This window comes from Cyprinus carpio, chromosome A10 (assembly GCF_018340385.1).
Source record: "Cyprinus carpio isolate SPL01 chromosome A10, ASM1834038v1, whole genome shotgun sequence".
NCBI classification, from domain to species: domain Eukaryota; kingdom Metazoa; phylum Chordata; class Actinopteri; order Cypriniformes; family Cyprinidae; genus Cyprinus; species Cyprinus carpio.
In genome coordinates, this window is record NC_056581.1 from 6,447,996 (window position 1) to 6,592,174 (window position 144,179).

The window sequence follows — 144,179 nt, forward strand, 5'->3', positions numbered from 1 at the left end:
GGGTAAATCCGGTGGAAGCCTGGGGCACCTCCCGGATGCCGAACAACACGTAGGGCAGCATCTTGTCCCAGTCGCGCCTGTCTTCTGCAACCTCTCGCCGCAGCATCTGCTTCAATGTTTGATTGAATCGTTCCACCAGGCCGTCCGTTTGCGGGTGGTATACAGTGGTGCGGAGCTGTTTGATCTTGAGGAGCTTGCAGAGGTCAGCCATCACCCGGGACATGAAGGGGGTGCCCTGGTCAGTCAGTATCTGGGATGGTAGGCCGACCCGACTACTCAGCAGGAAGAGCTCCTGCGCAATGGCTTTCGCGGTGGCTTTGCGAAGGGGGATGGCCTCGGGGTAGCGGGTGGCATAGTCCAGGATGACCAGAATGTGTTCATGTCCCCGGGCGGACTTCGGCAGCGGCCCTACTAGGTCCATTCCGATCCGCTCGAAGGGCACCTCAATGATGGGCAGCGGAATCAGCGGGCTGGGGGGAGGGGTGCGTGGAGACGTCCGTTGACAGGTAGGACAGGCCATACAGAAGCGCTTCACCTCGGCCTCCAGGCCTGGCCAGTGGAACCGGTTGCGGATGCGTCGGATGGTGTTTTGGGCCCCCAGGTGGCCAGCCATGGGATGGGCATGCGCCAGCTCCATCACCGCTCCTGTCTTGGTCCTTGGGACCACCAGCAAGGTTTCCCCCCCCCTTCGCTGTGCGACACAGTACAGCAGGCCGTTTTTGACCACGAAATGAGGTGTTGGGTGGGGTGCCGGTTGGAGATCCTTCCCTTCGGCGACCCTCACTTGGGCCCAGCAGTGTTTGAGGCGGTCATCCTCATGCTGCTCCCGGGCAAAGGCCCCAGCCCCAGCCCCAGCCACCTGCTGGAAGAGGTCATAGAAGAGGTTAGGGTTATGACGGGAAGACTCACCCTCCCTGGGGCTGTCCGAGGCTAGCAGCACGGGGCGCCGTCGGGGGCTTCGTGGACGTCCGGCGCTGGGGGCGGTTCCCGGCGGGGCTGACAGGCTGGCTAGCGGAGGCGAAGAGGCGGTCGAACCCTGGCCAATCCCGGCCGAGGGGGACCGGTACAGGCAGCTCCCTGACGATCCCAACTTCCACTGGCCAGGCACCCGGGGGAGCCGTGATAGTGACGCGCCGCGCCGGTACTTCCCTGGTATCGCCGTGGACACAGGTGATGGACAGTCTGACTTTGGGTTCCGGCCGTGGAGGAAGGACCGTCGGCCTGATAAGGGTGACCCCGCTGCCAGAGTCGAGGAGGGCGAGGACCGGTCGGCCATTTATCTTCACTTCCGCTCGTGGGGCCTGCTTTGGAGGTTCCGCGTGTATGGTACAGCCTGCCAGCCAAGCGCGTCCAGTGGAATGGGGAGCTTCGGTAGGCATGGGCTCATCCTGTGGCCTGGGAACCGCCGGCCTGCCGACTGGTCGCCCTCCGGCGCGCGTCGCTCCTGGACCACCCTTCGAGGAAAGGGCGGCGCTCGCTCCCCAGCCTCCCGGTGTTGGGTGGCCTCCGCCAGCTCGATGGCCTCCACCAGCTCGTCGACATTGGAGGGGTTCCGCATACCGGCCACCTGCCGGAGAGGGCGGGGAAGGGCCCGTAGGAGGCGGTCCACTACTACGCGCTCCGCTACCTGGTGTGCGGTGGGACCCCCGGCCAGTAGCCAATGTTGGGCAAGGCGTGAGAGGTCAGTCACTTGCGCACGGGTGGGCCGCCGTGGATTGTAGGACCAGTCATGGAACAGTTGGGCGGCGCTAATGGGCGACAGTCCAACCCGCCCCAAGATCTCCTTTTTCAAATCTTCATAAGAGCTACTCTGCTCGGGGCCAAGCATAAAGTATGCCCGTTGCGCCTCTCCCGTCAGCAACGGCTCCACGATCCGCGCCCACTCGTCCCTGGGCCACGCCTCCCGGGCAGCGATCGCCTCGAACATCTGAAGGAAGGTCTCGACATCATGATCCCGTCATCTTCGGGATGAGCTGGGTAGCCTGGGCTCGGGGGTCAGGTAGCAGAGTTCGCGGGGCGGCGGCCATGCGGATGGCGGCGAGCTCTCATTCCGTTTCCCCTTGTCGGGAGGCCATGTGCTCCATGATCTGTTGCTGGCGGATGCTCACCTCAGTGAGGTGCTTCAGCAGATCTTCCATCGTTGTGGGAGGAGCGCCACCTGGGGAAACAGGAAGGGGACGTGAGAAAACTCCGGTGAGAGTGAATGTGGTGGGATCCTGGTCGGTAACTTCTTCACTGTTATGCCCGCATTCTCCACCAGTGTGACGGGGTGAAGAAGCACACGACACAAGGATCAAGTTAAGTTCCCCGAAGGGTGGATTTTATTGAGGTGGTGCAGGGAAAAATAGCCAACGTGAGGGGTTCCGGTGCTCAGTGCTCAGCCTTCTCTTCCTCCCTCGGTGCGCAGTGCTGTGTGGGTCCGTGAGGTCCGTGTCTTTAGTGGGCTGGCGGTCACACGCGGTTGTCTGGAGGAGAAACACAGAGAATTGTTAGCTGAGTCCTTTGGAGACATCTCACCCCTCTGTGTTCATCGGTGCCGCTTATAAAGCCCGTCTGCAATGGGCTGCAGGTGTGACCGCTCAGCCCATAATGAGCAGGTGCAGGTGTGCCTGCTCTGTTTCCAGGGCGCCGCTGATGAGAGCTCGGGACACGCGTCACAATATATATATATATATATATATATATATATATATATATATATAAAATGAAATTCAACTGGCATTAACAAGGGAATATCCAATCTGTCTGGTTACACGGCAGGCACAAATGCACATATCTGATTCATATTTATCAGATTTATTTCCACTTATGATTGAGGCCTGAAAGCGATCTGAGCATATCGGAATCCATGTGCTTTTTTCCTGCTTACACATTCGTGGGCCATATCTGATCTGTGCCACATGGGAGGAAAAAAATGAGAATTGGGTCACTTGAACCATGCAGTGTAAATGCGGGCTAAACACATTTGTTGTCTTGTGCCTCCCTCTGGTGGATGACATTAGTATTAAGGCCTTCATCTCTCATTTCCATTGATATAAATGGCTGACACCCAGGGCATCAGAAATTCATGAAGGCTGGCATGCTTACTAGTTGGCATGAGTACACCTGAAGGCAACAATATGTAGGTTACTGCAATAAAAAGAGGCAACTTTTAATTTTAACTGAACAGCAATAAATAGTCATGTCATGCAGCTTGACAAATGTTTTTAATATTATTTGGATATATTGAAATTAAGGTAACATTTAATGATATTAAGTGTTTTGGAGAACACATATTCTTTTGCAAACTGATAAAGTTTATTCATCCATATGAGACTATATATTATTTTTGCGTCTTGCTTACTACAAGTCATTATTATGAACCATTTACACAGATTTCAATTTATGAGCATTCATGTGTCATTAACATTGATATTAACAGTTGATCCCTGAGAAATTGCTGAAACCCTCCAAAAATCTACATTGTAAGTTAGGCTATATGATAGCTTCTGTAAGTATTGTCTATGTGAACCACAGACATCAATTGGTAAATTTACATGTAAAAGAAGACAAAAATATACCTAAGTATATGAAGCACAAATGTGACTAAACATTTACCTCTGTAAAAATTATTATGTTATTTAGACTGATGGAAACTAATAGAAAAATAGATTTCTTATCCCGTGGTTCCCTCTAGTGGACAACATTAGTAAAACTTGTTGTAAGTCTGTCTGCCATTTTGCATTGACAAAAAGATATTTTTCGATTTCCTCTTAAACCACTTGACTAATTCTCGCAAAATTTAGCATGTATGATCTATTGCCACTAATGACAAAATGTTATCAAAAGAGTTTTAATTAGTCAAATCGTTTAAAAGATATAAGCCAGGGCTATTCAATTGGAGGCCCGCGGGCCGAATGCAGCCTGCCAATCATCTTTATCCGACCTGCGAGAAGAGTATGTGCAGATCGCACACATGCCTTGAATTGTGTTTACACCATTTAGTTTGTCCACAGGGTGGCAACACTGGCCCGGGCCAGCTGGAAAAAGAAAAGGAAGAGACGCAACAAAACTTTGATAAGCACTTGTGTGAGTGAGTTATGAGATATCCACAACTCTAGTTTAAAAGAGTATAAAGACAGCGTTATCGGTCATGACGTCTGGCGAATAATAGCGCAGACTGGACAAAGGTGATTATCAAATGCAGTATAGTTTGAAAGTCTGCGTGTTCGGCTGAACGTATGCTGGCTAACACACAATTAGGTCAGATTGCAGAGTGATTTAGTAAACACGGCCTTAAATTATCAAAAATAATGATCAAAATAATCGTAAAGAGTTGGGAGAAAACCGGATATGTGTCATATATGCATCACGCACGTTAGATTTTAAAGAGAAAGCGCAGCTTTTAAAGTGAAACTTGCTGAAGTCTGTCACTGATGGAAATCAAGGAAAAGTAAAAGAAATCACTCCACTGTTATAGTTGCTGATTAACTTTTGTAGCTTGAATTAAGATTAATCTATATCAGGGCTCCAAACAAAAAAATCGAGTAAGGAGCCATTGGCTCCTATAAGAAAAAAACTTAGGAGCCAAATAATTTTTTTAGGTGCCACAGAATAAACGTGTTTTATTTATTTCAATCATACTGTTATGTGTTTCTCATCTTTTCTTGACTTTATCAGCATTTTAATCCATCTTGTAGATGACCTGGGAACTAAGGTTCACTTAAAGTGGGAACTAAATGTCTTTTTCAACTTAATATATAGTCACAAAGAATGGTTCATTATCTGTACCAGTATCATGGACCATAAGCATCACTTGGGCACTGAGTGTAGCTTGGGCTCCTCCTACATGAGACATTTCAGTAAGTTGTACTGTAGGCTCTCTTATAAAATAGCCTACCTTTTGATGTTAATTCATGTTCACTATGTACTATAGTAGTAAAGAGAAAGATTAAATGGGTTCACTTGCCCTTGAACTGAGGTGCTAAAGCGACCGCGCCTGCCCCATTAAGGAGCGCCAAAGCTGTATTGTTTGAATTTCGTTATGAAATCGGAATAATTTTAAAGCTGGTACTTTTTATTAAAAAGTTATAAAGCACAGAGCCTTTTGCGATTACTGGACGGCAGTTGCACTTTAAATAATGAAGTTCACGCATTAAAAGAACACAGACCAAGATCTTGTTTAGAAGAAGCCATATTAGTAATTATTATAAACGAGAATTGTTAACGATATTGCCAATATTCACACAGCTGACAGCTTTACCTGTTCTAGTTTGTTCAAGTTGTGCACAAAATAGACGCTGTATTTTCTGCACTTTCACTTCTTACGTCTCCGCCATTTCTCTCTCGCTGCACAGCGGAGCTGCGTTTATCAGAGTGTGTGCGTCAGCACTGATGAGCGCCAGAGATGAGGACTGTCTGAAACTCTCTTTTTCCACTAAAACTTTGAATCGCATCGTCTCAGTTTAATACGTGAACATAACAAAAGATTTGATCGCAAAACAATTAGGAAAAAAGGCATTACATTCAAATGTTTAAGTTATAACATGTAAATATATACCCAGATAGCAATAACACTTGGGCTGAATCTGGCTGAAATGCGTCTCTGTCGGTTCAGTCTCGGCATCGGTGAGAAGATAATGGACCAGAGCCGCGCCGACTCTACAAAACACTTCTGGCTGACAGACGGCTTTTTCTCTATGGGCCGATCTCGGCTATAAGCTGTTGTACACGCGGCAGGTCCACACTCGGTGTAGTTGCATAAATTTGTGGCGTGGCACAAAGGGGGATGGTTCAAGGGCTTTTCTTATAATACTTTCTACAACCAACCAACAACACTGTTGGTATTAAACCCCACTTACATAAAAGTAGCCGACTACGCCACCTAGGTTGTTTACTAAAACCCAGGACCCAAGTTCACCTTATTCAATTATTCACTGAGGGCTGGGCACGATTGACACTCAAACAGTAGTAGATTGAATTACAAAATATTTTATTACCATAAAATCAGGATGATCTAGATATTAAAACAAGTATCAAAAAGAGATTCAGTCCTTAGCACAGTCTGATATGACGTCTTTATGGTCAACCGAATGAATGTCCTGGGTTGGTCCCACCACACGTAGGTCTCCACAGATCCAGCCAGTAGTGTACTAGAGAAAAATAAGAACAACTACCAGTATCTCCAGTCCAATGTCAGCAAAAGCTAACGTAGCCTACTACCACTCTCACTTGTGCACACAAATACCCACACCAACCAATATACACTACAACCAAATAAGTCACACCACTACAAAAAAGGAAAACCAAGAGCTATGGCTAGTATACTGGCAATTAGTTCTTAGTCTCTATTAATTAGGAATTAGTTGCAAAAATAGTCACAATAACATCCATCAAACGATCTTCAAACTGGGGTTGTACTCACAATATGACTGGGTAGCAATGCCCACTACCCAGTCTAGTCAATTTCCAGCGTTGCACAAACCCTCCTTCGCCGTCCCACTCGTCCCCGAACAGCACTCACTGAATTGCTTGTCTCCAAACCACGCGGACTCACTCGTCTCCAAGAGCTGCGCCCGTGATTGCTCTACATCAGCATCTTCACAACACTTCGACTCACTGTTTTCTGCACAGCCGTAAAATGTTCGGTTATCACTGCTCTGTGTTCCTTCTCAGATGCCAGCACCGGCGTATAACACTCAACAGGGCGTCGACTTCCACGTAAGTGATGCAATCCAAACGAGACACCTGTCAGTCTCTCAATCACGGTCTTAAAGGGCAACAGTCTCCACCTCTTTTTCCAACCAACCTATGACACTAGATCACTGATTAGTCCATCAACAGACGTGTTAAAAGAACGAGCATAATACAAAGCACTTGATCAATGGACCAATCATATACATTAAAATGTATATCAAAAATGCATTCATCTCAATAATTCACTCCCCTCACATATTAACCTTCGGCCCAAGTTCGTTTTATCACAGACGGGGCGCTGCTAGAATGAAGCAAATCATCCGCCGGAGAAAACTTTTTTAGCGGTTAAATCCTGAGGAGCTTTCGGCTGGTAGTCGCCAGTGGCGACCTCAGCAAAAACGTCACTCGCAAATTAATATTTATGGTCGCAAATGCGACTGTTTTAGTCGCAGTTTGGAGCCCTGCTATATAGTTTATGCATATACAATTTATAGTTCACGTGAAGATTGTTTTACATTCACTTTACATTCAAATTAAAAGTTGTTATATTTTTCAGAGCCTAGATAAATGTAAAAAAAAAAAATAACACTTTTCAATTATACTGTAATGTTGAATGGCTATAATTAATGGCTAAAATTGAGAAATTATGTTGTTTCTAAATTCATTCATGGAATACGTATAATATAATATATATATTAATATTATATCCTTATTGAGGCTGAGCCCCCCTAAAATGAAAATCCTAGAATCGCCCCTGATAGTAGCGTTAGTGTCCATGTTGATTTCACAAGCAAATCTTGGGAAATGAGACCATCTGAGGAGTGCATGAATGCAGCAGTTGCACTTGCTCTGATGGCAGCAGGTAGCCTACCGTTAGCTAGCTATATTAAACATACTTAAATTAAATACCTAAAGCTAAACTCCCTTCTAATGACTTGCAAGGAGAAGCTTTTCTAAACCTGTCATCCAATAAAACTTTTATTGAACTGTTGCCAATCTAATCATCCTATTTTGGGTAAAAATAGGAAATATTTTTAAATATTAAAAATACTTGTCTCAAAAGAAATTTGAAGTAGATATAGTGTATGATAATCCATGTTTTTCTGCAGTTTACAGGAGTTTTTATTTATTTGTTTGTTTGTTTTAAAAATCACATTTTAAATAGCAAATCACAAACAACACTCTGATGTGCCAAGCCACCAGAACCAAACCGAAAACCATGGTATTGAACAGTGAGCTAACTGTATTGTTGCATCCCTACCAAGAATACTGACTACTTTGCTATTATTAGTACTGTAACTGTTATTTAGTGTTACATTATTTTATTTGGCTTAGGTCGGGGAAGTCGTGGCCTAGTGGTTAGAGAGTTTGACTCCTAACCCTAAGGTTGTGGGTTCGAGTCTCGGGCCATATACCACAACTGAGGTGCCCTTGAGCAAGGCACCGAACCCCCAACTGCTCCCCGGGCGCCGCAGCATAAACGGCTGCCCACTGCTCCGGGTGTGTGTTCACGGTGTGTGTGTGTTCACTACTGTGTGTGTGCACTTTGGATGGGTTAAATGCAGAGCACGAATTCTGAGTATGGGTCACCATACTTGGCTGTATGTCACGTCACTTTCACTTTTATTGTAAATCTGTTGTTTTTTGTATTTACTTATATTTATATATTTCCGTATACTTTAAACAATTTAATATATTATTCAATTAAAAAAAAAAAAAAAAAATATTTATTTTTTATAAAAAGCCATTCTTTAATGTCATCCGCAATCATTTTGTTGCTCATTTTTAATGCATGGTTCAGGTACCATTTAGGCACCATTTTAAAAGTATCAATTTGGCACTGGTCTTGTGTAAACCCCAAATGATACCCAACCCTATTTAGAGCTGGTCTGTATATTCCCTTAAGAAAATGTTTACTTTTCAAGTTAATTTTATTAAGTAAACTTAATGTTAAAGTATATTTTCCAAGTATATTTTAGGTAGTAATTATACTAAAACCACTGTTCTAGTATACGTGTAAGTGTATTATTTCATTGTTTCTGAGCAGTTTACAACTGGTTTAACTAATTTACTTTTCTTATAACTATACTGTTAATTTATTAGTTATATACTTCTAGCTAACTTTTTAGTGTATGAAAGAAGACTTTGAAGTATACACTCAGTAAACTAATTAAATAGTTTTTATACTGTGAAAGTAGGAGTGGGCGATATGGGGAAAAAAAAAAATCATATCACGGTTTCTTTTAGAAATGTCATGATTCACGATTTTATCACGATTCTTTGTCATGTTGGTTTTACTATTTTGGAAGTTGTCTGAGCATTACAGCCAAACTAATTTCCCTATTATAAAGACAAAGCCTTTCAAGGTAACAAAAAAGAAAAAAAAAGAAAAAGAATGGCAGATATTTAGGCCAAAGAGAGCGAAGATAAAAATCTTTGTTCTGATTTTTAACAAAGATAAAAGAAAGACACAGATTCACATTACAACTACACATCATATACAAATAAAACAAACAGTGCTTTATTTTCAGGTACAATAGGTGTATGTAGCAGGAGAATTCAAGAAACTGAATGAACAAATATAAAAATAAAACACTATATAAACTGATTCCTAAAGCAACTGTATTAAATTTCTTCAGTCAAGGCTAGCGAGTGATTTTTTTTTCTCTGTGTTTTGTTGTTTTATTAATGTTAAAGAAATAGTTCACCCAAAAATAAAAATTCTGTCAGCTGTCTGTCAATTCTGTTTTATTTTTATACCACCATTTACTCACTCAAAAGTTGTTTTAAACCTGAATGAGTTTCTTTCTTCTTCTGAACATAAATGCTATTTTGAGGAACGTGGAAAACCAAACAGTTGCTGGTCCACAGTGACTTCCAGAGTATTTTTTGCTACTATCAAATTCAATGTGGACCAGCAACTGTTTGGTTACCCACATCCTTAAAAATATCTTCTTTTTTGTTCAGCACAAGAAAGAATTGAATACAGGTTTGGGACAACGTGACAGTGAGTAAATAATGACAAATTAAATTTTAGTGTGATCTATCCCTTTAATGACAGTTGCATGTTTAATAGGCCTATCTGTCCCTTTAAGACCTGCACGCATCTAATATACAGGCACGTATACATAACTGTTTACTTTAATTTTAGACATAGCCAACTGCGTCTCCATGTAAAACTTGTGTGTTTTTACAGTATAAGCGCAAAAGATAACTTAGTTCAATAATCAGGCACTGTTTGACAGGCTTTAGCGCACGCGCTTCAGGTGTATGTGGTGCTCAGCTCTTTTTTAAGGGAACCTAACATCATACTTATAGTTTGCTCACACCATGGAAGAACTATAAAAAGAAAAAGTTTATCTGTTTCCACCTTGGTTTTAATTAAAAGTATGCTTTAAGTACTTTACTACTTGGTAGGGCTGCACGATATATCAAAATGAAATTATAATCGTGATTAGGCAGAAGCTGCGATTGTCATGCGTATCTTTCAATGAAGCACTGTTCTGTGATCAGCAGTAAATCTCCATCTGAAGGCCAGAGGGCGCTCTCGCGCTGAAACTCCAAATACACTGCAGCTGAATACACAAAAGATTTAACTGCTTTTATTGATTCAATGTGACTAATAAACACAAGACTACGACAATTTATGTTTTATTTGAGTTTGTCGTATTATAATTTTCATTATAATAAAGTATATAATAATGCAATGCTAATCGACATAGACTTTATTTATCACTGTTAGAGTACTATGAAATATTGTGTGCCTTATTCTGTGAAGCCACATCATCTCACAGAAGGATTTATTTCAAACGCTCGGCTGACGTTACTAAGTGAGTTTAGAGTAAAAACATGTTATTAAATGAGGTGTTTTCACGTGCTTTCAGATTGAGCAGCATTTACTACACAGAGCCGTAGTTCACTGAGAAGCTACGCAAACAGCTGTCATTATCGCAAATAATTTTTTTTCGGTTTCATAATCGTACGATTATATCGTCTGTGATTTTTTTTGTGTAACTTGTCAGTGAACTACGGCTCTGTGTAGTAAATGCTGCTCCATCTGAAAGCAGGTGATGGAGATTTACTACTTATTATTTTTTTGTAAGAGCTCTGTAGCTTACAGTTAATAAAAAAAATAGTTATAGACATTTCCAACATGGAATTGGGTTACCCCCCTTTTTTTGTACTGAATTCCTGTCTCCTGTTAGTTTTGCACTGTGTAGTGTTACACCCCCCCCCCCCCCTTTTTTTTTGGCAAGTCTTGATGTTCAAGTTTGTATGTCAGTATTGCAGCTGTTTTTCTGCTTTCATTTATATTGTGAAGTCTAGATAAAATCTGTGTGCATGGGCTGCAAATGTATCCTTGATTCAACCATTGCTATAATTTTGATGTGTAGTGGAAAATACACGTGAAAAGAACCCCCTATGTTTTTATAACATTTGGTTCAGATAGGGTCCTAATAGGGTAACGCTAACCTCAGGGGACAGACAGCACAACAGGTTGTGAAGTCATTCTAGGACTTGATATTTCTAGGCCTTCGCCAAACAGCAGCAGGATACGGTTATCAGTCCTGTTTTTGTAAATCAGATTCCTGCTTTGTTTGTAATGTCCAACACTGCTTGTATCCTGCAAAATAGTTCTGCTGATGTTACACTATAACACAGAGCAGCATGCAACAGAATAATAAGCAAATGTAGCAATAATGAACATAGTCAACAATGCAGTTTGTGGACTATGCAGCTCAGCAATGTTAACATATGTACGCACACAATATTTAATATTACAGAATGCAACCTACAGCTATGAATACATGTTGCGATACTGTGGGCCTACATGCTTTTGAATTAGAGAGCTCAAGTCAAGCCCGTAGGAGACTGAATGCCTGAAGGACATATAGTGTATAATGCTTGTATTTATTGCCATATTGTTGACGCAGTTTTTGCCAATGAATACAAGGCATTGTACTGTACATCATCTTTCCACAGCTAATTTGTACCTAATAACTTACTCTACCTTAATCATGAATATCAGGCCTGCCTCTGTCAAATCCTCAGGCAGATTTTTAAAAATGTAATCTTTGTAGTATTTCTATTCTGATTGGCTGCCCTTGATTGTTCCTTGTTTCCTCATCAACCATTGAGCATTTTTAAACTTTTGGCTGCATCTGAAATTAATAAGTCATTACTTAGGAACCATTAACCAATGTTCTGTGTATTATGAATGTAATCCGGTCGTACCACATTCATCATGTTGTCTTCATTGTTATACGACCTACCAGCATCAGTTGTCACTGCACTGTCATTCACAACTTCTCTCTTGTGGCCTTATGGGATAGTAAAATGCCCATCTGGTGTATACTCCAGAATCTCGCTGGAAATAGTAGGTCACCCAAGGATTTTTACCTAGTGTACATACTGTCTTCTGCTTACTATATAGCAGGGAAGTATGCTATTTCAGATGAAGAATGTTTCTTTCATTCCTTGTCTGGCCTGTTCTCATTTTTGTTTCTTGGTTTTCCCCATCTTATATAAATAAATATGTGTGTGTGTGTGTGTGTGTGTGTTTATATATGTGTGTGTGTGTGTATTAGGTGATTTGGGGAAAAAATCTAATTGGGATTTTTCTGGTTAAAATTACAATTTAAATGCAATCTTTCCAATCTTGCCGCACCTAAGACTCTAACCCGCAACCTTCCGGTTACAAGTCTGACTCTCTAACCATTAGGCCACAACTGAATTTTCATTCTGTAATAAGAAGCCACATCAGATCAGAAAATTAAGTTATTTTAAAACACTCAACTGATGTTGTGGAGTAAAATCATGTTGTAATGCTTTCAACAGCAGGTTTATAAATGCTTCTCATTAAGTTTGAGAGGATGCTTGGAGTGTGTTGCTTAATCAGATGCACGTTATAAGCGACTCAGCGCTTGCAGAGATGAGCAGCATTTAATACTGGCACTGTGCATATATTTATTTCATTAAAAATAGCAGAATCAATAATCGCATCATGCCAAATCGAGATTTTTGTTTTGTGATTTCGAATTATAGTTCAGCCCTAGTATGTATATAAATAAATATATATATATATATATATATATATATATATATATATATATATGTATATATATATATATATATATATATATATATATATATATATATATTAGTTACCAGCTTGAAAAAATACATTGACAAATAAACTGCCAAAGGTTTCATAACCACAACACAGTTATGTCTGGTACACATGCTCTCAGGTTATGCAGGGCATGCAAAGGTACTATTCATAGAAAGGTAAACCAGCAAGATTTTGCTAAAACTCAATGTGAAGCATTCACTTTTGTAATTATCTTTGGAATAATGCTTCACAAGACGTCTTCAGAAATTGTCTCCAGCACTCTTACATTCAGATTGCCAGCATCCCGCTTGAAACATTTTTGCTCAGATTGATCTGTAATGACATAGTCACTTTAATCTCTTTTTACAGAGCAATCACAACCCATTAAATTTTAAGTTCTAAACTGTTCAGACAATTGGAGAAATTGTTAAAAACCTACCAATGACACATTCAGAAATATAAGTAAAGGCGGGCTGTCAGTCCGTGCAATCGAACGAGTGTACTTACTGTGACGATTTGGATAATCTTCCTTTATATAAGACTTATTCTCGGTCGATTGTGCAGACAAAAAGAGCTATTGCACACACATGTGAGATTTTCTTATATGTGACACAGTCGTCTATGCCTTTTGTGGCTTTTAGCTTTACAGACGTGTTGATTAAAGTTGATTTGAAGTCTTTTGTGTTCAGAAAAAAATAATAATAATAATTACACTGAAGCATTTTGAAGTTTCCAAGCAGTTTGGGCTTGTCTATCAGGAAAGTAAAAAATATTACCTCTAAGGCCATGTCCACATGTACACTGGTATTTTTATAAACAGAATTTTTCCTTCTTCCGTTTTTAAAAAAAAATCTCCGTCCACATGAAAACGCAAACCAGGTTTCAGTGACCTGGTGCTGCGTTTGCATGTGGACGAACGGTCAAACCGCATAGAAAAAGCTGTGGTTTTAAAAAATAAGGGCCTAAAAAAATCTGGCAATAGCTGTTGACCCTCAAGTCTCTATCGCAGTTTTTCATTAAGAAGGTCAAGGGCTGGGGATTAATCGGTGCACTACTGGAGAAAAGTCGGGCTTGCTAATTCTTTCAGTGGTCCGTGTATGCAAGGTAGCCATTAGCGCTAGGCTTGCCGCGATAGACGGTGCTGACGGTGATACCGGTGTTAAGCCGCAACACCGGTTACGTCACTTGCCCACTGTGGCACTGACCCCCACCATCATTTTGATTTTTTTATAGTTATAAAAATCATTTAGTTCAGTAAAAGTACAGACACTACAATTAAAAACTGAACGTGGCTGCTCAATGCAGCGTGCCGAATGACAGTCCCATCACTGATCAGATTTCATTTATCCAGTGAGGAGAGTAAGTCAAGCTGACTGACAAGAAGAGTGAGTTGAGACAGACAAGACGATGGCGGATTATTCAGTTTCGAAACGAAATGCAAAAGTGCCTGTTTGGCAATATTTTTGATCTTGAAAAGCCTGTTGAATTTTGCTGTTTATCTAAGGTGATTTTGGAAGTTTTTTTTTAAAACATTTGTTTCTTATTTAGTTGGTTCCACATTTTTTGCTGATTTTTACTTTATTTAAACTTTGTGTCATTTATTTATTTTATTTAACATCAAGGTGTATGCCGTGCCTCCAAGCTTTCTTACTCGTTTTGCTAATAAACGTTCTACGTTCTATGTTTACTTATCCTATTTCCAGTTTTGTATACCTATTTAAACTTTACGTGAGTTATATATAACTTTGTTATTTGTAAATTTGTTATTGGGGTGCATGATAAATATCGGCCGATAATTAATGCACATCTTCATTATCAGCGTGGATTTGCACAGCTTGTCAGTTAACAACGGCTCTGTGTAGTAAACGCTGCTCTATGTGAAATCACGCACCTGATGAAATTTACCGCTGATTAGAGAACCGGCTTTACTGACGAGATGCGCATTAATTATCAGCCATTATTTATCATGCACCCCTATAGGACATAGCCTGCCCTATAGCATGGTGTATTTTTATTTGTTTTGTTAATAAAAGTTCTATGTTTTATACATAGGCTAAAGTGAGTTTGACGTTATATTTTGTTGTTGCATTCAAGCAATTGACGCTGAACTGTCGCTAATTTGATTTGAGCTATTTAAAAGCAAAGGAAAGCGAGGCAAAGAGGAAAAATTCAAACAAACTAAAAACAAACAATTGCTTTACGCCGAATTGCTGCTATTTGAAAGTGAAAGTAAAATGTGCACTCTGCTTTTACAAGCTATTTAAAAGTGAAGGAAAGTGAGGAAAAGAGGGAACACCCCTTACGTCGATTAACTGGTGGGAAAATTTCTTCACAGCCACAAACCTAATTAAACCGAGATACTTTGGAGCTTTTTAACTTGCAATGCTAATCAATCCAGAACTGGTGGTCTGTCTACAATTATTGCATGGGCATGGCAAATTCAGACTCCACGGAGTGACTGCATTTTGGCTGTGACATTACGCTAGCTTTGTGACAAGGCTTTTTATTTCAATTATTCAACCACATGCTGCATGTTTGTCTCTAATCAGCATCGAGACTAATTAAGCACACATTAGGCCTACTCCACATGTACATGGGTATTTTAATAAACTGAGATTTTCCTCTGTTGTTTAAAAAACAAAATCTAAGACTTGCCTCATGTAAACAAAGGAGATAGCGGCGCACAATCTGACGTCAAACAAAGGTGATAACAGAAAGCACTCTGACGTCACAAGCCAAAATCTTTAGAATCACTCAAAGTCACAAAAAATCCTCAAAAATCCTTGCCGTATTCAAAGAGCATAATGATGAATTATTTTTTAATGTCATCGTTGAAAGCATGCTGACATTGTAAGGGTGGTTTCCGTACAGTGGTTCAGGCTGTAATATTGCAGAAAGACTAAAGAAATGTTATCAGCATGATTGTATAATACTGTTAATTTCTTGTCTATTACCAGCCACTGACACTTATACCAACGACGGAAATAAGTGCAGTTAGAACAGCAAAATATGTGGGAGAGCATTGCTATCGAGTGCCTATACTATATTGCAAGGTAGCACTTTGATGTTGATGTTAAATCAAGGCTAGTTAGCAAATAATTTATAATTGAAATTTAAAATTTTATTATGGTTACACTTGAATTGGTTACAAAGTCAATGAAGGATGGTAAAATATAAACAGTTAATTGTATCCAGCATAGGGATGTCAATTTCGACAAATTCTCATGATCAATCGTCATTTAAATTAACGATCAATTAATCGATTAATCGTTAACCTTTATACTGCAAGATGCGTCTACAGTAATTACCGCATGAATTGGTGTGCAATGACACTAAAAACGCAAGCGTCCTCTCACAAAGGAAAGGGATTTTACTGTAAATAAAAGTCCAGTAGGATTATAAAATAAATTGATTGATCATTTAATATAATTATTTAATTCAAATATAATGACTAATATAACGCCGTCTCAGATGTTCTCTGGCATATGAGCGGAGTGGTAATATTTCCTTAAGAGCACCTTTCTGAAGATTCTGCTCTGCTCGCTCAACCCAGTTCATAATCCAAGCATTCTATAAGTGCATTTTATCTTGATTTTGCTTTTAGGCCTTATAATCAAGGTGTATTTTGTCAAGATCTACGCAACATTTCATCTCGTGTGTGTGCGTTTGTGTTTTAATGAGCCTATTTTGAATGTTCTATTGCACAACAACGGCAGCTATTTTCACGGAAATAAAGTGAACGAAAACCAAATACACTTTTTCAGTTTTTGCATTTTAGGAATGTTTGCTAAAGTTAGATTAATATATTTAATACATTTTAATTAATACAGTTAATAAAATTAAGAAGAATGTAAGAATTTTGTTTTGAAACATGATAATTGCTATTTATCAGCATGCATAATTTTAGACAATTATACAAGAATTTCGGTACAAACAGTAAACAATTAGGCCTACTAGAGAAATTTTATGTCGGAGCGGGAACTGAGCGGAATATTAACGGAGTGCTTGCTGGGGCGGTTAGAGCGACTGAGTGGAGCGCATGTCCATAGAAAACGTAGCGAGCGTGCATCCATGTCAGCAAGTTTTTGTTACAGTGTTATTTTCTTCCCAAATGTGCATAGGGTATTGTGCTTAAGGAAAATCTGGAGAATGCGAAAAAGCACATCTACTCGTGAATGCCCATTACGTGTTAAAGGCCTATGCCATTAGTTATTAGCCCACTTCAGCGGTCTTGAAATTTAGATTTACTTACCTCACATGGATAACATTTTAATACTTATATATTACTTGCTCATGAGCTAAATGTACCAGTTAAGTTAAATTATATGCTAATCTATTTTGAATAAACGATCTGGTATTCATTTTATTTTCCTCGATAATGTTGATTGAATGACAAAAGACTGGTTTCTTTTTCAAATAAAACTTTTTATTTGCTGTCATTTTCCAAAAACCCATTTGACAATTTGTAACGTTACTTCTAAAACACAGTTCCAACATATTTATTTTGTGCTCATTTACACTTTAAAGAAAACAAATAATTTAACACATTTGATGCATTAAAATAATCAAAATTTCCTCATTCCATCACATTTATTGTGTGAACGTCAACACTTTCGTTTTAAAAAATATTTAAAACAACCCATCTCATTCCGTGAAATTTGCGACATTGTGGAGTTTTATTTATTTTTACATTTATGGTGTAAAATAACATTTAAAGCAATAAACACTTTTTGTTGTAAACATTATAAAAAATAAACATTTGATGCATTAAACGTTCAACGTGCAACATCTATTTTTTTAATTCATTTAAAATGACTAGACATTTGTGTAACTGTGCAACACTTTCCTTAAAAAAAAAAAACAATAAAAACGTTTGTTGCATGAATTTTGCAACTTTTAAAACATATTCAGAAATTTCAGAAATCATCTTCATTTAATGTGTTGACTGTGCAACACTTTTAGCTTTAAACATTTAAAAGAACACATCTGAATTCTATTAACAATTTTATGTTGCCTACGACAGTAATATGAATGTTAACTTTAACGCAATTATGATACAAACTTTGTGTGCACACGAAGGATACAGCACAACATACCTGAGGTGCACATCACTGGTTTTTGTTCAAAAAGATCAGCATGTTAACATGTTCCAGAGTTAGTCTTGTGCGAAGTCTGTTGACCGTCAGGCCAGCTGCTGAGAACACACGTTCTGATGGTACAGATGTTACTGGTATGCATAAATCGGACTTTGCCAGCTGAGACAACCTGGGAAACCTGGTTGCATTCGCTTTCCACCAATCTAGTGGACTTCTGTCAAGGGAAGGAGGCGAGTTGTTCACCTCGCTTTCCGAGTCTTTGATATCCCGTTCATTGTAATTACTCATTGTAAGGGCTCTTTTCCTGTCATCACCCCCAGCTTGGGTCTGCTGCACACTTTGAGTAACCCTACTATTTGGTTTTTCTGTCTGGGACTCGGTCAGAACTACTGCAGATGCCATTTCGTGCAGCTTTGCGTTGGCAATCAGCCTCTCAGATGTGGTTAGAAAACTTAGAAGTTTGTGTCTGGCATCCAGCATTGTCGCTATCATCGATGGCTTTGATAGGAGTGCACTAGATTGAACCTAAAGTAACGAATTTAAGCGATTAGGTGGCGCAACGCCTATTACATTATTTTGTATAGAATGGAGAATTCTTAATTAAAGTCTCAAAACGTCTCTTATCTGCATTCATTGCACCAATGAGGCATGCACTTTTGCTTTGAACTCCAAAACTCGAGCACTGTCCTCTTCGTTTCTGTTAAGATGTGAATGTAAGAGGCTGTAAGTAATAGGATAGATATTTGAGATGGACACATCAGATTCGGTAGACATTACAGTCGTGGCACACTTTAACGCTGCCAACACAGGTGCCACGTCCTCCATCAGCTGCCAGTATTCATCTTTGAGCTCAAGAATTCTGGCGTCCGCTAGTTTGGTGACAGTGCGGTCAGATAGGATGGCAGTCACTGCCCACCTTTGTTCCACGAGCCGGGCAAACATGTCACTGAGTTCCACCTTGTCTTGCAGGACTGTATCAGGCGATGCAGTGGAATTTTCAACTGTGCCTGTTTGTAACAGAGTGCTTTGGTAGCTACAGTACTGTGATTGAAGTGCTGAACAAGTCTTCCAGCAGCTGCGATGACACTGTTTATGTACAGGTCCTTCTCAAAAAATTAGCATATTGTGAAAAAGTTCATTATTTTCCATAATGTAATGATAAAAATTAAACTTTCATATATTTTAGATTCATTGCACACCAACTGAAATATTTCAGGTCTTTTATTGTTTTAATACTGATGATTTTGGCATACAGCTCATGAAAACCCAAAATTCCTATCTCATAAAATTAGCATATCATGAAAAGGTTCTCTAAACGAGCTATTAACCTAATCATCTGAATCAACTAATTAACTCTGAACACCTGCAAAAGATTTCCTGAGGCTTTTAAAAACTCCCAGCCTGGTTCATTACTCAAAACCGCAATCATGGGTAAGACTGCCGACCTGACTGCTGTCCAGAAGGCCAACATTGACACCCTCAAGCGAGAGGGTAAGACACAGAAAGAAATTTCTGAACGAATAGGCTGTTCCCAGAGTGCTGTATCAAGGCACCTCAGTGGGAAGTCTGTGGGAAGGAAAAAGTGTGGCAAAAAATGCTGCACAACGAGAAGAGGTGACCGGACCCTGAGGAAGATTGTGGAGAAGGACCGATTCCAGACCTTGGGGGACCTCGGAAGCAGTGGACTGAGTCTGGAGTAGAAACATCCAGAGCCACCGTGCACAGGCGTGTGCTTTTGAACCAGAAACAGCGGCAGAAGCGCCTGACCTGGGCTACAGAGAAGCAGCACTGGACTGTTGCTCAGTGGTCCAAAGTACTTTTTTCGGATGAAAGCAAATTTTGCATGTCATTCGGAAATCAAGGTGCCAGAGTCTGGAGGAAGACTGGGGAGAAGGAAATGCCAAAATGCCTGAAGTCCAGTGTCAAGTACCCACAGTCAGTGATGGTCTGGGGTGCCATGTCAGCTGCTGGTGTTGGTCCACTGTGTTTTATCAAGGGCAGGGTCAATGCAGCTAGCTATCAGGAGATTTTGGAGCACTTCATGCTTCCATCTGCTGAAAAGCTTTATGGAGATGAAGATTTCGTTTTTCAGCATGACCTGGCACCTGCTCACAGTGCCAAAACCACTGGTAAATGGTTTACTGACCATGGTATTACTGTGCACAATTGGCCTGCCAACTCTCCTGACCTGAACCCCATAGAGAATCTGTGGTATATTGTGAAGAGAAAGTTGAGAGACGCAAGACCCAACACTCTGGATGAGCTTAAGGCCACTATCGAAGCATCCTGGGCCTCCATAACACCTCAGCAGTGTCACAGGCTGATTGATTCCATGCCACGCCGCATAGAAGCAGTCATTTCTGCAAAAGGATTCCCGACCAAGTATTGAGTGCATAACTGAACATAATTATTTGAAGGTTGACTCTAAATTTCTTAAAAACACTTTTCTTTTATTGGTCGGATGAAATATGCTAATTTTTTGAGATAGGAATTTGGGATTTTCATGAGCTGTATGCCAAAATCATCAGTATTAAAACAATAAAAGACCTGAAATATTTCAGTTGGTGTGCAATGAATCTAAAATATATGAAAGTTTAATTTTTATCATTACATTATGGAAAATAATGAACTTTTTCACAATATGCTAATTTTTTGAGAAGGACTTGTATATGTTGAAGCCATCATTTATGGCAAGTTGTAATGTGTGGGCAAAACAGGGCACGGAATCCCAGCTGACACGAGTTTGATCGTTTGCTGACACAATATTTTTTGCGTTGTCGTGAACACATGCTACTATTTTTCCCATGATATCCCATGAAGCTACGGCCTTGTTTAACTTTTCGCCCAGCTTGTCAGCAGTGTGTTTATCTGCCATTCAGAGTCTATGTATTGACATGTGATGGTTATGTAGCTTTCCCTTGTTAGTGCGGTCCAGCAGTCAGTTGTAAGGGCCATTTTTTCAACTGAACTCAGTGCCATCTTTAGCTCTTCTATTTTCTTTTCATAACGATCTTCTAGTTGGCTGGTTATCGCGGCTCTTGATGGTATGTTGTAGTCTGGCTGAATGAAATTAATCAACTCTCGAAAACCACCACCTTTGATGACGTTTAAATGCAACATCGTTCAGTTATTCCTTCTGCCTTCTGAGTTCCTACTTTTTTCCCGAGGTTATTGTTGGCTGTGTCGAATCAATTTCTGTCCCGGAAACCGCTGGATGCACTTTTTTTGAAATGATATATCATGGTGTTCGTTGATGTATTATATTTTAAAACACAGGCACAATGTTAACATTATCAGCATAAATGATCCCAAACAAAACTCTTGCGTGCTCGCTTCAGTTTTCCCTCACAACTGCTGTACTTAACATGTTTTGGCATAAGCCGCGTGCGTCATCCTCTTTTGGCGGTTGGCAAACCAGCTAGCCACCTACGTCTCAAACTATGCACGTTAAGTGTGATCATGCTTAATCGACAGTCGATAAGGTTTATCGATTAAAATATTTATCGACAATTAATCTATCGTCGATTAATCGTGGACATCCCTAATCCAGCATATATGTAAAATGTTACCTAAGTGAGAGAGAGAGGAAGAGAGAGCAGAGCCCCACAAAGAGGGCCTCAGTGAAGAAAGGGAGATAGAAAAAATAAATCTTCTTTTATCCCTTCCTTGATTATGGGACTAAAAAACAAATGTGAGACATTCAAACTGACCAATCAGCAAATTACAGCTTTCCCTACTGTGAAAAATGTGTGACAATTAGCAGACCCCTGATGTACTGTATACATATGTTGGCCTGTTGGCCTTGATCACAATCAGCACTTCTGTGCCCTCAGGAATGGCCCTTTTGCTACAGAAGATAGGTTTGGGACCGCAAGCCAGAAGTCTTTGATCATTTTCAACGCTACAACATTTATACATCCCGCTTCTATCGTGAATCAAAAATCCTGAGGGAGAGAAGTCTCTTTCTTATTAACACCTTTTCTATCATAATCAACTCTGACAGAGTATCTTGTGAGCATTTTGTGGCATCCGGCATCAAAGAACCCCGGATCAAACAGAGTCCTAGCAAACCAACACAATTATAACCAGCTCTGTAGGGAGTGGAAAAAGAGTCTAAGCATTTTTTATTTTTTTTCTAATGGAAATAGCAAAACATCCTGCTCTCAGATTCCAAGTTCTTCACTGATTTAGTTCAGGGAGAAAGGGATTGTTGGAAGTAATGTGTTTTAATAAGTTAGGAATCACATGGGATGGATTTGATTCAAGCTGTTTGTTCCCTTTATGGAGCTTATTAAACGGGAGCAGCAGATTCGGGCCCATATGCTCACGCTATCTACAACTTTATGCGGCTTTTGGCATTGGAGGTGAGATTAATTATTGAATTGGTTAACGAAACTCATTAAAGCATACTGCACCAAAACATGGGAAATATATTTTGCTTCTTCTTCAAAGCTGTTTGAATAATGAACAGCTTAAACTATTCAGCATTGCTTGTAGTAAATAAGTGAGTATACAAGAGTTCTTGCTCATTCCTGAACATTATTGACAATATATTAAGCCGTGAGATGGGTAACAAGCTTTGCAATTGCTCGTTTCATATAGCTTATGAAACCTATAGATGTAGGAACATCTAAATCTTCAGTGGCAATCTTCAGTTTTCACAAGAATCTTCTTGTATCCTTGTTAAAATGGTGGCTCAGTCACAAGTGCTATGCTAACATATGCTGATGATATAAATAAACGGCGACTTGTGCCAGATTTTGACAGTGAACGACAAGTGTAGTAGACCACGTTCAACCCTTATGAAAATTATGGCATTTGTACTAAAACTGTAATCAATGCGCCAAAAAAACTAACAACAAAAAAACATTATTACTACACTTTTACTATTTTAAAACTTTGGTTAGTTTTCGTAAGGGTATATGAATCACATAACACAGAATAACAAAAAGTAGACTGAAAATTCACCATGTCCCAATAGCTTCAACAATATTTTGGGATGCCTGCTAGTATAATTGAGGGACTAGCCAGATTTGTTCAACATTTGTGCCTATTGAAAATCACTATAGGGTCATTCCGTGTCAACTCAACCAGAGGTCCTTGGCTCAAATTTTTGATTTTTCCTAATATTTTTTCTGAAAAAAATAAAAAATAAAATTTTGTTTGGCCCCAAAATACCTTCATATGTTTAGCCCCACCCACTGATTCATGCATGTAGTGTAAATTACGAGAACGGCAAATGCAGGTCTACACAGAAACCAAACGATAAAGATGGCTCTATTTAGGAATATTAATCACTGTAAAAGGTTTAAAAGTTAAGAAAGATTTGTATTTTTTTTTTTCTTTTTTTTTTTTTCATACACAAAGCTTTTGCTTCACAAGATGTTAACTGATGGACTGGAGTGGTGTGGATTTCTTGTGGATTATTGTGATGTTTTTATCAGCTGTTTGGACTCTCATTCTAACGGCACCCATTCACTGCAAAGGATCCATTGGAGAGCAAGTGATGTGACACTAAATTTCTCCAAACTTGTTCAAGAAACAAACTCATCTACATCTTGGATGGTTTGAGTGTTACATTTCATTTCTTCTTTTAAACAGTGCCCGTAAAATGTAACACAACGCAAGTAGACAAAGTAGACAAAATATATTAAATTCAAACATTAAACTTTGCTTTTTCACTTGTTTCCACTCATACTTAAATAATTAAACACTTAAGGCAGCTGAATATCTGTACATTTCTATGGGTATATATAATCAAGCACAATTAGATCAGAGCTGTAGGGCTTGCTAATAAGACACACTATCACACTGTTCACAGCTCACATAATTAGTGCTTCTTAAAGGAAATGTGAACCAATAATTCTTGGTTTTACACTAGCAGCGGCTTTCAATTTACTGCTATTTCTCAGAATCAAATATTGACACCACAATCATTATTACATTTAAATCAGACTAAAAATGTTTTTCTTAAAATTGATGTTTTAGTAACTGCAGCACATGTAAAATGCAATCAGGTTTCTCCTTATAGTCAAAACTGTGGACCACATACTGAACTAATTAAGTCCACAGAACACCGCCAGTATGGTACTAGCCTGCAACGACTACTTAACCACTGATGCATAACAACAAAAGAAGAGATTTTGATGAACATTGGACCACACTGACTTAATTTTATGAAAAAAAGAAGAAAAAAACTTATTTTGTGTGCCACAGAATAAAAGAAAGTCATCAAGGTTTGAAATGACATTAAATGGTGAGAGAATTTTCATTTTTGGGTGAACTATCTCTTTAATATTAAGGCTCTGAATGCTGTTTGTTGATTGTGGGTAGTGAAAAATTTGAGAGGTTCCATTCTGTCACTTATGCAAACTAGAGCATAGTAAATGCTTAATGTTGACGTGGTTACATCATTGCTTTGAATATGCAAGCTATGAATATTCATGCATTAAAGCACAACAGTGACCCAAATGCATCAGTTCTTAAGGTGACACCATCAAGACTTCCCTTTGCCATGGCACATTTTACTTGTAAATTTTTTCTTCAATTCTACTTCTCGTTTTTGCTGTGTTTCTTATTTCACATTCAGTCAAGATAAGCAATCATGTGTTCTTCAGCATATCTGAACATAAGAATAATTCATGAGCAGTTATGTGTCTTGTTTCATCTACTCATTGCTTTAATGCAATGCTTCAATGAAGAGACAAGCCTCATTAGCATTATTCTGTTGCCATGGGATCCTCTTCTAGGCTGGTTTGGAAGCAGAAAAATGTGTTAACAATATATTCAGTTATTGATTATCTGAATCATTGATTACTGTGAGTAACTATATATATATTTTCTTTTTTTCATAGAATAAAAGGGTGATCGTTAAAATCAAGGCTGCATTTATTTTATCAAAAATACAGTGACAATAGTAATTGTGAAATATTATTACAATTTAAATGAACTGTTCTCTATTTTTATATATTTTAATGTAATTTATTTTTATGATGCACAGCTGAATTTTCAGCATCATTTCCCAAATCTTTAGATTCTTCAGAAATCATTCTAATGCTGATTGGCTGCTTATTATCAATTTTGAAAACATTGTTTTTTTTTCTGCTTAATATTTTTTTGAAGACTGAAACTTGAATTTTCTATTGATTAAAAAATCCTGAAAAAATTATTGATTTCCACAAAAAATATCAATCAACAAACACTGATAACAAAATGATGATTATTAATAATTGAGTACCAATAATAATTAATAATTGAGCAGCAAATCAGCATATTATAATGATCTATGAAGGAGTAATGATCCTTGAAAATTCAGCTTCACCATCACAAGAATGAAGTACATTTTAAAATATGTTAAAATAGAAAATAGTTATTTTAAATTGAATAATATTTCACAATGTTACTGATCAATCAATCAATCAATCAATACATAAATAATAAAAACAGCTTCACCACTGCACTCACTAACAAGCTACAAGCTTACACAGAGCAGTCAGCCTGACTCTTAACAAAGGGCCATAGCATCCCTCAGGCCTCACACTGTTCCCGAAGAAATGCACAGTGTCTGCTGCTGCTTTTGTTTATATATGTTTGCAAAAATATATTTAAGATTACAAGATTGGGTAAAAGACTCTGTCTTGCAAGTAGTTGTCAATTGTTTGAGTCCACTGTCAACAAAATTTTTGGTTCCAAACAAACTGTTCTGCAAGGCCAAATATCACAGACAACCTCCAGTCCTTTGTGAACAAATGACAGAATTTTCCAGAAAAGAGCACAGCAGTAAATATAAACTGAAATCCATTTTAACCGCATTTTGTGCTATTTCCATTTTCAGTCCACATTATTTTAGCACCCTAAAAGGTCACTAAGTACACACAAGTGCGTATTGAACCGTGGATGTCGTACGGAATGATTTAATATTATCTTGAGAATTGTGGCATCTCTATTTTTCACATTCAAATTGTTGACTACAGAATAATCTCTTCAGAATAATGCACAAAGTCAAATTCCCAAGTTGCAGACTTGAAGTGGAGGCCATTGGCGAACAGTGTAAAGACATCAGTTATGCTATTAAATCAGTCTGTATTGAACAAGTTGCAGGGATTCGGCATTACTTTGTGAATTTTAAGTGGTCAATAAGAGAAAACTTGCTCTGCCAAAAGATTGATTTCTAAATCCTGTTTGTCTTGATGACTGCTATCTTAGCTGCATTGTGAATAGAAAGAATGCTCAGGCAGGTACAGTACAGCTATACTTAACCCGGCTTCACCCTGCTGTATTCCTACATGGTAATTGATGCTATTTGTATGCTGCTGTCAGCGGTTAGAGACCATACATGTTATGGAAGGACCATTAAGTTGTCGGAGCTTGTGAAAAGAAAATACATCTGTCTGTAATGGTAGACAGACTCCAGTATGATACAGCAAGGGGCTACTGACACATACAAAAAGGAAAATAATAGCACAAGGGGAAAACTAATTTGGATTAGTGAAAAACCTAAAACTGTAGATCTTATTCTGAAGCCACACAGCAACAGAATTATTCCAGCCTATCTCCTAGCAACTGCTGGTTCATTTTGTTCCTTTTTTTGTGCTGCAATCATTAGGGTCTTAATTCCTGTAGATTGTGTGGCTTGTATTGATGATGCATTAGTTGTATCATAATATTATTGTATTATGACAAAATTACCATAATGGGAACAAAGTAATAACTTGCATAATGAAAATACTTAATGGAAATAAACATCTTGTGTCAACCCAGACTTCCATTTATTTGTCATGCATGGCTTTACCAACTCTACTTAATGTGACACATTTAGTCACAGATTTGTTCTGATAATCATAACTGGATTTGTCAAAAATTTCAATCAAACCTGTTTACAAAAAAGTACATATAAAAAGACAAATGAACCATGGCAGATTATCAAAATCACAAAGGCTTTGTTCAGACAGGCAGAAAAAAAATCTATATTATTTTGCTAGCTCAATTTGTTCTGTAGTCAGAATAGACTAGAAAGGAACTGCTGTAGGTTTTTACATCATGTGGGGAACAAAATGGCAGCAATTGCATTGATATGAAAAAAGAAAGTGATACTAGAGATATGAAAGTAACAGCGGTTTGTTGCCATGGATAAATATACAGATTCAGTCATGATAAATTTCTTTTGACCGTTCAGAAGAATAATTTAAATAATAATAATAATAAATGTTCATAAGTAATAAAAATATTCACAAATAATAAAATGATTAATATATATTCATAACCCCCCTATTCATTAACCTTCATGTTGTTAGGATTTTTTTCCCCAAAAAATATTAGTCATCGCATTTGACTAAAATCTACTGACTTTGCTCACACTTGGTATAACCAAAAAAAAAGAAAAAAAAAGAAAAAAAAAAGAAAAGCCATTTTCTGCACATCTTACTTTACACATCTAGATTTTGCAATATTTGCCTACTCTTCTTTGCAGAACTCCTCGAGTTCAGTTCAAATGTATGAACATAAGGTGACTTGGAAGGGCCAGTTAGTGCTTTCCGATGTCACCCACCCATTGTGTACTGAATTTCAACTGCATCCTTCTGGCCGAAGATTTAAACTCCCTTTGTGTAAATCAAATAGATATAAGAATTAATTTATACCTGCTGCAATCATGTTTTTAAATGAATTATAAAGGTGTGTTTCATGTGTGTTGTGTTGCTATATGTGTATGTATACTGCTGTCTACATAAAGAATTGTCTTTAAAGACAATAAAGTAAAGTAAGTAAATTAGGTAAAGAATTTTCAGCTCAACACAAGAGCTGCAAATCAAAAAAAAGTATACTGTAGTACAGACATTCGTATACTTAATATTGCCTACATATTCTAAACAAACGGATAAGGAATGTCTAAAGTTAGATCAGGTTAATGGCTTGTGTAAAACCTTTCAGAGAAAGTGGCAGTGAGGGCTAAACTTTAAAATGACCTTGACGTTGACCACACCACAGGAGAAAGCGGCTTCATGTTGACTCCATAACAATGAATAAAGAACTCCTATAGATCGCACAACAGCATGACGCCTTCACAGCATTTCAGTAATATGAATGCACGTATCCATAGTCAGATTCAGTATGTACTGTAAACACAGTTTTACTTTCAAATGCATGAAGTTATCTGACAGTTTAAAAAGCGCTAACTGTTTAATCAGAGACGAGCACCATCTGTGAGCAAAAAAAAAGACATTACGTGATTAAATACAAATGCAGATTTCACTTGAGGAAAAAAAAAACAACAACTTTTTTTTGGAGTGAGACAGGCATCTATAGCTCTGGGTTCAGCCTTCAGTTCATCTGCAGCACTCCTCCTGAGGTGTTACTCCTGCTCCTCAAGTGGCTCCGCTGGAGTGTTCTGGCCCCGATGACTCATGCCATCTGTTAGCAGCTCTCGTATGATCACACTTCCAATAAACAGAAAGGTGAAGATTGTCTTTTTTTAAATCAATTTGGTTTTAAATGAGTTTGGTTACCAGATGGTTTTCAATTAAATTTACTGTTAACAAAGCTTATTTAACTCTCGGTTTTAATTTGTTGGGTTGGATTTGAGTTTTTCAATTTAATACTAGTAGACTATGGATTACTTTTGCCTCTGTGCTCACTAAATGCAACTGCAATAACCTTTATATATACACCTATCATTTTCTTAGGTACAAAACACATATATATTAAATGTTTCATTGTTGTTAAACATTATATAATTCTTCTGACTGCTGTTGAGCTTTAGCTGTAGAATTACATAAACTACATAAAATAGATTGGAATAACTGTTGTATTGAGATTTTATTAAACATCTCATTTGTGGCACTCACATTCTACTGTCTAGAAGCAATTAAGTCAATAAAAATGTTTACTAATGATAATTGTTACAATCAATAATGTGCCTGAAGTACCAATACAGAATATTTTTCTTCACAATGTCTAATTTCATCAGTTTTCCAAAATTCAGCTAATTTTATGTTAAGTCAGATAGCAGCTTATTGATGAGATGTGATTTGTCTTTTTATGTTTTGTTGGCTTGATAAGCAAACAGGCAGTTGCTCTGGGTAATTTAACCAAATGATGAAAGACAAACAGGCAAACATCGCCATACAAGCCTGAACGGCCTTTAATTTATTCGTCTTGGATATTAAACTTGTATGCAAGGCAGGCGAAGATTTATTGGACCGCAGTTACTTTTATCTGGGATTTAATTTCTTGCATAAAGTATGTAACCAAGATGGTTTGTGTCTGTGTATGCTTAAACATGACTAATATTATATAAACCTAATTTGAAAGAGATTTCTTTGATGTTGCAGTTCAAGTGATTTTTGGCAGTGTAGCTGATCCAGAGGAACCTTGAGAAGATCCTACAGTAAGAGTGCCACCACCAGTGTCCAAAACATTACAAAGGTAAGGTCCTTCTTAAGTCCTTCTAAATATTTCAGCATTTCAGTAAACATTTCAGTGTTAAGTCACTGAGCTATAAATGTACGCACTATTAAAACTTTAAAGACGTGAAGAAAGGCTTAGAAATGTAGTTTCTCCTATAGAATCTTGATGATTCATGTTTTTGTTATTGTAATTAAATAATTATATCTGTCTAGATGCTATATAATTATTAATACAATTTTATTTAAAACAGATGTAAGTATTGATCGGGTACATTTACATGCAGTGCTTTATCAGTCCAGAAGTTTCCACTCAACTGCCAACCCCCTTACTTTTGCATTCTGTCATAAAGTGCCACCGAATGTTTTCTGTATATTTGAATTTATTTTCTATTCACTTTTGAGTGGTGTGTAGCTTTTGAGATAAAAATAATAGCATATTCTTATTGGATTTCAGATTGTATTCTCTTTAGACAAGTAAGGCATTGCCAAAATTTCAGACGAGGCAATAACTGACAGTGCAGAAACAAAATAAATCCCAAAAATATGAGAACGAGTAATGTATAAAGCAGGGTTTTTCAAATTTTTTGATGCCAGGATCCACTTGCAAGGCAACCCTTCCTAAAGTATAAAAGCTGTTATGCAATTTCAGGCACATTTATATTGCATGAGAAAAGCAGTCAGCTTGATAAAAAGTTTTCTAAATTAAATGATGAATAGTCATTAATATTATAGAAAAGAGCTACTTTGTACTAAACCATTTTTAACCCAAAATAATGTATAGCATAGTAGAAATATTGTTCCAGTGCAGCTTTCCATATACATTTATAAAAAGTGTATGTAAAGAAAATAAAGATCTCTAAATATACAAAACATTATAGTATGTGTTGCTTGTTGATAGTTCAAGGTAAACAGTTTCATTAACCCCAAAACTGGAAAACATTAAATGACATAATTTACAATAGACCAAAAAAAAAAAAAACTGGGCCCAGAATACCATCAGACGCTACTGTTATATACACATTTGTTATGTTGCCTAATGACAAATTGTCTATTTAATGGTTTCACTGTTTAGGTCAGAACTCTTAGCCTGCAGAAGCGGAAACAGTCTAGCTTTTCTATTGATCTCCCAAGTTAACAAATCTCATTATCTGTGAAAATGATCTCTGAGATACACAGAGGAGAAAAAAAGCTGTGAGTCTTTCTTTCAACATGAGAGGGTTATTTCAAGAACTGTCTGGCTCTGATGAAAACCATTAGACACAGGCCTTGTTAAGAGAACCAGAGCAGTATGTGGTCTGCACACATTTAACTAGATTGTCAAACAAGTGCACTGTGTTATTTTCTAATTTAAACTTTGAGGATTTAACTTATTTTGGGTTTTGGTGAACTGCCATTAGTATAGATTCTCATTGAGTAAAACAACATGCATCATGCAAAAACATGCAAAAGCTCCGCTTTTCAGCACACCGGTAACCACAAAACTCTAAAACACAATAGAAACTCTTTTAAATTTCCATCATAAACAAAAAACACCAAAGGGTCCTTCCTGTATTAGTTTATGAATCATGCACTATGGTAAAAGCATTTTGAGGTCATAGTATTGAGCAAGGAATCATACAAAAATAAGCCTTTTTTCATAAATAACCTGCCTTGTGATCATTATTTATTTATGTGAAAATCAATACAAGTTGTTGGCATTTTACTGCCACTAGTTTGCAAACTGCAAAGAATTGTATAGGTACATTTTACAAAAATGCCTTGTTCTGATAAATTTTTAAAACTTATTGTAATAATGATGGATGTATACAGGATATATGTTTTACATATGGGACAAACCACAAGTCAAAACAACACAGATTTCTGTATATCCATTGCTAATTCTGACTGATGTTGATGCTTTTGTTGTCCCACCAAAATGATGCACTTTCTGCAGTAACTGTTTTTTGCTAAAGTTTTAAAAAGAGAGTGACCGGATGAAAATTGATATCAAGGACACAGGAAAAACCTATAATTTCATTAGGGAATTAAAACAAAATTTGAAACATTTAAGTCGAAACATTTGTAATATTAATATGAGAAAATCTAGAAATTCTGAATATTACTAATAATATGGAAATTACTAATTTTAAAATGTTATATATATATATATATATATATATATATATACACATACAGTATATATGCAAAAATATATTTCATATTTTAATTTTTTTGCCAATATATTAACTGCAGTATGAATAATGCAAACGTGATCTTAATACCAGAGGAAACGGGTGTTGCATGGTATTTCCTTTTCCGAGTGTGTTTCCCAAAGATTTGTGGATTCTCTTGAGAAATGTCTGTGTGTGTTTTTTCACCAGAATCCCAAATACTTCTGTTTCAACTTCTGTCAACAACATGATCCCCTAAGTGACCTCATGCTGGTTGTTTTCAGTCCTATTTCTGGATCTGCAAATGCAACACACAAACATTTGTGCAATTTATTTTGGCCGTAAACGCAATTGATTCTTTTTGACCTACAGGAATTGGGTGAACTTTCCAAACACACTCCATTGAAGTTGTTGGAAGCCAAAAAAAACAATTATATGGCTGATTTAATTTAATTAAACTCCAGCAAGGTTAAAAAGGGTCAGCTCGAGCGCTCGCTCAAATAAGTTATAACTCACCTGTGCTAATTTAATCTAAGAAGGCAACAGCTCAGTGGCACTACAAAAACCATAATTTTGCTCTCCTCACTAGACAAAGATTACATATAATAGTGCTTTTTTAAGCTCTCCTTCCACCGTCCTCTCAGTCGGAGCACCTCATCTCTTTTTGTCACCCTCATGGACGTCTCTCTGTTCCCACGTCTCGTCTAAGCTCCGGTCAGATGGGAGCAGCTGTCAGTGTCTAACTGGGTAACTCATTACCTGGCAGCTTGTATTGAGCCGGTGCAAAGCTGTGTCGGAATTTGTAAGGCTGACTAAAGGTTATATTAGACTGTAACATGATAATTTGAAGTGTACACAGTGTGTCAGACACATCAAGCCTAATTAATGTTGACAGCAAGGTCAAGTGCTTTCCTTCATTCAATTCATAGCAACAAGGATGCTAAAGGAGTCTTAAATTAGGAAATGCTTGGAAAAGATAAGGATGATGGCCGTTCAGATGACCAACAAAATGTCATTAAAAACCATTCACCCAGTGCATGGTTATTATAACTATAATAGATGGAGTACTTTGAGTGCTGTTTGTATTTCTGAGAACTGTAAAGATGAATAGAGGTTAAATAAATTTGTTGTTCCCATTCTCTCCCATTCAAAACATGTCAAGAAGGTATGAGGTTTTTACATTTTTTTTTTACATTTATTGTCTCATTTATTTGTAACTTGTCTTGTGATGCCAGGATGCATTTTGTTTGTACCGTTGCTGTGTTATTTCACACATGTAATTAAAATTCAAAATACTGCTTTGAGAAATATATTTAATTAAAATACAAGTCATTTGTAATTTGATAATACAAAAATACATACAATATTTTCAAGCAGTCATTTGAAGTGCAAGAGAGAGTGCCATTACAGTAGAGAAGGATAAAACACAATTAGTAAAACTGGAGTTAGATACACACATAAAAGGAAGAAAAGCGTTTTCCCCTCCTTGAACAACTTATAAACAACATATTCTTTAACTCTAACATTAGACACTAAAATATTCTTGAGCATCATCATGATGGAGTCTATTTACTTCAGCTTAATAATTAATTCTTCATATTGTAAAACTTTTAATTTAAGAAGACACACAAAGCTGACCTTCCACAGACAGAAAACTTAGTAATGAAAATGCCATCTTCATCCTCAAGAGGTGGGCAGTATAACCAACAGTTCAATTTCATATAACGATGTATATCACAACATAGTCATTTTTGATTTATTTGATGTTTATTAGTAAAAAATAAGCACAAATATGCAAATGACAAACAATAGGACTAATACAGTTTAGGAAGAATTTAAATGAAATAAAGATTATTATAAAGACCCTTTATGTTATTCATGTACAATAGTCTAACAGTAGCATTTTAGTGAGAAATAAACCGAATACTCAAATTTAATATAAAAATGAATAGTCTCTGTGAATTAAATGTAAATTTTCAATGGTCAGAATATTATTGACAAAAGAATAATGATTAGCAGCAGTTCAGAATCAAGTATCATGTTTGCAATACAAAAGAGCCATTCTGTTTCCATAATCAGTCTTTTATGGGAAGTGTGAATGGCTCATAGTCTGAAAACTTTAGCATGACATGAAAAAAACAAATATTGTCGATTATTTAGAGTCGATTTGTTACTTTATTTTATTAGTGTTCATTTATTTAATTAAACTGGATAAATTCTTACACATTTTTATATGTTATGTGGTGTCATGATTTACTTTTGATAAAAATAAAGGTTTATTATTGTATTATTTGTTTGGCATTTCATTCATTGAACCCTTTAAATTCGCTTATTGAAAGAACAGCAGCAGCAGCATGGTGTAATGTTTAATGAAACACATGTATTTGGTACTTGCTACCTTATATCTTTACTCTTTCCTTTCATTCTTTTCATGGCTTTGGAAAACTTGGATGTTTCTCTGTGTTGCTTTGTGTATAACTCCATGTCATCGACACTAAGCTTCGTTGCAATTTCTGTCTAGGAATTAAATGCTTTCTCTGAATATTTAAAGGCTCTCCGCGAGCGATCGGATATATTTGTGGCAGCTCAGCTATTCGATACAGTGTATTCAGGAGATGTTGTTCTATGTTTGGAATGAGATACAAACTGGGGGAAAAAAATTGCACGTCAAAGAAGGTGGAGTTTCAGAACATAACTCACCCACCGAATGCATAACCGCCACGGACCAATGGAAGCGCAAAGGTGTTTAGGAGCCAAAACGAACTCCCCCAGAAAGTTCGCTCTAAGTAGAACTCAGAATCCCTTGTTATTAATGACACTGGTGAACCACAGCTAGCAACTTACTGCTCGTACTCGTGCACACACTCCATAGTTATGCGATCGAGCACCGGCCAAAACAGTGAGTGAATGTGATTCACTGACATCATGTCAACAGATGAGGTTCATTACATTTTGGATTTTTCCAACAAAACTTAAAAATCAGTCAACAGGTTTCATCTTGTATATTAAGTTTCCTTACATGCTGTTCACACATTGGCAATAAAAAAAGCAATTAAAGAGATAGTTCACCCAAAAATGAAAATTTTATGTTTTACTGCTTACCCCCAGGGCATCCAATATGTAGGTGACTTTGTTTCTTCAGTAGAACACAAAGAAAGATTTTTAACTCAAGCCGTTGCAGTCTGTCAGTCATATAATGGAAATGAATGGGAATCACAGCTTTGAGAGTCAAAAAACATAAACAAACAAAACCAAATTAATCCCCGCGGCTCGTGACAATACATTGATGGGTAAAGACATGAAACGATCGGTCTGTGCAAGAAACTGAACAGTTTGATATAATTTGATTGTTTTTTTTTTTTTTTTTTTTTTTACCTCTGATTCACTGCAATGTCTGAACTGTCCTGAGCAGATACTGAGCGCAGTTCCGACATTGTGGTGAATCAGAGGTAAAAAAACAAACAAACAATATAAATACTGTTCTGTTTCTTGCACAGACCAGTCGTTTCAGATTTTTTTTTTCTGCAGGATGAGCTGGGCCACGGAGGATCTTGTCCTTACATGTACTTGGTAAATTATTAATCTGGGCTCAGCATCATTCACATTCATGGCTGCTGATTACTCTAAATGCTTTAGCCCTGGGAGCTGAACAGTCCCCTGACTGCTCACATTAATAAAAGCTAATTAATGGAAGGGTTAGGAGAGCAGTATTGGAGTGATGAACGATGGTTAAAGCTCTGATCAAATACTCTGCCATTAATTGGTTTTACAAAGTCATCCTCCACGATCACAGTATCTGCCTTGTAATTGACTCTGTGCTGTGCACATTACAGACTCTAAGCATAATGAGAGAGAATGATTTTTGTGATTTTCTTTTTTTTTATGATTTTTAAAAATTCATATTACAGTGGTTACAACATTGGTTACAGATTTACTACAGACAGCATGTGAAAACAAATATACAGTCAAGGCCAAACATTTTGGCAGTGACAAATTTTGTGTTTTGCAAAGTTTTGCAAAGCTGCTTCAGTATTTGTAGATTATTTTTCCATATGTTTCTACAGGTGCATCTCAATAAATTAGAATGTCGTGGAAAAGTTCATTTATTTCAGTAATGATGTAACTAAGGGGTTTTGGGGGGCCTGGAGAAGTTTTGACATCCCCTGACTTTTGTGCTTTTTTCAGTTGCTTTATAAACATATACATGGCTAAAGTCTATTAAGACTGTAATCAGTACAAACTAAGCTACAATAATATGTAAATAGCATTTATGTACATGATTGTGTTTTTGAGAAAACAACGTTTATGCATGGTTAGTGAAAAACTACAATTTTGAAGTCACTGAAATAAGGTCACAAAACACCTAGAGAACATTTGTTCACAGGACTGTCAAACATGGACCTTGTAGCCTAGAATTTTTGCTTCAAAATGATGTTAAAATCATCTTGTTTACTTGCTCACAGAAAACAATAGATTGATTTAAATGTTCTAAGACACTTTTTGTTTCGATAGGGCATATGCGGGTAGGCATGATTAACCATGAATATTTGTGTGATTCACACCTGAGAAGACAAAGGCCCGCATAATGAGCTACATAATAAGCCTTTCAGTCAGGTGTGTGACCGAGAGGGAAGAGTTACAAGAAAGAATGTGAGGACAAAATAAATTTTTATATTTTTATGTTTGTAGTTTATTTAGAATACATTTAATTATCCCACAAAATAACTTGAGATTCACTTGCAAGTGCAGTTAAACAGTTTATTAGGAACAATCAAAGCTGACTTTAAAAGCTAAATTTTTAGCATCATTACTCCAGTCACACGATCCTTCAGAAATCATTCTAATATTATGATTTGCTACTAAAAAAAAAAACTTTTATTATTATTATTATTATATATATTTTTGATTAATTGAAAGAACAGCATCATTTGTAGCATGATTATTGTATTTATCATCACTTGTGTGCTAAATAAAAGTTTTAATCTCTATATATACTGACTCCCAGCTTTTGAATGGTATAATGTATATCGTTACACTTGGAGTAAGACTGGAGTAATGATGCTGAAAATTTAGCTTTGATCTCAGGAATAAATTAAATTGTAAAATATATTCAAATAGAAAGCAGTTATGTAAAATAGTAAAAATATTTCACGATATTACTGCTTTAGCAAATGCAACTTTCTGTATTTTGGATCAAATAAATGCAGGCTTGGTCAGCAGAAGAGAATTCTTTACAAAAACATTAAAAATCTTACTGTTCAAAAGTTTTGACTGGTATTGTGTTGAAATGTATAAATGAACATCACATACCTGGCACATACCTCATATTACTTTTATATCTTATTGCTGTCTATGTTATACATTAGAACATAAACAACGAAAACAACAACAAAACATCCTGGCATTGTGAAACATTGAGATGATGTAAATGAAACTTCGTAATGTTTCACTTGATTATACATTTAGTCAGGAATTATATTTTGGAAAAAGTCTAACTAGTAAAATGTGTACAAGTTATATGAAAACTAATATAAGTAGATTAATAAAAAAAAGACTTACTCATGTTTATGATCTCTGCTGGGTCAAGCCGCTTCATTCTTCTTTCTGAGGTAATCCAAATCTCATTCCTCTCAGCGGTCTTATTGAGGTGAATTATGTCTTATTTCTCTCAGCGCAAAACGAACAGTAACATTTAAAAAATGTGAAGTACAGTCTCGCTGCTTTGTTTGCTGTGATGAGGGCGTTTACCTGCCGCGAGCTTCACGTAGACGATTGTAATATCAAAAGCGCACTTGGCGTGTGGGCGTGGTCGCATTAGATATAATAAAGGGAGACGTGAAAGACTGGACATTGCGTTGTTTTCATATGGATTACTTTATCACTGAATATTTGTTTTCGATAAGATTTGCTCGGTTTAAAATTAGACATGTCAAGATTTCTATAGTTCTATCTCTCATGTCTCTGTGTTGAGTATTTGCCGAGTTACAGTTCATTTGAATTACGTGTTTCTAAATGAAGGTCACACAGAACCAAGGTGGCAGAAAGCGCACTCTGTTTGTTTTCTTAATTTTATAAATGCACAAAGTTTTGTTGTTATTATGTGTGTATACAAATAAAAGTAGACCCTTTACAGATTAGATTGATGTATTGCTCTTATCTGTACGATCAAAACTGAAAGTGTAATTTAAGTTCTTTTCGGTCTTATCAGGAGAATATGCCACAAAACGCGTATTCGCGTTAGTTGACTCCGAGGATTGTAAAGCAAAATCGATTCAAGAATTTGAGTGAACTTCACAAGGAATGGACTGAGGCTGGGGTCAAGGCATCAAGAGCCACCACACACAGTCGTGTCAAGGAATTTGGCTACAGATGTCCTGAACCACAGACAACATCAGAGGCGTCTTACCTGGGCTAAGGAGAAGAAGAACTGGACTCTTGCCCAGTGGTCCAAAGTTCTCTTTTCAGATGAGAGCAAGTTTTGTATTTCATTTGGAAACCAAGGTCCTAGAGTCTGGAGGAAGGGTGGAGAAGCTCATAGCCCAAGTTGCTTGAAGTCCAGTGTTAAGTTTCCACAGTCTGTGATGATTAGGGGTGCAATGTCATCTGCTGGTGTTAGTCCATTGTGTTTTTTGAAAACCAAAGTCACTGCACCCGTTTACCAAGAAATTTTGGAGCACTTCATGCTTCCTTCTGCTGACCAGCTTCTTGAAGATGCTGATTTCATTTTCCAGCAGGATTTGGCACCTGCCCACACTGCCAAAAGCACCAAAAGTTGGTTAAATGACCATGGTGTTGGTGTGCATGACTGGCCAGCAAATTCACCAGACCTGAACCCCATAGAGAATCTAAGTTTTTTAATTCCTTGTTTTATTTTTGTGATTATTTTTTTCATGATTCTTTACTTTCTTTTATGTAAAGCACTTTGAGTTACCATTGTGTACGAAATGTGCTATATAAATAAACTTTCCTTGCCTTGCATAATTAGTATGATAGTAATTTCAACTGACTAGTACTCATTCACACTTTCACATGTGCTGCTGATATGATTAGTGAATTAATGTTAGCTGGTGACATTTTATTTATTTATTTATTTTTGTGAAAAGTTCATTTTTGGCCAATAAAGCGTTCAGCAATTATTTAAAATGTGTCTGATCACTCTATACAATAATCTAGAAACAATGTGAATAAATACCACAACAGCTATGGCTATATAACATGGCTATACAGTATAGCCACTATAGAGTGCTGCAGTGATGATGTATTCTTCTAGGCTAGCCTATAAGTTTGTATCACCCTGGTTCCCTCAACAAAAAACCAACAGGATTTTCCTTTGAATTTTGAAATAAGCAGATCACAAGGGGGTATTTAGTTATGTATTTTATGTAGTAGAATAAAACATGAAAATATATTGAGCTTGTGTAAACCCCAGACCTCATTTCAGGCATTAACCAAAAACCTATTCAAAAACTCAATGACTTCAAATTGACAGATCCACAAGTGCTAAAATGCTAACTTGTATCTGGGTCTTGGCCTACAAAAATATATCAACCCCGCAGTCACACCAACAACCAATAACTTTGTTTTTTATACAGTAGTAGTGTGCTGCAGTTATGTCATCTGCCCTTTTAAATAACCTTTAAAGAAGGGTGGATTCTGATTGGCTGTCAATAATCAGCTGTGGAAAAAAAAAAAATTGAAAGCGTGTTCAATAATATCATTCTTCTGTGTGGTTAACATTATAGCTGTGGTGCGGACGTCTTTATTCACATAGAAGTAGAACTATTATTAAAACTGTAAAATTATTAGTTATTGTTCTTTGTATGAACAGGCGTTCATTCGGGGAATCGTTCAGTCGTCAGCTCATTACCGACTGAATCATTTTTGGTTATGTCCGATTTGAAATAGGAACTCTTGCATGATGTATATTTTAGGTTTGTGAGACTTACTGTACATTAGTCTATTTACTAACATACACTGCCATTCAGAAGGCTCTTCCACTCATCAAGGCTGCATTTCTTTGATAAAAAATTGTGAATTATTATTACAGTATAAAATATTTTTTTTATATTTTAATAATACTTTATATATTTTTTTTATATTTTTTTTCTTGTAATGCAAAGCTGAATTTCTGCTGCTTAATAAATAAATAAATATATATATATATATATATATATATATATATATATATATATATATATATATATATATATATATATATTGGACCAGTGGTAGAAATCTTTTCTAACAGTAAGTCATTTTAACACATCCATAAAAGAAAAGACCAATCAAAAAAAGAAAAAAGCAGCAATGGAAGGCCCAAGCCAAAAATAACAATTCCAATTAAACGTTTCTGCATATACTATACGGTCCTCTTTCTTGTCACATTTTCTCAACGTCCATTTTGTGCTAAAAAGCCTTATGTGCACAGCCTATTAAGAGTGAGAAATCAAGTCTTCACTATCTACACAGCTGTGTTTCAGTATGTGTTTGTCATACCCTCTTGTCCACTATGACGTGTATACAGTCTGTAACATTTGATCTGAACGACCAATCAGAGCATAGCTGCAATACTGCTAATGAATAAGCATCAAGTGGGTCAAGAATGAAGATGTATATGTGACATGTTTTAGTGTTTTTTTTTTTTCTTTTTTTTTTTATCCTCTGGAATCAAGTGGCTATATCAAACCTCTCTTTCAGTCCTTTAATAGTCTTTCAGTCAACACTTCCTGTTGTGAAGATTGCTGTGAAGCTTCCGTTTGGCGCCGCTGGAAGGTTGAGACACTATTTATTTTTTTTCTTGTAGAGCTCTTTCTTGACATATCCATCCCTGCTATAAAACGGTGCCGTGCCATGATGATAATTACTGCCGTCATTCCCTGAAGGAACCTTTGGTCGCCCACTACACTACTAGAAATGAGCTTTTACTGACCTGTCAGGGCAATGTGCATATCTCTGTCATGCAGACAGCATATCTCTATCATGGACTATTTTAGTGTTTTCCCACCCACCTGCTCAGATAATGTTTGCTCTAGTGTTTGTGTATGTCGTCCTTCCCCGGGGATGGCAAACCTGTCAGCTGTTGATTTGATTTTCTGCATTTGCTGCTCTTTTTTGTAGTTTTGCCTATTCTGGCCCACCCATTTCAGACTTCTGGGGCTCAATATTTCTGTCAAAAGCCCATCTGCCCACTGAGCTGGATAATTTCCAGCCTATTGAGTTCTTTTTCAATGTCACCTTTTGTATCAGCTTTATTAGCCGCATGCATGTTTCACATCTACATAATAGAGCACCTAATATAATATTGTTCAAGAATTCAGCACAGAGGAACTCCAATTTAAAAAAGTGACAGAAATGTTCACATAGTTATTTAAATGGGGTGCTTTCATTGAAATATGCCGCAATTTTGACCAAAAGCCAGAATATGGCTCCGTCCCAATGATTAGTGAGCTTCCTCACTGCCTAAAAATCTCAAGGCAGCATTCTAATGGATGGGAAATCTTTGCTCTGTGATGATTTAGGGTGCTTTACTTACAGTAAGTAGTAGCTCAAATGTTAAGCACACCAAATGAGGGACTTGTCTTTCAATCGATTTCAGTGAACCCTTTTCTTATTTCTGAGGTTCTCAGAAGCAACAGAAGTATAGTTGGAGGAGCTTCTAAAGTGGTGAACAGAAATGACAACAAATATAATTTGTGAGTTCTTATTTGCTTCAATACAAAAAGAGAAAAAAAAAATCTATGATAACATTTCTATGATTTTACAAAAGGAGAAAAATATTGATTTTGTTAAGATTATGTTAATCAGAAAAGTGAAAGATGTCAAATTTGCTGACATGCTGCCACATATTGTACACATCACACATTAACTCTTAAAAGCAGATATATATTTTTAAAATTGCTTTGTAAAATGATAACTAAAGTTCCCCCTGAGCACCCAGTGTCAGTAGCCCCAAAGTCTGGCAGTAGTTGACACCACATCTTGGCCTCAGAGCGTATATTCTCTAATCAGCCACTTGTGCCAGTCAGAACTCCCTCAGGTCTTCAGGATGGTGCTACTGCATGGATTAGACAATTACTATAATCCCTGTGTTCTCGTTGCTTAGCAATTTGAGGCAGAATGGAGTTTTCCCTTACTACCGAGTGTAGCTGTACTAAATTAACAATTTAGTATCTCTGAAAGATATCAGCATTTAAGCAAAAGTAAGTGAAGCAAATGTATTTAATTTATTTTTCACAGCTACTTTAAAGTCATATAAAAAAGATAAGCATTTCTCCATCCATCCATACATGGGGAGAACATGCAAACTCCACGCAGAAAGGCCCCCTAGCTCAGGGTTTCGAACTGGGGAGCTTCTTGCTGTGAAGCCCAAAATGTTTCACTAAATATGTCATTTTACATTTCACAGAATAAAGTCATAAAGATATGTAATGACATGAGGGGGAGTAAATGATGACTGACTTTTTTACATTTTTGGGTGAACTCTCCCGTGAGACTCAAGCATCAATACTGTGGGAGCACTTAAAGTTGAACTTATTGAGTTGACACATCCATAATTTACTCGTTAATTTACTCGTCTCATTTTTTAATGTCAAGTGGACAATTCTGCATCTTCTTCACCTCAGAGAAGATTTTAAACAGCTAAAGATACAGTTTGCAACCTTTTTTTTTTTTGAAACAAGGTTTAGTAGGTATTGAGTACACTGACCATGCTAACTCTTCATTTTAATAATATATATATATATATATATATATATATATATTATATATATATATATATATATATATATATATATATATATATATATATATATAATATATGTGTGTGTGTGTGCTGCAATATGAGTAACTAGCTAGCTGGATAAATGTCATTGAATCTCCATACATGTGAATATGAAAGCCATATTACTTTACCTGTAAAATTAGTAATTACAAATGCATATTAATATAAGATTTTGCATTAATACCCCAGTGCTATTATTTGACATGTTTGCTATTCTTTTGCGTACTGCAAGCTTTTCTTTATTTGGCACTTTATTATGCAGTGCAAAGCAAATCTCAGCTGATGTTAACCAGCAGGCATGATGAACTCCCAGAAGGGTTGCAGGCAGTGCTTGTGGCTGAATGGAAGCTAAATGGATAAGTTCACACATACCTGCATATGACTATGCTTAAGTGATTACATCAGATGGAAGGCAGATCTGCACAGGAAGTTGAGGATAAGTATTATGGGTTTCCACTTTCTATGCATATCAACAATTTTTATGACTACTGAATATGTTTTTATTAGAAAGCTAATTGGAGTGTCAAAAATTAGTATTCAGTTTGTTAGACTATGAACTGATATAAGGAGCTTAGCAGTTCATCTACATTTCATATACATTTATTCTATGCAAAAGTTTTTTTTTGTGTGTGTGATTCAAAATCTGTTTATTGTGATGTAATATGTAATGAAAACTGTCTCAAATGAGAAAATGAGTGTATTGTTTTGCTGGCATATGAATCTAGTTCTAACCTTCCCTTGTAGTTGAACACCAGATGTGGGCCTACAGAACATATTAATTAGCTGTCATGTTTTGAGACAATTAGTGAAGAGAGATAGACACATGATTGCTAGATGGAGGGGGAAGAGGAGCAGATTGAGACTTACTGATGAAGGACAGCTCTTCTCACAGCTGTTTACAGAACACCAATCTTTTGGGGGCAAAATCTGATCAGTTTTCTTCCAAAAAAAGTAACATTTAGTCCATACAATTTGTTGTTCACAGGTGATGAGGGCTACATTTAAAGTCAACATGAAATGTCTCAGTAATGTGGTTAATTTTTTGAGCAAAATAATTTGAAAAGTGGGCGCTACATATCAGAATGGAGCCAAACCAAATGCAAGTTTGCTATTGGTTAAAATGAACCAATAGAGTGCAAAAGTCAGGTTCCGGAAGTAAAAATCCCATTTATTTTCTTCACAAGGAAACTGATTTTTAAAAATAACCAAAAAGACAGACCTACAAGGTGTTGATTGACAGTATATGCTTTTGTTGAAGCCATCAGCCTGCATTATTTCAACTTAGCTTTTAAGTAATCGTTTTCAACTGCAGAATTTGCACTGAAAAACTATATTACTATATCAGACAAGCAAATCATGTCAAAACCACTTTATCACCTACTCTAAGTAATACATTACATTTCATTGATGCTCTCAAACTATTTAAATCAACGCTTCAATGTTTTTCAGGGCCAGTACACCTTAGGTGATAGAGACATGGAGCAGGGACCCCCAATACAAAATGTGTCAATAGCTACATATTAAGCATATAGCCTTTGATATTATTAGAAACTAATCATATTATGATTAAGAATAATTTATATTATGTTACATGTATATTATGTTAACACTAGAACCGCCAAGGGGTAAGTACTGATTTAGTGGTTATCAGTTTCATTAATTAAGTCAAAATGACTAAAGAAAGGCGATTTATGGAAGGTAGGTATTAGAAACACTAAATGCCATGAGTGATGGAGAGTCTGATGCGTCCTGGGTCGGCTCAGGATCTGATGGCTCATCTGACAGTGATTCAGATATCATAATTACAAGTTTTAGCCTAACATTACTCTAATTAGTCAAACTTTAGTTCAAATATTTAACTTTTGTCTTGCCATATCATTTATTGTTCGCTAGTCTGGCCGTTTGCTGAAAAAAAAAAAAAAAAAATTCAGATCTATATGATGTGATGAATAAAAAAAAACGATTACCCAAAGTTTAAAGGTGTTGTTCTCTTATTCAAACTATAAATGATATAACTAAACAAATTAATAAATATTTAGGTGAAGCTGTGCGCTTGAATTTGTCATCGCATCATCCTATGCAGTGTGGTGAATTATTATTGCTCATTATTGTGTATAGGCTATTTAAGTAATTTAAATTGCATGGGTTATCCTAATATATTGATTAATGACTTTGTATAATGATATTACACCATCCAAATATTAAGGCTACTACCTTTTATTTTCTGTTGTCAGTGCAGGCTTTTTTTTTTTTTTTTTTTTTTTTTTTTTTAGCTTAGACTACTGACCATTATGGATTAGTGTTGCCTGCATTAAAAAGTCCTGAACATAAAACAACAGGATAAAAATATAGTTGATGCCTAGACAAATTATTTTAATGGATTTGCTGAGTCATAAATTGTAACCTTAGCTACAAGTTTATTAAAAACTCACATTTTAATTTTACTGTCAGATGGAAAATTAAGAATCAAATCAAAGAGTATCTGAAATTAGTGAGGGTTTCCTAATAAAGTGCAGATGTAATGTGCAAGCAACAGCGCCACCATAACAGAAATAGCGTTACTTTTACAAATAATTGGAATTGAGTTAAAAAAATATATTGATGCAAATATTTTTCTAGTACTATATTAGTCTGCATTTACATTGCACATATTTATTTTGACATATCATGTTTTTGTCCAGTGCTTGTATCACTATGTCAACTGCAGCTTCAGAGGGAATCACACATTTATATGTAGATGTCACTTCCAAAACTATGCAGCATGTAATTAGCCTTCGGCCCTCTTAGCAGCATGAAAAATAATACTTGTATTTAATAAATCATATCTGTATAGCCTTGAAGGTGTGAAAGACCGCTCACTTTACAATCACTAAAAAGCTGTCACTCATCTCAGTTACAGATTTCACAGCGTTCCACTAAAATCAATAAAAGCAATGTCTACACTGCATAATGAATCTCTTACTTACATCGTTTCGTTGTTTGTTAATGACAGAGGATTAGTGAGAGCGAGCATAACTCAGCACTGAACCAAATCTCCAGCATTGTGAACGGTGAGTGGATTCTAACTAAAACACCTCTGATTGGCCTTTGCGTTCAAGAGATCAACAGACATGTCTGTGATTGGCTACATTTCTCACCGCTGCAAAAATGCGCTGTAAATAGGAACAGAGGTCAAACTGAGAAACACAATGGAGCGCTTGCTAAATCTGTTTCGCCAATAATATTTAATTGCAGCATCAACTGAGGGTGCTTTTACTTTTGTTTCAGGGTGCTTATATTTAAAATTGACTAAACCATTTAAACAAAGCTGGTTGCATTGTATCATGGCTCATAACTTCTTAACAAATATAAAAAAAAGTCCCTTTGCTATAAATGAATGGAAAAATACAGCCAGAACCAAGGACGCTGAAAACATCAGAACATTTTAGGTGAAGATCAATCAGGCTTGTTTCTGATAAAGACTATGAAAACTTTTTTTTTTTTCATTAGAATTATGTTAAACGGGATCACTTTTGATTTTGTGTTGACTTTAAATATGTCATTTTAGGTTACACAAAGTGTTTCCAAACTTATTCCAAGATAATCACTCAGGCCTAATTGAATTCTGCAACAGATGCTATTAAAGCCATGACTCTTCGAGATTACTAGGATGTTTTTATTCAGTTTTAAACAAATATTTCTGACACATTCTTGAGCCTCTGCCTTGCCTCATTTTAAAGCATCACAAATGAACCAAGACCTTTTTGAGTCATAGGACCTGCTATTTTTGAACGTCTGAAATCATCTCAGTCTGTCTCGGCGGTACTCTGCAAGTGGTATGGTCTGAAACCATTACATAAGAGAGAGGAACAGAGCAAAGACAAAAAAAGTAAGGCCACACGATAGATTGCACACTATAAAATACACCAACAATTGACCCTCTCCGCAAATTGATCTTTTGTTCCGCTCTCCCCAGAGTATTTTTCTTTGAATATAATCCAAGCCTTTTGGCAATGATTACACATAATGACAGCCAAAGACAAACATCATTGGCCTTGAAGGCTCTCCATGGTGATTCGTTTCACCTGGTTCTTCCGCTTTTGTTCTAGTTTCCCACATCACCCGGCTTTCCAGCACATGCTAAAGGTTCTTTAGAGTTAAAACAGAAAAAAAAAAAAAAGAATCTCATATACTTACAAATATTATTATACACATTGTACACAGGGCAGTATGACCCAAATCTCGCCAGATTGGAGGATCCAAACATGTCGCGGATGAACACTTGTTGTTCGCCGGAAACAAATTTGAGAATTAAAAAGGGAACAAATCGAGATTTCACCCTTTTTTTTTCTTTGAACAAAAGAAACATTTACATGAAATTATTGGTAATGACCAAAGCAGTGAGCACTATTGTACTGATGTGCGCGGGGGAGATAGCGAAGAGTTTTGTTTTTTATAATGGATGCCTATCTCTAGGTAAATATACAGAGAGAGTTCATCAGTGGGTCACATAATTGCATTTTATAGCCTGTTCTCGATCAACCGTGCATCATGATATTGAAAAACATGGTGAGCTACTTTCCTTCTGGCATATGAAGACGTTTGTAGAAGTTCTCTGTGTTTAGTGTCAGCCGCCGGTGGTTCCTCGCTTTCTCTTCAGTGGGGCAGTGATGGTTCTGAGTCTTTTTAGAAGCTCCTTCGAAGGATTTGTTGTTTTTGTTGTTTTGACTGGTTTTTAAAGATGGCGTGTGATACACACATACACACACACTTAGAGAGAAATCAATGTCACTTTAGAGAAGTTCTTTGATTGAGGTCAGAAGAATCCATCAGATGCTTCCTGGGGTTGTAGAGTCAGGCTGTGTTTACAGAACCTGATTGACCAGTGCAAAGGCCAGTGTCAGTGTGCCGGCAGAAACACTGATTGAAGTCACAGATGAATGTCTGGCTCTGTTGTTGTCAGCCTGGTGAGAGCCCACCGAGTCAATGGATCCCTCCATATTGGGGTTCAGCACATTCTGAGGAAATATTACAAGCTTTTTTTCAGTTCAAGTATTAAGATTATAGGTCATTCCTGTTACTCACTACTCACTAATGTTTAAAAATGGGCATGTTTGTGGTATTTCTATGAAAACGTATTGGAGACTTTCATTAATGTGCTAAAGTTCATACACTTAAACTTTGTTAATTTTAACATGATTATCTATACAATGACTGTTTTTCCTGAATGAAGTCACTTCCTGGTGCATGATGTCATTAAAGTTAGTCTAAAAGATGGAAAGTGATATTGTGGACACTGGAAATCAAATTGGCAAGAAAATTTGAATTAGAAAAAGAAAAATGGAGAAATATGTGGAATATGAAAAAAAAAAAAAATTAGAAAGTTAGAAATGAGTGCAGCATGATTACAAAGTTATTAAAAAATACATAAAATCATAGTGATAGTAGACCCATAGTGATCAAATTATGATACTGCTGCGGTAATACTATCATTTCCATATTTAAAAACTGTGCATTTAATATTTTTTCCCAGAATACATAGGCCTATCCAGCTAACAAAAATATGTTCTAATAACATTTTCCTAATGTTTCCATTTAGCTATAAAAACGTTATTTCTGAATTTTTTCTGAACACTCAAAACACAATTTTTTAGCCTTTCTTTATGTTGTATAAATGCAAATAAATAAATACAATTATGTTTTTGAGAACAGTAGTGAAGACTAGATAGCTCTGAATGAACATTGTATTGATGTTATTGAAACATTTTTTCATGTTGAACATTTGTTCATAGCTTTAAGAGAACCTTTCCAGAAAGTTTGCCAAAGTTCTGAGAATGGTTCTTGTTAGCTGGGTGGAAAAATATGACGTTTTAAGGTAGGAAAGACTTATAATTATGTTTGATAATTGTGCAGGTGAAATATGTCTTACCTCATCAGCGCATTCAAAACTGTTAGAACACTTCTGCTGACTGTCCTGAGAAAACAGAAATAAGTAATATTCTTAGGATCATGTGACCATGACCTGCACACCGTAATGTTCAGTGTTAATTGTGTTTGGCTGCCCTCTATCCATCATTATGCCCTCTATATCCATTTATTTTTTTATTTTTTATTTTTGGGTCCAAGACATTCACTAAGCCATAGTGGAACTGTGTAATATGCTTCTACATAGCTTAATATTTAGAGCCTTTAAGTAAGTGATTTGTAGGTTGATTGCCCTGAAAATTGTAAACACTGCAGTGCTTTCAAAATGTGTTTGTTTGAGCATCTCGACAAGCCTGACGCAACAACATTGTCTCAACCAATAGCATGAATTCAGTGTGGGACTGTCTGTTTGGCTGACCAATGACAGATGGGGGTGCAGACATAAGTACTAACTTAACCCATAAATACTCAATAAATGACAGAAAACAGTTGATTGTACAGAAGATAGAAATTATGTGGCCAGTCGCTTCGTAAGTGTCAGTTCTGTGCAGAATGTCACTCTTATTAGGGTGCTTTTGAGCAGGAGTTATTTTAAATTTTTTCTCATGCCATGGAGCAGAAAAAATTAATTAGATACCCTAACATTTGAAAGGTATGACACACAGTCATGCAAACACTTAACATGTTCAAGACATTCTTATCTGGTTATGGTTCGCTAGCTATAAAACAATCATAAATATCTTTACAAGAAAAAAAAAATTAAAATAAAAAACAACTGCAGCCTCTTTGATGTAAAACCGTTATTAAGAAGCTTTACGAAAAATCACACAATGGTTTGCTTGATTGATTCTTTGAATTGCCTTTCCCAAAAGAAAAGCTGTTTTATGGTTCAGAAGGCTGTGCTGTAAAATGCAAAAGAAATAAAGAGAGAAAAAAAGAGAGAAAGAAAGAAATAAAAGCATGGAATCACTGGGGAACCAAAAAAAAAACAAAAAAAAAAAACACTGACTTCAGAGGACTAACAAGCTGCTTGAAACGAAAGCAAACAAACATAAACCCAAGCAGAACTTCACAGGCATGGTGACATTAATAAGCATTATTAATAACTGATAGTTGCAGTGCCCTATTTAACAGTGCAGTTAAATCCCAGACTGGAAATGGATTCATTTCAGAAAACATGAATTTCCTTTTGTACCCATCTGTAAACATTCCTTGGCAAATTCACTAAACAGTTGTGTCCATTTTACGCCCACAAATTTTCAACACAAAAACCTGTATACCATATATTCACCCACCACCTGTAATCCAGTTTAACCAAGCACTCTCTGCTCTTGTGTAGCAACATAAGAAACAAAAATGCCCTTAAACTCTGTGATGCCATGTGCTTTCGCTGTCGTATACATTGTTCTTGAAGAAGACTGGGTATTTTGGCAAATTTAATAGAATCTTGAGCAGCTCCAGTAATCTGTCTGCTAATTTATCCTTCTGTTTGGATAGAAAGCAACTCTTTTGTTTCAGTATCTCTCCAATTTCATGGCATTTCTTTCTACAATGTAGACAATCATGTTTTTCAAACGTTTTTCTTCTTATGGACAGTTAGTTCTTTTCACACACTCTAAACACAAAAAAAATGCAGTTAAATTTATGGAAAACCTGTGTGAAAAAAAAAAAAAAACACCTATTGTCATTCTATATTTAGCAGAAACATGCCTTCTTTTTATGCAACTATACCAATTTTCTTCTTCAAAATAAAATGTTGCCTGGGGTGGAATAGAATTGAACAGAGATCCAGCTAGCACAATTATCAAGTAAAGTGATCTTGAAACAAACACAATCTGATGCGTTATGCCTGACAACATTCACCCTAAAATGTCCAAATTGTTTGTGGTTACAACTGCACTCTCAGAAATTTTTTTTGCAAAGAGTACTACTTTATAGGTTCTAATATGCATCCTTTAGGTTGTTCCATTAAGGTTACTGCCCCAGTGACAAGTTATTGTACCTCTAAAAGTATAATTTTTGAAAAATTTTCTGACAGTGTAGTTTTAATGAATATCATGATGCTGTATATGTATCAAGTGAAAATCTAACTATTATTGATATTGATGTGTTTTTCCCTTGTTATATGGAAAGCTGGTGTTACATTTTCAATGAGATACACACATAATCAGAGACTTGACATTTTTGAGTATGCCTGCTTATTCAATCAACACGTTCCATGCTCTCAAATTCTTTACCACGAACAGAAGTTCAATACATTCAACTTTTAAACGCACCAAGTAATACATCGAGTAGATACAAACAGCCATGTCAGATAACCACTTTTCACAGATTGACTGTTGCCTCCTATGACAGTTGCCGGAGACATAAATTTAAATAGTTATTTCCCGCGCGACTATATGATATTTCTGTCTGTGGAGTTTTCATAATTTGTTTCAGCATGGATGAGAGAGTACAGTCATTTTCTTCAGTACCCAGGGGCTTATAACCGAATCCTTAGGACTTAGGACAGAACTGCGAGGCACGATAGGATGGAAGTGTCACACTAAGTCATATCTCTATAATGCAGGCCCTTTCAAACTTGGATTAGCTGACAAATTAGTGTTTGTGATGACATCACTCATTTACATAGGATTACATAGCTGCCTGTATGCAAGGCAAATCATACTGACATCTGTGAAATCAAAGCAACAATCAGCATACACTATCTAGTTGACTATAGAGACATGATTTTCATGAGCCAGATTCAAACCTCAATCTTCCATCTGAGCATCAAGGCTCAACATTTTCAGGTATTACAGACCTCACTGAATGGCCCCTGCATGAGCTGACAAATTCTCTCAGTTTATGAATTATTCACCTGCATACTGAATTATACAAAAAGTGTTTTACGTTCCACTAGACACCCTGAACATCTTCAGGTAAAACATGAGTTTTTCCCCCCTAAAGAGGTATTCTGCTTCCCTCAGTTATTTTAATGATTGTAATAGATGGTGTCCTCAAGGTTTGGCCTAGATTTAAGCGTGGTTTAATGGAATTTGTGTGTTTCGCTTTTGTACATGCACAAAGCAGCGATATAGGTTTTAGCACTGATCTTGACATTCAGGGCAATTTTGATTCTATTATGGCATCTACAGGACTATCCAAACTGAATAAACAGTTCAACTGGCTCACAGAAATACCAGCACTATTGCCCATTACACAAAAAAAAAAGAAAAAAAAGAGGGGTAATGAATGTGTTTTATGACTTTAAAAGTGAACGGTGTGATTTCTGTGGCACTAGCATAAAGGTTGCCAGGTCTGTGTAACCAAACCAACCCATTGGACAATCAAAACTTGCCTGATAACAAATAAACTGTAGGGGTAAATTTAGAATAATTTTAACAAGTCATTGGAGCCACCTCATTGGCAAAAAGTGACCCAATTTATCTGAATTGACAGATGGAATTAATGGAAGTAATGGAATTATTGTAATGCATCACTTTTAACAGTAACTTCCCCATGTGACGGGACGAGCCAACGACAGACACAGTGGGCGTGGCGTCAGGCCTCGGAGAGGTTTTTATTTAACAGAAAAAACAAACAAAGGGGGAATAAAGTGTCCAAAAAGGGGAAGAGTGTCCAAAAACAACAGGGAATCTGGTGTCCTCGTCGTGCTGCGGGGTACGTGGGGGTCTGGCAGTGTTCATGGAGGAAGGGTCCAGGTAAGGGGCGGAGTCCGGCGGCCGCACGCGCTCCCCCTCTTCGGTCCGGGGCGCGAGGGGCGGCGGCTTCTTCTAGCGGCTTCATCCTCCTCGCTGGCCGCGGCGCTTGCAGGGGATGGACGGCCCGGCATCCTGGCCCGACGGCCGTGTAGACGGGTGCGGTTCTCGACCGGACCGCGGGTCCGGCAGCTCACGTCTCTGGTGGCGCGGGAGTCCCTCAACGCACCCTTCCTGGACCCACGAGAGACACCAGTGTGCATGCACGGGGAAAGAGACCGGTCTCTCGAGGAGAGGCGCGTTGGGCTTTTAAACAGCGGCGGTGATGAGGCTCCCTTTCCTTCAGGTGTGCCCCATCACACGCCGCCAGCCCTGACTCGTCCAGCGCCCCTCCTCTCTCCCACACCCACTCCTATCGGGAGCCTGGTGAAGGGCGGCGATTTAGGACGGGGTGCCGGTGATTATCAGGGAGGAGGCAGCTGACTCGCCACATTCCCCCCCCCAAGCGACATCCCCGTCCTCAGGGCGCAGCCCACACGGGAGTGCTACCTTCCTCAACCAGGCCCCAAACGGTCGGAGTGGGCGGGGCGGGGATTCCTCTCCGGGCAGTCCTCCCTCTCACAGCGCGCCGGAACAGGGACAGAGAAAACGGGGTTTAATCGACAGCCTCAACCAACCACAGGGTAAAATGACCGTAAAAGAGAAGTCACTTACCCCTTTGTGTGGCTGGGAGGCCGTCTCCTCCGTTCCTCCGTCCCAGTCCGGGTTATGCGAACTTTTGCAAACGAGAGGGAGTGACGTCATCAGGTGGTTCCCAACTGCGCTGTCTAGGCTCCGCCTTGCCCGCATTCTCCACCACTGTGACGGGACGAGCCAACGACAGACACAGTGGGCGTGGCGTCAGGCCTCGGAGAGGTTTTTATTTAACAGAAAAAACCAAACAAAGGGGGAATAAAGTGTCCAAAAGGGGAAGAGTGTCCAAAACAACAGGGAATCTGGTGTCCTCGTCGTGCTGCGGGGTTCGTGGGGGTCTGGCAGTGTTCATGGAGGAAGGGTCCAGGTAAGGGGCGGAGTCCAGCGGGCCGCACGCGCTCCCCTCTTCGGTCCGGGGGCGCGAGGGGCGGCGGCTTCTTCTAGCGGCTTCATCCTCCTCGCTGGCCGCGGCGCTTGCAGGGGATGGACGGCCCGGCATCCTGGCCCGACGGCCGTGTAGACGGGTGCGGTTCTCGACCGGACCGCGGGTCCGGCAGCTCACGTCTCTGGTGGCGCGGGAGTCCCTCAACGCACCCTTCCTGGACCCACGAGGACACCAGTGTGCATGCACGGGGAAAGAGACCGGTCTCTCGAGGAGAGGCGCGTTGGGCTTTTAAACAGCGGCGGTGATGAGGCTCCCTTTCCTTCAGGTGTGCCCCATCACACGCCGCCAGCCCTGACTCGTCCAGCGCCCCTCCTCTCTCCCACACCCCACTCCTATCGGGAGCCTGGTGAAGGGCGGCGATTTAGGACGGGGTGCCGGTGATTATCAGGGAGGAGGCAGCTGACTCGCCACACCCAATACTGCTTATTTAGCCCTAAGTGGTACATCTTAGTACCTAACGTATACATATTAGTACCTTTTGAAAGGTTTCTGCCTTAGAAACAGTCTTGTACCTTTTTTCCGAGAATGTAGGCTACTTAGGAAAAAGTATTTTAATATTGGAAAAAAATGCAATGAACAACACAAATTTTCAGACATACCTGAAGGTTGGCGCATGTGGAGAAAACACATGACCTGTCTATTTGCTTGACATCATTTGAGTTAATGACATGTTTGGTGATGATAGCTGGTTGGAGATTGGTCTGTACTGATGGGACTGCCGACTGAGACTCCGTGATGGGAACTAGACCCGCATCCGTGCCATAACCGAATGCCTGGATAGCATTTCCTGCACAACGAAACACATGCACACATATGCAAATAAAAACACATGTATGAAAAGGCCCCCAAAAAAATTAATATGGGGGGAAAAAAGACCCTCTGCAAAAGAGATCACATGCTCGTAAGACATAGCATTTCTCAGTATGTGCTATTTAGGTTAAGCCCATAAGGATGGCTGTTCAGGCCGTGAGCCATGAGGTTACGTGAGGTTTCATCTCCACTCACTCAGGCAAGTGTTCTCTCTGAAGTCTCGGAGGAAGGCCTCGCACTCAGCTTCGTGATTTCCACTGCCTCGACAGCCACACCAAGGGGAAATAGTGATGTTGGTGTGGCTCGCATCCACATAGTTTGGAGTCACATCTGATCCTGTAAGGCAAAGGGTAGAGATTCTCATAAAAATTCATTAGGTGGGAACATGTTGGTTTATAGATCTCGCTGTCTGCAGTATAATGTGCTGTTTGGCTGAGTATAATGGCCAGAGGTTGTTGGTCTGCTCTCTTCTAAAGATCCGTTTGTTCACAGCACTACACTGGATTTTTAACCCTCCAGGATTCATTTTAGGTAAAAGGCTAAAAGTTTTTTGATGGTTTTCAGGCCTAATTTACACAGTATAAGTAATAATTATTTCAGATTATTTTATTAAAAAAGGCCAAAAAGAAAAAGTCAAAATAATACATTTGTGCCTTAGGCACAATGTACCCTCTAAGCTGCACGCCTCTTACGTTGCGACTGTGCAGAATAAATAATATACCGTGCACAGGACAAATGCAAAAATGAGTTGGGGAAAGGTTGAATTCTAGTAAATGTGAAATAATTGCAATGCTCGGGTAAACCGCTATAGAGTTGGTTTAGAGTTAGAACTTGTGAATGCAAATAGCAAGTTTCATAGAAAGAGAATAATGTTCATAGAGAAGAATTCACATTTTTTTTAAAATATTGAATTTTTTATATTATATTATATTATATTATATTATATTATATTATATTATATTAATATTATAATAAAGAATGTTCAGAATGATTTTTTAATAGAATTTCTTGGTGAGTAACACAGCACTGTAAAAAATGCTTTCTCAGGTAACCTAAAACGTGTATCACTTAGTTACATCAAAGGTCAAATCAAATATAAATAGCACATTAAAGTTAAAAGTTACACACTTTGTGTGTGTGTGTGCTGTATAGGTCTGGTATACACTCACCTAAAGGATTATTAGGAACACCATACTAGTACTGTGTTTGACCCCCTTTCACCTTCAGAACTGCCTTAATTCTACGTGGCATTGATTCAACAAGGTGCTGAAAGCATTCATTAGAAATGTTGGCCCATATTGATAGGATAGCATCTTGCAGTTGATGGATATTTGTGGGATTCACATCCAATCCACTAACCTCACGTTCCACCACATCACAAAGAAGCTGTATTGGGTTGAGATCTGGTGACTGTGGGGGCCATTTTAGTACAGTGAACTCATTGTCATGTTCAAGAAACCAATTTGAAATGATTCAAGCTTTATGACATGGTGCATTATCCTGCTGGAAGTAGCCATCAGAGGATGGGGTACATGGTGGTCATAAAGGGATGGACATGGTCAGAAACAATGCTCAGGTAGGCAGTGGCATTTAAACGATGCCCAATTGGCACTAAGGGGCCTAAAGTGTGCCAAGAAAACATCCCTCACACCATTACACCACCACCACCAGCCTGCACAGTGGTAACAAGGCATGATGGATCCATGTTCTCATTCTGTTTATGCCAAATTCTGACTCTACCATCTGAATGTCTCAACAGAAATCGAGACTCATCAGACCAGGCAACATTTTTCCAGTCTTCAACTGTCCAATTTTGTTGAGCTTGTGCAAATTGTAGCCTCTTTTTCCTATTTGTAGTGGAGATGAGTGGTACTCGGTGGGGTCTTCTGCTGTTGTAGCCCATTCGCCTCAAGGTTGTGCGTGTTGTGGCTTCACAAATGCTTTTCTGCATACCTCGGTTGTAACGAGTGGTTATTTCAGTCAAAGTTGCTGTTCTATCAGCTTGAATTAGTCGGCCCATTCTCCTCTGACCTCTAGCATCAACAAGGCATTTTCGCCCACAGGACTGCCGCATACTGGATGTTTTTCCCTTTTCACACCATTCTTTGTAAACCCCTAGAAATGGTTTGTGCGTGAAAATCCCAATAACTGAGCAGATTGTGAAATACTCAGACCGGCCCATCTGGCACCAACAACCATGCCACGCTCAAAATTGCTTAAATCACCTTTCTTTCCCATTCTGACATTCAGTTTGGAGTTCAGAAGATTGTCTTGACCAGGACCACACCCCTAAATGCATTGAAGCAACTGCCATGTGATTGGTTGATTAGATAATTGCATTAATGAGAAATTGAACAGGTGTTCCTAATAATCCTTTAGGTGAGTGTACTTTGGTCATCTTTATATACAAAAAATGTCCCCTATCTGTTAATCACTATGAACTATGTTGTGACAACAATAGGGGTCTAACTTGGGAGCCCAATCATCTCTGAGTTTAAGAGAAAATGCCAATGAGAATTGGCTAGTGGATTTTGCATGCCGAGCCACTCCCCATGCACACGGATTTATAAGGCGACAGCACGCATCCACTCACTAGATTTTTGTGGTACATAGTATCCACCTTACTACAAAGCCATTTCATCTTTGTGTATGAAGAGGCTGTTTCTGGTCTGTGTTACGGCACGTTACACCGGTGTCCCTGTCAACAGCGATTCCCCTGGGCACTTCGACTAAAAGAGCAAGTAAGTAATATATTGCTTAACTAAATAAGCAAATCACGGACGTTTTGCGTGTTTTTCAAGATGCCGTTTTGTCTGACGGATGCGATCACTGTCTTCAGTGTCTGGGCCTGAGTCATGCATCTATTGTGGGTGTATGACCATGGCATCGCTACAATCACGTCTCTTTCTCCTCAAGGGGAGTGGAGCCAACCCCTCTGTCACTACCAGTCCTGTTTTCTCTGCCATGAGCAGAGGACCGCCGGTTAGTACTCTGGGAGATCTGAGGGTTACAGTGAGAGTTTCTCCCTGCTGGGCCATGCCCCACAGACCTCTCACTCCTCCCACAATGCTTGTCCTGTGCAGCTGCCAAGTGGTTCAGCTGGGCCATCTCATGGCGGTCGCAGCGTGTCATTTGGTGGGCCGCCAGAGGATCAGATGTTAATCACAGCATTGGGCGATGGGCTTTCAGCTTCTGAGGATGAAGATTCAGCGGGGGTGCCTGGGTAGCTGTGAGCGTCAGTTTGGAGGTGACTACAACGCTCAGCCCTGAGCGCTCGCGGCTGGATGATTGGTTTCTCGGCATGGAGGTGCACGAAGAGGTGACAAAGTGGTGGATGGCCTATTTTACGGCCAGAAGCCGCTTGTCTCCCTCTTCCATCCTCACTACCCTCAATGGCGGGGCAGCCACGGGGTACGTAGACATTCCCCAGGTGGAGAGAGCGATTGTGGTGCATCTGTGCCCACAAAACGCCATCACTTGGAGGAATTGTCTGTGTCTCCTTTTGAAAGCCTGAAAGCTGTCGGCGGCTCTTGCTGCCAAAGGTTACAGTGCTATGGGCCAAGCTGCCTCTGCCCTGCATGCCATGGCGATCCTGCAAAAATGCACAGTCAAGGCACTCAAACAAATGCACAAGGGTAGCACCGACCAAAGCTTGATGCAGGAGCTGCTGCACACAGCGACTGATGAAAATCACGGCGCGGTCCCTCGGGAAGGCGATGTCCACTCTGGTGGTCTATGAACACCATCTCTGGCTCAAGCTGGCCTATTCGGCAACACTATCAAGGACTTTGCCCAGCAGTTCTCGGTAGTACAAAAGCAGACTAAGGCCATTCAACACATCTTGCCCCGACATGATCCTCCAGCTGCCATCATTCTGTCGCGGGTCGTGTCTCAGCCTGCTCGTCGCCGTGGGTGCCCTCCTGCATCCTCCACTCCGGCTCCGTCCCACGCTGAGACACAGTCGAGGCTGGTGTGTTGAGCCCCATGCAGGAGAGGTGCGCCCCCTGTGTTGCACCCGGCTGTTAAGTCCACCAAAAAGACGACAAAGTGGCCCTGACACGGGCAACCCGGAGATGTGGGAGACTGCTCTTCAGGAGGTGGCAAGGACTGTCGCCGCCTATTCAGCCCCTGGTCGGATCTTGCTTTTTTATGGTCATGACAGATGCCTCCAATAAGAGGTAAGGGTTCCCTCTCCGTAAGCCTGTGTCTTCTGGCAGTTGTTCAATCCCTACTCTAAGGTAGGACCTGCCTCAGAGACCCATTCCATATGTAGTACTGCCCACTGAGTCAGCCCAAATCAGTATCTCCACGTCACCTCCCTATGGGTAGGATGTGGACTCTGTAGCGACCTTTGCTTATCCCTTTGGGATCTGAGGGTGTTTTGGGGCCCTTGAGAAGTTTTGACTTGCCCTGACATTTGTGCTTTTTTCAGTTGCTTTTAAACATATAAATGGCTTAAGTCTGATAACACTGTAATCAGCACAAACTGGGCAGCAATAATACGTGGACAGCATGTATGTACATTATTGTGTTTTTGCAATGTTTTTGCATGGTTAGTGGAAAAACTAATCATTTTAAATCACTTGAATAAGGCCATAAAACACATACAGAACATTTGTTCTCAAGACTTTTGAGAACTGGATCTTGTAACCTAGAGGTTTTGCTTCAAAATTATGTAAAAATTATTCTGTTCACTCATTCACAGAAAACAATATATTCATTTAAATTTTCTAAGTCACTTTTTGTATGGAACAGCTGCATGCGAGGAGGCGTGAATGATCATGAATAATAGTGTGATTCACACCTGAGAAGACAAAGGCCTGCATAATGAGCCTTTCAGTCAGGTGTGTGACTGAGAGGGAATTGCTACAATGTGAGGAAAAACAAAATGTATATATTTTTTGTTTGTAGTTTATTTAGAATATATTTAATTATCACACAAAATAACTTGAGATTCACATGCAAGTGCAGTTAAACAGTCTATTAGGAACAAACAAACAGATAAACAACACAAGAGTCAAGACATTGTGGGTGCAGTATCCAAAATATCCAAAAAAGTGGCACGAAACGTGGATGCAGAAAAACAGGAGACAGCAGAAACTGCATGAGAAAACAAATGGACGTGAGCAACACAATGACTGGACAAAGACAGAGCAAACATGGTGACCGTATTCATATACACTACCAGTCAAAAGATTTAAACAGTGCATTTTGTAATGTTTTTTAATGAAGTGTCTTCAGCTCACCAAGCCTGCATTTATTTGATCCAAAGTACAGCAAAAACAGTAACATTTTGAAATATATTATGGTTATAGTTTGGGAAAAGTCCAACTAATAAATGCATTCAAGTTTTTGTTACAACAACACATTATCTAATGCAAATAACAAACATTACTTAATCACCATAAAAGATCACCTCCGCTGGCTTTAGCCATGCTTGCGTTTTGTTTGTGAGGTAAACATAAAGCTTATTTCTCTCAGCGCGTCTTCTGAGGTAAAATAGACTTATTCCTCTCAGCCTCTTCTTTCAAAAACCGAAAAGTATCAGAGATGAACATGTTGCTGCTTTGTTTACGGAGATGTTGCCATTTACATGTTGTGCGTCTCACGTGGAGATTTGTAATATCAATAGTGCAAACAGCGTGTGGACGTGATCTAAATAGAGATAATGAGAACAGGGGAAAAACTGGACCTGTCGTTGGTTTCATACAGATTACTTTATCACTGAATATTTGTTTTTGGTAAGAGTTACTTCATTTAAGAGTAGACACGTCAAGCTTCCTATAGATATATTTCTCCTGTCTCTGTGTAAAGTGTTTGTTGAGTTTCAGTTCATTTTACTGATGCATTTCTAAAAGCTCGCGGAGACAGTGAGAACTGAGAGCACACCCTGTTTATTTTCTTTATTTTACAAAATAAAGTTTTATTGTTATAATGACTATACACGTATAAAAGTAGACCATTTGCAGTGTCAAAAGATACTTTATTCTTATATGTACGCTCAAAAATGACTGAGTATTTTTAGCTCTTTTCGTGGTCATCGAGAAAACACTAGACAGACCGCACCGGTGCGGGCTTTGTTCCCAGGGGGTTAAAGCTCGCTTCCCCATCGTTCTGGCAGGCTGGAAGAACAAATAGTATGATTTTAAGCAATCTTTCACTGAAGGTTGAAATCCCTTCCAAAAACTTTTTTTGTGGACGGAACAGCAGCATGGCCTTCTCCAGCAGCGATGTACTCACCGTTGGTCCCCTTCGGTACCAAGGTCAGTGAATTTGCGCTGGGGCTTTGGGAATGTTACGACCTTAGCATAACTTTTGTCTTGACACGGTATGGCTTGTCAGCATTTGCAATGCCACAGGGTTGTGATGGTGTTCAGGTTGTGCCATTTTGAATAGACCCCTAATGTTGTCTTGACATAAATCGTAGTGACCAGCAGATAGGGAACGTCTCGGTTACATGCATAACCCTTGTTCCCTGATGGAGGGAATGGAGACGTTATGTCCCCATGCCACAACCTTGAACCATTCACTGTTGCCGGGACACGTTCTCTGCTCCTCAGCGTAAAACCAAGTGAGTGGATGTGCGCTGTCGCCTTATATATCCGTGTGCATGGGGATAGACTCAGCATTCAAAATCCACTAGCCAATTCTCATTGGCGTTTTCTCTTAAGCTCAGAGATGATAAGGTTCCCAAGTTAGGCCCCTAATGTCATCACAACATAACGGAGGTATTTTTGCTCAGGTGGCCGAAATGTCCACCCAATAGAGAGCATTTTTGCTCAGCAAGAAAAAAAAAATTAGAGGGAATATTGCATAGGACATGTAATATATTTGTGTATGTAAACAAACTTTATTGCATTTTGCTGCAAATTCTTCTGTTACTTTGTAAAATAGCTAGTACTAATACAATATTTGGCTCCGTTTTGGTCCTTTGCACTCATGGAAATATTTATACATTTCAGTGTTTGATTTTAAGGTCATTTTTGATACTTTTGATTAAAAAGACTACCTCTCTGTCAAGTCAAGACAATGTCAAAAATGATTTTGTAAAAAAATTCTTTCTAAAAACTGGTCAGAAATAATGTAAGTGAGAGGTGTGTGTGTGTGTGTGTGTGTGTGTGTCTGTCTATATATATATATTGTTTGTTGTATATTGTTATATTTGGTGTCCTTGGCTTCAAAACTTTTGATTACCCCTTGCCTTCAACTGTTCTCCTGTTCTTAATAATCTTTCTTAAAAGTGCACCACTAGTTAAAACAGTGAAAGAAGGCATAATACATGTTTCAAACAGTCAGTCCATTAAAATGCAATTCCAAATTATTATTATTTCCGTGCAGCAGATTTTTCCCATAGTCACTCACCAATGAGTCCAACGTAGGACACCAGACAACCGTGGTAGTTATCATTAGGACAGCTTGTTATTGAATGCGGTGTCGTCTGGCAATTCATGTGGAAGTCTGCCAGCCTGGATCTAGACCAAAAACAAAACAAATTATAGAATTTAAGAGGCCTAAAACATTTTTAGCACATTCAACAGAATAGGATTTAGATGCACGCTTGAATAAGCTACTAGTCTTTCTATATTTATAAAGCATGATTACAGTACATGACATTGAAGAAAGGATGATTTTTTATATACTCAAATAATAAGGTGTTCCAATGATATAAGGGAATGTTTATTTTCAAAGTTATTTATCGCCACAGCTGCATCTGCAATCAACAATGCTCTAATACCCAAGACCGAAACAATATGCAGCAGTGAATGTGCAATATGAGATGCATTCTGTCAGTCCTAACTAGTGTCTAGTGGGGTTCCAATTCAAGGCCATTTTCTGCTCGACTCCATGTGGTATTTCTCCAAGTCAAGCAATCTGCCTCAAACAGCCTCTTCCTAGGGGGTTACATGCATTCAGAAACAGATTGCTCCAAGCACTAGACCTGAGGTGGGCAGGGGGTCACATTAGTACTTATTCTTGAGTATGAACTCTCTTCCCTAGCACTTTACACACACATAATAGCCCTGCGCATACTTCCCTCAAATAACGCCAGCGAGATGGAGATCTCAGGCTCGCTGTCCTCCTGCAAGACCTTGATTAATAGTGAATCATCCTACACTGCAGTATGGACCCCTGACTCACCAACTCAGCTACGGTGTGCATATTAACCATTCTTGTTGTTGGGTCCATAGGTGTTGCCTACTGAGTGTTTAACTCCCAGAACAAAGAATTATATCTGCATTGCTCTCATGGGCCCTAGCCGAAAAGGTCATCCTTTCCACTCTGCTTTATTGACATGGAAATGGATGTTCTTCTGATGCTTTTTGTACTGTATTTTCACCCCGAGCTACATCATAGCTTCATTTTTAACAAAGCTGGAGTATAAGGCCTTGCTAAAATAGTGCATCTTGAACGAGAAATTTAAGAACATTTTTACACATTTTATTCATACATTACCATTCAAACGTTTGGGATTAGTAAGAAAAAAATAATTTTAAAAAATCATCAATAAATTATTAAAAGGATCAAAATTGACAGTAAAAACATTTCCTCTTATTCCAAATAGATGCTGTTCTTTTGAATATTTTATAAATCAAAGCAGCCTGAAATAATGTACCACCTTTTACAAAAAAATATGAAGCAACACAACTGTTTTCGGCATTGATATTAATAAGTGTTTCTTAAGCAACAAATCAGCATATTTAAATGATTTCTGAAGGATCATGTGACACTGAAGACTGAAGTAATGATGCTGAAAAATTAACTTTGCATCACAGGAACAAATTACATTTAAAATATATTTAAATAGAAAAAAAAGGTTGATTTAAAACTTTATATTTCATAAAATCACTGTTTTTACTGTATTTTTGATCAAATAAATGCAACATTGGAGAGCATAAGAAACTTCTTTCAAAGCATTAAAAAATCTTTGAACAATAGTGTATGTAGAAGATTTTAAAACGTTTAATTTGAAAACAAATATGGGAATCAAAAAGCACAAACAAACAAAAACACAGTAGAAATGAAATATTACTCTCTGGTTTTTCTCAGAATCCTGTCAAAATCTTTTTTTTTATCTAATCTTATTAAATCAGCAGGATTTTTAAACTAACATATGTAAAGTCATTTTAAGGCCACTGAATTTTTTTTAATCGTAAATTCAGCATATCACCTCACTTAGTTCAAGTTCTATGCAGAGATCATGAATATTCTATCAGTCTACCATCATGATTCAACCCCATGAACTTGGACAGCCATGTCCTGAAGCAGGTTTGTGAAGCTCGTAGATGTGGCAGTAAACATTCTTGAAAAAAAAAAAAAAAAAAAACCTTCAGTGTTTATCTTTAGGAGCTTTTTCTTTTGCATCAGACCCTTAAAAATACTCTCATTCCTTAAATCCAGTGTATTTAGGTCTATTTATTAGCATTAATTTCTTTGAGTTGAAGAAAATCAGTTTACTCTGAAGTATTTAAAGTCTGTATAACGCAATATTAAATGTGTTCTGAGTTTGTCACACCTGAAACACCTGAGTTTGTCACACCTAACAGAAAAATCTGTTAACCATGCAGCCAAATCTTAATTAAAAAAAAAGCCAAGTAAATAAAATTAGGTATCAAAATCTAAAAAAGCAAATATCCTCTGCTCTCAAATGCTGGGGGTGTGTCCTCTGTCAGCGCTGAAACCACACCCACTTTCTTTCTCAACTGTCAAATACTGCTACAACCTGAATGGATGTTCCTAGGAGCTTAATTTAGATGAGGAGACCAAGCTCTTTTGAAATCAGGTCATATGCATTTATGTGATGAAAGCATAGCTAGATAGCAAACTGTAGGCTGTAGTTACTAATGATAATTAACTAATGACTATGTAGTAACTAATGACAGTAACTCTGAGCAGGCGAACCACTGATGCTAATGTGCTCTAGTTATTATAGTGTTAGGGGAGTTGCCATGTTCAGTGGTTCCAATGTGTCATCGAGACATGGTTTCAGGCCTGGCCAAAAAATCCTGAACACAAAAATGGTGAAAAACTGTTTAACGGTCTAACTCCACAATTCACTACATAGTTCACAAAGTTCTTTGTAACGTCTTTTCAGCAATACATTTCTAACATATATGTTTAGAAACAATTCTCTGAATTGCTTTTATACATACTTTAATTTCTACACCACTGAACAAAATAATGATTATTTTCAAACATATTTCTAAAACACTCCCTCATCTGCCATTGGTCAACCAAAGAGATAACCCCACCCCCAAAATTACACTATTGGTTGAGCTGGGTGTGTTATCATAATATATATATATATATATATATATATATATATATATATATATATATATATATATATATATATATATATATATATATATATACTGTTCTCAAAGATATGGTAATTAAATGACTGTGTTGAGTCTGAGGAACATTCATACAGATGCATTATATGGTTGTATGATTTTTGGCACAGCAGCAAAGGTGCACACGGACTGTCTTGTTTTTCTATTAAACCAGGAACATCATAACAATGCTTGCATAAATTAATGAATCCCTCAGTGGAGCTGATGATTTACATTGTTAATTACATTCTAGCTGGCTCAAGGATGCAGAAGGGTGGGAGATGTGTAAATGAATGCCCCTGGTAACAGGTTTGCCAGGCTGGTGTGTTAAACCATCCTCATCATCAGTATTAATGTTACCCTCTCCCCCAGGAGACATCATGAACCCGCTATGTCATTTAGGGACATCTTTAAATAGATGTCACCCTCTCGCTGCCAAACATCATGTGCAGAAATCTTTCCATAACTAGAGTTAGTCAGACCTGTGGTGACTTGCAGATGATGAACAAGAGTTGCAGAAAAAATGATTATGGGGTTGGATTTTTTATTTTACTTTGAAAGTAGTTGGTCTAAGCTGGTCAGACTGATTTCAGCAATTCTGTAAACAATCTATTTGAATCAGTTAAATGAAAGCATTTCAAATTTGCTGTTTTAAATTTGGCTGAGTTTAATCATAGTTGTGCTAATGGTCTAGTCCAGGGTTCCTCAAATTTTGCCCTGGAGGGCCAATGCACTGCAGAGTTTAGATCCAACTCTGATCAAACTCACCTACCTGTGATTTTCTAATGATCCTAAAGACACTGATTAGCATGCTAAGGTGTGTTTGATAAGGGTTAGAGCTAAATTATGCAGGAGTGGATCTCATGGGCCAGATTTGAGGATCCCTGGTCTAGACGCTTGATACTCATGAATTGCAACAGATATAGTCTTATGAAGTGTAGCAACTAAATAAATGCAGAAACCACAGAGAGACGGAGAGGCCACTGATACCCCCCAGAAGAGTCTAGCTCCACCCCTACATCTTTGGACGCATAGCTCATGAGCATCCTCACGGATGCTGTGGTGGTTATGGGGCTGGGCTGGGCAGTCCCCGAGCAGCCTGCAAAGCGTTGGATGAGCGGGTCTTTCCTAAGCGTGAGCCGCCAAATGGACGCCCCACAGAGACCCGCCCCGTTCTTTCCTGAGATTCATGAGGACCTCACACGGTCATCGCACACCCCTTACTCAGTCCGAGCCCATGGACAAGGAACTGCTGACAGTGGTGGGGGGGGGGGGTTACATGTGTTACATGTGAGCCTCATCAGCAAGGACACCTGGCAGAAAAGAAGGCTCAAGATTCCTGATGTTTGTGTCTGGAGGAAAAGAGCATGATCGGTGGACAACGGCAGACCAATGACCAAGAGAGCGTGTTCTCGCTCACAGTTCCCTTAGAGGCCAGCAGAGCACCCTGAGAATGTTTGTTTGAATGTTGTAGTTCAACCGTGGAGAGCAGGGACAGAGCGCCTTGTTATATTATGCTTATGTCTCAAAGTGCTGATGTACCTGGTTCGGCACAGCTATACATGAACAGGGTGCATCTGTAGGTCGTCAGACAAATAGGCTGGGAAGCCATTTGTGTTGGCAGACTAGCATTTGGTACGTGGATATATATATATATATATATAAAATTTAAAGAAGACATCAAACATGTATTTTTTGAAAAATAATATATAACTTCTAATATCTAATACTTAATAAAAAAACACTGAATATTTTTGATAAAAAAAAAAAAATTATAAAAGACCTAATGTTTCTCTTTCCATAAAATGTGTAGCATTATGTATTGTTCTTTTCTTTTCTTTTCTTTTCTTTTCTTTTCTTTTCTTTTCTTTTCTTTTCTTTTCTTTTCTTTTCTTTTCTTTTCTTTTCTTTTCTTTTCTTTTCTTTTTTTGGTGTCTCTGAAAAGTCCAGGATATCCTCTTTAAGGTAGTAAGATTACAAAGAAAATGCCCTTTACAGAGGACAAAATGAATGACAGGGTCTCGCAAAGTTATTCAAGTGATGCATAACAATACATATGAGTGTGTCTGTTTACTGAATCCTCAGCCTGGACACTGCTCTGAGTCAGTTCTGTCGTTGGATGTCCTCCAGTCTCCTGCTATGGGAAAAGCAAGGTGATTTCTGGAGGCTATGACAGATAGAAAGGGCAGCCAAAGACCTCAGGTTGGCCTGGTTGGGGCCCTCGCTTTTCTCCCAGTTCACACATCACACAGTGTTTGAGGACAAAGGGTCTGGAGCCCAGTGACCATATATGTAATAAGTTCAGGAGTTAAGGATGCACCATGCAAGCTTTTTGAATGTAAGCCAGATAAAATGTCATGCTTGCATGCATTTTCCTCACTCTGTTGTTGTATTTTGCACTGTTTTATAAATGGATCATTCCCACAATGCAGTACATTTTTATGTTCCCATATATGATATATTATGTTATTTAACACTATATATATATATATATATATATATATATATATATATATATAAGAAAACTTTTAACAGAAATAGTGTTTTATATTTTGTATTATATCTGATACATTAAGGCTTTTATAGCTCATATAGAATGATATAGTTAGAATAGCTCATACTTGAGGAGAGGAAAAAACACACAAAATTATTTCTGCAGAAAGACATGTATCACAGTTTGAAGGGGGATGTTTTTAGAATTATGCTAAAAGGTATTTTGCTTGGTAAAATTATAAATAAAATTAAAATTATATATTTTTTTCAACATGTTGATCATTTAGAGGCCTTAGAAATGTATGCATCAAATATAAAGTATGCTTTATAAGGCTAAATAATTTCAGCTCCTTGTTTAAAAATGTGTTTTATTTTGCAGTATTGTTTAATAGATAATCAATATTACAATTCATTATTATTTTCTGTCCTGTTAGCCTTTGGTAATATCCCTCTAACTGACAAAAGCCAGTTTGCCAATGACATCATCAACTAGGAAGTGACATCATTTTTGTTGGGGAACCAAAAGTAAAACTGTGTTTTTCGCCTCATACTTGGATTTAATAAATCAATAGCTTGTTAATTACATTTACATTGCTAACTAATTACAGTGCTAACTTACAGTTAATGACATCAACAGTGCTAGCTAATTACATTTGAAATGGGGGATTTTGGCATGGGGTATTCTCACATTCGACTTCAGTTAGAATGCAGCAAGTGTTTAGGATTGGATTTGCTGAATTGTGATTTTTAGATTTTTTGTTTTGTAGTTTTAGATTTGGTTTGTCATTCTAAAATAATCCACCCTGTTTGATAAATTACAGAAATTGATATGATAATATTAAAAATATGGTCATCAAAATTACTTCAAAGATAATGTCCTCATGTAAGCTAACAAACTAACAGTAAGCTAGCGTCCTGATATTTTCATGACATTATGTAAATAATTAAGTTATAATTCATACATTTTGTAGTGTAGGAAGCTTGACTAAAGCATATACTCTTTTATATAAATAGGCTACTATTAAAGGTAAAGTCTATAATTTTTGTGCCACAAATGGCACCAAACGCAGTTGCAAACTGTCCATTGGGTTTCAGATTATTTGTTCGTCTAGGTTTTGTGAAACGTGCTTTGTTTTTCATTTCAGTTTTCACTATAGTGGCACAAAAATTACATGCTTCACCTTTAACTTACAAGCACTTTAATTTGTTTTAAAAGTTAATCGGTCCTAAAAGGACTGCATAAAAAGAATAAAACCATAATGTATTTTATAAAAGAAGGGGGGAAAAAATCAATGAAAGCAGCACAGTGGCATTTCATTTAATGTGATCTTCAGGTCTTGCAATTCAATTAAATAGTGTTTGTGACCCTTACAGTTTCTTTTTAAGCATGAGTAAGAAGCTGGCTTTTGCTTTTGCTGTTGCTTTTTTCATTCAGTGTTTCAAAGACAGGTTTATGTTCAGGCAATCTCTTGCAGTCCCAGGTGACTGTTGATGAATGAGACATGAACTGGGGAGAGATGAGCACAGGCTCAAAAGAGAATGGTTCATTTGACACATAGCCCATCGATTTTCTCCCAGTTCACCATACTAGGTTAATTGCCATTCCCAAATCAATAAAACACCTATTCTAATTGTTGCTAATAGACCGCAAGTGTTCACTGGTTGTATGATCAATCACTGGTTTTTGTTCTTCTGACATTGAGTAAAAAGACAGGGTCAGGACATTGCATGCTTGGATACTCTGTATACTGATCAAACCTTATAGTCAACGCAGTGCTGCTATTGGATGCCTTTCAGCGTTTGGGTCAATAATCAGCTTTTAATGGGTTGTGTGTCCTTGGCTATATAGATTACATATCGGTTATGTCTGTAGTGAAGTGCTTTTTGAACACCTAGGGATTCAATGTCTACCATGCTTTTGAGTATATAGAACACCTGATCCAACGTCATTTCTGTTTCTGCTGTTCATTTTGATGATAATTTATACGAGATGACAATGCATTTCATTATTTATTATTATGGTCTATTCATTATTCACAAAAGGCCTTAGGGATTTTGCACATTGATTGCACCACAACTTTGATTTGATTATATATATATACATACATACATACAGTGGGGAAAATATTTATTTGATCCCCTGTTGATTTTGTAAGTTTGTCTACTTACAAAGAAATTAAGGGTCTGTAATTTTATGGTAGGTTTATTTTAACGTAGAGACAGAACACATTCCAAAAAAAAAAATCCAGAAAAAAACACATTAGGTTAGAATTTGTTTTGCATTTTAGTGAGTGAAATAAGTGTTTGATCCCCAAGCAAAATGTGACATAGTACTTGGTGCAGAAGACAGGAAGGACTAATCTGTGTTTCACATGGGCACATAACCAATCTATGGGAACCAGAATTCCTGCTGGTTGGTAGGGGATCAAATACTTATTTCACTCAATGAAATGCAAGTCAATTTCTAACCCTTATATATTGTGAGGTTTTTTTTGGTCTCTATCCATTAAAATAAACCTACCATAAAAATAGCAGACCCTTCATTTCTTTGTAAGTGGGCAAACTTAGAAAATCAGCAGGGGATCAAATAAATATTTTCCCCACCGTATATACAGTAAATAATAAATAAATAAAATAAAAAAAAAAGATGTCAATTCAAGCTTTTATTTATTTATTTTACTTAATAAGGGATATCAGGACAGTTGTCATCATGACATTTTTGACTTTGCATCCTAAATATATATATATATATATATATATATATATATATATATATATATATATATATAAAAAGGTTTGCTAGTTTATAGCTAAAGACAGTTTCAACGGCAACATCTTAAACAAACATTACTGCGCATGCACGCTTTTGTGGCCCTAACTTAACTTCCGGTAGACTTCCAAATAGAATCAATAACAACAGCTAAGTAGTCCCTATAGAGTAGATTATTTTTGATAACAAGCAAGATATGTTTGCTGTGTAAATCAGACTTACTGAAAATGCAAATTCATTCTCTGCCAGCAGGAGGTGCTTTAAAGTGTGAGAAACAGAGGTTTCCCAATTAGTCTGTTCGAAAATTTAATAGACTAATTAAAGATATTCTTCTTTCAGAAATACAGTTATATAAAAACACTCACGCCTCGTTTTGATTTTTAAACGTGCAGTACGTACTCATGTATATTCAACAAAGCCTTTTGGAAAATCGGTCAGTTTTGATATTGTGAGCGCCACGAATAAATAAATTGAGAAACACATCCAACAGCACAAACACCTGAGCCCCACTTCAATTTAGGGCAAGGTGCGTACGCCCGAGGAAACTGTCTGTAGTTATATATATTAGTTAAATTCCAGTCATTTAATTTTTAATAAGAATTTCCCCTTAAATATTATTATCATACTATTACTTATTACTATACGTCGTGGCCTAATGGTTAGAGAGTCTGACTTGTTACCCAAAGGTCACAGGTTCGTGTCTCTGTACCAGCAGGGATTGTAGGGGGGGAGTGAATGTACATTGCTCTCTTCCACCTTCAGTACCATGACTGAGGTGAGACCCTTGAGCAAGGCACCGAACATCTAAATGCTCCCCGGGCACAGCAGCAAAAATGGCTGCCCACTGCTCCAGGTGTGTGTTCACTACTGTATGTGTGCACTTGGATGGGTTAAATGCAGAGCAAAAATATAAAAATTTAATTTAGAAAAACAAAAACAAAAAAAAACATAAAAGATGTGTATTCAAGTCATTATAGGTATGAATTGATTTTTAATTTTTGAATAACTTAATATCTTCAGGTCAAGTAAGTGGTTAAATGTCACTGTCATTGTTAAAACCTCACATATTTAATAGAGCATTCACAATTAATCAATTGAAATGGTTGTTAGCTGCAGACCTACAAAAAAGTCAGCCTATTTGTTGCATTTCTGGTGCCGTGACCCGTATGAAATGACCTTACCTGCAGAGTGGATCTGAACGGCAGGTCCTCCTTAGCTCAAGGCAGTTGGGTTTTGTCTTCTCCTCATAAGAACACGCAGGCATGATGGTTTGCCGGCGACGTTCGGCACACGCTTTATCCCGACAGGAGCAGAAGAGCAATGGGTAGCTGAATTCTGTTTGCACGCGGTCAAAGAACTGCCGCAGACCCCTGTGACAGCGTTTTCGGTTGCAGGGTTCGTGCAGTTGCTGAATGGGAGTTGCAGGGCTGCAGGTGGCCATGAGTGCAGTACGTTGTTTCTTGCAGGTTTCGTTGAGGTTGCAGGCCTTTGCTGCATCCAGGCATGGATTGCAGGGCTTGCCCGTGTCAGAACACAGATTCCCTTTTGCAGAAGCAGAGTCAATAGCTGTCAGCACAGATAGAGGAGAACAGTGAGGGTCAGTATGCGAGGTTAAAGAGACAAGTCAGATTTAAGTGAAAATACATATTTAGATGTGTCTACTTAGGCACACAGATGACACACTGTCAGGGTGCTTTAGCTTTTGAGCCTTCAAATGTCAATGCAAATGTATCCCTCTAATAAAGGTATTTTGCAATACTTGTATATGAAAATAATCAAGACAAGCACATTTATCAAATATGACCCTGGCTGTGCATGCGTCCTCCAAATTAGCCTCTTTTCACATCTCCGCTTGAAAACCATGACATATTATGACCTTTTCTGACTTTCTGATAAGAACTAGCATGTGCTCTAATAGCGTTATTCATTTCAACATGCACAGCCGGCTTCATGGTAGTCAGGCTTTTGTTCTTTGAAGCATGTTTAATTAGATTTTACCCAATGAGAACTGCTGGATAAGCCATTGTTAGAACTCTTGGGTGGTTCCGAGTGAAATAGCTCTTGCTTGTCATTTACAAGATAGTTGCAGTCCTTTTTGAGTTGGAAATCTTACTGAGATGGCTTTGTCATCGTCATGCTCCAGGCTGAGACTGGTCACACTAGCATGATTTTGTGAATCATATTTAATTATCTGCTTTTGGCAAGGGTTTTTATTTAGGCATCATTTACCAAGTATTATTTAACTTTTTATGTTAATGCTTTTGTGCTTTTGGTTTGAAAGGTGATGTGAATGCTCTTTCACACTGAAGTCTGTCTTTTAGTGGAGCAGGCTGCATCTTTAAAAAATACCGGAACCAAATTGTGTTCATGAATTTTGGTTAACATTCCCTGAGCTTGCATTGGTCTGTCTATTTACTTATTTATTTTTTAGTGAATCAATCCAGTGTAAACACTGTGGTTCCTGAATGAATTAATAGTTTGAACCTTTTCTTCACGGTGACTCTAAAGCATGCAGTGCAACCAGTGACGTTTGATTCCTAAGGATGACATTAATGAGCTTCTTCTTTTTAGTGAATCAAAAACATAAAGCTTGACGATGTAAGAGGTTAATCTTTTTTGGTGAATCTATAACATAAAGTGTGATCAGTGTGGTCTAATTCTTGAATGAATGAATATTTTGAACTTTTTGGTGATTCAGAAACATGCAAACATTGTGTTCTTATTCCTGAACAAATGGCTCTTATGTATGAGTTCTTTTTAGTGAATAAAATATACAGTGTGACAGTGCGGTCTGATTCCCAAATGAATGACTCTTATGAGCTAAATCTTTTTAGTGTTTCAAAAGCATTCAGCACAAGCAGTATATTCTGATTCATAAATGAATAAAACATAGGATGTTTATTTTTAGTGAGTGAGTGAATGAATGAATGAATGAAAGAATGAATACAGAGTGGTAGTGTACTCCAGTTCCCAGGTGAATGGATCTTTTGAAAGTTTTATTCTTGGTGATTCAAAAACATGCTGCACATCCAGTGTAAGAGCCAAAAAAAAAAAACAAAAAAAAAAAAATCCTTTTTTTTTGCAGAAACATATTTTTGTACTGTAATGAAGTAATATACTATTAAGCACACTGTTGCTGTAAAACAGCAAAACACATTGGAAATATTGTTGGGCCAAATACAAAATTTTTGCCTGTGCGGGGTCTAGCAGCAGAGACACAGCCCCCGGAAGACACCTTTTATGTGTAATGAGTGTGTGTGTGTGTGTCAAGGTTCTGATTTAGTCTAACCACTGTGTGCTTGTTAAAGAGTCTTAACATCCCACCCCAAAGGAACACCAGCCAACATTTCCTCATATTTCCAAAACTCATTATCTCATTTTACATCTTCAAATGTGCTGATAAAACTCACAGTTTGCAAAGGGCAAAACTGTTCAAGTGGGGGGAAAAAAGGAAATGCTTTCAAGCCCTGCCAGAAGTGATAAATATTCTTTGCATATAGGAACGCAATGGCCAATTAGCACTACGCCGGAGCTACCTTGTTATCTCTCTGACAGACAAGGTTTTCACAGTATTCCCGGCTCAAAGTGCTTCCTTGCTGCGCGCTCACACATGTTTTGTTAAAGCTGAGGGAATCAGCCAGGGGCTTCAAAATAGATCTCACCGAGGTCTAGCTTCTCACAAGGTCATGTAAGTGGAAAGTGTACCTGTCCACTGATTGCCTCACTAGCAAAAACATCCCTGTTCTCTTGCCAGACAACAGCTCCTCACCCCTCTTTCCCAACAACTGATGACGCAAACACATTCTCACTTCTTCTCCAGAAACCCCTGCAAGTCCTTAGACAATGACTGTGTTCATCAAAAATCCAATTTTTACTGTAGTACTGTGTGTAAAAACGATCAAAATAAACTTGAAATATCATGTTTTGGAATTATAGCTCAAATATTTATGTTCCTTTAATTTTTGGCTTCAAAATCTGTATGATCAATATGAACGATGGTCTTACGGGTTTGGAACGACATAAGGGTGAGTAATTAATGACAGAATTTTCATTTGGGGTAAACTACTGTATCCCTTTAAGGGTGTAAGAAGTAATCTAGGTTTGAGCTCTCTTTAGAACTGCTAATGTTGTAAGTGTTCATTTTTCTTGTGATTTGTGTATCCCATTGGTGTACTAAACCCCTCTTTAATTCAAAGAGTAATTTTATGTGAGTAAAACAGTATGAGGAAAAGTACTGTAGTATAAGGTGCCTACATTGGTTAATGTTAGGTCTAGGAGTACCTTCAGGGTTAGTACCTAGTTATTACCCAGATATTGTAATTGCTATAATAAGCACATAGTATGTACAGTACATGCGGAACAGGACCGTAAAATAAAGTGCTATCCAAGATCCTTTGATAAATAGAAAGCTCAAAAAAACATCTTTTATTTATTTAGATTTATTTTTATTTATTTTATTTTTTTTATTTTTTTTATGATCATTAGAGTCAATTTATTGTGTGCATTCTGAATGGAAGTATTATTATTATTATTATTATTTTTTATTTTAATAAAATGCTTGTATTGTTGGTCATTCAAAAATATTCTGACTGAATACTTCCTGCACATCTTAATGGCTAAACTAACATTAATGGTGAATGGGAATGCAAATGGTTGACTCCCTCCAGCTATTATAGACTTTCTGAGATCTTTCAAAGGACTAAATCTGAGATTCTTACGTGGACTCTCTTTCTTTCCATGTTTATATCTCTAGTTTTAAAAGTGCTGTCCATACACCTGAAACTGTCTTTTCTATTATTCATCACACTCACCATAAACCATTTCAGTAAAATCTGATTATCATGCACCCGGCAGCAGGTTAAAATAAAAATTAATCCATGCTCCTGAGAACCTTTTCTGGCTTTCAAATCTGCTGGCAATTGCAGAGCATAAACACTCTTTCAACATCACTCCCATCTTAGCTGACTGTTCCACAGTAATCAATTGGAAACACTCCTTGAAAACATCCTTTAATGTTGCACTGCTCTCTCTAGTGTGGCAATATTTTTTAAGTCCCTTTCTATTATCCTCTTATCTCCCCTTCCTGTCTTGAGAATCTATAATACCTGGGTTTGATTTCAATTCTTTGGTTTAAAGAACCAAGCAGATGTGAGCGGTCATCTGTTCATTGACAAATGAACAGGAGAGCCATGTAACAAGATGTCTGATTATTTTTATGTTATGAGTGCTTTTCCAGTCCTGCTTTTGAAGCGAAACGTGTGACCTGTGTCTGTTGTTTTGGCCCTGACATTCATCTAATCTTGTGTCAGAAGGAAAAGGTCTCTACAAATCCTCAAGGAAAGCCAGCTTATGGGGGCTTTCGCCAGAGAGGGAAAGGAATTATGAATGGATAATATTTGATTTTGTTTTGGGTTCATTGGAGAAAATCTGCTGATTTTAGACTGCATCTTGCACATTTTGTATTTGACTCACCTTTTAAACTGTAGATTGAAGCAGCTGGTCATATTTAGGGGAGATCAGGGAGCGTAAAAACATGTAAAATGTAAAACTTGGTTTATTATTCAGTTTGTGATCAGAAATCTGGACTATTCTGAATCAGCATTTATTTTTTTTAACATCTGCAAAAGCTTTGCAACTACATGTTTAAAAAAAAAAATTGTAAAATAATTTTTCCAAAGTGCAATCTAATGTTGTCTGTGATGCTTGCTATTTTTATTTACCAATGGTGTGTGAATAACTTGAAAATAAATATATGCACAAAAATCCATGTGTCAGTAATTTTTTAGCACTTCATTTCCAATTAAGCTGCAAATAGTGTGAACATATTATTTAATTGTATGTATTTAAAATACATACAGTACAATAATACATATGAAAGCTAGATACAGGATTCTGCCATTTTGTTCCAAAAATGCTTAAAATGCCATTTCCAGCACAGAATATTCAAACAAATGTTCATAGTTGAAGGCATTTAAGCAATTGTCTCTAATATGAAACCTAAAATGAAGTGCCAAATCCAAATTTATATTTCATGATGTGTATTTCTTATGTGGAAATATACAGGTCCTTCTCAAAAAATTTGCATATTGTGAAAAAGTTCATTATTTTCCATAATGTAATGATAAAAATTAAACTTTCATATATTTTAGATTCATTGCACACCAACTGAAATATTTCAGGTCTTTTATTGTTTTAATACTGATGATTTTGGCATACAGCTCATGAAAACCCAAAATTCCTATCTCAAAAAATTAGCATATTTTTTGAGAAGGACCTGTAAAAGGGCAGAACCACAAAACAGGTGTAAGATAAATGCTGCAGAAATAATTGAAACTCTTCTCACAAAATACGTCCTTGCCTATAACATATGAAAACATACCATTTTCTCCTAGTGCATTTACTACCTTAAATATCCCTGACATTGCAAATAATTCTCGATATGATTGCATATGTGCCTGTATGTGATACTAAAGCATCTGCAGCCTGTAGAGATGGTTTTTCAGATGGCATTCTAGTCGGTTTTATATAAGGCTACAGATTACCTCTCCTGTGATTGAAAAAAATGGAAAACATGAATAGCCGCATAAGGAATAGGAAACTAAAATAGCTTTTTTTTGTGCCCGTGTCGGGGATAGCTTTTGTTAAAAGCCATCAAGCGAGACCACAGCGTGTTTTATTTTCTATATATGTGTTCTCTGTTCAGCTTTTGTACCTAAAGTCTTGCAAACGGGTTTCTGCCTCCCATGAACCGTATTCCAACAGCCCCAGCATGTATTTGTGACGTGAGGCTGGTTTGTGAGGAAATGTAATATTTGGAGGTGACAATGAATGAGAAAGAAAAACTTAAGGTAAAACATATGAATCACAGAAGGTTTTATTCATAGCCTTTCTCAAAGCTGCAATTATGATTAAAATGGAGTAATTTCATTCTCCTTGGATGTCTTCTTGAATAGCCATCATGACTAATACACAGAGTAACATTTACATTGTTCAAAATTAATTAAGGTTGTGCTTCAGTGAATGGATGGTGACCACTGCGTAATTAGCGTATAGCACATAATCTTCATAAGAATATATGTGTTTGCTGGAACGTATTTGATTAATATATTTTTATTTAGCAATTTTTTTTTTTTTTTCAGAAATGTTTAAATGGACTGAAATTGGTAAAGACATGATCGCTTTTATCAAAAGCATGTTATCTATCTATCTATCTATCTATCTATCTATCTATCTATCTATCTATCTATCTATCTATCTATCTATCTATCTATCATTTGTGGACACTGAAGCATACAGGCATATGCAAGCAATAATTATTTTCACTGCTGACATGATACAATTGGACATTTCCATCATGCTGACTGTGCTAATGTAACATCAAGCTGCACACTGTAGGTCTGTAAAAATCAATTATTCACACTTAAACTATCTGAGAGTATGAGCATATGTATGAACATAAAGGACAGTGCTAAACTTGAACAGAAAAACTGGCCACTGAAAAACATAGAAAAGCTCTTAAGATGTCTTTACTTACCAGAAATAATGGAGGCGAGTCGAAACTCATCAGAGAGATGCATTGGTTCATATGGGGATGTCTCATACAGTTCTTCTCCAAAATAAAAAACAGCGCATCAGTGTGTTAAAAACATTAAAAAAAAAAAAAAAAAAAACAGAAATATTAGATATTAGCAATTATTTTTTATTTTTTTTTTTGTTTTACAGGAATATATTACCCTTAGGACAGGGCGTATGGGTTAATTAATAAGTACTGTATTTGACGAATACTTTACAAATATATCTACATCTTGCAAAGGTTATGTGGATAAATACAAATTCTTAATTCTTTAAAATAATACTTTCAAATGGCCAGACTCGTATAAACTCTATCATTGTTTCAAGTACACACTCTTACAGCCCAGCAGTCTTTTGTCTAGATTTGTTCTGGCCAGCAATCACAAATTAGCTCCCCAGTGTTGCATCCCTTTGGTTGTGTCCAGAAAGTCTGTTGTTATCTAATCCAGAGCCTTGAGCTGGAGCCCACAAAGAAGTGCAACCAATCTGCTAACTGGTCCCAGCAGATGTGTCGCTATAACAATGAAAACTGTGACACTAGACCTTCAACAGACTGATCTGAGGCTGTCAAATAAAGACTTCCAGCTGTCTGGCTATTTAATATTTTCCTTTGAGATCCATAGAAAAAGTTTCTGTTGGGTGGTTAGCACAAATTCTCCAGACACATTAACACATGGTGCTCATTTGGGGAATACAGGATTGAATGCACCCTGTGTCATGTACCAATCCTAGCAGTCTGCTTCTAATCTGGTGGGATTTAGACTGATTTATATCATTAAAGGGATAGTTCACCCCAAAATGAAAATTCTGCCATCAGTTACTGACCCTCATGTTTTTTTTTTTTTTTCAAACGTATCACAATTTTTCTGCTGTACAAACGTAAAACTAAGATATTCTGAAGAATGTTGGAAACCAAACATGGTTTTGATGGTAGCCATAGACTGACACAGCAGCCCCCTCCCCCCCCGCCAATACTATTCAAGTCAATGGTTACCGTCAAATTTTTGGTTACCAGCCTTCTTTAAAATATCTTCTTTTGTGCTCAACAGAAGAAAGAAATTCATACAGGTTTGGAACAACTTAAAGGTGAGTAAATGGTGACAGAATTTTCATTTTTGGGTGAAGTAGTTCACTTAAAAAATAAAACATCCTGTTTTCTTTATTTTACAAAAGCACAACGTTTTGTTGATATTGTGAGTGTATACAAATAAAAGTTGACCATTTAAAGTGTTGAATAATGTATTACTCTTATCTGTATGAGCAAAAATTAAGGCATATTTTAAGTTGTTTCCACTGTTATCAGGAATAAAATGCCACTGATCGCATCTGCGGCTTTAGGTCATGAGGTACACAGTATGTGAGGTATATAATGACTAATTAGTTGAGATTCAGTGTTATAATGCTATATTATTATTGTTATTAAACTATAAAAGTCATTTGTTTCATTATTTTTTATATTAATTTACAAGTAAATACATCACATTTCCACTTTATTAAGCAAATGGTTTCAGTCATCTGGTGGTGATTTCACAAACAAGTTTCACATGTGACTGTAAAACCCAATAAAAGTGGGTTTAATTTGTATTTTTTGAAAGATAGATGAAGATGAAGGTCACATCAGTCACAGATTCACTTAGTCCAGCTGTAAATAATGACTTGTGTGCATTGGCTAGGTTTAGGTGCCATGTGCCGGTCACAGTTCCACACCGTGATGCCAGGTGCTCTCGTCACCCTATGATGGTTCTCAACATCATCATCATCCCCAGTTTGTGTGTCACTTTTCCCATCCCAATGGGCTCAGGGGACCCTTTGGTCTCAGCAGGGTCTTTGTGTGCACCCCAAATGCACCTCTGGCTCGGAATTCTTTTATGGGATCATCCTGGATCAAGAATTTATCTGCTGTGTCACTGTAGTTCTCCGCTATCCGCCTCCCAGCTCTGCTGCTGCTGTGTGGCCACCTTTATGTTCTGCTCCTCAGTGAGTTTTTCCTGCACACACAGCCTTAATCTCTGCTGTACCAGCCCACAGTGCCTGCACAGGGGAAAATATTGAGAAGTTCCAGAGGGGGAACCGCTAGTGGCATAAAATAAGTGGGCACATAAATCTTGGGATATAGAGGCGTTTGTCCCCCGTCATATTTGTGGAGTGTACTAGGCATGTATTTAGCATAAATTAGGTGAGTGTAATCTTCAAAAGTTGATCCTGCTGAGAGTTTTCAGCAGGGCATTACAGAGCACAGATGCTGACATGATAAATGCAAAAGAGTGCTTATTGGCCGCGAGTTACTCGAGTAAGCAGATTTAACAATTCAGAGAACACAAGCATACGCTGACATCGTCCTTGCCGCTGACTTTGTCCATTGCACTGTTAAAAAATGCTGTGACTTGAAGAGTTCAACAGATGGAGAGCATTCCTAAGATACTGAAATTAGACTTGGAATTGGGATGCTGGAAAGATTTCAAATGCATGAACTGCCATATTTTAGAGTCATACAATTGACCTATCAGGATTTTTACTCTGTTTATATGGCATTAATGAGGAGTTTATAGAATTGTGTCTAAAATGGATTAAACTAAGAGAAAAAAATGGCCTTCAATCATCAAAAATTACTTTGCAGAAACAGGAAAATAACTGATTGATATGATTGGCTTGTTTTTATCCTGAAGGCAGCAGATCTAAAAATATAACTACATTTCATATTTTAAACAACCCTTCAAAAATAACTGAGAAAATTGTGATTTTTGTCAAAGACTACTTACGTATTGGATTCAGAACGATGATCAAAACATAGATTAAATTCCCTTATGTGGTTCCAAACATTGAAATTCCAAAGAATGTTGGGATCCAAAAAAAAAATAAATAAAAAAAACGGTTCTTTCTGGTCCTCGAATCTGACTGGCTGAGGGGTCTTTCCACTTATGAGATATTTACCCAATATCACTACAGAAACCGTTTATATCACTCTGCTTGTGGCATTTCTCACAGCAAGCGTCATGGCGGACACCCAAATCCACAATATTTTTATACGGTTTTTTTTAGGTGAGAATGTAGTTGTTTAGACTTCAAATATGTGGTTTGTTAATAAAGATAATGTCTTTTTTAATAATTTGCTTTGACATTTTTCGGAGATGTGAGCTCCAGTGGCCGTTCAGCATTCATGAACCTGCCGAGAGACTACTAGAGTGACCTCACCTCAGCCAGATCTTCTGAGATTTGCTGCTGGCTCTGATATCAACTAGCGTCAGAGCCAGTCTGCAGATTTGAGTTGACAGATTCCATAGAAAATCACATAGGCTGCGTCCGAAATGGCATACTTCCCTACTAGATAGTAGGGGAAAAGCAGTAGGTGAGCGAATAAGTATGTCTTAATCCTTTAGTTTATTTAAATGAGTTATCACAGCACTTTTCTGATTGTTGATTCCTGAAACAAAAATATAAAGTAAGATCATTCTGTTATTTCTAATACTGAAACAACAGACATTGTGCTGTTAAAATGACTTTTCGTATTGTGTTTGTGCATTTTTGTAGGATCTGAAATGGCTGCAGAGTGGTGTGTGCACTGAGGATGGAGAATCCACAGCAGCATCCTGGAAATGGTTCAGTGCCATGGATGAGATGCTCCATCACTCCACCTCTTACTGCCTCATCTGAGCTAGATGTTGCTGTGGTCTCTTCATCGTCAGTGATCCCAGAGCCAGGGGGTCATACAACATCAGTCAGCGGAGCCAGAGTTTCAGAAGCTTCAAAAGCATCATCAAATAAAGTCATGAAACTTCTGAAAATCAGGCTTCATTGACTGACACAAACCAGCAGGACAAACTTAATTAAATCACCTTTTGTGGTCAGAAAAAAAAACAATGATTGAACAGTGTGGAGGGGAGTACATAATGACTGAATTTATATGTTTGGGTGAACAAACACATTAAACCCCCCAAATAGAAACTGAATGAAATATATGGATGCATTTATATTATAGTAGTACCATAAAGAAATAAACTTTAAGAAATAAGCAGCTTTATTTAGCATTTGTGCCCAAGATACAAAAAAGGATTTACAAAAATCACACAATTTATATTTATACACTTGTCAGACATTTTTATCCAAAGTGACTTATTACGGTGCTCTTATTGCAGGGACCCCAATCCCCCTGCAGCAAACGGGAGAAAAGAGCCTTGCTGAAGGACACACTGGTAGTGATGACTGCGGAGATCTAACCAGCAACCTTCTGCTGACCAGTTCAGTGGTTTTGCCCACTACACCACAAAAGTATTGAAACTGACAAAAATTATCATGTAATTGTAAGCATATGAAAATAAATGCTGACAACATGAGATTTAAAGCATTTTACTTTGTGTTAATGTTTTACAGGTAGTAGTGCTCATGGAGAGCAGGCACACAAATGTTTGGAGCAGACACAGAGACTATCAGATTCCCCCGCACATGTTCATGATTGTGTGGTTCAGGGGCATCATCATGGTCTTCCTCATACTCTCTGTGCACTCAGACAAGGACAGCCTCGATGTCCCTTTCTCATCCATGATCAGTTTCAGTCTGACTGCAGCAATGATGGTCGTGATTGACGGCAGAGGCAGGTGAAGGTGGGCACGGTGGTTACCTGCTTCATCAGAATAAAGCTGCAGAATTGGCACAGCTTTGTTGAGATGCAGTAGGACATGGCTTCACTGCCTGCAATTGTAATTGTTAGAAAAGTTTGAGTAAAACCTTGTTTTTTATGTGTCGATGATTTGTATTTATTTATTTTCATGGTTACTTTTATTTAATCTTTTATTCATCTATCTATCTATCTATCTATCTATCTATCTATCTATCTATCTATCTATCTATCTATCTATCTAAATTAATTATCGGTCAGCATTTATAATTATTAGTATTTATTAGTATTGGGGTGGGCTAGCAATGCATTCTGAGGTAATGTTAATTTTTAAGTAGTAATACTTACATTTTTTGAGTGTAAAATTAACAGTCTTCGCCAAAGGTGAGATCTTCTATCTCCTTTGTGGATATATTACAAATATTGCAAACGCTGAGGAAAACGTACTAGGTAGGGTTGTGGAGTTACTGATGCTATGAGGTGTTAGTGCACCTGTCCCTCTTATCTTCTTTTTTATTATTACTGCAGAACTTATAATTACATAGCTATATTTAGTCAAAAAAACCAACAACAACAACAAAAAAAACAAACTACCAATAAGGACATTTAGAAATATGGTAGGCCCAATCAAGGCCTGCATTATGGAATGACCAAGCCATCTGTGGAATGCATTGGCAGCTTAAAGGATTCTGAAACTCATCCAATTCATGAGTAGCTGATTGATGAACTTATTTCTAAGAGCTGCTGTTGAGAATTTTGGCTTTGATCAAAGCATGATACAAGAAGTTGATGCTTATGTGCATACTGTGGACTGTTGATTCTATGGATATCTGGATACTTGGTAGTGTTTGTTTGTGTCAAGCATGGCTGATGAAATGTCCCAAAATGAAAGTGTTGAGATTGAACAAAGCATTGCATCCCTAAGTTCTATGCATAGGGGAAAGCTTGGTGTGTGCACATGTAAGATGAATGAAGTGAAAGCATTGCTTGCTGATGGTGATGATTTGGAATCAATAAATCAATGTCTGGAGACATTTTTGTTTCACTTACTGAATTCAAGACTGCTCATAAGCTTGTGCAAGAGCCTGATATTGATAACCTGATGTTATCAAAGAAATTGAGCATATATTCAAAAGGATCCACAAACGCATATTGAGCCAAACAATAGTGCTTTGAATGTGTCCAAAAGGTCACATAAATCTTGTAGTTCTCACAGCTCAAATATATCATCAATGAGGATACAAGTAGCTGCTGATAAATTAGCACTTCTTGGGCATTTAAAATGGAAAAGGCTGCTTTGAACATGAGACTTGGGTTAGACAATTTGGAACATGACCTAGCTGCAAACGATGCTAAACTGAAGGCCTTAGAAGACTCTGAAACAACAGCAAGCCCAAGTTCACATGCCCATTCTGTCAATTCCCAGCAATCCTATTAACCTAAGGATGAAATGAATCTTGAAAAGTATGTTGCTGAGAATTCTAGGCAGATTTCAGGATCAAACACCATCAGGAACTTCACCATCTTTTAAGTTTGTTCAGCTTGGAGCTATCCTAAAAAACTCCATTACAAAGGATACTTCAACCTCAAAAACCTGATCAAGTTGCACAAAGGAATTACAATGTTGATGATACAGCAGCAATACCTGACAAGCCTGCTGTACCAATTCTAAATCCATCTGCCAGTAATACAGATGTTGAACCTACAAGTATGAATCTTTCAAATTTGACACAGAGGCAAAATGATTTTGCTGAGCTTCTGGTTTTTGAGCAAAAACACTCTTTACTCCCCTCTGAAGAGATTTCAGTATTCGATGGAGACCCATTAAGTTTTCGATCTTATATGTAAGCTTTTGAACATGGCATAGAAGATAAAACGGACAACAGCAGGGATAGACTTTATTATCTGGAACTAGGGCTGCACGATATATCCAAATTATCGAAATATCGCAAATGTAAAAATCGCGATATGCATATTGCAACGGTGTGCGATATCTGAATCATTTTAATAATAGGCTACTTAAATCAACACATTGCAAAAGGTCAAAGTTTTAGTACAACGCATATAGCAGAGAATTGCTTGACATTAAAAAGAGTTATTAAGTGCAATAAGTTGCAGAAAACAACTCTCTTCCATCTCATCTTGCTGACTAACACCTGAAGCGCGCGCACAAGCCGCATCTTGCACAGCGTATCTTCAGTTCAGCATACATGCAAAGCGCACGCACACACACACACACACACACACACACACAGAGAGAGAGATGCATTTCAGACAGCGCGCAAACACCAAATTAATTTCCTCCTTATGTTTGAACAGACACATACACACAGAATTATGTCAATAGTGCCCGTCCCGACGATCATTCTTGTAAACTCAGTTAGTTATGTTTTAAATTAATGTAAACAGCTGAAAAAGAAATCGGATTTGTATCATTATACTGGATCCGTGCAGTCGGATTTAAAGGGACAGCAGCCTAATGTTAATCAAACATCAAAACAGCTATAACAAAGATTAATCAAAATTTAATTCATACAGTGAACACTATGCAGTGTTATTGTACACTTAATTATAAAATTTCTGTACCTGAATATTACTGTTTATTTTATCTATGCTTGTAAATTTTGTATTTGTTCTTTTTTCCCCCTTTTTTTTTCTTTTTTTTACTGACCGTTCACTTGCCTTTAATCATGTTTGAACTTTCTCAGACTATAGTTTTTGCTGTGGTATATGAAGAAGTACTTAAAGTGTATGAAAAGCAAAGTCAAAATGATATAAAATTAGTGTCATTCATTTTTTTGTTGGTATGCTCACATTGATGTTAAAATGACATTTTCTGATTTGTGACATAATTTTATTTATTTTTTTGTTCTGCTAAAACACTGCTGGTCACTTTCAGAAGTTGTAGTGATTCTTTCTTTTCCAAGAAAGAATGGGAAACAAATTGGTTATGTAATTTTCATTTTTAAATATTTTTTAATATAATTTAAATAGATTTTTCACACTTTAAGCAATATCGTATCGCATATCGAATATCACATTTTTTAACAAGGTATCGCGTATCACATTTTTTTTTTTTTTTTTTCAAGATTCAAGATTCAAGATTTTTATTCATCACATACACGATTATATAGAGAATATGTAACCAGCAGTGAAATGTGAGTCAGGTCTGCTCCATGGACAGTGCAATTATTAAAGAATACAACACAGAGGAAAATATACATAAATATAGGTATGAAAAAAAGAAATAAAGTAAACTATTAAAATAATTAAATACTATAAAAAAGTATACTGTACAATTAAATATAGAATAGAAAATAAAATGTGCATGAAAGTATACTGTAGTCTTAAATATTAAGATACACAGGAATGTACAAGAGGCAAATGTGCAAACAGGTTGTGACACTGTCAATATGTCAATATGAGGTAAAGAATGATGAATATCTTACTGATTAAGTGATTATTAAGTGGAGACATGTGGATGTTAAGAGGCTTGGTTTGAGTTTAGGAGCCTGATGGCCTGGGGGAAGAAACTCCTCCTAAGTCTCTCAGTTTTAGCCATCAGGCTACGGAAGCACTTACCAGATGGTTTGAGTCCTTGATGATTTTAACAGCTCTGCTTTTGCAGCATTTGAGGTAGATGTCCTGCAGAGCGGGGAGAGCAGACCCTGAGATGCGCTCTGCTAAGCGGTTCTTTGCAGTCTTGACTGGAGCTGTTCCCATACCACACTGATATACAATGAGTCAATACACTTTCTATGGCCCCTGAATAGAAAGTTTTCAGGATTGCTGGCAAAACCCTGAATTTTCTGAGCTGTCGCAGATGGTACAGTCTTTGCCAGGCTTTATTAACCTGTGTTTGAATGTGGGTAGAAGAGTTAATAAATGTATTACATCTGATAAAATGTACTTTTATTACTGTCATTCATAATGTCTAAATAAAATTTAATGAATACAAAAATATATAGGCTATATTAGGGAGTGGAAATGGCCTATAAGTACAGTACTTCTCTGCAGCCATCTACTAGTGGTCATTTAATATCTTTTTTTTATTTTTTTTTATAAGTGTTTGCTTTCCTACATTATAAAACTTTTAGTTTTATACATGGGGGAAACCTATTAAGGATGAACAAATATCATCACATTAAAAATAACTTTCAAATTCGGTAATACTTAAAGCTTTGAAGTGCTTGGAAAAGTTGTGTGACGCATTTAAAATCACTCGAAAACATTAGACCATTTCTGCCACAAGTTGTTGCTGTAGTTTTACTGTTAAATCCATGGTGAATGGTGGAGATTTTGTGTTTATTGAACAATGTTTTTCCTGGTTTCCACATCAGTGGCGTTTGTTCTGTTATTGATTCTTTGGGGAATTCGACTGCTTTCTTCACACTGTATCACCCAGTGCTGTGTATAACGGTGTCGCGGATTTGTTCCGCTTTCGATTTGTTTATCCAATGTAGCTCTTGTAAATCAGTCATGATGAGAACGCAAGGCCTTTCTTTGACTGAATGCGCATTGCGATGACGTCACAGGAGGCTTCAAAGCCCAAATTCTGGGAAAAATTTGTGGCAATTAAGAAAATTTGCAATCTTTCCCGGAAATTGCGGAGTTTGCTTGATTTTGCGATAAATTCAGCGATCGCAAAATCACGAAATCCTGTAGGGACTGACATACATAGAGAGACAATTGTCCTGGCACCATGATGTGAGTTTCTCTACCTCATCCAAGTATGCAGCTTCATTATTGTTGGAATTGAGGCCCAGAACCACAGTATCATCAGCAAATCTTATAATAGATTTTGAGCTGTGAGAAGACACACAGTAATGTGTGTAGAGAGAGTAGAGCAGGGAACTCAGGACACAGCCCTGTGGAGCTCCCACGTTCAGGGTGATGGAGTTGGAGGTGAATTGGCCTACTTTCACCACTTGAGGTCTACCAGTGAGGAAATCAAGAATCCAGCTGCAGAGTGAAGAATTCAGGCCGAGGTCCATGAATTTGGAAGCTAGATTGATGGGGATTATAGTATTGAAAGCTGAGCTATAGTCGATAAATAGCAGCCTTACATAGATCCCATTGCTGCTGTCAATGTGCATGAGAGATGAGTGCAGGGCGTGAGAGATGGCATCTTCAGTAGATCTGTTGGGGCGATAGGCAAACTGAAGAGGGTCCAAAGTATCAGGGATGGAGGAGCAAATATTGTTCTTTAGAAGTTTCTCAAAGACCTTCATGACTGTTGACGTGAGGGCAACTGGACGATAGTCATTCAGGCAAGAGGAATTATTGTTCTTAGGCACAGGGATGATGACAGATTTTTTAAAGAGGGTGGGAACCACCTAGGTAGTAAGGGACTCATTAAAAATAGATGTAAACAAACCAGCGAGCTGATCAGCACAGGACCTCAGAACACGGCCAGAAATCCCATCAGGACCTGCTGCTTTCCTTACGTTCACTCGCTTTAGAGCCCTCCGAACCTTGTCCTCCGACACGGTGATCACATGATTATTGCTGCTCTGACTGCTGCTTCCTGACACGCTGATCGGCAGACTCGCGCTGCCTCTGTTGCATTCAAAGTGGCCGTGGAAAGAGTTTAACTCATCAGCCAGCGATGGGTCTGCTCTCACAGCTGCAGAGGATTTGTTTCCAAAGGCACAGATGGTTCTTAGTCCTTGCCACATGCGTCGGGAATCATTTAGTTGGAAATGGGAATCTATGCCTTCTCTATATCTGTGTTTTGTTGTTTTTAGCACAATGTTTGTACTTGCTCTTGTTCCCCGACAAGAGACAGGCGTTGTATGCAGCAGTGCATTTGTTTACTGCAGCTCAGATTGTTCTGTCCACCCACGATTTCTGATTTGAGAAGGTTTTTATAGTTATTGTATCCATAGCTTGTTCGGTTAGCGTGTTAACAAAGCTTAATGCTACATTCGTGAACTCACTGACGTCAGAGGAACTCACTCGAAACATGTCCCAATCTACATCATCAAGAGCCACCTGTAGCATGGCTTCAGAGTGGGCGGACCAGCATGTCACTACCCTCTGCACTAGGGGTTCTTGACCGAGCCTTTGTTTATATTCCAGTGTGAGGAAAATGGCGGCATGGTCCGATTTGCCAAAAGCCGGTAGTGAGCGAGCTTTGTAGGCATTCTTAAACTGAGAGTAGCAATGATCCAGTGTATTCAGTCCTCTGGTTGGACAGGAAACAAGTTGATAAAAGTTAGGCATAACCTGCCTGAGGTTGGCTTTGTTAAAATCCCCCGCAATGATAGAAGCAGCGTCGGGATGTTTGTTAATGTAACCACTGAGCACATCGTGAAGCTTAGACAAAGCCAAGCTTGTGTCTTCCTGTGGAGGGATGTAAACAGCAGTAACGATGATCGATGAAAACTCCCGGGGCAGATAGAATGGGCGGCAAATAATGGATGAATGTTCCAGATGAGGCTAGCAGGAGCGCAACAGTGTGGAGATATTCATGGGGTCAGACCATTTCCTGTTGATCATGAAACAGGCTCCGCCACCTTTGCATTTACCGGCCTCTACTGTCCTTTCCATCCGTAAAACACAGAAGTTATCAGACGGCGTTACTGCAGTGTCCGGGACCGAGGTCGTGAGCCATGTTTCAGACAAACAAAGGATTTTACAGTCCCTAATGTCCCGTTGGAAACTTATCCTGGCTCTAAGATCGTCCATCTTATTCTCCAGAGATTGGATATTGGTAAGCAGAATGCTCGGCAGAGGAGGGCCGTGTGCTCTTTTCCTTAGTCTGTTGCGAATCCCAGCGCATTTCCCGCTGTGTTTCTTGATCCTTTGCCACGGTGGGTTACTCAAGTGGCCATTGTTCATCTCAGCGTTCCGGAGAATCTCAGATGGCCACGATGGGTTGAAGGATAAAGTGTCCTGAAACAGGTTAGTGAAGCAGTGTCCAATGTCCAAAAGTATTCCTTTGTCATAAGTGATCAGTGCGGACAATATGTTTGTAAAAAGAGAGAGCAAAAGAAAGTACAAAAGTAACTAAAAACATAATCTAAGTGGAGCGACCTGTACGGCATCCAAACTCAGTGGTGCCATCTTGGAAAAAAGGAAAATATCGCAGAGCCCTATCTGGAACAGTTCACTTCTGGGCAGTCAAGTGAAGTAAAACAGTATAAACCTATATACAACTAACCTACTGACAGAATTTGACTATAAATATACTATACATAAATGTTTATCTATACATAAACAAAAAAAGTACAAACTATAGGAATGCTTCACATAAATACTGTACCTATACACAACTAACCTACTTACAGATTTTGACTATAAATATACTATATATATACTGTAAATGTTTACCTATACATAAACCAAAAAAGTACAAACTATACGAATGCTTCAAATAATACTGTACATGTGCAAAGAAAAACATTGTAAGTCAAGCAGCTGGCTGGGGAACAGTCCAAGATGATTTGTAGTGCATGAGCATGTAAACATACACATATTAGTCTTTTGTGGGATTATGTACACACAATGTGAAAAAATGTCTAGTGCGCATAGAGGAGAGTGTGTTACTACAGGTGGTTTGTACAGGCCCACTCACTTGTGTGTAGCACACTTTCAGAAAGTTTTTTCTGTGATATGGTATGTTTGGGGTGTGGAGGAGGTGAGATGGTCCATGTTTCAGGAGGTAGGGGTTTTGTGTGGGGTTTCAGAGGAAGGCGGGGTGATTTGAGTTCAGGGCTCTCACAGCCTGGGGGAGAAAGCTGTTGAACAGTCTGGTAGAGCGGGCTCTGATGCTCCGGTACCGTCTTCCTGATGGTAGGAGCTGGAAGAGACTGTGGGAGAGATGGGTGGGGTTCTTCACGATGCTGGTGACTTTGCTGGAGCATCGTGTAAGGAAAATGTCCTGAATGGAGGGGAGAGGGGCACCGATCTTTGCAGCTGTGTTCACTTTCCGCTGGAGGGTCTTGCGGTCTGCTGCAATGCAGTTCCCATACTAGACAGTGATGCAGCTGGTCAACACGCTCTCAGATGCTCTTGTGCCCCTGTAGAATGTGGTGAGGATGGGTAGAGGGAGACTTGCACTTTTAAACCAGCGGAGAAAGTGTAAGCGCCGTTGTGCCTTCTTGGAGAGTGACATGGTGTTAGTGGTCCAGGTGAGATCCTCTGTGATATGCACCCCCAGGAATTTGTTGCTGCTGACTCTCTCCACAGTCAAGCTGTCGATGGTCAGTGGGGGGTGGTCAACAGAGGTCTCCTGAAGTCCATCACAACCTCCTTTGTCTTCCCCCACATTGAAGGACAGGTTGTTAGTGCCACACCATTTAGCCAGCTTTGCCACTTCCTCTCTGTAGTGCGTTTCATCGCTGTTGCTGATGAGACCTACCAGCGTTGTGTCATCAGCAAACATGATGATGTGGTTGGAGCTGAACTTGGCAGTGCAGTCTTGGGTCAGCAGTGTGAAGAGCAGCGGGCTGAGCACACAGCCTTGTGGGGCACCTGTGCTCAGTGTGGTAGTGCTCGAGGTGTTGTGGCCGACACAGACTGACTGAGGTCTTCCAGTTAGAAAGTCCAGGATCCAATTACAGGGGGAATTGTTAAGGCACAGCAGGTTTAGTTTGTTAATGAGCTGTTGTGGGATTATTGTGTTAAATGCTAAGCTGGAGTCGATGAACAGCATTCTAACATAGGAGTCTTTATTTTCTAGGTGGGTAAGAGCCAGGTGGAGGGTGGAGGAAATTGCATCGTCTGTAGAGCGGTTTGGACGGTATGCAAACTGGAGCGGGTTGAGTGTGTTGGGGAGGCTGGTTTTGATGTTGTGCATGACTAACCTCTCAAAGCACTTCATCATGATTGGAGTCAGTGCTATGGGACGGTAGTCATTTAGACCAGACACAGGTGATTTTTTTTGGTACCGGTATGATTGTTATGGATTTGAGACATGTGGGGACAACTGCCTGGCTCAGTGAGGTGTTGAAGATATCTGTTAAGACATATGTCAGCTGTGCAGCACAGTCTCTCAGTACACGGCCAGATATGTTTTCAGGACCCGCAGCCTTGCGTGGGTTAATCCTAGACAGGGTCTTCTTTACGTCGGCTGGAGACAGACAGAGCGCCTGGTCGTTAGGAGGTATGGGCAGTTTTTGTGCAGGTGTGTCATTCTGCATTTCAAACCATGAATAAAAGTGATTGAGTGCATCCAGGAGGGATGTGTCATTATCACAGGCCTGTGGCGGGGGCTTGTAGATAGTGATGGTCTAAATGGCTTGACACAGGCTCTGTGTGTCTCTGCTGTCTGTGAAGTGATTGTTGATTTTTTAGACATATGACCGTTTTGCATTTTTGATGCCACATGACAGATTGGCTCTTGCTGTTTTGAGGGCTACTTTATCTCCTGATCTGAATGCTTCATCTCTGGTCTTTAGCAGCCCACGAACCTCTGCTGTCATCAACAGCTACTGGTTTGCATGTGTGGTGATAGTCTTGGTGACTGTCACATCATCAATGCACTATCAATCCAATATCCCCATTGATATTCAGTATGAAAGAAATAAAGAGTGCAGAGACTACAAATGTTGCATTACAATCCTCCTGTTTGTTCTGTTTTGTTCTGTTTCCATTTATTGGAATCATGTTGTCAGATAGATTTAAATTCTCATGGAGAGAAGGTGGAGTGAAGGCAAAAGGACTATGCTTTGCATGTAATTTTTAAGGGACACATGAGGAAAAATATGTAGAAAATGTCTGTATTTCAAGGCTTGTAACAAAAGTATCCAACGATTCTCCATGTCAAAAATATGCCCCCTAAAGAGTAACACACTTCCAAGAATAGTAAAGATGGCAATGAGGCTATTCTAATGGGCAGTGGTAACTCTATTACAATTGCTGGTGTCAAAAGAGCAGGCAGAGGTCTGTTCCTTAGACTATAAACTTGCAGTTGTACCAGTGAAGATCAAGGCTTGTAATGGAAGTAACATAATACAAACAAATACCTTTCTCGATCCTGGATGTTCTGCTATGTTCTGCACAGCAAACCTAATTGAAAAATTGCATGTGAGAGGAATGCGAATAGAAGAATTCTCAGGACCATTGTGACGATTTTTGTGTGAAAAAGTGACGTGACATTCAGTGAAAGTGACGTGACATTCAGCCAAGTATGGTGACCCATACTCAGAATTAGTGCTCTGCATTTAACCCATCTGAAGTGCACACACACAGAGCAGTGAAGTCATGGTATTGAAGGTGGAGAGAGAACTGTACATGCACTCCCCCCACCCACAATTCCTGCCGGCCCGAGACTCGAACTCACAACCCTTCGATTGGGAGTCCGACTCTCTAACCATTAGGCCACGACTTCCCATAAAGTGGAGTGCCAGTCTGGTATATTATCCAGACAATTTTCAATAAATTAAGCCATTCCAAAGCAATCTAATAAATAGGTTTAACAATTTATAAGATTCCTTTCATATCCTGTTTTATCTTGCTCTGTTAAGTTATCAATTCAAATGACCATTCATCAACCATCAAAGCAGGTGAAACAACATATATTCACAAATTCATAACCTAAACTCACATTCCAACAGTACAATAAATTCAAACATAAGTACAACCATTCCAAACAAATAAAAAAGCAGACACAGAAATACATTTCATGTACCGATTCATAGCTTCCCAGTCCATTCAACATAAATTTAGTAATGTTATTTAAACGTATGTATTGTTCATACTGTGAATCCACACATGTGTTTAGGAATGTCCACTGAACTAACATCGTTCATAATGTGAATCACCAAACACATTTAAAAATGTCTGTTGAACGTGTAGTTTCCATAGCTCGAATATCAACTTAATCCCAAAAGAATAAACAACAGCAAAAGAAGGCTTATCTTCAATCTCCGTTTTAAATCAAGCACCACAATTTCTTCCCACACACAGCATCAGCGCAAGATTCAAATAACTCCAAACACATTGTCAGTGGGAGAATCAAGCATTCCAAACACCGCTCCAGCAAGAGATTTAAACACAAAGCTTCAACAGTAGATTCAGCAGGAGATTCAAACACTCATAGTTCCGCTTCAGCGGGATAGCAGAACAGGACTTGTAGGAAATCGAACTGAGCCATGTGAAAACACTGCCAGAAATTGTCTGAAGACCTCAAGCATTTTTCTTTCCACTACAACAATGAAGTCATATCCACATAAGCAAGACTAGCACATTATTTAAAGAGAAAAACATCTTTTATTAGAGGAGTTCATTACATGAAATACGCTACACCATGTGACAAGAGAGACCAGTATGTACTTACCAATTAAATGGGTTAGAAGTAAGCGGCCTTAATAGCAATAACCTCTTGCCCCTCCTGGAGGTTTTCACTCAAGCTTGTATACTAGTCGGCAGAGCTGGGTAGATTACTTATGAATTGTAATCAGTTACTGATTACAGATTACATGACAAAATTTGTAGTCAGTAATATAATCTCTTAGATTACACATTTTTGGTAACGTAATCTGATTACTTTTGGATTCCATTTAGATTACATTTGTGCTAACCCTTATTTGATATCACATGACACTAACTAACTAACACTAGCTTGCTCTATTATTTTACTATTCTATCTGTTTTCTTTTTATTTATTATATTATTTAAAAGCCCTTGCTCAAGTACTGCATTTAAGCTAACTGAGACTTGTTATAGCACTTATGTATCATTGCTGTTTTGTTGTTTTTGATTTCTTCCATTGTCCTCATTTGTAAGTCGCTTTGGATAAAAGCGTCTGCTAAATGACTAAAATGTAAATGTAATGTAATATATTGAATTAGCCCAATCTTGTACTATTTTGACAGATACAAAGAAAAAATATATATTCCAAAAAATATATTTAATTCACCAACAAGAGCCACACTTGCTTCTTTTTCAAGTGCAATGTATGGAAAGTTAATAATTAAAAAATACTAACACTAATGTACCTTGCGCAAAACATTTAAGTGCATAGTAAAAATGAGTTAAAGCCAAACAATAACAACATTACAAAAATGAATATTAAAGAACATGAAACTCACAATAACATTGCTAATATATATATTAAAGACCATTTCTAGGTCAAATATTTCATCTCAAAACACTTGGAAGTGCATAAAGTAGTAACAATGAAGAAAAATCAACATTACAAAAAATATATTAAAGAACATGAAATTCCCAGCAATAACTTTGCTAGGTCAAAGATTTCCATGGACAGCAAATTAATCCATGGTAGGCAGAGCTTACACTGAACAGTGACATTTTTCCCGTGTCTTTCTTTAAAAATTAAATCATGTATGTACATCCAGTGATTAAAGGGTTAGTTCAGCCAGAAATGAAAATTATGTCATTAATAACTCACCCTCATGTCGTTCCAAACCCATAAGACCTCCGTTCGTCTTCAGAACACAGTTTAAGATATTTTAGATTTAGTCCGAGAGCTTTCTGTCCCTCCATTGAGAATGTATGTACGGTATACTGTCCACGTCCAGAAAGGCAATAAAAACATCATCAAAGTAGTCCATGTGACATCAGAGGGGTCTGTTAGAATTTATTGAAGCATCGAAAATACATTTTGCTCCAAAAATAACAAAAATTATGACTTTATTCATCATTTTCTTCTCTTCCGGGTCTGTTGCGAGCGTGTTCACAACACTGCAGTGACGCCGCTGACGTACGGCGCTGCTGACGTGTTATCTTTGTTATTGGGCGCACCAGAAAACACGTCAGCAGCGTCATACATCAACAGTCACAGCAGTCGCGTTCACAACAGACCCGGAAGAGAAGACAATGCTGAATAAAGTCGTAATTTTTGTTATTTTTGGAGCAAAATGTATTTTCGATGCTTCAATAAATCTTAACGGACCCTCTGATGTCACATGGACTACTTTGATGATGTTTTTATCACCTTTCTGGACGTGGACAGTATACCGTACATACATTTTCAATGGAGGGACAGAAAGCTCTCTGACTAAATCTAAAATATCTTAAACTGTGTTCCGAAGATGAACGGAGGTCTTACGGGTTTGGAACGACATGAGGGTGAGTCATTAATGACATAATTTAGATTTTTGGCTGAACTAACCCTTTAAAGGCTGCGTTCCCCTCCATTTTCCATTATCTTGTTACCGATTTCTTCTGAGCGCGATTCTGACACCCCTCCCCCTCTCCGCCGGAAAAACTCAAAGAATCACAAACGTATATAAGCGGCAGGTTTAATAGGAAAAAATATAAACGTTAAAAAAAGGAAACGTTTGAGAGTCAATGCATTTTGAACGACTTATTAACATTGTGTAAATAATATGTAATCATGTAATCCATAAAAAAAGTAACTGTACTCTGATTACGAGTATTTTAAAAAGTAGTTTACTCTAATTACAAGTACTTGAGTTTTGGAATCTGATTACGTAATCCAGATTACATGTAATCCGTTACTACCCAGCTCTGCTAGTCGGCAAACAGAACATTCCTACTGAAGAAGACATTCGGCACTGGCCATATCTCAAATAGGTCAGTTTGAACACCACTGATGCAGATGTCAATCTGTTGATAGGAGTTAATGATCCAAAACTTATAGAGCCATGGAGGGTCAGTAATAGTCAAGGAGATGGACCTTATGTTGTCTTAACTTAACTAGGATGGCTCATTAATGGCCCATTGGACAGAAGCCCATCTATTGATAAAAACCAACGACTAGAGGTGTTCTGTAACAGAATTTCAATTTCCAGTTTGGAAGAGATTCTCGTGAGCCAGCTAAATCATGATTTTCCTGAAAAGGCCTGATATGAGAAGCCTTAGCATTCAGTTGACGACAGGATGTTCCTCAAAATTGCAGCAGATACTGTTATTAAACAAGAACAAGATGGCCACTATCAACTTTGACATCCATTCTGTCAAAAGAAGGTCTACCTGCCTAATAGTAGAAAGGTAACTGAACAGCAAGCTGTTACCTTCATGAAGAGATTCCAAAGAGATGTGTTTTTTGCTGACTATAAGGAATTCATGATTGATCTTGGAGAAAAGGCATGCTGAAAGGGTGCCAGGATATCAGCTTAAGGAACATTTGGAAAGGTGTGATACATACCCCACAGTGTGTACCATAAGAGGAAGAAGAAAATTTGAGTTGTATTCGATTGTGGGTCTTCATTTCGATGCACATCTCTAAACCAAGAGATGTTCCAGGGTCCCCATCTTTCAAACAGCCTGCTTAGAGTTATCCTTCGATTCCAAAGAGGATGTTGTTGTGATTCTTGTGGTGGCCTAAAGTTGACATCGGTCAACCACTGGCAGAGCATCAGATGTTGGTGCACCTCTTTGGTGCTGTCTCTTCACTTAGTTTTGCATATTATGCACTCAAGAAAACAGCAGAGGACAATGACGGTACATTTGGTAAGGAGGTTCTTTATATTAAATAAACATTTATAAATAAATGGCTTTAGGGCATTCACAGATTTTTCAAGCCACAAAACTATAGCAAAATACAAGCCGCATGCTACATCACATTAGTGATGCTAACAAGTTAGGTTATAGCATAGCTAGCTATTTGCGACTTACTAACATCAGTGGTGCTGTTCATGTTGCCTTTGTATTGGGCAATGCCAGAGTTGTTCAATTAAATCCTGTTACTAACTCTAGGCTGGAGTTGGCAGCTACTGTTCTTGCTACTCAGGTTGACAGGATGCTTAAGAGAGAGATTGAAATCCCATTTATGGGATCTGGATTTCTGGACAGATAGTACATCTGTTTTGAATACATCTTTAATGGCACAACACAATTCAAAACATGTTGCAAATAGAGTCAGAAAAAATATGTGCCTTGTCTGAGAAATCTCAGTGGCGTTGTCAATGGCTTTTCTAAGTTCTGCAGATGCCTTATCACATGGCATTTTGATTGATTAATTGTTTGGTTCAGATGGATGGTTGAATGGTCCAGAGTTTCTTTCACATTCTGAATCAAATTGGCCTTGCTTTCCAGCAGAGGAACAAATGGATATATCTGGAGATGATTCAGAAACAAAGAAGGAAGCTATGGGTTTTGCTACAGTTCTGACAAAAGGCCTTGTTTTATCGAGCATTTCTCTTCATGGAATAGCCTTAAAAGGACTACTGCGTAGATCCTGAGGTTTAAAAGGATGCTCTGGTTATTGAGCCAAAAGAAAAGGGATGCACACTCACTTCATCTACAAAGCACTGATCCTCACTATTTGGACAAGTTCAATGACAAGAAAACTAAAGTTAAAGCTCAGTTCGGAGATGAAGCACTTTCAGTTTAGGACTAGGCATGTGATGGTATGAGATTTCCAAGCTGCGATTAATTGATTAAGGTTTTACCACAGTATATGGTAGTGTCACGGTATTCAATTATGTGAGAAATAAAGGTTGAAAATATAAACCAACTTCAGTGTTGTCATTTTAATAACTTTAATTATTTTAAATAATAAAGAGTACCTCAAACATTTAAATACAAATAAAGAAAACAACACACAGTAATGATGTTTAAAGTGAGCAATTGTATCATACAGAATAAAGTGCAAACTGCAAAAGAACAACTTTTGTTAACTGCTTTTAAATATATTTAAAAGTAAAAGAACTATAAAGTGTCAACAATAAACATTTTCAACCGATTCCTGGTATCTTCTGGGTATTCCTTCTGAGCTTTTATGTTTTAGTCCCTCAGATTAAAGTGCAAAAATGTGAGCATGTTCACTTTTTCTGGCTCAAGCTTTGCACGGTGAGGTGAGAGGATGTGTCCACTGGCACTAAATACCCTCTCTGAAGGAACACTTGTTGTGGGTATGCAGAGAAACTTCTGAGCAACGGTAGCTAGATGAGGTTGTAGCTCTTCAGCATGCAGACTCCACCACTGCAATGGGTCTAACTCTGATTTTATTACTGGCACAGAAAGATACACTTTTACCTCTGCTTCAATCTTCTACTTCAGGCTTAGGGCTGCTGCCTTCACCCTCCTCTGCCCTCTGTTGCCTTGTGGAGGTGATTTTGTTGAGGAGGGTGGCCAAGCTTTGGCACTGTTTTTAAGAGATGGTGATGGGGGAGGTTGTGCTGGTTTGGTCTGTCTGGGCAGCTCCCTCATTCAGTGTTGTCATCTTTGTCAGTTTTGAGGCTTCCTCAGTGCAGAAGTTGACTGTGGCTTCAAGGTCATCAGAAAAGCTTCCCTTAAACCGCGGATCAACAAAACTTATCAAGTCCATCACCTTCTTTGCATCATCAGTGTACCTGGACATGAGATCTGTCTTCATTGACCTCTTCAGGTCTTTGGTAAGGGCACTGTCTTCATTTTTCACATCAAGAATGTCTGAGATGATGTGACTTAACACCAGCTTCAGGGCTGACAGGCTTACTCTGCTTTACTGAAGCCAAATCATCAGTGAAAGCACTGAGTGGATCAAGGATTTTTAAGACTTGCTCGATGACTGCGATATCTGCATCATTTTGCATCAAATTGACTCCCCTCTCTCAGTTGTCAGTATAGCACAGACTGCCTGCTGTTGTTCAATAAACCTCCGCAGCATTTTCTGAGTCGATCCCCATCGAGTGACTACATCATGGATGAGCGACCTCTGAGGGATGTTTAGGGCCTCTTGTTTATTTCTGAGCTCTCTTCTTGTCTTCCAGTGTCTTGAAAATCCCTGCACCAAATGTCGACAATCTCGGATTGCTGTGTCCACGCTCTGATTTTTCAGAGCTTTAGAAATGGCTAGATTCAAGTTGTGGCCAAAACATCCAAACCACTGGCAGGGGAAGGTGGTGTCACTCTCAGAGACCTTTTTCATGTTTGTAGCATTATCAGTTGTAACACTGACAAGACACTCTTTGTTGATTGACACTCTTGCAACAATTATCTGATATTGTCAGCAGTGTGGTCTTCTGGAAAGAACTGTGTTTCCAGGCAATTTGATTGAAGTTTCCAGTCTAAGAGGTAGTGGATGGTGAAGCTGATGTATGGATGTCTGCTTCCTCCACTACTGGTCACTATATGCTTGCCAACTTCCTCTTTTAGACTGTTGTACATTCTGGGTAATTCTGTTTTTGAGAAAAAAGTCCTCTGAGGGACGTTCATCAGTTTCTGAAATCCTGGTTTTGCTACAGTGTGAATTGGTATCATGTCCTTAGCAATATAATATGCTATGGCTTGATTGATTACTTTGGCCGCTTCAGCTGAAGATGAACCAGCACTGCTAGATGCATGGCTACTCTGTAAATAGAGAAAGACAAGAAAAAATAAAGAAAATAGAGAAGAAAAACATTACTCTATAACACTGACAATAAAAAATAACCATTCATACAAAAACTAATTCTTGATACATACTAACTTGTCTGTACAACACTAATACTAAAATTCATATTATTATGATTATTATTATTATTATTATTATTATTATTATTATTATTATTATTATTATTGTCTGAATAACAAGCCAAGCCAGTGTTAAATATTATAGCTAGCTAACCATTTATAAAGGGCAAGTTCACTCACACTTTGTGACAGTGTACAACCTTATTGCATTCCATCAAATAATTATATCTGCCACACTGTCGTTTTTAATTACTCAGCTTGCTTTTAGCTTTAACTTTTAGCATAGCTAGCCAAGTGGAGCTCTAGCCAACTCGTAAATTACATTAAAAACAACTTAACATTACATGCAAATGAAAATAGTTTTTGTAACTTTGGCATCTTTTCATTCAAATAATTGTTTTTATGTGGTATTCAACACGGAAATGAGACAAAGTTTTATAAACTTACCTTTATCTCTCTGAATTGGACTGGATGGTTCTTACGGAGATGAGCAAACATGTTAGACGCTGCCACTTTCCGCCACGTCTTACACAAAGGGAAACTGTCTTCAACCAGCAATCCCTCTGCATTTTGGAACCCAAAATATTTCCAAACCTCTAACTTAACCATTTTAGAAGGGAGATATATCATCTGCAGTGTTCCTCCTTCCGCCATGCTTCCTCTCCATGTTTACATCGTGAGTGCACACGCATCTTTTGCTCAGCAGCACACACACACATACTGCATCTCCACGTGGGGAATGGGATTGTTTAGATCAGAGTGTGCCTACGCAGCATACACGCAGTGTACTTTTATCCGGTTGATGAAAAAGAAACTACTGCACATTCTAAAAATCTAAATTTTGATCTATATTTGTCTGCTGTATTTTAAAGTGCCCACGATAACAATATCGTGCATATTCATTACCGTGATTTATCGTATTACTGAAAACTGGCACTGGCAGTATGTTTTGTCCAGAAGCAATCATTTCAACATGAAATGATGTCTCTGAACAATGGGCATGCTATTACATAACACAGCTATGTGTGTGCGTAACACACACAGTTTCACCCAATATCATGTTAATCTTGAGTACCTACAGAGTAGTACTGCATCCTTCATACTCCAAAAAGTCTTTAGTTTTATCATATTTATAAAAGAAAGATACAGCTTTACGATTCTGTGGGCGGAGCTAAAGATTGATGAGCTCTTGAGCTTTGACTGCCAACAACACACAGACATTTGATGCAGTTTTACTTATCGTCTGCAGTTCTGAATCATGACCGGGATCTTTTATAGCTGGGACCGCTCCATCTTTCAGTATCAAACAATGTGCAAATCCAATGTCGAACAGGGCCATGTTTATAAAACGTTCGTCAACAAACACACTTGCGAAACTACGTTGCTGCCCCAGAAAAACAAACTGTATTCACTGTTTACATAACGCTGGGTTCTTTAGGAAGCTGAACAAAGTTATCTTTCCCTTACAACCAAAAACACACTTCTTTGAATTGGAGATATTCTTCCCGAGCAAGTCTCATGCAGCGCTGGCACCGGATGAAGCGCGTTGATGGGCACGATCTTGCTCTAGCTCTCAGTCTGGTCAATGTGGGCGGGCATGTTCTTCTGGGAGAAATGGCCATATAAGGAGTTCCATCCTCGTCTACGTCATGAAGAGCCATGATCGAAAAAACTCTCCGAAACTTGTACGAACCTGGAAAATTGTTTGTTGAAACTTTGCCCCCCCCCCACCCCCACTCATACACACACACACACACACACACATACACTTAAGAAAAGCAGTACAATTTGCAAAGTTGACCCTTTTCTGGAGGATGGGATTCTTGGTGGGAGGCTGCATTAAATGTCAATGGCTGAAGATTTTGCATGTTAAGAGAATAGGGTCTACCCTCTTAGCCGACCCCACAACGGTGGATTCAGACATGCACTAAGCGAAATTTCAATGCACTCTTTAGACCATGCTCTTAGATCGTTAAAATAGGGCCCTAAATTTACTTAAATGTATCCATTTTTTTCTTTCTTTTTTTTTTCAAATTCAGTCAGGACAGAAAAGGAAAAATAATTTAATGGATCAGTTACTCCCAAAACTGTTCAGATGACATAAATCTCACAGATGTTAATGTTTAGATAAAGTCAAAACTCATATGAGCATAACCATTCAATAAATGTGTTGAGATTTAGTGACATCTATGGTTAAGAGCAAAACTTAAAGTGGTGGCACATTTTAATTGAAGTCGTGGCCTAGTGGTTAGAGAGTTTGACTCCTAACCCTAAGGTTGTGGGGTCAGTCTCGGGCCAGCAATACCACGACTGAGGTGCCCTTGATCAATGCACCGAACCCCCAACTGCTCCCTTGGCGCCACAGCATAAATGGCTGCCCACTGCTCCGGGTGTGTGTTCACTGCAGTGTGTGTGTTTTCACTGCTGTGTGTGTGCACTTTGGATGGGTTAAATGCAGAGCACAAAACCTTAACATTTTTCACCATACTTTCCTCAATTTCAAATCACATTCAAATTCATTTTTTCTGGAACACTTAGTGCGTCAGTTCTAGCACCAGCTCATCTGATGTCTAATAAGGGCTCTTGAGTAAACCACAGTTCGTGATGTACTTACTTTCCAAATATACACATGTGATGCCGCGACTTATTATAAGCCACACAACTCCATTAATACTCCCTTATTGCATTGTGAAAAACAGTAACTGTCTTTAGGAAAATATGTGCCTGCTAAGATTTTTAGAAAAGGAATCCATTAGTCAGATCCATTATTAAGAAGCACAAGGACCTGACTGAATAAAACAGTTTCAGCTTTTGAAACTTTACAATGAATAATTACTGCCAGTACGTGCACTCTATTACCAGGTGGATGTATGCGCTGAGAGAAGGGTGTCTGTCACAAACAGCAAGAGGGTCTCTGTGTAAGTGTAAAAGTCCTTGCACACCGAGTCCAAAATTTTCATGTTTTTTCGTATTCATCATCCTAAAAATTTGTCTGATGCATATCATTTAATCCATTGCAAAAAATAAAAAATCACAAACCAATACAAAATGGAGTCTTAAAGCAGTGAGGATGATTGTTGTCCCCTCTCTTCTTAAAAAGAGAAAAAGAAAGAGGAAATATTGGGTCCATCCAATCCTGAGATTGTGTTGAGAGGAAGGAGAATTCCACCTCATAAGGGAGCGGAAATTCTACTGTGAGTTTTTCCTGAGCGATTTAAAGTTTACTTTATTGCTTTGTGCTGCGAGACAAAGTGGATCAACTTGTCAGATGTCATTCTGGATTTTGGCATTACCTTGTCTAGTGGCTTTGAATTGTCAAAATGCTTCCTACTGATGTGAAAAATGCAGAAAATTTAACCCGATCCGAATATTTTTACGATGGACGAAGGTTTCGAAGGCAGTGTTTAAACGTGATTGACACAATGTGAGGTTGTATTTATTTTTTAGCGTGCAAAAATTTCGGATAAGAATTTTGGACACAGTGTGCAAGGACCTTAAGTGTTTGTGCTTCATATATGAGCCTGATCTATTATTATCACTATCAGAACTGGTTCAGTCTAGCTGAGCATGGCTCTGTCACTGCGTTTCTTTTCTCTTGCCACCCCCAGATATGATCCAAACCTGTCAGCAGTATTCAGAACAACAACAATGCTGTTCAGAAAGAGACTTTAGGGGATGCTTTTGAAATTGCTTTCTTCTTTTAAAATCAATTAGACCACACAAATTTCCTGCTTGAACAAATCTTGTAAAGGACAGCTTGTAATTTATTTGTTTATTTTGTTTATTTGTTTATTTTCCACAATTTCACACATTGCATTTGTAGCTACAGTACATGTTGGGAGTAGCATATTACATATTTTAGCAGCCAAGGACTACTACTATAGTACACACCACGGTTCAAAGTTACCTACCTAACAACTGATCAGGAAAAACAATAGTGTTCTATTGTGAAAAAATGGACTCCCAAGAAGCAATAGCTTATAAATAGGGGTCCATTCCACCACCAGCACCACCCCACCCACCTGGCAAGGATTATGTGAGCGGTCCAACTTAGATGCCAGGGCAACCATTCTTTAAATTGTAGGTATTTAGAGTACAGTTACCTTAAACAGACAAAAATTGACAGTCCCGAAACCTTTGTACCTCAATTTGAAATGATTCTTGTACCAAGAGAAAGGGGTTTAACTCTCAGCCACAAATCCCTCGGGTTTATATCTCTCCAGTAGTTGTTGCTTTAGTTCCTTTTTAAATATAGATAATGAAGCAGATTGTTTTAAATTAGTATCCAGCTCATTCCATAATTGTGGACCTCTGTAACATACACTAAACCTAGCACTTGTTAAGTTCCTACATTTACCTTTTAGGAGCAGCTTATGTCTAGTGTAGTGTGTGTGGGAAGATGTATATAATGGGATGAGCTCACACAATCTAATGTTTAATCTGTTGACAACATTGTACATTGTACATGCATTGTGATAAAAGTGACATTCAGGAAGCTTTAGTAGGCCATGTCTATGAAAGAGAGCATTTGTGTGAGAGTTACATGTGGACCATGAAATAGCTCTTATGGCTTTCTTTTGTAGTATCAAAAGTTGCTCAATATAAGTAGGGTAAGTGTTATTCCAAATAATATTACAATAAGTCAAATGAGGCTCAAACAGAGTCCTATACAGTGAAAAGAGCATGTCTAATGGGAGCACATGTCTCACTTTAAAGAACAAACCCACAATTTTAGATAGTTTTTTAACCAGCTCATTGATATGTTCCTTAAAGTTTATAAATTGATCTATATGTATTCCAAGAAATTTTATTGCGTCCACTCTTTGAATAGCTCTACCGTCTATGTTTAAATTAATGCCACAATTGTATTACTACTTGATCGAAAAACAATATAAAAGGTTTTACTAATGTTTAGCGATAGTTTATTACATTTAAACCAGGTATCTATTTCTGTTAGCCTGTCATTTAAGAGTTTTTCAAGATGATTCAAGTATTTGTGGGATACAAACAGATTTGTATCATCAGCAAAGAGTATTTTATGAACATCACCGGAACAATGTACAAAATCGTTAATATAAACAATGAACAAAAAAGGCCCCAGAACAGATCCCTGGGGAACCCCAAATACTATATTTTCCAATCCGGAATCAATGCCATTTAAGGTCACATATTGCCGTCTTCCATAAACATAGTCACTGAACCACTGAAGAGCCACACCCCTAACCCCGTAATGCGACAGTTTTCCAAGTAAGATTTGAAAATCAATTGTGTCGAATGCTTTTGAAAGGTCGAGAAAGACCCCAATACCGACTTCTTTTCTTTCAAAAGCGTCATTTATTTTCTCTACAAGATCTAAAATGGCCATACTTGTGCTACTAGTCTTCCTAAAGCCATATTGTGAAGATACTAATATATTATTTTTATTTAAGTAATCTACAAGTCGTGAGTAAACCACCCTTTCTAATACTTTAGACAACGTTGGTAGAATTGATATGGGTCTATAGTTCCGAAAATCATTTTTATCCCCAGATTTGTATATTGGTATTATCTTTGGCACCTTAGTTTGTTTAGAAACTATGCCATGCTGTAATGATAAATTAATTATATAGGCTAAAGGCTCAGCTATTTCATTCACTATAGCTTTGAGGATCGTACTACAGATTCCATCAGCATCAGCTGTGTAAAAGCATTTAATTTTATTAATAATGTTAGTAACTTCCCTTTTACAGGTAGGTCTAAAGTAGCAAGGACTGGGATGATTATTCCTCAAGTATGTTCTATAATTGACACCCCCTGGTGGACCAAATTGTTGAGACAGTTTCTTTCCAACAGAGGCAAAATATCTATTGAACAAATCTGGTAGTGAATCTTGTATTGTAGAATTATTTGATTGGGTTGGCACAACAGTGTCAGGGATGACTGAGGATGTATTACTACGGCCAAGTATCTCATTCAACACCTTCCAAGATTTCTTCTGATCCCCCGAGGCAGTTTTGAGATGATCAGATAAGTAACTCGCTTTGCTGTCTCATATTAAGCCAGTTAATTTATTCTTATACTGTGTATATAAGGTTTTTTATAATATTATTATTTTAATATATTAATTGATTGTATTGCATGTATATATTCTATGTAATAATAAAAAAAGATTTAATATTTTAAATATATTTATAATTATTATATAAACACATTTAGATATGTGTATAATTTTTAAGTATTTAATATATATATATATATATATATATATATATATATATATATATATATATATATATATATATATATATATATATATATATATACATATACATATACAGGTGCATCTCAATAAATTAGAATGTCATGGAAAAGTTAATTTATTTCTGCAATTTAACTCAAATTGTGAAACTCGTATATTAAATAAATTCAATGCACACAGACTGAAGTAGTTTAAGTCTTTAGTTCTTTTAATTGTGATGATTTTGGCTCACATTCCTATATATATATATAATAATATATATTCTAATAATATATTTTCTTTACTATCACTTTTTATCAATTTAACACATCCTTGCTGAATAAAAGTATTGATTTTATTTAAAAAAAAAAAAAAAAAATACTGACCCCAAATTATTGACCAGTAGTATATATTGTTATTACAAAATATTTATATTTTAAAAACATAGCTTCTCTTTTTTATTTTTTTATTTTTTTTACTTTTTATTCATCAAAGTATCCTAAAAAAGTATCACATGTTCTGAAAAAATACTAAGCAGCAGAACTGTTTCCAACTTTGATAATGAATCATCATATTAGAATGATTTCTAAAGGATCATGTGATAATGATCCTAAAAATTCAGCTTTGCATCACAGAAATAAATGATAATTTAAAGTATAAAAAATTTAAAAACAATTATTTTAAATTGTAATAATATATCACAATATTACATTTTTTTTCTGTATTTTTGATCAAATAAATGCAGCAAATATGAACATAACAAACACCTTACAAAAACACTAAAAATACTAATCACAACAAACTTTTGGTCTGTACTGTATATATATATATATATATAGTACTATATACACATATATGTATATATATATATATATATATATGTATGTATATATATATATATGTATATGTATATATATATATATATATATATATATATATATATATGTATATATATGTATATATATATATATGTATATATATGTGTATGTATATATATATGTATATATATGTATATATATATATATATGTATATATATATATATATATATGTATATATGTATATATATATATATATATATTCCTTCTGCCTCCTCTGATTATATATATATATATATATATATATATATATATATATATATATATATATATATGTATATGTGTATATGTATATATATATGTATATATATATATGTATATATATATATATGTATATATATATATATATATATTAATTTCATTTGGTCAACAATGTATTAGTTCTGAATTCTTACAGTTCTTATGGATTGATAAAGAATTGAAGGTCACATCAATTGACCTAAATCCCATTTAAAGTGATTTAAATGTGCATGGGGTTGAGTAATTGAACATCCCAGGCAAAGTAACATGCTGTAGGTTGCCTCAATTAAAAATAGTTTGTTATGGTAAGATTTATAATGAAAATATATCTTAAGAGTCTGGAGACAGTTATTATCTTATTTTCAGGAGAAGGTAGGGCTTACATTTCCCCCATGTTGTGCCTAGTGGGAATCAAAGGATGCAATTAGCAAACAAAGAACAACTGCCTGATACATTGCCTCGACAGAACAAAGTAAATCTGTTGTGGAGTCTAAGCAGATTCATTAATCCACAAATACCAAATGACTTCGCAGTGAAGGGCCCAGTTTTGCTTCACAATTTGTCAGCAGCACAATAGCTAATGAATTCTGCCCTTTTCCCATCCTCATATCTGCATGCTTGTTTAATTAAAGCTTTGAGAAAGGGTGGGCTACACTGATATTTGATTAAGCATGCCGTTTAAAACCTGCACCTCCATTGTGGTGAAATCCTGGACTATCAGGTGTACTTTGCTAATTATCTTCAATCAGTTAAGATCATAAAACGTTGCTTGGTTAATACTAATCTTCTGATAAGCTGTAGGAATGTAATTAGTACAGAATCAGCATAAGTTAAGCTGGTAAATTCATAATGATGGTCTGGTATTTATATTTATTTCCTGACTCATTGACTGCTGAGATAGCGTTGATCATGTATCATTATCATTCACAGAGAATGCTGCTAAAATTATTGCTTTACTGTGACATTATGACAAAATGTCAATATTTTGATTACCAGTATAATTACGCACAGAAATGGTTCTGAATGAAGAGCGCATGTGGGACTGCAAATTTAGTTAACAGGAACACATTTACTTAAGTAATCTGACACAGGATGCTTAATGAGGAAAAAATGTAGAGTGAGACATGATTAGATCAATGGAGATTTGATTGGATCATGAATGTCAAATAACAACATGAAACAGTTTTATTATTTTAGACGTCAGTGCAGTAATAACAGGTAATGTTTTAGCACATTAACTGTTGTATTTCTGTGCTATAAAAAGGTGATAACATCACAATGTCACAAGAGGTGTGTCATTGCAATATCACATGAACATTGTATGGCACAAATGTAACAAGAACAGCTGTTCACTTTTTCTTCATTCAGAAAAAAAAAGATATACATTAAATATCAGGGCTCAACGCTAAGGATTTTTTTCACATGCCCTGCCAACATTCTCTCTCTCTCTCTCACACACACACACACAAAATAAATAATAAAAATAGTCTTTGCTATCAATGTTTTATTTTATTTTTTTATACATATGTTATTTTGTATTGTAATAAATAAGCTTATATAACAACTAAATTTTAGATACCAATTAATTTTACAGTTCTTGATTCCAATTTCGATACCACAGCAACAACTAGCCTAATAAATATAAAGTTCAAACATTATGAAAGACAAGTAAACAAATTACAAGCAGTAGCACAATTAAATTTCTAAAACAAAGATACAAATCAAATTATGCTTTCGGTTTTTATGGTTGCTGGTGTTCAGGTACAGAAATTGAATAATCGTCTTTCATGCTGGCCCGTCTTGAACGTCTTGGGCAGTCCTTATTGTTGAGCCCTGAATAATCTCTACCATAAGTGACTGTAATATCTATTTATACTATAAGCGATGTTTGATTGTCTTTTCTTTTTCTCAATTTACACATTTTAACCACAACAGTCTGCTAATGTGCTTGTATTAGCCTAAGTGTTATTTGAGTCTTGTATTACAGAAGTATTTGCAGGCCTAGTTTTGTCAGGGGACATTCTGAGTTGCTTTATTTAAAGTCTATAGTCTCCTTGTTTAAACTCTAGTACAATGTCCTAATTAACATGGATAGCTATAATACAAATTTGCATAGGCTCAGGCTAAGGTCATAGGCCGCAGTTTTGACTGTGATTGCATAATTGTCCCATGCTCAATGACAGAGATCCAGGCAAACTACATGCAAGCAAAAATGTGCTATCAAAATTGTCAAAAATAATAATAATAATAATTTACGTTAAAGTGTGAAAGCACTAGTTTTTTTAAAAAGCACTATCTGTTTTACACAGTGTTTTTCTGAAACCTATTATACTGCAAACGATGATGTTACAATTGTAATTTTTTTGTTTTTTGGGTACAGTAAATACATTAAAAAGTTTACAAGTTCAAACGTTTGGGGTCAGTAAGATGCCAAGTCTCTTATGCTCACTTAGGCTGTATTTATTTGATAAAAAATACAATAAAAACAGCAATTTTTTGACATTTTATTACAATTTAAGTGACAATTTTCAATTTGCATAATATTTTAAAATGTAATTTATTCCTGTGATGCAAAGCTGAATTTTCAGCATCATTACTCCAGACATTTACTCATGTCATTTGCACAAAAACAGATTCTGTATTCCCCAAAATAAATAAAAACTGTGGAACACAAACTCAGAGTATGACAAACCTGCAATAATTAAATATGTTAAATAACACAAACCTTTGACATTTGATGATCCAATTCAACAATACTAATAAGCAAAAATGACTTTAGATAAACACAACATTTGTGATTTTAATTTAATTTAATTTTATTTAAATATATATTATTATTTCTGAAAAGTGTTAAACTTTCTTCTCCTGCATCATATTTTTCATACAAGGTTTGTTTGAGCTGCATCCTCGATACTGTACAGACATAAATTTACATTTCCTTCAGCCTGAGGCTTATTCATAGCACTTTTGGTGTGAAAAGGGCTTTTACATTTGCCAAAAAATATAACTTTTTATATTTAAAAAAAAAATAAGCACGCTCAAATTTAAAAATTAATTCAAAAGTAATGTAAGCCATTCCTTTTATGGAGTAATGCAATATTGTAATGCATTACTTTTAAAAGTACATTTTCCCAACACTGATCCTTGCTAAATAAATAAATAAATAAAAATCTTACTGACCCCAAACTTGAATAGTAATGTATATTTATATACAAGGTGTACATATACAAACATAGGTATGGATATATCCTGTTTCATGTAGTAATGTTATCAGGTTACACCAGCAAAAATAATGTTTGAAGACTACAAATATAAGTTTTTATAAGACTACAGTAATAACTGCAAATAACCTTTCTCCTTATTATATTATATAGTGCAGTGCATAAGTTCAGTGCTTTTCCCATAAAAATAACAAATATAGTTAATTATCAAATAATTTAGGATAATTATAACAGTTATTATCTTTCCATTAGCACAAACTAATCATTACGCTTTGAAATAATCACTTAAATGTTTCATTCATTATTGTCCCAGCACAAACAAGCCCACCAGCTAAAATGTACCTTAGCAGATACAAATATTTAGTTTGTTACGTGCAATAACAAATCAAAATGATTGTTTTAGGGTTACCATGACACCACAGCTCATTTAACATAACGTTTTCAGCTGCACAAATATTCTTGCTTAAAAAAAAAGTTCACCTTCCCATTTATTAAAAATAAATAATAATAATAATATTTGCTAAAAATCACCCTCAGGCCATCCAAGATGTAGATGATTTTGTTTCTTTATCAGAACATATTTGGAGAAATTTAGCATTACATCACTTGCTCATCAATGGATTATCTGCAGTGAATGGATGCCGTCAGAATGAAAGTCCTAACAGCTGATAAAAACATCACAATAATCCACAAGTAATCCACTCCATCAATTAACATCTTGTAAAATGCTGCATGTTTGCAAGAAACAAATCTATAATTAAAGGTTTACTCCACCACAAAATGAAAATTTTGTTTTGTTTAAGGGTTTGGAACGACATGGGGGTAAGTGAATAATAACAAAATTTTCATTTTGTGGTGTAGTAACCCTTTAAGTTGTTTTAACTTTAAACCATTGCTTCTGGCAAATATATGAGTTCATAATCCATAATAACACTTCCTCCAGTGAAAAAAGTACATCTCCGAGTGTCCTCTCATATATTTGCACATATTTGTTTTGGACTGTTTTCACTTGATTTGTGCTTGATCTGTGCATATTTCTCTCCTGATTCAGATGAGGCAACTTTCACTGCAAGCTATATTATGGATAGAGAACTCATATTTTAGCAGGAAGAAATTACTTGTGGATTATTATGATGTTTTATCAGATGCTCATTCTAATGGCACCCATTCACAGCAGAAGATCCATTGGTAAGCAAGTGATGTAAAATTTCTGCAAATCTGTTCCAATGAACAAATAACTCATCTACATATTGGATGGGATGGCCAAGGGTGAATAGGTTAGTTATTCCTTTAACGGTTCTTCTTTTCACCACCATATGTTTGGCCTCAAAAACCCAGTAGGTTTGTAAATCCTGATCAACAGGAGATTTTAGTGGAGATGGAGAGCTTCATGTAAATTATAAAGCACAACTAGGCTTGTGTTTCTAAATCTGGAGCAGATGTCTCAGGCATCCTAGTTGGCAGTAACTGTTGGTGATTTTCTGAATGCCACAACATGCCTGTCTGTATTATGGATCAGAATGAATATTACCCATGCTGAGAGGGCTTTGACTTGGCAAGAGGGAGCGATCGAGGAGAAGGGGTTGCTCCAACAGAGCGCTGAGTCGTTTTAGCACTGCAATGAGGGAGAACTCCATCTTCCTGCTTGCTTTGGCAAACCCTCAAACTTCTCGTGGGCTTTGAGCTTGCGACAACGTCAGCGACTTTTCAGTCAAATTTCTTTCCCATGTTTCTCTTTTCGGGGTTTTTTCTACATCCTAGCTCAGTTTACAGAGGCCTGTTTCTTTAGAAATAGATAATCCATTCCATTCAAACAGAATGGCAGAAAAATTAACCTTTGATGGGGCCGCTCTTAGTTTGGGTGATCATTGAGTGTGTTCGTTGGGCCAATTGTGTGGCATTTGTGGATTTGATAGAGTTCTGTCAAGGTGCAATCATTGCTGCATGGTCCCTCACCATCGCTTGAGAGCAACCTGTATTTTTCTGAAGCCCAATGAAATGGCTGTAGTGGACTGAAGAGCAAAGTTACAAGAAAAACATCATAATGAGGGCTGGTGCTGTCCAAAGTAGGACACAAAACTGGGTCCAATCATTTTCAAGTGCTGGAGCAACATCAATAGAGAAGTGCTCAAAGAGCAAATCATTTGTTTGGAAACTGAGGACATAAAGTTTATATACAGTAAGTGCAAGATTCGTCTTAACTTCGGGAACACCCAAATAAGTTATTGCTAATTGTTAATGCCCTGTATGAATACCTTCATCTGTGCCAACATGTCTGTTGCATCACTTATTATTCTCTGTGTGATTTTACCTAATCAGTTTGTACACAGCTTCTGATGAAAGGAAGCTGTGTGATATTTATTTTTTTTCCCCTTACCTCAGCAGGCAGTAAGCAGGCCCAGCAGTCCACAATGCCTCATTGAAATGCCAGACTTGAGAGGGGCAGTTGCTTTAAAAGGCTCTCTGATTACTCGCATCAATAGGACCCTATTTGTTGTGGCTCCCGCAGCAACTGCCAAAGCAGATGGGTTATAATTCAGGCCGATTTGCACTGCTTAAATCTTATAATGATTCCCCTACACTCCCAAAGGCAAATGCTAACTGCCATTTAGAAGTCTGAATGCTTCTGTAATGGACAGACTGTAAAGAGAGCAGGTACACGTTGACTTTCTCTGCAATATGGTTAATTGTCTGCTCTGCACATCGACACCACCCAAAATCTGTGCTACAGATCAGCCTTGCGTCAAGTAAAAAACATCATCTATTATGCAGCACTTGGAAAAGCAACTCAGTCATTTGTCTACAAGGTTCCTCCAAGACAGTTTTGATGCACAAAATTTCCATCTTCAAATATCACTTAAAAAAAAAAAAATAGTTCCCCTTGAATGCGAATTTAAGTAGGGGAACCCTGCCAAAAACGTGTATTTTACCCCCAAAAGCAATTTTTAACTGGGGACCCCCTCGAAATGTGACTGGGCTAGTTTTGGGCTACATTTGAGTAGAGATTGGGTGGGTTTTCTTGTGAAAACCTGGCAACCCTGTCCGGACATGACATGCGGACAAAAATATATATATATATTTTTGAGGCCACAAATGAAGAATTTGTTCACTCATTTTAGTGCTCCATACCCTTATTTTAGTTAAACCATGGACACAAAATAAGAATTCTAATGCTAAAATGAGGGAAAGAATTCTTAATTTGTGGCCACGATTTCATTAAAACAAAGGAACAAATTAGAACGTTGTGGAAACGACATGACATGACTTTCTTTCCTCTGCAGAAGATAATTTAAATTGTTAATTGTATTTGTATTGTAAAAATCTAATTGCTGTTTTGGACCCCATTGACTTTCATTGTATGGACAACAGCATATTTCAAAATACCACATTTCTGTTTTTCACAGCAGTGTAGTATTATTTTTATACCATTATAGATATTAATGTATTGAATTAGAAATTATTAGAGCTTATTTTTTCCTTCAATAGCTTTTTGTCTAATATTTGTATTTTATTTCAGCTTAATTTTAATAAAAAAGTTTAGTTTAAGGTGCTGTATGCTTAATTTTTGAAAGCATAAAAGCATATAAAAAGCTTTATACTAAAGCATAAAAATACTATTTTGTTAGCAGATATTTAGGAAACATGCTTGTTTATTCCAAAAACAATGCTACAGCCAGTTATTCTACTTGGAAATGTGTGTTCCATGTTGGAATGTGCTTTTGTTTTGATCTGTTTGATTCCACCAACTGCCAATTTACCTAATAGTATTTTTGACTCCCTGGGTTGCCAGTTGGTGGAAAACACAGCATATTGCAGCCATTGAAGCCAACAAACAAACTTTTTCAGAGATTGCAGTTTCTGCCCTGACCTGAAAGGCTGCTGTATCCATCTAAAAAGCTCTATGACCAGAGGAATATTAAAATGTGGATAAATTAATTCATCAGCTTAGTGTAAGACTCGTCAATTTAGCTTATTCCTGTTGAGTGTCCTCAAACTAGCAATCCACATGTACATGATGTATATGATGACCAAATGTTCACTTTTGGATGAACTGTCACTTTAAAGGCAAAGTGTGTCACAATGGTCACCAAACAGATAGTCCTGGCCAAAACTCACCCCATTGGTCGAGCAGTTGTGTTGGGCTGGACAAGATTCCTAAACAAACTGTGCCAATGTTTTACACATTTTTTCACAGAAATCAACCTTTCAAAATGGCTTACATATAGCTGTCTCTGTATGGGATGGGACAGCAAAACACTTTAAGATCCGAAACTCAGCCTTACCTTCATTGAGACCCATATGAATACTCCAGTAGCTCTGCAGACATTGGAGCTCCCTCTTCATGCCCCTTTTGCAGCGGCAGTCATACAGGGGGCTGTCCTGCAGCACCTCAAGGGCGGCCTGACACTCTCTGTTGCCCAGCATGGTAGTCCTGTCACGACCTACCAGGCACTGGCGCATGATGCGGAAGCGTGAGCTGCACTGTGAGTTTTGGTTGCACACCTCACTGGCCCTCAGGCAGTCCATGGGGGCTCTCCAACCATGAGTTCCCAGCCCTGACAAGGCAGAATGGCTGACCATGGAAAGTACCACCTCATCTGCGGGAAGGGCACAGGCATTATCAGACTGGGTAAGAGGTGGTGTGAATGAAGTTTTTATTTATTTGTTTTTAATATAATTTATTTATTTATTTTTTTTTATTTTTTTTTGTAGAGACCCAAGAAAGTCCTAAGTTTTAGTTCACCATTTTTTCACACAGTGATACAGCAGAAAGCATTAAACCCTAACGACAGTGACTTTTGTCGGTGGGGTAAGGAACTGTACCAGTTGCCAGTGAACTGAATTACTCTACATTACTCTGAAGTCAAACACAATGTGAAAACATTTAAATAAAACATGTAAAATTTGACTATACAATATATATTAATACAACCTGAACAAGTAAATGAAAAAAATAAATAAATAATTAAATAAATAAATAAACTAAAAAGAAAAAAAAATCCTGTAGGTGTTATTTTATTAAAAAAAAAAGAGAAAAAAAAAGAAAAGTGCTTTCAGCACCATGGACAGTTCCGTTCATTGGTTATGGGTTCAAATAACCTGGGCTAGATTTTCTGAAACACTAAGTAGAATGTTAATAAGCACTTTAGTAGCCTACTAAATCTCTATAGCATGTGTCCCAAAAGGGTCATTATGTAATTAGCACGTAAAAAACGTTCTTTAATTAACTAGCTTAGGTTTCACAGGTTATAAAGAGACACTTAACACTTAAATAATAGTAATGCATTTGGATAATTTACAGCTGTCTGTGCATTCTACACGCTAGGCCTAAATTTTATATTAGTTTATGCAGGTCTACTTTAAGCATAAGTAACTAATTGCAACTAATGATAGCCTACTTAATGGGCACAACCTGTAGATGTTCTTCTTGCGCAAAACATAGTGTCTTGTGGCCCTATCTTAAAAGCTGTCTTTTAAAGTTTTTTAATTGCTGTTTTGGTGATGTATTAAATGTGATTATTTATATTTATGTATTTATATTTTGCCGGTGTATTGCGTATTGTTGCCATGGTTACTTCAGACGAACGCGATTTCTGTTTTCAAAGGTTTCTATGGATTTTGGGATCGCCTTTTTGGACACTGAAAAGTATGTTCCCAATTCCTTGCCCCGATACGCGTCCTGGACTCTGCATCAATCAATCAAAATAAATAAATAAACAAATCAACAAATTTAGCCTATGTTGCACTATTTTTGAATTACCGTAGTCGAAAAATATTCATTTGATTAAACTCAGAAATGTTAAATTTCATTGACTCTAAAAGCTATAGGCTACTTTTTAGGTTTGGCAGCATTTTCACTCCATTTTTCGTTTAAGTTGTGACACTGGTCTTAGTTCACCTTTTGATATAAGAGCTCACGTAACGATGCCCCGAAGTTCTTCTAAATAACGAGCTATCTACTTCTAGTTGGGAAACAGGGGTTACTGCATCGTAAAATAACAAGCATTGCATTGCAATGTAAACCCAGCCTCTGTAATATTAGACGGTTTGATTAATCTTGATCTTTCTGCTGATTGAGTGATGTTTTATATGAGACTATTAAAGTATGGAAGCCTGCCAGCATGAAAGAGTGAATTAATTCTGTAAACGGTCTCTTTGACCGTCAAATGTCTACTTTTCGCAGGCAGTTAAACCATATGATTACACTCTCAATATGATAAATGCTTGTCTGCGTGGGTTTTCATCATTCTTTCATCCTCACGGGTTTTTGTCTCTCGCGTCATTTATGAAACATTCGATTCATCACTTACCCAATAAAAGCAGGACGCTAAGAATATTCAGTAAAATCATGATAGATCCCATTTGAGCTCCCAGTGAGCTATTGCGATCCCAGAATCCGTTAATGTTCGCTGACAAATCCAACGGATATTTAACGGAAGTCTTTTTCACACCTCAGGTTCATTTCCAACAGTCAGTCGCTGGATGAAACAGCGTCAGAAATAGTTCAAACCGTACAATTCCAGTGTTTGTATATCTCCTTTTGGGACTTTTGAGAAGTAAGTTAGCAAAAAAAAGACTAACTGACGTTTATCTGATAAAACTGTCCAAAATATCCTTTCCACAAGAGCGTTGAAGCTTTCCTCAAATTTTGAACAAAAAGGACGAGCCCGCGTTTTAATCCGCGTTTCCGAATGTGGTTAATATTTGAATATACGAACGGTAGATAATCTTTAAAACTTTTATTTCTGAGATGTTTTCTTACAAACGACTAAACTTAGAACGTCGTTTTCGTCTTTCATATTATCAACGGTTATTCCTCTGTCGTGTAAACGCATATTTAAGCTCTTTCAAACAGAAGTTGGTTGTTCGCGTGAACTAAAAATCTCTTCGGACTCCTGTGAGAGGCAATAAATCTTCCTCGCTGGATAACCTCGACTTTAAGCTGGACAACCTTGACTTTTATCAGAAAATCCTTATGTGTCCCCCAGCGTGCCTGTGGCTTCAGAACTGCCGTAGTTTTTCCGAGTCGGTGATAGAGAAGAAAACAAACAGGAAAAGGGCACTTCCAGTTCCACTTCTCGTCTGTTTTGTGTGGCGCAGGGAAATGCTTTCTCCCACGAAACTGAAGTTACACGTCCGACCCTCGGGGCTCTGTCGCTCTTCACGTCAGAGCAGACGCAATGAAAACATATCACCGCATTAATCTGACCGCTGCGCACTGCTGAGTGCACAAGGGCACCGACAGTCATGTCTGAGACGACCTTGCGCTGTATAAATATGACTTGTTGGCACTCTTGGTTGGATTTTTTTCCCACTCTTCTTCCATAATTAAAGCAGTTCATATTTATTGTCATTAAAAAAAAAAAAATAATAATAATGTTCGAATTAGTTAATGAGATAAGTTAATGGAGGAAAATGTTCCACATTTAAGTGAGAATTATAAGCATAGCAAATACAGTAGAATGGTATTTGCTGTCAATTAGCCTTTCTACTGCTTGGTGTGAAATGCGTGTTAAACTGCTTCAGGGACAATATAGGCCTAATATAGAAAGGGGCCAGGCAAAGTATCTCTGTAGGTTAATATAAGGTGTTTGAGTCAAAAGTTAAATGTTAAATCTATCATGTACACTCTTTTCTGTACTGTGTGGCTTCATGCATTCATTCATTCATTCATTGCTTACTAAATCACTGGCCTGAAAACTCTATCTTATGTTTGAATATAATCAATATGTATGTCTAAACGAGAACATGAGGAAAATATCAGTAATATAATGATGTCTCTAAATCAGTCAGGCTAATTAACCATATAAACTGAGATACATTTGTAATCTGTAAATTTGTAAGTGCACATTGCCTGTCATAAACAAACTGTTTAGAATGAAATAGAGGCATTAAATTCAAATGCTTATCAGCTATGTCATCACTCTAAGTAAGTTTATGCTAATTCTTCTCAGATATCCTCTGGAGCAAATGCATATTGCATCTATGATAATCCCTTTAAAATAAAATTGTAAAATTTTATAGGTAATTTTCTGTCATTTTATGGACATCTCCATAAATGAAGTGCAAAATTCAAAATGCAGGTAAAACACCCCCCAAAAATAAATCCTTATGTTAATACAGTACATTGTGCCTTATTTTTACTTTTTTTTTTTTAATTTTTTTTTTACAGTGTAGCTTGTAACTGATATTAATAACATTACATAATCAAATAGCTCTGAGGATAATTAATAATAAAAGTAAGTACTAACATGTGTACATGGTCCGTTTCAGAAGGAAAACTGGGTTAAACAGAACTCTTACTGTATATTCAAGTAGCTTGATAATTGCACCGTCATTATGCATGCCTCTCAATTCGGAATGATAGAGTTAACAAACACGTTGCTTTTCGAAATCGACCGTCAGGGAGGAGAAACGGGGCTACTTTGTCAACATGTCATCGTGCAGATTCTCCCTCCCCTAAGCCTTTTTAAAGTAGAGAGGGGAAACAGGCAACCGACATAAAATACAACATCCTGGGCACGTCTTAGTGAGCAGAAAGCAGCCTTTGACAAGCCCATTATGAGAAAGAAAATAATTGTCTCGCTTCTCGTTGTGCAGAAGCCTTCAAGATCCCTCAGAATCCTGCACAAAGCTGAGATATTTTGATGTAGTTATCTAATGCAGTCATCAGTAATGTACATTTCCTCCTATCTGCTCTGTTTACTCCAGCAGTGCTTAACAGGGCCGCTGTGTACAGATGTATCCCTTTCACCTGGGTGCAACCGTCTGTGAAACACTTCGATGATTTTTCACAAATGGGAAATGACTGTTTTGTGCTATAAGCTTTCTAACAGCTGAATGCTGATTTTGGATTTGTTGTCTCACACACTATATGTTACCAGTCCTGTCAATATTTATTATATACAGCTGCTCAATGTTCTATATAAAACTGATGGAGGTATTCAAATAAGGCAGGCTTTTACTGCAGAGGAGGATGGAATATCATTATCTCGGCAGGCTGTTGTGATGTTGTCGTTTAAGTGTATGTGATATTTTTTGGCTCGTCTCTCAATCTCCCCCATCAGCATTCGCTCCACAGGATCAAACTGGCACGCTCAGTGCTCTCATCATTCCGCAGTTCTGAAAAAGAGCAACTGACTGTGTTTTGGTCACTATTATCTGATGCAATAAACATGTTCTGTTCTCATATTTCACACACAATAGCATAAGCCACCATCTTACATTGTATATTATGCAGACTAAGTCATTCTATGACTCAACATGCGAGATTCTCAATAAGTTGAGTCGTTTGATTCCATCTTGTGTATTTTAATGATGTCTTCACTGTGTTTTACTAACAGTCTTGAATTCCGGCTGAAATAGAGAGTGTCAGTAAAACGATGTGCTGTATGTGGTTAGCTTTTGATGGTGTGCACGTCATAGATATAAATACCTAGAAGCTGCATTAGCAGATCTTCTTAATTACTGCACATGGAAAGGTCAAGAGCTGTATGTAAACACATGAAAGTGAACTGACAGATGCCATCTGCGAAAGGCAGTTCCGTTCCATCGCAGTTCTGTTCTGCATATGCATATAGGTCAATAATAAATGAGTGTTGATTATAAAAAATAAACAAATAAATAACTAGTTTAAAGCACGTGCCAGGTTCTTAGGAGTATACTTTATGTATGTTGGTTTTTGTTTTCACAAACAATTAAATACATTAAAATATCAAGTGGTGTAACCATTAACATATTTTCCTTGCACCTTAAATACATGTGAGTGAACACAATTTATTCATTGTTTTCAAAAATATATTCAAATAAATGAGTACATAAAGGAGTAACCGAGGAAAGCACCCAACAAATGTTTTCAAAAACGTATTCAAATATAATTTTTAAGATAAAACATTTTTAGTATCTTTATTCATAAATATAATTTTATATTATTAAATTCATAAAAAATCTGTATCAAGTTTTGTGCACTGCATAACATTTTACAACCTGAACTAAACTTGTCATAAGAAGGCCAAATTTTCTGATATTTTTACTTAATGATCTTGATGCTCAGTCATAAGAGTCTGTGGGGATCCTTTTAAAGATATTTCCTGTTTTATGCATCTTTTCTATTTTTTATGTGTTGGTAGCACCACATGACTTTGATCTGGTGGACAAAATTCCTTTAATGTTTCTTCTTCTTCTTCTTCTTCTTCTTCTTCTTCTTCTTCTTCTTCTTCTTCTTCTTCTTCTTCTTCCTCGTTATGATCTCAGGACATTTGTATCACCACCATCCCAATTTTTTTGTACACATTTACAAACAATCGAGTCTCTGTGTATATGAAGCACAATTTTTATGTTTATTTGTATTAATAGAACAACATAAAAAAAAAGCTGCAGCTGCCATAAACACAAATCCACCATAAAAAAATTGGTGACAGTGTTTCATGTATTAAGGGAAGGCACTTTGGTGCTTGTATATTTTATGAAATGACTTAATGTTTATTAATATTGTAACACAAAAAACCCTGATGTACACTACTAAAATAATATAAAAAAAAACTTTAGTTTAGAGACTAATTCTCACTATTAGCAACTATTAACAGTCTCACTATTATTGCTTATTAGCATGCATATTACTAGCATATTAGCTGTAATTTATTAATACTTATTAATCACATATTAATGCCTTATTCCACATGACCATATTTTAGATCATTTTGGAAATATCCTTTTGCTGTTTGTTTGTTTGTTTGTTTGTTTGTTTGTTTTCATCACAAATTATATGGTAATTCGTTATTTTTTACCTGCAAAAACTAAAAAATTGTCTAAATCTAAATTACATATACTATTATCTAAATTACATATACTATCATTTTAAAACACTTACAGTTTTTCTACTGTATGTACCAACTAACCAATTAATTTTACTGTAGCATTTTTGAGTGCACATTTTAAAATCTATGATTTGTATGTAAAAAATATAATAATAATCATCTCTTCCCCAGCACTCACTGCTTTTTCGACCTGTAGGCTTCCAAGAATCTGTGTGGGTTTGTTCGCTCAAACTAAATGCTCGTAGACTGCATGGCAAGGTTATTCTCTGAGACAAACAATAGCAGCAAAAGCAATGGCATATTTAAACAACACACATCACCCACCAGTCACATAGCAACAGTCCTTGCCCAGGCTCCAAATCTGAAAGCACTGACCTTGTCATCAGCAGAGACAAAGGTGACTTTAAAAGCGCACTCCAGCTCCTAATCTGTCATCAGCGATGCGGTGATGTTTGTGATGATGGGAAAGGAAACGATGTGACAGAATTTCCTAGTGGAAAACTCTCTGTCCACAGGGACTGTCCACATTGTTCACATGTCAGTGGGGCGACACAGGCTGTTTGTACGCTAATGAGAAACATCTCCCTCTTTTTCCGCTACCTCAACTTGACAGCGTTATGAATTCTTACATAATTTCGCATTATATTTTGTATATTTCAAAATTAAGTCTGTAGGCTGTGTCCCAAATGCAGTTTTAACCTTGTAAAGCTAGACATATAAAATAATAGTCCAAAAAATCATGTTTAAAAATATGTTCTAAAAAAAAATTGATGTATATATACAAAGTTTGATACATCATATTTGATACATCAGGTTTTTATGACTATATATGAAAATGATATATGAGACTACGGAGCTCATACTCAAGGAGAAAAAACACATCAGTTTTATTCAGAGGCCCGAAGTGAACAAAAATATGCAGTTTGGTGCAGTTGCTGATATTTTTATGGCCAAAATGTAAGATTTAATTCCAATAGCTTGTAATGTAAATCAATGAGATAACAGGGCATTTAAATGCATATGAATTTAATTTATGTGCATTAAATGTATGTGATTATCATTCCCAATAATATGTCTTGATAAGATAATAACATGATTTTTCCACAAAAAAATGTGTGTGGATAATCAAGTTGCTTTAGTCTAGTAAATGTTGCTCTTAAAATATTACTTACAATATAAAGATATTATTTAAAAAAAAAAAAATTGTAAAGATTTCAATGCAAAAATTAACCATTACCTCAAGGGGGACATTTTTAAGATGATACTGAAAGGTCTTTTTCTTGATAAAAAAAAGTATAAACTATCAGTCAGACAACAGAAAGCATACAGTAGATTGTGCACAACATGTTTTTCAGCAAAGTTGTTGATAATTTAGAGGTTTGCATATGAAATATGATACAGTAGTTCTTGCAGTCTTTTTCCAAATCCACACTTTGGAGACACATGTAGTGTGTAATTTACCTTTTTGGGATTTTTCCCCACTTCTAAGTACAGAAAGTAGACGGAAATTAGGTAGAAAGAGTGAGAATGCTACCAGAAAATCAGATTGAACCTCCATATCTTGCTTGAGCACCGCAACTTAGTAGTTAGCACATACTAACCACTGGGCTAAGGCTTCCAGGTGGTAAATTAGTTAGTGTTAAGTTCTGTCAGCACAGAGACATACAGTACAAGGTTGTTTTCAAAGTCATATTTGGTTATCTTAAAAAGGCCACATTAATCTCCACATTTTACTTCTATAGGTAAAAGCAGGCATTGTTTTGTGATTTCCCATAATTGGAAAAAACACAATCTTACCTGTCACATTGTCAGAAAAACAGGCATCCTCATTTGTGCACTGCAATGAAGGCCATGACATGCAGGGAGGAGTTCCTTAAGTAATTTTCAGCAATACTGCTTCAGGTAAATTGATTGCTGTTTGTGTGTGTGTGTGTGTGAGAGAGAGAGAGAGAGAAAGAGAGAGAGAGAGACTTGACTTTTAAAATTCTTTTATTAAATCAAAATTATTTGGGATCTGTTAATATATAAAACAATCACACATTTTTTTCCTCTTAAGCATAAATAAAAGGGGGGGGGGGGGCTTTAAAAAAACATTTACAATAAAACTTCCATTCCCATCAGGTTCACAGAGAAAGTTATTAAAACCCCAGAAAAAAAAAAAAACACTGAGCATTATGTGTAAGGCTATAAAAAGCATATTCCACTGTCAACCTCCTTTTAACAAAACATTTTGTCAATAAAATAGGATCAGTACATCCACTTCCTTCGACTTTGTTTTTTCCAGTACACCATATTGCCAACTTCACCATTCCATAAAGAAAATTAAGAATTATTACTTTTTCCTTATTTTCCACTGAATATATTGGGCCATAAATGAACAATGGAAAATTTAACAAACCCATTAATCCAGACTCCAATCTTTCACCACCTGCATCAATATTTTTTAGATGATTACACTCCATAAAAGCATTAATCACAGTTTCAGATATATTGCAAAATGGACATCCCTCCCCAATTAAAGGATTCAGTCGTGCAATGTGTCTGTTGTAGCTAAAACCCCATGTACAATTCTCCACTTAAGATCTCCCACTTTCTTCTCAGTGGCTTTTTTGTACAGGGACCGCCAGCTACCTTTCGGGGAAGAGCCTGAACCTAACAACAAAGTCCATTTGCTCTCTGTTAAAGGGGTCATATGATGCTGCTAAAAAGAACATTATTTGGTGTATTTGGTGTAATGAATCCACAGTGCAAAGTTGATGTATTTCCTCAGCGACTAGCACGGATCAGCTCTAGGCATGACGAAGCGGATATCGTCCTCTTTTGGAAGGCCAAACAAAGTAGTTTCGCTTTCACAGTGAAACACAGCGTCTATATGACATGGCGGCAGCGGCAACAACAATACTACAACGAGAATAAAAGGTACGCCTTCTTTCTTTGCATGAACATCTGGGCGGTGTTATGCAAATCTTCCCACATAGTGACGTAGAGATGTGGGGGTGGGTTAGAACGAGCCGTTTCAGAGGGGCATGGATGAGGCTTAACTTTTATAAAGAATATCTCTCTGGATCTGAAACTTTAGTCTTTGCAACTTTACAGAACTTCTTTATGCACCAAGAGCTTGTAACGCTCCAAAGAGAAAGGAAAATATGAAATCGCATCATATGACCCCTTTAAATCTTTAAGGTTTTGAAAATTCCTACTTTTAACACATGCTATATATACAGACTTTTTTGACAAATTTTTGAAAAGCTCCATTTCTGGAGTATTCAAAGATAACAATTTTGCATGTCCTTCTTCTTGAGGGTCTTTTTTCATCAGCAAAAGAAAATCCGGAAAAAAAAATAGACTCTGTGTGCAGCATCTTGACTGAATAAGGGAGTGCAGTTTCTAGATCCTCAAGCTGGCAAGATGCACAGATCTGAAGCCCACTTTTTGGACAAGAATTTCAGCTTCAATCCATCCATCTCCTTTTCTTAAACACTGAAATGTAGATATTCCAGCAGAAATAATACTCAATCAAAAGATCTCATAATCCAAAAACTAAAAAGCAAAAAAAAAAAGAGAAAAAAATAGAGTAACATTTAACAGCCACAGGTCTGGTTTTGCCCAATCTCTTGAAACATAAAACAATTTCCATAGGTCCAAAACATTGAGATAAAAACGGTAAAGACCACATAGCGAAGTTCCCTCCAGGGACATAAATAAATCTCTGTCTAGTCCAAATCGTCCAGCCTTGCGTAAAAGAGCACACGTTAGTTCCATCCATCTATGATTTTGATGATATAAAAGGCACTGAACAGCCTGCATACGAAACATTGCCACTCTAGCCCGAATGTCTATCAGTCCTTGTCCTCCTTCTTGAACTGGAACATAGAGAGCAGCAGCTCTCAGCCAATGCTGACCAGACCAAAAAAAGTCCACAAGTAGCCTTTGAATTTCCTGGGTTAACAACATTGGTGGATCCACAACCATTAATTTATGCCATAGCATTGATGCAATAAGATTATTGGCAATCAGAACTCTCCATACAGTACACTATATGATAGCTGGGGATAGCAACCATTTCCAGCTAGACAACCTAGCACAGACCTTCTCCAACAAGCCCTCCCAATTTTTATTTTTATATTCATCTTGACATAATACAATCCTAAATATTTAAACCCAGTTTTACCACACTGGATATTATTAGGAAATTTAGGCAAAGTACTATCTTTGGTAGAACCACACCACACAGCTTAAATTGTATCCCAATTGAGTCTAGCAGAAGAAGCTTTTTCATAAACTTCATTAATCCCCTTTTAAAATCTGTACATCATTCTGCTGTTGTACTATAACAGTTATATCATCAGTGTATGCAGATAATATAATAGACTCATTCCTAAAACTACCATTTATAGTTCAACTTTTTAATTTACGTAGCAAACACAATACAGGTTCAATCGCCAAACTGTACAATTGGCCAGACATTGGGCAGCCTTGTCTAACTCCTTTTTGTATTTTAATTAACTGGTACACTTAAACCGCCTCCTACTTTAATCATGCTCCCAGATCCCTTATACATTAATTATATCCATGATATTAGCTTATCACTAAAACCAAAGCATTTTAAAACATGAAACAAATACTGATGATCAACATGATCAAAAGATTTTTCCTGATCCAAAGATAGAATACCAACCCTAACATTATACATCATACATTATACAGGTCTCTCTTAAGGAACAAATTATCATAAATACACCTTTTAGCAATACAATAAGTCTGATCATCATGAATCAAAAAATCCAGTACCTTTTCAAGTTGATTTGCAATACATTTAGATAATATTTTATAACCTGAGTTAAGAAAAGCAACAGGTTTCCAATTTTTAAGCAAACACAAATCTCCTTTTGTCAGAAGAAGAGAAAGGACTTCTCTTTGGCAACTCTTTGGCCGTACTTTTGATTTATAACTTTCTTCTAAAACTTTTTAAAAAGCCTTGTCCAATTATTCCACAAAGAGATTAATAGAACTCAGCCGTAAGTCCATCAAAGCCTGGTGCTCGTCCTGTTGAAAGTTGTTTTACTGCATCAGTTATCTCCTCAAAGGTGATGTTGAGATCTAGAGACAGTCTATCTTCCTCTTTTTTAAGGTTGGTAAACCATTGAAAAGTTCACACGTCGTATCAAGATCAATGACCTGTTTGGCAAATAATTCTGTATAAAAATCGACAGCAGTTCTTCTCATCATTAAAGGGTCTGAAGTAATACTTCCATCAGGCCTTCATAAACAATGCATGAGGTTATAATGAACAACCTTTTTTTTCAACTTGAAAAAATACTTTTATTATTGATGGTAATAATCCTTGTTCTAACAAGTGCTGATTTTACATTTTCATGTAAAATATGTCTTAATTATTATTTTATTTTTTATTTTTTTTGACAACAAATTTTCTTGAACTACGTACAATGTCATACTTAATAATAAGTAACCATATGATACAGAAATATTCTCTTCTAATTTAGACATTTTCTTTTTAATACTAGTCCAACTTGTCATAAAAATTGTTGGCAGAAAGTTTTAATTTGGACTTTTCCCACCTCCCACCATTGAAGAAGATTTTCATAATTGCTTTTTTGTTCAGTCCATTGGTTCCAGAAAATGTTAAATTTTTCATGGAAACCAAGATCATCTAATAACTTATTACTAAATCTCCAATAAATACAATGAGGAACTGTTTGTGTTAGAACCATTTTTAAAGAAATTAAATGATGATCTGATATAGAACTTGGGCTTATACAAGTTTCTTCTATTCTACTGCACATTGTATTCTTAACATAAAATCTATCTAGACGTGCAGCACTAACCCTATTGTCTGTCATTTTAATCCATGTATACTGTTTAATTTCCTTATTTTTCTCTCTCCAAATAGCAACAAGACCATACTGTGTAATAATCTTTTTACATATACAGCTGACATAAAGTGAGGTTCTTCCCCATTCCTATTACAAGTAAAATCCAAAGTACAATTCCAATCTCCTCCAATTACTAAAAAAATCATCATTAACAAAAGAAGAAATCACAAAAAAAAGAAAGCCATTCTCTCTCTTCCCGTTGTAGGGGCATAAACATTTATTACATCAAAAACTCTATTTTTGATTTCTACTTTAAAAACAAGTCAAAATATTAACTTTACATCTAGGTGAAAATAATATTGCTTCTCCTGCACAAAGAATATTACCATGACTCAAAACATGATCCCCCTCCCACCCCATCCCCCAATCGGTTTCATCATTTTCAGTACTATGCGTTTCTTGTAAAAGCGTAGTTTGAATTCCTTTCAAATTTAAACATTATAATATAATAATAATGTATAATAATAATAATAATGGCCGTTTACTTTTATCTCTACGTTGCTTAGCGGCCTTGTTTCCACCACATTCGTCTCACTATTCTCACCCAACAAACCTGATGTCCCTGCAACTTCCTCTGCTTGTAGTTTATGAGGGCAGGAAAGTCTCTTGTGGCCGATATCACCACACTTGTAACAACGCAAATTATCAGTACTGGCATAAACCATGTAAGAGCTCTCTCCACACTCTTTCATCATTTGAAATCAAACGTCCAATTATTAAATAAAAAAAAAAAAAAAACATGAAAACTTAAAAACAAAAAAACAATAAATTTTATAAATTTTGGTGGATTTACAACCCAAAGGAATCGTTTTCACATCACTTGCCATCTTACCAAGCCGTGTTAATTCTCGTACGATCGCTTCATCTTTAACAAACGGAGGCACTTTGGAAATTGTCACCTTTGTAGCTGGAGCATGCAGCAGTGTAATGGGCAGAAAACTTTCTTTCACAAACCCCCCTTTCAATTAATCGACCAACCAGTTGTTAATTTTTTAGGAAAACAACAACTGCTTAATTCATGCGAGATGCAGAAACAATATTATCGTGGCCTACCTGCTCTCCTGTTGCTAACTGCACCGCCTCAATTATACTGCCTGCCTCGGGAATGCACCTGAAACCAAAGAGATGGCTCTTCCCCGACAGGGGTAGACGGCATCCTGCCTCACTAAAACGCAGCGTAAATTAACCAATATATATATATTATATATATATATATATATATATATATATATATATATATATATATATATATATATATATATATATATAATATGAACCAGAAAAAGAAAGGAAAAAAGTAAAATAAATAAATAAAAAAAAGGAAAGAAAAAATACACCAGTTTCACAGCCAAGTTTTGGAACTTTGCACTCCCCCCCCACTCTCAGCATGCAATACACACAGAGAGAGAGAGAGAGAGAGAGAGAGAGAGAGAGAGAGAGAGAGAGAGAGAGAGAGAGAGAGAGAGAGAGAGAGAGAGAAAGAAGTCTGTGCGGCTCCGTGGGGAGTTTTGGCTGAGGTTTATAGGTCAAAGATGATTAAAGTTCGGGATGCCCCATAAGTTCTGATGAAAGATCAGAGCAGCGAGATTGTTAGGTAAAGTGTGGCTAGGATTGCAAGGCTGCTTTATTGAAAAAGCCAGAGCAATTTGGCTGTGCAAACTCTCTGAAAGCATCCTGTGGAAACTAACCAATCAGCTTCTGACTTTGAGGAGTTTTAGCACACACTACTGGTCCAAATTGTGGAAATCATTCTAATATGCTGATTTGGAGCTCAAGACTAATTTCTTATTATTATCAACGTTGAAAACAGTTACTGCTGCTTAATATTTTGTGGACATTGTGATACACTACATGCAAAAGTTTGGGGTAAGTGAGATACAGTGGGTATAGAAAAGAATCGGTGTGGTTTGAGCCAACTTCACATACTCAATTTAATAACATTAAAGACAATTACCATGCAAATAGCAAAAAGGCCTTGAACTTGATCCATTACTTAATTAGAAATGGCCAACGATAGCACTGTTACATATTTCGTCAAGCATGCCAAAAACTCAGTGTCTGTGCTGTTTAATTAATGTTAAGCCAATTTAAATAGCCTTTCCTGACTACGACTTCTCTCACTAAAGATGCAGCCATTAGCACTCATCCTCTACTCCAATGTTGTCTTTTGTCATAATCCCCTTGATAGCAATAAACAAGACTTCTAGTGATATTATTGAAGATATCAGTAATTTCCGGACAGCATATGGTAGGATATTGCTTATTATCCACAGCTACCAACTTATGAACAAAGTCTTGAGAGACACTTTGCTGCCTCATTAGTGGCAACCTCAGAGTCTATATTTTGTTTGTAATGCCATGAAGGACTCCACCATGTGTCCAATAATAGCCAAAAGAAACAATTACGGCAGATGTGCTAATTGCCTTACATTCAGGCCTTTTTGATGTAAACTATCAAATCTGTCTATAGTTCTATCTATGGTGCAAAAAGTGTGACAATTTATTAATATAAAGAAAGCTACCTACAGTGGTGGTACTTTAAAGGAATTGTTCACCCCCCAAAAAATAAATAAATAAATCAAGTGCATAGTCTAAAACAGCTCATATGTCAGTGGATTTTGTTGTGAGAGACAACAGGGGATGGACTTTTTCACTGAAGGAATTGGTATTATGGATTGTGAACTCATATTTTAACCAGAAACAAGAGTTTAAAGTTAAAACACTTTAATGATGGATTTGTTTCGCAAAACTTTTCACTTCACAAGATGTTAATTGATGGACTGGACTGGAGTGGTGTGGATTACTTGTAAATTACTGTGATGTTTTTATCAGCTGTACTCACACTCATACTGAACCCACCCACTCAATACAGATCAACCATTGAAGAACAAGTGATGTATTGCTAAATTTCTCCAAATCTCTTCCCATGAAGAGACTACATCATGGGTAGTCTGAGGGTGAGTACATTTTCAGGCAGTTTTCATTTTTGGGTGAACTATTCCTTTAAAGTCTTATTGACGCAAAAGTATTTTTACGCTTAGCATTACGGAATTAGCTTAGCCAAACTCTGTTGAAGTTAATTGTGAGCCAATGGTGTTCTGTGATGTTCATTTCAGATAAGATGTTGTCATAAAGTCAGCTACCTAAGGTTTTGGAACAAAGCAATGGTCAATTCTCTCAGTTTTTGTTGTTATTATAAACATTAGTTCTTCACAAAAGTTGTCTACTTCTTCCCCTTCTGTGATTCTGTCGCTACCTTTATCAAAACAACAAAAGTAACACTTATGTCTAGAGTTTCAGATGCTTCCATTTCCTTCAAACCTAGATATTTCAGGAAGGGATATATTTTTATACCTGACCTTTTCACCTCAACACTTCTAAAACTGGGTCTCTTTACCCAAACACTCACTCAAAACAAAAATGGTTGTTCTCTCAGGAAAGACACAAAGAAGTACAATCTCTTCTCTCTAAGCCTCAAGTCACAACCTATTCTTATAAATCCCACTTCAAGCTTACGTCCCCCTGAGTCCCAGAGTGCTCCATCTACACTCTGCTCTTCGCTGCCTATCAGTCAGAGCGCTGCGTCTTTAAGTTCGGGACATGCATTACGTGGACTATAATAACTGCAATTTCCCTTGCACAAAATGTTCTTTTCTATGACTGCTGCAAGCACTATTTCACTTGTCAGCCGGTCTGATATCTTCAAGCAATTCTTTCAGAATCCTGTTGCCAAAGCGTTTTTAGCCATCAATATAATTAGACAGAGCAAGAGAACAAAAAGGAGCCAAGGGACTGTGGGAAATATGAGCTGGGTACAATGATGAGGTTGGTCTGTAGCTCAGAAGATGTAGAACTTGATAGAAAAGTACTAATTAAAATGCATTTCAGCACATTTGCCTTACCGACTAAGCTTTAATTTAATTTAACTCATTCCCCAGTGAGAAACTGAGATAAAATTAATTAGTTTTTTTTTCCCCCATCCTTTTATTTTATATGTAACCTGTATAATTCTATATTCATTACTTTGTTCGTCCTATGCATAATCTTCTACACCTGAAAATTATATTTAATAGTGTCTCATTTTATGCCTATAACCACAAATCAATGACGTGGTCATGGAAATGGATTGCATTAAATTATCTGTTATAATGTTCACATGCAAAAATTATTTATTTTTGCTTTGCTTTGTTTTCTTTTGTTTTGTTACAAAGCCAACAGAAGTGTTGAAAAAAAAACAACAACAACAAAATATATATAAAATGATCTATATATATATATAGATCTATATATATATATATCTATAATATATTATATATAATATATATATATATATATATATATATATATATATATATATTATATATATATATACAAGTCAAGATACATTAGCTTTAATTTTGCAATTCATTCATTCATTCTCTGCAGGATCTTCTGCATGTGAAATGGATTCCATAAAATTATGTTATAATATTCACACGTAGATAAGACCTTTTGTTTATTTAGTTTTGTTTTGTTAGTTAATTAGTTAGTTACCAAGGCGACAAAAGTTTCAGAAAAAAATAATAATAATACAACTAAATAAATGAATTAATATTTATTTTTTTCATTTATTCATATGTTTGAAAGATTTGAGAACTTAATTTTGTATTTGCTTTTAATTTAATCTTTTTTAAAGCTATTTTGATCTCATAACTAGAACATTTAACAAGAAAAGGGGGGAAAAAGTTGTTTATAATGTCAATGTGACAAGCTTAGTCCTCAAGTTACACAGGACCTAGGACATTTCTCTTAGAGAAAAATTAACTCAAACTTGCCTTGACAATATCTTTAGAATGGCCCTGAGGGTTTGTGTGTCCTCTACTGTCTCACAGACTGTCCTCTGCTCACCTTTATTCCATGAACAGACATTATATTTTGTTGAGCTGGTGTATAGAAGTGTATGTAAAAATCACCATGAAAACCACTAATCAGTTGTAACGACATTATAGGTTATACCGGAATTCCCCCCACCCCCTTGGTTATCTTTCAGCTAGATTCAAACCAGCATCTCCTGCATGAGCGTCATGGCCCAATATTTCGAAGTGCTTGTGGGTTAGTCTTTATATAGGCCTATTTTACAGGCAGACAGTAAGGAGTTCTTGTTTCACCAAGTTACTATTAATATATCTTTCCTCAGACACAGCCAGATCGTCTGACTCTATTGGGAATAGGTGCAAACATAAGTGCTTCATTAAGAGCGAGAAGGGGACCTTCTAGAAGTATGAACCATAGCAATGACTCTCTCAAAGTTGCTCGTGCAGGTGAGATACCTGTACAATAAAAGACTCTGGAAGGATTTGTCATTGTGGCAGGGTTATGAAAGGTTCGAAATGGCTAACTTTTCTGTATTGATGTATTTTCTATTGAAAGAGAATAAAAAAGTACAGTAGCCTGTATTTCACAGCTGTAAACATGATTTGCTACTTGCTGTTAGAGGAGGAGCTTTTTCATTCTATAGAGAGAATTTTAATGGTCTTTCTCAGCCACAAACACACAGTCTGCAATTAATTACAGTATTTAAGATAAATGACAGACACAGGGCATACAGTATTGAAGTTTTAGGTCACCCTGTTCCTCTTATTAGCTTGTGCCTGAAGTACACCTGCTATATTCAGCCAAACCACGAGTGGTAAAACTCTGATTGGGTACTTTGGGCACATTTTCATCATTACACTGAGCAGAGTGGATTCTCAGCGAAAGCTAGAAAAATGCCAGCTGTGAGATGTGTTCATCTTTCTAGTCAGTCTGAACCATGCCAAGAGTCATTACACTCATTTATTCAGTATCCTCTCCTGCACATAATGAACTCTTTGCACTGGACCTCAGTAAAGATGTTAGATAAACCTTTGAACTAAATTGGCTACATCATGATTTCGTAGTATAAATCATGGCTGTGGAGTGAAATGGCTCTCTGAAATTCATAGTCAAGCCATTAAAGATCGGACCAACATAAAGGTGGACTCACACTACAGGAGTTTTAGGCCGATTTATATGATTATATGCCAGATTATATGCCAGAGTGAGCGCCAATAGCGTCATCTCACGCAGCAGATCATTGGGGTTTCAGCAACTAATGTTAACATATATTAGCTAGCATGCTAGCAACTTTCTACACTCATCTGGAATGTTCAAAGCTGAGGCAATTTCACCCCAATGCTTCTCTTTTGGTACACTAATGCCAAGCAGGTCAACACCACTCGGACACTGTACAATAACTGTCCATCGTCCAGTTTATGCTTAATTGCTAGTAAAAACCCTCAGGACTCAAATCACAGCATAATACAGTTCAGAGGGCTCATAAATGTCCATCGGTAATGAAACAAGATTAATTTCTTTCATTAGCTTACCTCCATGCTAATACAGTCTAGGACTCTTCTGCATCCAATAAGATTAAAATTATCCCCGCTAGGCCAGTTTGATTTGACATCATAGGAGTTTGTTTGCTTTAAAGATCCCATGAAATTAAAAGTGAGAACTTTGTAGCTTCTAGCCAATGTCTGTTTGCTAATGTAAAGTTAGCAAAATGCACTTTTAGCAAATAAACACATGTACAATATTCCCTTTAGAAAAAAAATATATAACACTTGCACAAAACAAACAAATAATTTTTTTTTTTTTTCAATCAAATGCTCTCTAGAATGAGAATGTATCCATAATACCATCTGCAACTGAGCAGCAAGTAGAAAACAAGGTACAGTATTTAGCTTGTTAGCATGTCTATGTTAGATTTTGCTATAACTTCATTATCTAGTTCTAAAGAGCATTGTTTTCCATGAATAGCATTCTCCAAGTATTAAAGACATCTTTAGTAACAAATGATGGTTTATAATAATAATATGTTTAATTTATATAGCACTTTTCCCAGGCTCAAGGATGCTTATACCAATCAAGTTATACCAATACAACAAATACTCATTACAAAGTAACAGTTAAGTGGACATCCAGTCACAGATAACGCAGTTGCATATAACACAAATTAAGTAACCATCATAATAATAATCATACATATGGGACAAATACACAATGCTATTTAGCGATAGTGCTAATTAAACAAATATGTTTTGAGCTTTGATTTAAATTTGCTGAAAGAGTTAATTGTTCTACGTGCCAATGGGGAGCGATACAATACAAATACTTTTAAAACTAATGGTGCACACGGTCACATAAGCAAAATTTTTGCTGGCAAAAAAAGGTCAGAACTCTCACCCTCAAATGAAAATTCCCAAGCGTGTATAGTAGATTCCTATTGAAATGAACTGAACAATGGTAAATGTGACTGTGACTAAATAATAACTGCTTTGTCACGGTCCTTTCGCATTCAGTAGATCCAACCTTGTCTCCTGGTGTGATGCCGCCCATTTCCCATTTTTGGCGCCCAAAAGCCATAAAAATGTGCGCTCATTTAAAGAACAGCAGGGCGCTTGCATTTCGGTGGACTAAGTGTAGGGTGTAAAGCATAATTAGTGTAGCCATATGCAAACACACCACTTGTCCTAGCTGCTTTGAGCCAATCATCGGATGTTATGTACTGTGCAGGAAATAATTGGGTCTCAGTTGAGCTGTTTGCTTTTTTCAACCTACATAATCACACACATACCATTACAACACACAAAACTAAAAGTAACTATGGCAGTTATTCAACAACTTTTTTGAATGTTAAATTTGCACTTTTGGGGAATATCGCTATTAGGGACACCACATAAAAGCAATTTCTTCAGGGCACTGGTTTATCTGTGGAATAAATTTGTCACATTGTGTATAATGAGGATATCCTTAACCGAGACATAATATAGGACACTGTCACAGTGAGATGATTTACAAGCCCACTTAGCAACTCTGGTCCTCTGTAAAGTGGACACACATGCTGTAAATTTTTACAAAATAATGACCGTCTCACTTTTTTATTTTAACACTGCACTACAAACAAAACATCTTTGTTCTTCACCTCACACTCCGCTTTCCCAAAACAGTTTAAAAGTCTATTGGAAGTCTTCAGACGTTCACTTATATACAATAGCATCACAGTTTCTTTGAGCGCTTGGGTATTTTTGCTGGTTTTGTGCAAACATCAGAAGTGGTGAAGGCTGTTAATTACTGTGCAATCTTAATGGGTCTGGAACTCATCACAAATGACTGCAGTGCTTCACTACGGGGGAACTCTGGGAGCATTGTTGCATCTGAGAGCCCTCTTTCAAAGCAAAATGATTTTTCCCCTCTTCTTTCTTTCTTTTCAGAGATATATAGTATTTATGTTGAATAGGCTGATGGATGTTTTAGCGTTGTATTTTTCTCAATGAATCTTGGTGTGAGGCACGTGTCATTTTACTTACTGAGGATGTCGATTGCTATGATTTGGTGGGGAAATATCAACCCACAGAATCATTCATCTGTGAAATGACTAATTATCTTTTTAAATTACAGAACTCTTACTTCATACTCAAAGTCGGCTACACTGGTAGAGTATTTTCATTTTCAGGTTTATAGTGTGATTCATAATTGTTACTGTGTCATCACCCTAAGAAATTGAGGGCGTGTTTACTGAACTAGTGTGCCATTTTATTTCAGCACAAAAATGTGTGTCTTATTCACTAACCACCCACCACTAGATGCTATGCGTGCCGGTACAGTTATATAGCTCCCTTTTTCATGTAAATTAAACTTATGTGCCTTATTCATAAAACTCAGTAACATTGTGGTATTATCACCTGCAGAAAGTGGGTGGTAATGCTGGCACTAATAATTTTTAGTGAACTCACCCCTACAGAAAAAAATTTAAATAAAAAAATAGAAACCAGAAAAATCTGTTTCATTGCAAGTTAAGCTCAATCCACATCTTTTATGACATTTGGAATGGAAGTGTATCAGAACAGTATGTAAACATTACAATACTCTTAGTGTCATTTTAGTATTATTTACACAATTACACTACCATTCAAAGGTTTTAGATCGGTAAGATTTTTTAAGTCTTTTCTGTTTGAATATATTTTAAAATACTATTTATTTCTGTGATAGTAAAGCTGGATTTTCTGCATCATTACTCCAGTCTTCAGTGTCACATGATCCTTCAGAAATCATTCTAATATGCTGATTTGCTGCTTAAGAAACATTTCTTATCATTATTATCAATGTTGAAATCTTTTGTGTACAGTTTTTTTTTCCCCTCGGGAGTTTTTGATAAATAGAATTCTTTGATTTATGTGAAAATATAAATCTATTGTAACATTATACAGTACCATTCAAAAGTTTTTTGTTGTTGTTGTTGTTGTTGTTTTTTTTTTTTTGTTTTTTTTTTATTTATTTTTTTTTTTGAAGAAAATAAATACTTTTATTCAGCATGGATGTACTAAATTGATCAAAAGTGACATATTACATTTATACTTTATACTCATACAATACAATGTTACAAAATTATACTATAAAATTTTACAAAAGATTTCAGCTAAATGTTGTTCTTCTTGATAATAATAAGAAATGTTATTATCAACATTGTTACAATATATAAATAATTATTATTTGTTAGAATAATAAATAAGAAGAAGAAATAAGAAAATAATAAGAATTCTTGAGACTAAAATATACAGGTCCTTCTCAAAAAATTAGCATGTTGTGATAAAAGTTCATTATTTTCCATAATGTAATGATAAAAATTAAACTTTCATATATTTTAGATTCATTGCACACCACCTGAAATATTTCAGGTCTTTTATTGTTTTAAATACTGATGATTTTGGCATACAGCTCATGAAAACCCAAAATTCCTATCTCAAAAAATTAGCATATCATGAAAAGGTTCTCTAAACGAGCTATTAACCTAATCATCTGGATCAACTAATTAACTCTAAACACCTGCAAAAGATTCCTGAGGCTTTTAAAAACTCCCAGCCTGGTTCACATGACTCAAAACCGCAATCATGGGTAAGACTGCCGACCTGACTGCTGTCCAGAAGGCCATCATTGACACCCTCAAGTGAGAGGGTAAGACACAGAAAGAAATTTCTGAACGAATAGGGCTGTTCCCAGAGTGCTGTAATTAAGGCACCTCAGTGGGAAGTCTGTGGGAAGGAAAAAGTGTGGCAAAAAACGCTGCACAACGAGAAGAGGTGACCGGACCCTGATGGAAGATTGTGTGAGAGGACCGATTCCAGACCTGGGGGGACCTGCGGAAGCAGTTGGACTGAGTCTGGAGTAGAAACATCCAGAGCCACCGTGCACAGGCGTGTGCTCTTGAACCAGAAACAGCGGCAGAAGCGCCTGACCTGGGCTACAGAAAAGGCAGCACTGGACTGTTGCTCAGTGGTCCAAAGTACTTTTTTTCGGATGAAAGCAAATTTTTGCATGTCATTCGGAAATCAAGGTGCCAGAGTCTGGAGGAAGACTGGGGAGAAGGAAATGCCAAAATGCCTGAAGTCCAGTGTCAAGTACCCACAGTCAGTGATGGTCTGGGGTGCCATGTCAGCTGCTGGTGTTTGGTCCACTGTGTTTTATCAAGGGCAGGGTCAATGCAGCTAGCTATCAGGAGATTTTGGAGCACTTCATGCTTCCATCTGCTGAAAAGCTTTATGGAGATGAATTTAGAAGATTTCGTTTTTTCAGCACGACCTGGCACCTGCTCACAGTGCCAAAACAAAACCACTGGGTAAATGGTTTACTGACCATGGTATTACTGTGCTCAATTGGCCTGCCAACTCTCCCTGACCTGAACCCCATTGAGAAATCTGTTGGATCTTGTGAAGAGATAGTTTGAGAGACGCAAGACCCAACACTCTGGATGAGCTTAAGGCCCCTATCGAAGCATCCTGGGCCTCCATAACCACCTTCAGCAGTGCCACAGGCTGATTGCCTCCATGCCACGCCGCATTGAAGCAGTCATTTCTGCCCAAAAGGATTCCCGACCAAGGTATTGAGTGCATAATCTGAACATAATTATTTGAAGGTTGACTTTTTTTGTATTAAAAACAAAAAAACACTTTTCTTTTATTGGTCGGATGAAATATGCTAATTTTTTGAGATAGGAATTTGGGGTTTTCGTGAGCTGTATGCCAAAATCATCAGTATTAAAACAATAAAATACCTGAAATATTTCAGTTGGTGTGCAATGAATCTAAAATATATGAAAGTTTAATTTTTATCATTACATAATGGAAAATAATGAACTTTTATCACAATATGCTAATTTTTTGAGAAGGACCTGTATATATATTTCTGATAATCACCAATATGCCACAAATGCTGTCAACTGAGTTTAATTTACATTGAAGCCTGGATATTCCGTTATTGTTTATGATAAAATGGGCTCGTACCTCAATAACACTTTTTGAACACCAGTATGGTATGGATTAACAATTAGTGAGAGCTGTCACGTTTTTGCCATTATTGATTTGAAGTCTTGATCTTTCCACAGCTTACAGTCAGTCCACTGTGCAGCTTTTATTGTCTAATAAAAGTGTCTAATAAATTGTTGCTGTGGGCGAGTTTCTCATGAATCAGACTCCAGGGCACTCACGTGTGCACTCCTTTTCTCCCGTGTGGCAGACTAGTAGTTAATTTGAAAAGGTATCAATAAAAGCTGAACAGAATGAGATATGCAGAGAAAATTAACATGGAAGAAGGATGTATGAATGGAAGGTAGTCATTATATAGACTGACATTAAAGCATTGAAAGATTACATTTAAATGTATGTTCTTGGCAAAAACTCTTCTCTCTGAGAAGTGCACATAATGTGAAAGCAATTACCAGAATCTGTACCTCGAAAAGTTGTGAAAGATTACCATTCAATTCTTGCTTTATTTGACGTTTATTGTCACTTACAGTAAGATTATGCTGACAGGTATGTTGAAGTCACAGATTTGCAAGTCCCTTTCACTTGCATCAGGCCTTGCATCAGGTCTTCACCGCTATGGAAGGTATTTTTAAATAAATCAATTGAATAATAAAATTTAAAATAAAAACCAGGTTAACAATTTCATTATAGAAAACTGTATGCAAAATATGTGCCAAAACTGAAAATGAAATTAAATCATTTAATTCATTTTTATTTTCATTGTGACAATATTTTCCGAGCTGTAGTGAGTGATGATCCGAAAATAATTTTATTATTAAAAAGAACAGCTGAACATCAGTTCATAATATATATATATATATATACATATATATATATATCATATACATATATATATATATATATATAACATATATATATATATATATACATATATATATATATATATATATATATATATACATATATATATATATATATATATATATATATATATATATATATATATATATATATATATATATATATACATATATATATATATATATATATATACGCATATAATTGTTTAAATAAAATATATTGTTTAAATTGTTACTGCCTTGAGTTATTATTTTGGAATAAGCACTAAACTGATGAAATTTATACTTGTTTTGATTAATTACTTTATATAACTAATGTAAAAATACATTTTTATAGATTTAATAGATTTTTATTCTGGTAGTGTAAGTAATGTTTATTTAATCCAGAAAATGTGACTAGGACATGAGTTTACGTTTAATAAAAAAAAATAAAAGGGATCATAGAAAATCCAAGGGGTGTAAACTTTTTCAAAGAATGAAGATGTGTACATTTTTCTTATTTTGCCCAAATAGCATATACAGTAGCATATACCGCCGCGTGTACCGCTGCCACAGGGCCATGGTGTTAACTGCGTTAACAAGTCAGTCGCGTGTTAAAGTCATTTATGAAACTACCACCAGGTGGTGCAAAGGGACAGTTTGCAAACTGACTGGAATTATATATTTTGTAAACGGAGATCAAATAACGAAATAAAAACAATAACATTATAATATAACATTATAACATCCTTAAAAATCATTAGAAAATGAATTTGAAATAAATAAAAGTTGATTTCAAAACGCGAGATAATCGTAGGCTGCTGCCTAACGCATCAAATAAATAAATAAAAAACATTTACACAAAGGCTCTTACGGTATGTGATGTTTATTAAACAATCATCATGAAAACCATTAAACCTACACAATTTCCTTATGTCGTATTAAGGGGCTTTCATTTCGATCAACAGGCTAAAGAAAGTTTTTGAACGAAAAATCCTGACCTTGGCCGTTGGTCCTCTGTACAAGGCTACACGTTCATGAGGCTTTATTCGTGTCGCAATTTACTCTCACACCATAAAAAAATAAACTTTAATAAGATTAATAGGCTAAAACTGCATCATGAAAATATAGAAATCGGAAAAAAAGTAGGATATTTACTTGGAATAATTAGGTTACATTTAAGGAGGTGTACATTACGCCATAAAAAATAAAATGATTGAAAAGGTGGCTTATTGATGAGTGTTATAGGCTAGGCCAGGGGTGGCAAACTCCGGTCCTGGAGAACCGCAGCCCTGCAGAGTTCAGCTCCAAACTCACCTGCCTGTAGCTTTCTAGTAACCCTTCAGACCTTGATTAGCTTGTTCAGGTGTGTTTGATTAGTGTTGAAGCAAAACTCTGCAGGGCTGCGGCTCTCCAGGACTGACATTCGCCACCCCTGGGCTAGGCCTTGTTCTAGCACATATTTTGGCACTAGTCACATTAATGTCACAAATTATGAAAGGCTTGAAACTTACATTTAATAATTCACTGATCTATTTGCAGGTCACACATAGGCCTACTTATTCGTTATCTGGCCTTTTTTAACACATTTTATTTCCGTATACAGAGCCCATGACATGCCGAAAATTATGTCCATGAATTAAGAAATGTATCACTTTTTATCGTTCCTTTGTATTAATTAAAACGTGTTTAAATAAAAATTAAACAATTTTATGAATTAGACAACACAATACAACTTAAGAATTTTGTCATTTAATTAAAAAACAACCCCTGATTCATAACATTAATTTCCAAATGCAGAAATCAGGTAGAGCCTTGCACGGGCCTCAAACCTAAGCCCTCGCCTGGGTCTGGCTGAAGACGGTGTCTTTTTTCTCTCTATAGCTTCCTTATTACACAGCTGCTGTTGCAGCCATTAAAATAGTTCAGTTTTGTTTTTAATTGCAAAGGTATATGTCTTATTGTTTCATAATAATTAATTTAGAAAAATGTTTGGAACATTTTTTGTTTGTTAAATTCAAGTTTTTTTTTTTTTTTTTTTTTGAGTGACGACCAAGCGGATAGCAGCAGACAGCTGAGTTGATCAATTTAGCTTTCTCAAATCATCGTGACTTGCTTAAAATAAAATCTAAATCTGCACTAGATATAAAACACTTAAAGCATATTACAATGTTAATTTAAACATTTAAAAGTGCACTGTTGGGTGTATATCTAGCGTTTGTGTGGAGAGTGGAAGCTGAAGCGCGCTTAATGGAGGCACCAGCGCTATCACTTCATTCTGTTCTTCATAACAGTGGAAACAACTTGAAGTATGGCGTCACATTTGCTCATACAGATAAGACTAATATAACATTCAGAACTGTAAATGGTGTACCGTTATTTTTGTGTTCATTAACAATATCAACAAAACTTTGTGCTTTTGTAAATGACTTAAAAAATAAAAAGTTGAATAGCCTATTATTACAGTAAAAATGTGGTTTTGTTCCATTAATAATTTTTATGTGAGGTTGAAAAATAAACGGTGTTATCATCATTGGTGCTATAAGTCTGTTTTGTTCTAGGCTTTTCATCAAAAGCAGTACTAAAAGCAGCGTGGTCACTGGAAGTCCAGTTCTTTGTGAAAAAAGGCCTATATTATATCAGCATTTGAACACTATAATAAACACACAAAAATGATCTGCATGGTGACACTTTTATTTTTATTATTAAGAAGTGAGATGACTGAAGAGCGAGTCTGTCTTGCGTGTGCAAACACGCAATGGAAAATGGAAGTTGGTAGTCCAGTGGTAGAAGCTAGTCATTGATTTCAGCGACATAGGTTCAAATCCCGGATTGGGTGTTTGCTATTTTTTTTTTTTTTTAATAATGAAATAATATATAAAATGATTAATACAGATTGTGTGTATTCTGCAGTTCGCTGGTTAATGTAAAAATTTTTTTTTTTCTTTTAGATCATGTCCATTTAGAGAATGTCCATTTTACACTAAGCAACCAGTAGTGTGAATGAATTCAGTCCAGCTGGAGGGGGTTGGGGTTTTGGGGTAGTTCTGTATAGCCTGTGGGGGTTGAAATTAGACGGTGTGGTGGATATATATATTATATACTATATATATATATATAGGATTATATAAATAAATTTTTATAAATTCAACTATAATTTTCTCTTGTGGACAATATGTTAACATCTTTTATGAGGAATATCTTATTCAGGTTAGTACTTAAAAAATTACATGCATTTTGTATGATCCCTCTTAGGTAAAATAATTAACATTTTGCAGTTTGCAGATACTGCAAAGTGTGTGTAAAATTTTGACTACATGTCTGTGTGTGTGTGTGTGTGTGTGTGTGTGTGTGTGTGTGTGTGTGTGTGCGTGCGTGTGTGTGTAAATCTTTGATTTTGATTGCAAACTTTGCTTTAAAATAAATATAATAAAATAAAATTCTTCATATCAATATTTTAATTTCATTTTCAGTTTTTAAAAAACAATATATTTTTAAAAACAATTATTTTATTTTTGTTGTATTCATGTTTGTTTCATATGGCTTTGAAATAAAATTTTTACAATTTTCAAGAACTGTTTCCATTTAAATATATTTTTAAATAAAATATATATATATATAAAAATACAAGAATGAAATATAAATATATAAAAAGTATATGTCAGTCAGTTATCTAAAATCAAACAATCTTAGCTATGTTATCCACAATAATATTATAGCTCTATAGTCTGTCTTTATTGTCACTTTGGTGCCTATTTTTACCCTGGAGAAAAGAACAACCTTTGAGCAATAAAATTTCCCCAGATATGGCGTAATTTGTCAGCACAGACTAGATATTAATACAGTTATGTAATGGTTTGACTTGAGCTACATGGAAGATCTCTTCATGGCGATTTTTCATATCACTGGGTAGAGAGTTGCTATTAGAACATTTTGCTGAGGAATAAACTAGTTAAATCTGAGCAACCATCTGTAAAAATACTGCATTACAGAAATAATGTTCATTCAAACATGTTGTCTGTTCATAAAAACATATATAATCCGTCTGTATTTGTTTAGGTTTTTGCATATTAAATAATAGTTAATCTGTCATTTCATGAGCTAACTGTACATTTCTCTTTGCGTGTGAATGATATACTCTTAAGATTTTTGTAAATGTCGGTTACTGAAGTTCCTAAAGCTCGAAATATTAGGTTTGCTTCTTCATATGATAAGAGAAATGTCACAGCAAATCTCCTGACGCTAAGTCTACAAAATGTATATGCAATAAAGAGTTGTTGTTGTTTTTTTCTTCAGAGAGAGTGGCAGTGGCTGTCGTTTATCTGTGAGTCTCTCTCTCTGTTCGGAATGGAATGCAAATATTCATTCAGCTTTTTTAGCGAAAAAGCACACTAAGCATATACTTGCTTGTTCCTCTCAGAAATGGAGGCCTCTAAAGAATTTAGAATTTCACACATAAAAGAGTGTGACAGGAACGAACTATTGCAACATACACTGCATTATTTTGTCTCTTGTGTGATGTGACCTTACTTTGAAGAATATTGTATTAAGCCAGAAATCAGTCTTAAGGATCACTTTATCTGTTAATTAGTGTCTGTTACAGTTATTTTTCAAATCATTCAACAATTATTAAATAGCATAACTCTTTCAGCAACTGTTGTTTGTTTGTTTATGTGTATGTGTGCATTTATTTCACACATTAGTTTAGGGACCGATTCTCACTGTTAACCACGTTGCCTCAATAAACTCCTAGTTTGTTGCTTATTAATAGTTAGTAAGGTAGTTGTTAAGTTTAGTTATGGGGTAGGATTAAGGAAGCTAAAATATGGTCAAGCAGAATAAGGCTTTATACGTAATAAACAGCCAAAATGCTAGTAATATGCATAATAATAAGAATCTAGTTAATAGTGAGAATTGGTCCCCAAACTTAATTGTTACCACTTTTTCTTTAGCAGTACCGACCCCTAATAACACACAAATGATAACACTACTATTTTTAAAACATACTGTATTTAGATTGTTTGGTTGTCAAATTAAAAACCAGCCAGTAAAAGGCTGAAAGATCACAGTAATGATTCTTGACTCATTCTGAGTCATACATAATGCATAAGTTCAGTGAGTAAATAAATAATACAGATGAAGTTGTCTGATGATTCACTCCATGACTCAGACTCATGACGCTTTGTTCAGTTCAGATTGATTGTCCAACTGGTTTCATTCATTTGAGTGAATCGGTTTTGAGTCAGTAAAAATAACCATACAAGTCTAGCAGTTTGTTCTCAGTTTGGATTGCATGTTAGAAGTTTGCTAATTAGTAATAATAATCATAATATTAATGTTATTATATTATTATAATTATATGCATATTTCCTGTCAGAATATACTGATCTTCTCAGCCATTGCAGTTGCAGACTCTTAAATTGTTTTCATGTCCTCAAGCTAAGGGACACTGGATGGCAAGCTGGTGTGAAAAGGCTGGGAAAATGAAAAATAGTTGAATCAGTTTCATCTGATATAGATGTACTGTATTTGACAGTTCTACTGTGCCCTATGAGGAGAAAGTAAAAAAATGAGTAGGGAGTGTTGAAGTTAGCGTTGTTGTTGTTTTTTATGTGAAAGATTTTTGACAGAAACTTTCTCTCAGGTGAAAGGTATTTTCCTTTCTGTCTCACAGAACAATAAGTTATTTTCACTCTCTCTGGTGTCAAAGATATCACAGTATCACTAGGAAATGACAATGTCATTCTGGTATTTTACATTAGTTTTTGTTCTATTTTTCCATATTTTAAAAGAAGTCTCTTAAGATCACTAAAGCTGCATTTAAAAGATAAGAATACATTAAAAATCATCACATCACAAAAATCATTACAATTTAAAAGTTTTCTGTATTGATAT

The 144,179-nt window shown here is 36.9% G+C and overlaps 1 protein-coding gene and 1 long non-coding RNA gene across 2 annotated transcripts; one reads left to right on the plus strand and one right to left on the minus strand.

The window, feature by feature from the left end:
• The first annotated feature begins 29,052 nt into the window (after positions 1 to 29,052).
• On the plus strand, positions 29,053 to 81,781 carry LOC122146415. Its single transcript, XR_006160970.1, has 3 exons — positions 29,053 to 29,304; positions 81,071 to 81,203; positions 81,306 to 81,781. It is a non-coding gene; the product is annotated as an uncharacterized LOC122146415 (long non-coding RNA).
• LOC109070554 (GDNF family receptor alpha-2-like) lies at positions 45,635 to 116,681 on the minus strand. Its single transcript, XM_042764879.1, has 9 exons — positions 115,725 to 116,681; positions 113,697 to 114,011; positions 76,900 to 76,977; positions 70,547 to 70,931; positions 61,131 to 61,240; positions 53,964 to 54,104; positions 53,558 to 53,745; positions 48,124 to 48,168; positions 45,635 to 47,212 (listed from the first exon to the last, which is right to left on the minus strand). Exons 1-9 carry the CDS (start codon positions 115,774 to 115,776, stop codon positions 47,060 to 47,062), a joined length of 1,467 nt encoding a protein of 488 aa, XP_042620813.1. The 5' UTR covers positions 115,777 to 116,681; the 3' UTR covers positions 45,635 to 47,059.
• Positions 116,682 to 144,179: the final 27,498 nt, after the last annotated feature.

Excerpts from the sequence above, each read along its gene's own strand:
- LOC109070554 (XM_042764879.1), bottom strand. The coding sequence starts at position 115,776 with ATGGGATCTATCATGATTTTACTGAATATTCTTAGCGTCCTGCTTTTA. Across the intron at positions 61,241-70,546 it reads CGTTCAGATCCACTCTGCAG|ATCCAGGCTGGCAGACTTCC; the intron begins GTAAGGTCATTT and ends TTTTTGGTCTAG. Across the intron at positions 48,169-53,557 it reads CCACATGCGCCAACCTTCAG|GACAGTCAGCAGAAGTGTTC; the intron begins GTATGTCTGAAA and ends CTGTTTTCTCAG.